General features: G+C 37.0%; 9 protein-coding genes across 11 annotated transcripts; 5 read left to right on the forward strand and 4 right to left on the reverse strand.

Moving 5' to 3' along the window:
- Positions 1-1313: 1313 nt before the first annotated feature.
- Positions 1314-2423, reverse strand: LOC130436729 (adenosine receptor A2a-like). The gene is made up of 2 exons (XM_056767670.1): positions 2414-2423; positions 1314-2323 (listed from the first exon to the last, which is right to left on the reverse strand). Exons 1-2 carry the CDS (start codon positions 2421-2423, stop codon positions 1314-1316), a joined length of 1020 nt encoding a protein of 339 aa, XP_056623648.1.
- Positions 2424-5855: 3432 nt separating this feature from the next.
- On the forward strand, positions 5856-10923 carry zgc:162964 (uncharacterized protein LOC560569 homolog). Its single transcript, XM_056768703.1, has 8 exons — positions 5856-6100; positions 6438-6579; positions 7329-7469; positions 7545-7703; positions 8015-8177; positions 8410-8578; positions 9102-9374; positions 9710-10923. The coding sequence occupies exons 1-8, from the start codon at positions 5896-5898 to the stop codon at positions 9922-9924; spliced, it is 1467 nt and encodes a 488-aa protein (XP_056624681.1). The 5' UTR covers positions 5856-5895; the 3' UTR covers positions 9925-10923.
- Positions 10924-11058: 135 nt separating this feature from the next.
- Positions 11059-24719, reverse strand: LOC130437341 (epithelial cell-transforming sequence 2 oncogene-like). Of its 2 annotated transcripts, none has more exons than XM_056768702.1 (21): positions 24326-24719; positions 24131-24243; positions 17506-17635; positions 17098-17350; positions 16590-16702; positions 16407-16516; positions 16239-16323; positions 15984-16152; positions 15689-15817; positions 15499-15591; positions 15248-15424; positions 15016-15119; positions 14789-14923; positions 13344-13549; positions 13087-13234; positions 12789-12862; positions 12551-12707; positions 12092-12157; positions 11680-11768; positions 11276-11448; positions 11059-11197 (listed from the first exon to the last, which is right to left on the reverse strand). In XM_056768702.1, exons 1-21 carry the CDS (start codon positions 24509-24511, stop codon positions 11067-11069), a joined length of 2841 nt encoding a protein of 946 aa, XP_056624680.1. In that variant the 5' UTR covers positions 24512-24719; the 3' UTR covers positions 11059-11066. The 2 variants fall into 2 exon arrangements, with proteins under 2 accessions (XP_056624680.1, XP_056624679.1); XM_056768701.1 differs by having other exon boundaries at positions 17473-17635.
- Positions 24720-24945: 226 nt separating this feature from the next.
- Positions 24946-27378, reverse strand: ccdc28a (coiled-coil domain containing 28A). The gene is made up of 6 exons (XM_056767478.1): positions 26975-27378; positions 26367-26516; positions 26090-26253; positions 25849-26003; positions 25729-25751; positions 24946-25577 (listed from the first exon to the last, which is right to left on the reverse strand). Exons 2-6 carry the CDS (start codon positions 26513-26515, stop codon positions 25523-25525), a joined length of 546 nt encoding a protein of 181 aa, XP_056623456.1. The 5' UTR covers position 26516; positions 26975-27378; the 3' UTR covers positions 24946-25522.
- A 232-nt stretch (positions 27379-27610) lies between these two features.
- On the forward strand, positions 27611-45269 carry snap23.1 (synaptosome associated protein 23.1). The gene is made up of 21 exons (XM_056767672.1): positions 27611-27793; positions 29572-29683; positions 30850-30891; positions 31007-31055; positions 31203-31320; positions 31415-31588; positions 33393-33537; positions 33748-33803; positions 37524-37602; positions 38240-38288; positions 38439-38553; positions 38644-38796; positions 38868-39012; positions 40337-40367; positions 41841-41923; positions 42837-42878; positions 42953-43001; positions 43911-44028; positions 44402-44551; positions 44783-44927; positions 45166-45269. Exons 1-21 carry the CDS (start codon positions 27783-27785, stop codon positions 45229-45231), a joined length of 1932 nt encoding a protein of 643 aa, XP_056623650.1. The 5' UTR covers positions 27611-27782; the 3' UTR covers positions 45232-45269.
- On the forward strand, positions 35864-40050 carry LOC130436635 (synaptosomal-associated protein 23-like). Of its 2 annotated transcripts, XM_056767476.1 has the most exons (8): positions 35864-36175; positions 37524-37602; positions 38030-38071; positions 38240-38288; positions 38439-38553; positions 38644-38796; positions 38868-39012; positions 39188-40050. In XM_056767476.1, exons 2-8 carry the CDS (start codon positions 37561-37563, stop codon positions 39251-39253), a joined length of 612 nt encoding a protein of 203 aa, XP_056623454.1. In that variant the 5' UTR covers positions 35864-36175; positions 37524-37560; the 3' UTR covers positions 39254-40050. The 2 variants fall into 2 exon arrangements, with proteins under 2 accessions (XP_056623454.1, XP_056623455.1); XM_056767477.1 differs by lacking the exon at positions 35864-36175 and having other exon boundaries at positions 37546-37602; positions 37948-38071.
- Positions 45270-51089: 5820 nt separating the features above from the next.
- rin3 (Ras and Rab interactor 3) lies at positions 51090-66862 on the forward strand. The gene is made up of 10 exons (XM_056768319.1): positions 51090-51553; positions 52733-53417; positions 54858-54972; positions 55913-55985; positions 56073-56164; positions 56366-57760; positions 58899-59207; positions 63221-63352; positions 64455-64618; positions 65739-66862. The coding sequence occupies exons 2-10, from the start codon at positions 52803-52805 to the stop codon at positions 66063-66065; spliced, it is 3222 nt and encodes a 1073-aa protein (XP_056624297.1). The 5' UTR covers positions 51090-51553; positions 52733-52802; the 3' UTR covers positions 66066-66862.
- Positions 66863-73911: 7049 nt separating this feature from the next.
- On the forward strand, positions 73912-74451 carry pth2 (parathyroid hormone 2). The gene is made up of 2 exons (XM_056768684.1): positions 73912-73982; positions 74085-74451. The coding sequence occupies exons 1-2, from the start codon at positions 73924-73926 to the stop codon at positions 74449-74451; spliced, it is 426 nt and encodes a 141-aa protein (XP_056624662.1). The 5' UTR covers positions 73912-73923.
- A 3876-nt stretch (positions 74452-78327) lies between these two features.
- On the reverse strand, positions 78328-106120 carry tmem121aa (transmembrane protein 121Aa). The gene is made up of 2 exons (XM_056768053.1): positions 105896-106120; positions 78328-80639 (listed from the first exon to the last, which is right to left on the reverse strand). Exon 2 carries the CDS (start codon positions 80181-80183, stop codon positions 79233-79235), a length of 951 nt encoding a protein of 316 aa, XP_056624031.1. The 5' UTR covers positions 80184-80639; positions 105896-106120; the 3' UTR covers positions 78328-79232.
- Between the last annotated feature and the right edge of the window lie 29389 nt (positions 106121-135509).

A 135509-nucleotide genomic window follows, 5' to 3' on the forward strand; every position in this document is an offset into this window, starting at 1 on the left:
ATTGCTCAACGTGCCAAATGTCCAAATATAAAACATCTTTAATATTAAATAAAATATGTTGTCAAATAAACAGGATTGCATGTTTGTGATAATGAGAATGGAAAACACATGGGTGCTCTACATTGCTGAATACATTTTATCCAGGAGGCTGATATGGAGACCCTGGAAACTTTTCCAACAGATCTCGTAACTCCATGAGATAGGAAAAATAAACTTCTGACAATTTGCGTTCCTATAGAGGCAGATAGAATGTACACATTGATGAAAGTGCTGAATAATTGAAATGACTGTATCTGAAAATGTTCAGTAGAATCCTATTGGATTCTAGATGTTCTGTGTTTTATTAAATGAACAGTTCACCCAAATATAAAAATTCTGCAATCAGGAACTCTGTCAAGTTGTTCCAAATCTGCTTAAATTTCTTTGTTCCAATGAACACAAAGAAAGATATTTGGAAGAAGTGCCCCAGAACTGTATGCTTTCCTACATTCTTCAAAATATCTTATATTGTGTTCAACAAAACTGATAGATTCTACTATCTTTTCTAATATCTTGTTATTGATCCAAAATGATACCATAGTGTTGTTCCATCTTGTTCATACACCAAAAGTAAAAGATCTAACTCTATGTCGGAGGGGAATATCAGCAAGCAGGAGAAAAAGTGATGTCAATAAAATGAGCAAAATTTATTGTAGAGAGATAATCATAGTTGTGTTCAGATACCCATTCTAAATCTGCCTATAACTCTGTCTGGAGTTCACTCTGTCTCCGTCTAACATTGAGCAGATGTTATTATACCAACATAGACAGTGGAAAATGACTGCTTCACAACATTCTTGTGACGTTATTATGAACCTTGAAAATGAGACCACTGCCAACTTATATCTACTTGTGAAGACAATACAAATGCAGCATTCAACAGAATGTAGAATAGCATTAAGAAAAGTAATATAGAATATAATAACTAGACAGAAATTAGTATACTCTATAACTAATAAAGCTAATATATGGCAAAATAAATGATGATAATAATAAAGAATAAAAAGGATACTGAAATAAATAAATAAAATGTGCTCACAAAGTCACAATGTCATCATCTTTAGGAAATACAGACACAAACAGTTTGCTTTAAAGAAATTCAGATCCTACGATCTTTCAATGGTGTCCAAGAACTGTTTGGTTACAAGCATTCTTTCAAATATCTTTCTCTGTCTTCATCAGAACAAAGAAATTTACACCGATTTGGAACTTGAAGGTGAGTAAATGATTACAGAATTTACATTTTTGCGTGACATTTTCTTTACATGTGCTTTTTAATCATTACTGACTAATTGTGATGGTCTGTGCTTGCAGAGGATGATGCTTTTGAAAGCTTGATAGAAAGACTTCATTCTGTAAGCATAAAGGAGAGGATTAAATACTGAATTTGCATGGGATAAAATGACAGCTGTCAAAATGAGCTGAGAAGGGACTTTACATCGTGGACAGAAGAACCTCACACATAATATAATGTGTAAAGGAATCAGGCAGATGATAAAGAGAAAGAGAATCAAGAAGATGCAGATGGTCTTCCTCACTTTTCGCACAACGCCCATGTTCCTCTTCGCCTGTTTTGCAGAAATCGTCCTCATGTTTGCAATGTTTTTCAAGTGCTTTCTCACTGTTATGAAAATGTGTGTGTAAATAAAAAACATAACCAACAGTGAGGTTAAAACAGAGCCGAAGAAGCAAAAGTACACCATGTAGGTCATGTTCACTACATATACAAGGACGCAGTGACTTATCCGTTTATATCGTTGTTGAAACCCCATTAGTGGAATAAGGCCCATCACACAAGCCAAGATCCAGGTGAGCAGTATCACTAGCTTTGCCGTTCTGGGCTTCATTAGTCTCCGGTAGTGAAATGGCAGTATGATAGCTATGTAACGCTCAATAGCCACCAACAACAGGCTGAAGATGGAGCTCTGGGATGGAATAATCAGCATGGATAGCACAAAAACACACAAGGAATAGTTATGGTAGGAGATACCCAGATCTATGATTAAAGCACATGGGATAGCAAGAGCCCCGACCAAGAAATCGGCGACTGCCAAAGACACCAGGAAGTAGTTGGTGATGGTTTGGAGTTTCTTGTTGCGCCATATGGCTACACAGACCAACATGTTTCCGAAGATGGACAATACTGCGATCACCAGTTCGGCTGTAATGTAGGGCCAGTTATATATTTTGCTGTGTTGGATTTCCTGAGCTAATAAAATCTCAATCATCTCCAAGCTGACGTTACTGGTGGTCTTCATGTTTAAAGAGACGTCTGATCCAGAACCTGTAATTGAAAAGATTGTTAAAATGAGTATGCTAGTGAAAGATTTGCATTACTTTTGTACTTTTTTTAATTGGAACTATTTTGCATTACCTTTGCACATTACTATACTTTCCAGTGGATCAGTGGTTTGAGCATGGCGCTAGCAATTGATCCAAAGGGATGGATATAGTCGGATACAAATGTAGTACAATTGTAAATTGCTTTGGATAAAATCGTCTGCCATATGTAATGTAATGTACTATTAAGTCAAGTAAGAAATAAAATCATGTTCCATTCGATATTCATTTAACACTTTAAATTAAGGTTGTGTTTGTAAACATTAGTGAATGCATTAACTGACATGAATTAACAATAAAAAAATATAGTTTTTCTGCATTTTTAATATTTTTTTATGTCAATTAATGGCAATACAATTGTTCATATTAGTTGTGCATTAACTTATTTTAACAGTTCAAATGTTGAAATAGTAAATGATGAAATTAATATAAACAAGCATTAATAAATGTTGAATGTTGTTAATTGTAAGTTTATGTAAACTCAAAGATAAAAAAAATCATTTTATTTAGGTACCTGAGCTTTCTTTTACATGTACAATGTTATTTAAAAAAAAATCGAATTAATTCCAGCTCTATTTTTATTAAAGAAGTATGTTACAGTTCTAATATATCTTCAACCTGTGTCTTTGATTTGGCCCCTCCAAAAAACTAATTTCTGGATTTATCTTAAGTGGCATTGTTTATATCGCTGCTGTCCTTCTGAAACCTTGTATTTCCGTATTTCAGTATTTTTATTTTGTGCCATAAATCATTATAATTAGTCACCCTTATTAGTTTTTTATTACAAAAAGTGTTAAAAAGTGCTTGTCAACTTTGACAACACACCATTTAATCATTTAAAACATAATATGTTTTTTAAATTTCTGAAAAACACCAAATTTGGACATCCAAGGTTTTGGAAGGACAGTGACAATATGTTTCTGATCTATATCTACCCGATTGTAAACTATTTATTTTGCACTGATGTAAAACAACAATGAGAACCTTGGCTAGAAACACATCCAAGGATAATTCATGCATTCTATTGAGCTCAATGGTACGGTATCACAAAGAGTTCACTTGGTACCGCTCAGTTATCATTGAAAATGATCAGTGGACCCCAAATATTTACACAAGAGCCTTATTCTTTTGCCCATTGTTTTAACAGTGTTTATCCAGCTATGTGATTTTAGCCTGACCTGTTTGAGCAGTCTTCTGTATCATACAGAAACTGATAAAAAATCTCAGGATGGCTCTATTACATTTTCCTTTGAAATGAATGAATACTTATTCCACACTTTGATCCTAACAGTGAGTTGACTTTAAAGCACTGAAGAAACATTTACTGCTTCAAAATGGAAGGGTTCTATATTTTTCAGAACATTTCTACAACAATGTAACAAAATAATGTGAATATGACCCAAAAGATTGTATGTTGAAAAGTTAAAAATAGGAGAAATTATAAAATTGCATTTTACTGCCCTGCATAAGCAAGTTCACAACAAATGTTTACATAGTAAAGTCCACAACACACAATAAATATTTACAAATATAACTCAACATTACAAGCATTATATGCTTTACTTTTTGAGGCCCTTATGTTTCCTGGGTGACCATCAATTGTTTTTATTTTTTTGTTATTCATGAGTCATTTTGTTAATTTTTTTCCAGAGGTCCTTTTCCAGGATCCTTTGTCTATTTGAGCCCTTTTCAACACTAATTGTATGATGTTAAGATCCATATTTATGACGATGACTGTTGAGAGACTCAATACACAAATATTGCAAATATTCCCCAACACACAGGACCCAACACAATACAGTCAGTGTATGTAAACCTTTGATCGCTTTAAATTTTTATAATTATATAATTACAAAAATGACCAATTTGATCATTATGTTTCTTATTTATTCATTTAGTTTTCTTATTCATTTAGTAATGCCCTTTAAGGTAAAAAGATATACATGTTTTCCAGAGGACAAATTATTAGCATTTGTGATCCTGGATGACAAAACCAGTCTTAAGTAGCACGGGAACATTTTACGTTAAAGCCATAAAAACATTGTATGGGTCAAAATGATAGATTTTTCTTTTATACCAAAAATCATTAGGATATTAGGTAAAGATCATGTTCCATGAAGATATTTTGTAAATTTCTTGCCCTAAATATATCAAAACTTTATTTTTGTGAGTGGATGACCAGTATCTTATTAACAACTTCAAAGGCAATTTTATCAATATTTAGATTCTTTTGCACCCTCAGATTCCAGAGATTTAAACAGTTTTCTCTCCTGCAGAAATTATCATATACTACAACCTATACATCAATAGAAAGCTTCATTATTCAGCTTTCAAATGATGTGAAAATATCGATTTCGAAAAATTGACCCATAAAACTGGTTTTGTTGTCCAGGGTCACATTTTACACTGATCATCCAAAGAAAGATTAAATATATTCTCACCCATGTGAAGAGTGCAGAGTCTGTACAATCCATACAACTTCACTTCAGGATTTTACTTCTGTTTGTACACTTGACTGTAGCAAGACTCATTCAAATCAAAATGAGAAATTGAAAAACAAGGGTAAAATAAAATTATAATGGAATACACCGTATAAAAGCAACCTGATGATCCTATCTCACCAACCTATTCCTTAGTGAGATTAGCCATTTTGACAATATGAGAATGACCTCAGAAGGGCTGTGGTGATGTTTGCTTTGTGAGCAAGATGGAAACACATTTTGTTCAGACGAGATACAATATTCAAAATCGTTCTTTATATACATTTTATCTCTTAAGCGTAGGCTTTACCTTTCCCCAATATTGATACAACATTAGTTGTCATGTAAAAAGTATTTTGTAAATCCGCTGTTTTCAAAAAATGCTAGGTTCATTGAAAAATGGTGATGCTGCCATTTAGATATAAAACCCATTTTTTAAGTGTTTGAATATTGATAAAACAAATCAATTTTTAATAGCTTTTTTAACTTTATAAGCAAGGAAAATAATATTATTGGAAACAAAAAATCCAGGCTATACCTAAAAAAGTGTGTGTGGATACTAGGATTTGGAAACCCACTTTTGTTATAATAGATGCATGGTTCATTCATTGGTGTTTAAGGTTCAGTTTACTCTTTGGATGTGTTGTCATAACTTCAATACTGGACAAAGTTGAATTTTTAACATGAAGCTGATGCAAAGACTCGCTTCATAGTTTATCCGGGTGCACTGGCGCATCTGCACATCGGGTTTAAATGAGTTGAATATAACAGAAATCTCGAGGGATTTCCGGTTGAGGTATACGGAAGAGAGGTGTTTCTGTGCGCTACGTGGCCACCTGTAACAGTAGGCGTGTTAGACTTCATGCGAGCTGGGCAGACCGATCGACATGTGACATCAAAATATCGCGAGACTGATTCTAAGCCGTGTTTCTCTATCGGTCCGTGATTCTTTGACGTCATACACCAATTGGTCTGTGCAGCCACACATGAAGGCGAACAGACCTATAGTTGCTTCTGCAGCGACGGAATTTGACAGATGGTCGTCATGGCTGCTGAAGTACAGCAGGTGTTTGACAGCAGATTAAACGCGAACGATACGACCGAGACTCACGAGATCCACACTGAAGAATGCTGTAAATCGTGCGAGAAAGATGAAGAGACACAGAGGTCGTGGATCCTAGAGAGGAATTGGGGTTTTACTTTAGAGGAGCTCTTCGGAATTGCGCTGAAATTCTTTAAAGGTAAGTTACACTGTTATAATATAGAAACAAACAAATAGTAATAGATGCGCTCACTTTAATTTAAGTTACCTTCTCTATTTGTTCACCGATGTCGAAGACACGAGGTGTGTTAAGACAACTTTTATCTGTCTCGTAAGACTACCTGTTGGGTCTGTTTCCGTATTACTACACAGAAGCTCTGGCTGCTATAACAACATTCACAAATTGTCATACGAAATTCATAATAATAATAATAAGTTGTGTAAAGACAAACAGATAATCTTCCAAATTAATGTTAACATTGATACAACTCTTATTTGATTAATGTAAATGACTGTCATTTCGTTGTCTCACATAGAGATGTGTGGGAAGGCCTTTAACCCAACATATGAAGAGAACCTGCGTTTGGTTGCACTACATAAACAAATCACACTTGGACCTTTTGACCCAAAAGCTTGTCCAGAAATTGGGTTCTTCGATTTACTGGGAAATGACAGAAGGTAACATACTGAATGGATTATCTCTTGACAAAAAGTAACACACAAAAACACAATTTTGTGCATAATATGTAGTAATATGTATGTAGTAACTGTATAAGAACTCAACCTCAGTACAAAACAGTACCTAAAGTTTCTTAGAAATATATGCTAGTACATTTTTAATAACTACTATGGATCTTAAGTGTATGGTGGTATACACATTAAAGTACCATTTTACCATCTTCTACCATAACCATAACTTTGTTCTTAGCCTCTAAGCCAACATGGAACATTGTCATAATGTTTTCTCAAAGTTCTCGTAGCGTTACCACAAAAACGTTATTGTGGTTAAAAGAGCATTTTATCAACATCATCTGTAATTCCCAAACATTCTTTAAAAAGTTGGTGTTATTCTTACATTGTTGCATATTTTATAAAAAACTGAAAGCGAGAGAACATCATTTTATCTGCTGAGTTTTCGTATTACAAATAAAAAATAAAAGGAACTTCTGTCATCATTTATTCACTCTCATGTGGTTTAAAAACTGTATCTGGCTATCTGTGTAACACTAAAGAAGATATTTTGAAGAATCCACACGATGGAAGTCAATGGGGTCAAAAGTTGTTTTGTTACCAACATTTTTTTAAATATCTTCTTTTATGTTCTGTAGAAGAAAGTCATACAGGTTTGGAACGACATGAGGCTTAGTAAATGATGAACTATCCCTTTAAATGTGAATTCATTGACCCACGTTTCCCTCCATCTCCAGGAAAGAATGGTTACAGCTGGGAAGCATGGCCAAAGAGGATGCCATGGAGGATTTTGTGAAGCTTTTAAACTCCTGTTGTAATCTGTTTGCTCCCTATGTCCAATCGCACAAAATAGAGAAGGAGGAGCATGAGAAGAGACAGTAAGTTTTGTACGACAGAACCAGACCCCGCGTTTCTACCGCAGATTTTCATATTGTAATTGTGTGTGTGTTTAGAAAAGCAGAGGAAGAGCGTCTGCGGCTGGAGAGAGAGGAGCTGGAGCGGCGAAGGTTAGAAGAGGAAGCACGTCTCAGGGAGGAAAACGAGCGGAGGAAACAGGAAGTGGAACAGAGTAGGAAAGATGATGGCGTAAGGTTACAGATAACGCACCAAAAGTGAGTGTCAGCTATCCACAAACAGCTGAACATGTATTATTTAAAAATTTGAGATTTATATTTGTAGAAATATAACAAAATGCCCCTAGTTGTTCTGTTGTTTCAATAACAACCAAATTGCTACCTGCATGTTTATTTAACTGAACCGATTCACTGATAAAAGTGGAATAGTAACGGCTAGTAAATGAGTAAACAAACTACTCAGTTTGATTTATTTAAAAGAATATAGTTGATTACAATTTTTTTTAATAACAGTAAAACGTTAATATAATGTTTTGAGAATGCTTTAATGTTTGTGCATGTGTGTACAGACAACACATCATGGCTGTTCTAAAGGCACAAACGGCTGTGCAGTTTCAACAATATGCCGAACAGCAATTTCCAGACAATCCAGAGCAACAGCAGATACTAATCCAACAGCTACAGGAACAACACTACCAACAATACATGCATCAGGCCCTCCGCTTGCAGCAGGTACGAGTTGAACCTGAAACTTACCATTACAATTATGAGAATGTGCCTGTTGCTCAACTAGTCGAGTGAGAAGCAAGCAACGGTTGTGATATTCAGGAAATACACAAACCAAATGTACTTTGAAAGCATTGCATGTCACTTTGTATAAACAGTTTAAGTTCAGCCTTAGATTCGTAGGATCATGGTGGTGGATTTCAATACTTTGTGTTCACTTATAATTTTCTGTGTATAGATGGCCTTACAAAAACAGCAAGAGGACACAGGTGCACAGGAAGCTCAGCCTCCTGTGGCATCAAATGATACAGTGTCCAATCCCAGCAGTCAATCAAATTCATTGCACATTCAGGAAGATCAGGCCGACTCAAAAGCCTTCAACTTGGAATTAGAAGGCAAACAAGGAGGTATGTTTGATTTTACTCTGTAGGTTACTTGAAAGTAGACATGATGGTATTGAATTTTCACACCACAATAATTGTTAGGTCTTATGACAAGGTATATAGAATTATTGCAGTAGTATATTACATTTAATAACCAGATATGTTTACTGTTGTCAATAGCAATATGTTTATAACTTGGAACTTATGTAGCTTTTTATTAATTGATCGCATTAAAATAGAGGGCATGTTTAATATAAATATTTTTTTTTAATTATATTTACATTTACTCTTCAGGAGTTGTAAACATAAGCAATGAAACAATAATGAAACAATATTGTACAACATAAATCAAAATGATTAACAGTATTATTGAATATTCCCAAATGTCTACTGAATTTGAAAGTACAGTATATGCCCTACTGTAATAATAAGATATTAATGAAATATTGGTAAAATGTTTGAAGACCGTTAAACCATGATTAATGATTAGTTGATTTTTTGTTGTTTTGAATTTTTTTGTTGTCCTTTCATTCTTGGCTGAACACAGAGGTAACTGTTGTGGCCCCGTCCATGTGGACTAGACCTCAGATGAAGGAGTTTAAAGAAAAAGTGTTGCACGATAAAGACTGTGTGGTCACAGTGGGCCGAGGGGAGGTGTTGACTGTACGGGTGCCCACTCATGAGGATGGCTCACACCTCTTTTGGGAGTTCTCCACTGATAATTACGACATCGGTTTTGGGCTGTACTTTGAGTGGAAGGATTTGACCAAACCAGCAAGCAACAAAAAGGAAGAGGGATCTGCTGTTGAAATTATAGAAGGTAAGAAGAAAGATTTATTTGATTAAGAGCTAGAATTCTGAAGATTTGGTCATACACTTAATAGCCATCGCTAATTTATAAAAAACAACAAACTTTTTGCTACATGATTACCTTGTCATTGCATTATCTTGAAGAGGCAATTTAAAATATAACAATGATTCCCCATTCAGACGTTGTAAGAACTTAAAAATGTAATAATGATTGCGATACACATGAAATAATGCCAAATGAAATGGTAATGTATATACAGAGGTTTAAATGGGGATTACCCAGTAGGTGTCCTTAGAGAGTCATAGTATCTCATATGCATTGTTAATTTGGTTTAATTATTTAAGGGGCAGCACAGGTTGAAGGAGAGAAAGACATGGAGGAGAGCAGACTTCCATTGGTAAATGAGGTGGTTCCTGTTTCCCGTAGAGACAGCCATGAGGAAGTATATGCGGGCAGTCACCAATATCCTGGACAAGGAGTTTACCTTCTTAGATTTGACAATTCCTACTCGCTTTGGAGGCCGAAGGTAGTCTATTATAGAGTTTATTACACCAGATAATAAACGTCACTGAGACAAAACGTCTCACAAGACCAGATGGTGAATTCACACATACAAGATTTTGAGCATTTGTTTGCAGCAGTAAATTAAATATTTTTGCGGTAAACGTCTGCTCAAGAAAAGTAACTGGACCACAGATTTTAATAGGGGAATGGATACAATAATATGCATAGTACAAGGTGTTTAAACCAAGGAATCTTTCTTGTTTACTGAGAGATAAATCTTGAAAGTCATGATGTGCACTACAAACTTTTTTTTGTGCAAAACTACTTTTCGTTATGTTTTAGTTTAATATGTTTATTTTGTTTAATCAATGAAGGAATGGTGTAGAATATCTTTGTTAATTATTTTGGTTAATTTTGGCACTTTACGTTATGCTATCTCTCCTCATTTTTTATTGGTTTAAAGGATTTCTTTGTTTTTGTTTGGGGTATTGAATGGATCAAAAAGTAAATTATTTCTTTAATAAAATTGTTAAGGTTTAATCTAATTCTGAAACATGATCATTTTTTTCATTTATATGATAATTGTTACGGGAATTATGATATTAACTTTTTGAAAGTTGCTTAACAGTTTGTTCTTTGTTTGCCTTAATAAGAGGTCATATTAAAATATTTTGTGTTCTCTTAAGCATATATGTGCTCCAGTACAGTCAAATACAAGAATACAAGAAAAAATACTGGTGCTGTATAACTTTTGCACACTACAGTAACAGAATGTATGAATACAGTGCACTAACAAAGGATCTTACAATAGATGACAAAATGTAATTTACTTCTCCAAGAATTAAATCTTCGACTTATTGTAACCACGTAAATTGTGAGGGGTCAGTGTCTGTTTATTTGCCTTTGTATTTTTGTATTTAGTTTGAAATTCATATCAATATATAAAATGTTCTCACCTATCTGCTCCATCCAAGTTTTTTTTAATCAGTGTATTTGATATAAAATACTTTTATACCAAACATGCAAATTGTATAATAAAAAACATTGAAATGGACACGTTTACAACTGTCAGAGTTTCTTCTTATTTTTTAACAAGAAATAATTGAGTTAATTATTGAAATTAGTATCTCAATTTTAATCAAAACAGTACCATTTTATTTTATTTCCTAAGGTAAATAATGTCTGTCATGTGCACTTTTAGTTCTGTGTAATAGCAGCATTTATGGCACTGCATAAGGCAGACATCAGCTTGTTCTTCTCCTCTTCTCTGTCTGTAGCACAAATCCATTGGCGCTTTGGGCTCTCCAGCTGAAAAGCGTTCTGAACATCTATAGAGATTATGGAGGAGTTAAAACGTTTTTTTGGTAAATGTGTGAATTAAAATGTTAAGTAATAATCACACATACACTTTGTATCTGTGATTTCCTTGAGGTTCAGACAATGCAGTGCAACTGATGCCAGAAAGTTGTGAGTTGTTTTCGCTGCCAGACTGAATGGTAAATGTGACACGCTCTTCTCAGTCAGCACTAAAGCGTCATTAAACAGAAACAATCCCAGGTCACTCACGTGCTCATACATCCTGTGAAAAGAATGAGAATGAAAGAATGTTTTGTGTGAGTGAGTGTGTGTGTGTGTGGTTGGTTGAATAAATATGCTTCCCAAATAGATATAGACATGTTTTATAATGCAGTATTATTCACACAAAACAGACATTATTGCTATTGTTTGTTTTAAAAGGTTTAAGATTGTTTCCAAACAGAAAAAGAACACTTTGTTTGTCTATAGTTTGATTCTTGGTCAAAAGTTGTACCTGAGAGAGGAAGTGATGTCTCCATTTAGGCAGGTAAGTGATGCCACTTCCTGTGTGGTGATCAAATATCTGCTCCCCTCTGACAAATTCTACATATAGTACAAACATAACCATATAAATATTTAATATTTAATAGCACCATCATTTGTTTATATAACAGTAACAGTAAAATTTACTTATATAACAATAAATGGGTAGTTAACAGACTAATATGCAAATTTGTCCTATTGTGTGACGGCAAGAATTTAGACAAAATGGAGATAACTCTCTCTAATGATATTTTAGATGATAAAAATAAATATTATTAAGACAAAACAATGTAATATTAACTGTTATTTTTCTAAACTTTGCTACAGTATGTCAAATGTAGTGCTGTCCTACTGAAATACAAACAGGTTCTGAGTCAACTTACCGGGCAGCTTTGAATTGTATTCTGTGCCTCTAAGATTTTAAGGTCTTGATTCAAACTTGTTTTTAACTGGAAGTGACAAAACAAAATTGATTTTACATAACTTTTCATGGTGTATGAGTCCATGCTCAGCCACTTAAAGGTACAGTTCCCCCAAAAACGAAAATTCTGTCATCGTTTACTCACCCTCTTTTCTTTCTTTTGCAGCAAAACACAAAAGATGATATTTTGAAAATGCTGGTAATCGAACAACAGTATGGACAATAACCACCCGAGACATTTCTCAAAATATCTTCTTTTGTGTTACACAGAAGTTAGTCTTATACAGGTTTTAGGGAACATAATAACAATAAATATTTTGAGTGAACCCTTTAAGTTTGAAAACCACCTAAATACACGCAAACATGTTCATACAGATGCAATAACAAGTCAATAATAATAGGCACTGATTTTTGGAAACACCTTGTGGAGGAAGTTCCTGTATGTCATGATTGTGTTGAGGGCGGATGATAACAGTGTGTAGTCAGGGTGCTCGCGTGGTGTGTGTAGAGTTAAAGCCTGAAGCAAAGTCCCATACTCCTCTACTCGTGCAGACGGTGCAAGAAACAGCTCCTGCAGACTGGAAAATAATAACCACTTGGTTACCACTGCTCAAAATTTGTCAAAGGCAGAAAAATCTTGACAACTGTAACATTTTTACCTCAGCATTCTGGTAGCAACACTCCAGTCGTGTCTTTTCAGAAACGCACGGAATACAGGATGTGTCTCTCTGCACTAAAGCATATAGAACATTATGTCATCTCAAAATTTGACAAAGCCCAAGAAGTAAAATTGCATCACTCATCTAACACAATTTTTCACATAAAAAAGAAAAATTCATATACAAAAAAATGATATTCTAAATTATATATTTTGTGTTTAAATATTTATGTGGGGAATAGCTAAGTGTAATACGCAAGATAATATAGATTCAGATTTAAGGGTGACACAGGACCTACCTTGTCTATAGTTTTCAGAATGGTCGGGTAGTTGTTAAAAAAGTTTGTGTAGGCCCGTAGCTTGGTGCAGAATTTAACACAAACATCACCCACACACTGCAATGGACCCCATTCCTGCAATCTCTCCTGAAGTTCTATCAGAAAAAGTCTACAAGATCCATTTTTGATATTAAAAAACATGATTAAAATGGCCAGGTAACATGGGATCTTTTCAAGCAGAATGTCATCTTTCTACAAGATGCTGAGAAGTATTTTACTTGTTTGCCTCCAAAATGTCCAGCAGGGGGCAGAAGATTGTGATGAGACTGACAGAGCTGATAATGGCTCGATTGGAGTCCAGAGCAGCTCTGAGAGGAGTGTAAAAAACTGTGGCGACTGCTTGAAGTTGCCTCACGTAAGTTCTCTCGCTATCCAAAAGCTCCTTGCACACGCAACCACGTCTGTCTGCATCACTTATAAAGCCCTTGAGATAAAAACAACAGGCGTTTTCAGGCCCAATACATACAGTGCTCAGTACACCTCCTTTGTAAAGTAACATTTTGAACAATATCTCAATGAACACAAAAACATTTTCCAAAATGTTGACAACAATAAGTTTTATATAACATATGTTTAACTTATAACATGAAAGTAAGGTTAATAATATAACCTGGAGATCAAAATTTTCAGTTTTACTCAAATAAGGGTGATGCAAAAATGAGTACACCCCACTGAAAGTCTCTGGAGCAAAGCTAAATTTTTGACAACAAATGTCAACGACAGGTGAGTCTAATTATTCATTACACAGGTGACAGTTGACTATAAAAGGGTGTTACTTAAAGAAAACCCCTTCCCATTTCATGCTGTCAGCAATGGCACCACATGGAAGGGAAGTGTCACAAGACCTGAGAAAGAAAATAATTTCTTCACAGAAGAAAGGTGAAGGCTACAAGAAGATCAGCAAAGCTTCATCAGTCAGAATACTGTAGCAAAATTGGTACAAACATTTAAGAAAGATGGAACTGAAACCATCTCACAGAGACGTCCAGGTCATCCATGGATGCATTTCTTTGATGGCATCATGAATTCACAAATGTACTGCTCTATACTGAAAGAGAAGATGCTACCATCACTCCGTGCCCTTGGTCGTCCTGCACTTTTTCAACATGACAATGATCCTAAAACACATCTAAGCCCACTGTTGGACTTCTCAAGAAGAACAGGGTGAAAGTGATTCAGTGGCAAAGTATGTCTCCTGATCTGAACCCAATCGAACACCTTTTGGGAATTCTGAAGAGACAAGTTGAGCATCACTCTCCATCCAGCATCCAATTTCTTAAAGAGGTCATTCTTGAAGAATGGAAAAAGATAAATTTGGCAAAATGTCGCCAACTTGATCATTCCACGCCTAGAAGACTTGGTGCTGTCATTAACAATCATGGATGCCATACAAAGTACTAGATTTGGTAGTTTTTGTTGTGGGGTGTACTCATTTTTGCATCACCCTAATTTGAGTAAAACTGAAAAATGTGTAATCTAAGTTATATTATTAAACTTATTTTCATGATATAAGTTAAACAGATGTTATACTAAACTTAGTCTTTTCAACATTTTGGAAATGTTTTTTGTGTAAATTGAGATATTGTTAAAAAGGGGGTGTACTCATTTACCCTGAGCACTGTATATCGTGAAAAGAATAATGATTTAAAACAGAAACTCTTACCTTTGGAAACTCTGGGATGGGATTAATGATGTTGGAGGAAGTCCTTTCTGTAAAAAACAGTGGCTCTGTTTCCTTCAGACCATCCTTGATCGATTTCTTTAGTAAAAAGCGCCCCAAGAAGTCTACAGCATCATCCTAAAATATAAAATGAAACTAGCCACTCAGATTTGTTCCGTGGGTTACTGAAGCAATGTGTTGTAATCACTAACGAAATATTTCTTGCTTACTGGGGTCTCATTCATCAAAGCTACAAGTCCCTGAATCAAGCATTCCATGATATCAGATTTAATGGAGATAACAGGCATCTTAATATGATCCCAGAGGAACAAGCCTGTAATGGACGCATGAGCAAAAACAATAAACAAGGTGAGGTTAAACACTTTTTTTCTGACCAGTATAATAGCACAATGCATTTTTATGTCAAATCTAACGGTATTAGCTAAAAGGCAGATCACTTACCGAGGATACGGCCCTTGATCTTTTGACACAGAAAGTGCAGCTGTGGCTCAAGGTGTTTCCGCAGTTCTTTGCAAGCTTCCTCTATCCATTCAGCCTGCCTGCACCAGCTCAGAAGAACAGCTTCATGCATGTACATCAATGGTGGAAAGTCACTAGACCCAGACCACTCACTGAGAACTAGTGCAAAAACACAAACATCTGTTTGTTTGTCATTATATTAAAGAACATTTTCAGACTTTTCTGAAACGTACTGTGCTGGTAGGAGCCAGTACACATCCCAGTGGGGGCTCTGACATTCAGACCAGTCATAGAGGATAACTTCCTCATCAGATCCATCCCTGCAACTGAACAATCCATACAGAAGAATGTTCCAGGTTGCTTTCCATGGAACATCAGAATGTCTATTTCTAGTGTAATATAAAGCCAGTTTTGCAGTTTTACCAGAAGACGCCAGGGGAGCAAAGATGTTTAGACTCCCGCCTTCTGAAGCAGGAACTACCCAGCCACACAGCTTCTCCCAAAACTCTCTGACACGTGGCATTAGCACTGTCTTTTCAGTAATACTCATTCCTTTGGTTAAGAAACAATGTTAGAAAGCTAATCATTTTTAATTCCACAGATGGCAGTTTTATTGTAGTTATTACGATTTTTATTTAGCTTTATTTTATGTGTTTAGTTAACAAGTAATGTTAAATCTAGAGAGTGGAGTTGTAACAATGTTGTAACAACATTGTACCTTGTGTAAGGTAAACCTCGTCTGTGCTTCCTCCTGCCAGAATACCAACACTTTGTAGCATTCTGCCCTGGATAGCTCTTTCTGCCAGAGAAAGCAAAGCCTCCAAGTTCATTGCTTGTAAGTCATATGGCAAAACGACTACAGATGCGTGTACTGCAGCCAGAAGCAGCTAGAAATATACAATTGAACTTTTTAGCTATTAAAGAACTTAACGTTCAAGAAATGAACCTGTTTTGTAACGTTGTGATGTCTTACTTCATATCCAGGAACTTTGGATGACACAAGCAGGAAGTGGGGAAGAGGAGTGTAGGTGGACCTGACTGGCTGGTTGAATGGTAAACTGCAATAACACCACAGTCACTATAATATGACACAGGATGAAAATATATTTGGGGAACGCAATGTTAATACTGTTTTACTGACCTCGTAGATTTTACCAAACTCGAAGCATATCTGTTCTTAAGACTTCCACTTATACCATTTTGTGATTTTATGGTCGCGACATTGGAAAATGAGTTCAAACGACACTTCTCCTAAAAAAAAAAGAAAAAAATTATTGCCAGCTTATGTTTTCTGTTTCAATTTTGTTACTAATAGCTACATCACCCCTATATGAACGAGAGCAGCAGTAAGAGTCAATGGTTGATTGTGAGTATCAGTATATGATGTGCCCAATTTACTGGTGTTGATCCATGCCCTTCTCGTCTTCAGAACAGCCTCTATAAAACAATGGGAAGTGATGAATATCTAATATTAGCCAAATATTTAATATGGCTATTTACATTTTATTTTCATATTCATTTATAAATCATTAATAGTAAATATATAAATATTAACAATTATTATCCATATAAAATATTAGCTATAGAGGGTATGGACGTATCGTCACTTTACCACGTGAACACCCGGTTTCTTTATTTCTCCTTTTCGCCTCAGCCAATATGCTGGGTTTTTTGCCACCCAGGGTAGCGTATCCCAGGACGTGTCCCGACATTTTCATGTGGGAAAGTGACGTTGATGCATACTAGCAATAGCTCAAATTATTCCACAACTGCCATCGCTATACAAACACATCAGATCTTCAAGAAAACATGATGTTTAGCCTTGGACTTACTTTTATGTTCTGCTATCTTGTCTCTGATTGTTTGTTTAATCATGAGCTCTCTCCATCTCTCCTCCTTCTCCTCTGGTACAGTCAAACTCTCATTCAAAGTGCCATAGACACCTGCTGCCTCTCGTGGGGTCAGAATATCCAAACTGGCGGCACATGCCACGTAATGTCTTTTCCAGGCTCCATACTCATGATCTGATGGACTGTAGGGAAGAAACCAGCCCAGGCGTATGCATTTGGGAAACCACAGACAGTCCTGGATAATCAGATACAATACATTTAAGTACATTTATAGACAAAAAAAGAAATGTTTTAGCCTCAGAATTGTACCTGTGGTCAGTAGTTGCATATTTAATTGAAGGGGCTTCACATGATTACCTGCTCAGCCAGAAACCTCCAGTGCCAGCTCACCTGTGCTGCAGCACAGATGTCTCGAGGACTGAGAAAGGACATGATGTACAGAGAAAGAAAACGGGGTAGCACAGTCGTAAAGTCCATCCGAGTGATGGGAACGGCTTCTGTTAAACAATCACTGGTGAACCTGGAATGTTAAACACAATTAACTGACCCAATAGATATTGACTGTAAGATGTTTAATGTCTGATATCTATGTAGAGTGTTAAACATTTATATAATTTCGGTAGCTTAGACTATTACTGATATACTGGTTGGAAAGTCACACATCAACTCTTATTGAAAAGAAGGGCAAGCTATTTACAATTAAGAAAGCTCAAATATTAATTTAGTCTGGGATTGTTTTCCAGGATTGAAGTTTATTTAGATAAATGTAGATTCTTTAAAGTTCCTCTATTTTATGTTCCATTTACAAATGATTTCAAAATAATGTTTAAATCTGTTAAGCAGCTAAGGGGCCAAAGTGCCTCAAAACATTGTAGATTACTTGATATATGGACTAACCTATTGTGAATAGTATATTATGTTATGTTATGTTATATTTTGTGATTTTATTTATTATTATTTGTTATTTATTGTTTAATATGTTGTATATTATTTTACTTTTATATTTTTTTATTACTGCATATATATATCTGATTGATGTATTTAGTTGTTCATTTGTTAATGTTTTGTTGGATTGATGCCTGTTTGTTTTAATAAAAACTTAAAAAACATAAACTCCTGGGAAAAACTCACTCGAAAGATTCAAAGATTAATTTTACCATTTCTATATTGCAGTTTTTCTCGATTGCTAAAACATAACTTCTGAAACCTTGCTCCATTTTCTAAAAACATTTAACACAAAACCTCATCTTCAAGCACTATTAACAAAACCTCTGACTCCTCTAGCAAAATGAAACTTTCGCCTCAAAACCATTTTACCTGAGTTCAAAATCAAACACTGCTCTCAAATCATAAACAAAGTGATCAAAATGGTATACATTATCAAGCAGTCAGTAAACAATACACCAAAACAATAGAAAACACATCGTTCAAAACATAAGAAACAAATTTCTTATTTCCATTGACTTTTGATGAACGAAAACATGTTCATCATAGTAGCTCAAAATTGTTCAGAAATTACTACTCTGCCTTATTCTTTGCAAATTTTTTGTTCTTCCTCCTCCTTTTCCTCTTTCTTGCCCTCCTCCTACTCCTTCTCTATTTAGATGTTTAGACTCCCGCCTTCTGAAGCAGGAACTACCCAGCCACACAGCTTCTCCCAAAACTCTCTGAAACGTGGCATTAGCACTGTCTTTTCAGTAATACTCATTCCTGTGGATAAGAAACAATGTTAGAAAGCTAAACATTTTTAATTCCACAGATGGCAGTTTTATTGGAGTTATTACGATTTTTCTCTCCCTTTTTCTTGCCCTCCTCCTACTCCTTCTCTTCCTCTTTCTTGCCCTCTTCCTACTCCTTCTCTTCCTCTTTCTTGCCCTCCTCCTCTTCCTCCTCCTCGTCGCCCACCTGGCATACGCACTCGTCCTCCTCTCACATTGTTTCTTCTATCCATTTTCAGACTTTCTCCTTCCCACCTTCAACAACCTGTTTGGTCTCTAAACTGGCTTATATTGGTTGTGTCACATCATTTGAAACAGGTTAAATCAATTTTGAGTGGTTGTGTTCTATCAATGACGTGTGTTCTCTACTTTAATTTGATTGTTGCCACTTAGTTTAGAGCTTTTCTGAAAAGACTAAGTGAGATCTGCATATTGTGTTTTACCATGTGAAATGGTGTGAGGTATTGACAACAGACTGCACAATTAGCTAAATGAGTTCAGGCAACTGAGAACTTGGTTCAGCCAATGGGTTTTAGCAATCGAGAAAAACTGTATTATAATACATGATAAGACAGCCTCCGAAAACGTTTCAAACTTTTTTAAACACACAATCTCTTGCAAGTTCTCCATGAATGAATCCCTGTTGTGAATTATTTGTGCGATTTTTGGAGGTGATGACCTGTAATGTTTCAATATATGTATAGCTTTTAGCAGCTTGTTAGCAACTGCAGTTTTTAAGACACGAAACGCAACTCCCAGACTCACAAGCACGTTTTTACCACTGTTTTGTCGTAGATTAAAATGTGAACATATTTGGAGCATTTATTAACCTAAGAAGTTATTTCAGGCATTTAATCAAAAGACCATTAAACAAAACTATGGGGCGTGCTAAAACTAGCTAATCCCTACTCTATGCATCGTTTCATTGGACGCGCGCACCTGGACTGCAGTTTACATCCGGTCTTTATTTGGCTAGTGTCTATTAAAGTGGCAGACCGTAAATTATTTTGTGTAAATATGAGCTAAAACCAATTATTGAGCAAGTGCATGAAAGAACGGTGTTTAAAACTGTGTCACTACCTTTGCGGGATTGACCACGGACACAGGTATGCAAATGACCCAGCACCCGAAATCATTTCAAAACACTTTGAACAGCCTCCATTTGGGTCTATTTATGTTCTTATTTGTTTCGTGGTATATCATCTGCCATGTTATTTGTGTTTATTATGCACTACTGATGTACAGTGAAGATCCTCACTGTGTACTGTCAAATGCCACTACTCAAAATATCAGACTCATCCGCGCAGTGCCGAACCACAACTCAAGTAAAGAAAATACCTCCGCACATCACCTGCAGAAGCAATTAAAAACTGAGATGGCGACAAAGAGGCCCATCCTATGTAGTGCCGCTTAAATACACCTATTTATATTATTATTTTATTGGATAATAATTGTATTAAATAAACGATTTGTTTAATTTTATTGTATGTTCATATTATTAAAAAAATTAACAATTTGTTGAATGGATCCTGTAGTTTGGTCACGTTTAAAGAAACTGTAGTGTACATTGACATCTACCGGTTGAGCTTGGTATCCCAGTCTAAATTAAAAATATCGGAGAGACAAGTTTAGCCAAGTTACAGTTCTTATCGATTTATTTTGCTCGTTATCAGAAATAATCCACAGGCACTCATTCCTGCGAGGATCCTTATAAGCGATTTTTACGGTGGCCGCTAGGTGTCACTGCGCTGCGACAGAAGAAAACACATGCAAACATAAAAAACACAAGCAAATTCAGAAAGCATCTTCATTAGTTTGGCGACACATGCCCTGCAATTACTCGCAACACAAACAAACACAGAAACGCGCTGGAAATACTCGCAACACAAACAAACACAGAAACGCGCTGCAAATTCTCGCAACACAAACAAACACAGAAACGCGCTGCAAGCTGCACAGACGACAACGGAAGTGTTTCCGGGGGACCCCAAAAACTGATGCACCTGATCGGGACGCGCTTCATTTTGACTGTTCAAATTCGTTAGTGGAGTTGTCAGCCACATTGACTATGTCGACTAGAATAAGTTGACAAGTTTTTACTCATTTTTTTAAACCTTTAAACTTTTTTATAGTGACACTTGTTTAAGTAAGTCGAGCAGCTAATACGTCTCATAGTTTTTGTTAAACTGATCAAATCGACAGGGTAACAATATCCTACGGACATACGTTAAGAAATTTAAAATAAAGTTACAAGTTACAAGAAGCAATTACCTTCAATGTGGCTGACAACACCACAAACGAATCTGAACAGTCAAAATGAAGCGCGTCCCAATCAGGTGCATCATTTTTTTGCGGTCCCCCGGAAACACTTCCGTTGTCGTCCGTGCAGCTTAGCGCGTTTCTGTGTTTGTTTTTGTTACGAGAATTTGCAGCGCGTTTCTGTGTTTGTTTGTGTTGCGAGTATATGCAGCGCGTTTCTGTGTTTGTTTGTGTTGCGAGTATATGCAGCGCGTTTCTGTGTTTGTTTTTGTTTCGAGTAATTGCAGGGCATGTGTTGCCAAACTATTGAAGATGCTTTATGAATTTGCTTGTGTTTTTTTGCGTTTTCTTCTGTTGCAGCACAGTGACACCGAGCAGCCACCGTAGGATTTTACCTTACAAAAGCTGCATTGATACATTTATTTTGGCTTCAATAATTGTATTGTGTTCGTAACTGTTTAATAAAAGCGATAAGGTATTCGAATAAATCGCTGTTGAAGGGGTTGAGGCCGGCCTAATCACAGCCACAGATATAGGGCCCTATCGCACGACTTCAAGAATGAAATTGCATTTATACAACAGTTCGACTACACAAGTGTGTAGATAAATCAGAAACAACATCGGAGTGTCTGAATTTTTTATGGAAATGGGAAACTACTTTCTTCCACCACGAATGCCGGTCTAGCATGACAGTTAGACAAAACCCTGCTACTTATTCCAAACGTCTTTTAAATTTGCGCTTTGATGCTTCACTGAAGTTATTAGTGAGAAATAATAGTGTGTGTGAATGAAAAAGATACTGAAAACGGTAACTCAAGGAGAATGATATTCCCATTCCACAGTTGACATTTCCTTTGTTATTCATGTAAACATGCGCTTGTTTACTGTAGCAAGTTGATGCTGCAATTTCTGTTATCTAAAGCACATTTTGAAGACCTTCGCATCCATCGATGGGAATAAATTGCTCTAAAAGACACTGCCAAATATGTGTTTGTTTTCCTTCAGTTTCACTTTCATAAGTACGTGTTCTGCTCATTATGGTGTATGCGTATTTGAGTATTTTATTCTTCTATACATGCGCAGTGTTGATTTAGATCACAGTCAACGTGCAGCCTCGGTTTCAGTTCAGCACGCAGACCATCTTTGGCTAAAGAAAGATATATCTCTATTGTTTATTTACAGTACATGTAAGTGTACAGTACAAGTAAGCTGGGTGTACCTGTCAGCAGAATTGCTTTGGAACCTGATGTTCCAAATATAGTAAGAGGCGTTACATTTCTGTCACACGCTTGCAGTATTCAACCAATCACTACGTACTGGTTAATTGGCCAATCATAGCTCACCTGAGGCGGGGCATAGAGGAGATACAAACATGCACGGTATGTGGAAAATACAGCGTTTTTGAACCTTAAATTGTGTATACACATTGCATTAAATCTTAAACAAATACGATACACAATGACACGGAAAAGTTCTATCACGTGGACACGCTTGTGCAGATTGCAGCGCAGTTGTTTATTTGTATACCAAACAAATGAATGTGCAATTTGTCATTTCATATCTTGCTTATTGTATTTCAGTTTTACAAAAAATAAAAAAATGAAAGATCACAGGAGTAAACAACTCAAAAGAAAAACTACTTTGTGTGTGCATGTTTGTTGTTCTTCAGAGTGATGCAGTTGCAAGGACTGCTTAGTCCAACTTGGCTTAGTGGCTGAGTGATGCAAACAGTCAGTGGAGTGGTTTATGTGGTGATGGTGGAATATTGCATGGCTCTCAGCCAATCAGATTCAAGAACCAGAAAGAACTGTTTTATAAGAATTGTGTGCATGTTTGTGACTGTTTTAATTAAGGACACTTGTTTCTCGGTCTGGTATCAAGAAGGACTTAAAAGGCCTAAGAATTCCAAGAAGAGAAACCAGAGGAGAAGCATATGAAATGTGAGGAGATAAAAGAAGGTGCAGATGAAAACAGGAAGCCAGTTATTAAGCATATACTATATAAACACACATGCATGTCTATATTTACTGCTTTCTTTTTTCTGATCCAGAGGTGTTCCAGTTACCTTATAATCTTTTCTTTTTAAAATGTAGGTCAGTATCTTTGCCCTTTGTTGACAAAGTGTATTGTAGACTCTTATGAAAGATGCTAAAAGAATTCTTCATCAAAATGTCAAAAAAATATGTTTTTGGTTAAATATGCTTTCAGTGAAAGGTTTCTAAAAGAAACTATTTCTTCCTTAACTTTTTATAGTCTGAAGAACCTTTTTTCACTACAAAGAACATTTTGTGTGAAAGAAAGTTCTATGGATGTTTACAAGTGTTTAATTTACAAAAAGATATGTCCTAGCTAGGTTTACTTGACTTAGCTTGACTTTTAGATTCTGAGCATAAGTGAAACTGAGGTGCAGGAACAGAAGCTGCCGGATGAGGTTTGCCTGACAGAGGTATGGGAGCATTGAAGTAAAAGATACATGCTGTATCAAGTGGGGACAAATTTAAAATTACAATTGGTTTAATGCATTCTTTTGTCGCATCGCGCCGTGTCAGGTGTAGACACGACGTGAGAGTCAAGTGTGACCTGTGTGTGCCAAAAGGCTGAAGTTACATAAAATAGCACAGATATCTTTATTTATATGTGAGCTGGGGTAGATTTTTTATTATGTTCAATATTTCAGTATTTTCTTTTTGGGATATTTAATAATAAAAATGCTGCAATATATATCAAATTGTTGTTCTTCTTGAGCATGGATACATTGAATATATATAATTGATAGAAATAGCTCATTCAAAGATAATAAAACATTATTCAAGGTCTATATATATATCTTAAGAATAATACATTGCATTTCTGTGAATAGATTTTCCAAAACATTACACTACTTCGACTAAACCCTAGTCCTGATTTAGCCCATCCCTGTCCGGGACACCGCCCCATTCTCTCAAAGAAAGTGTACTTTCATAAATAATCCCACCATGAATCTTGTAAATAGGGCTACGTTAAAAAGGTGTCAACTTCAAGAAGTGTTGTGAATTTACTTGAGCTGGGTTTTGTTGCATCTCCTCAAAAGCTGAAGGATAAATTCCTTTCTTTGTCGGTCTGTCCAGAGGTCAAACCAGTGTAGGATAAGAGTAGTTCTTTCCTGAAAAAGCTGTAAATGGATTTTGAATCTGATTAATTGCATTTAAAATCAATCATTAAAACGGTTTAAGATAATTGTTTTTCTCTCCGACCTGATGGTTACATGCTTTGTTTGTAATGGGCGTCCAAGCACTGAATCTGGTTTCTGTTGCATCGATGCGCGGCCCGTCAGATAGCGACTCTCTGCATTCACTTCCACTTATCTGCCATTGATTCTCAATATCCGGAAACCCGCGGTTTTTCGATTTAAGATTAATTTTAAATTCCACAGACGTCATTTTGAGATAGGGTACTTCCCGGAGGCTCTTTCTCAAACCTTTCCAGCCACAGTGTTGCTGTCTTTTACAGTTTGAAAAAAAAACAGATTTGTTTTACCTGACGGCGCTGCGTAAATACGAGTAGTAGAATATAAGAGCGCGTCTTTCTGGTGACAATCGGTTTGAAATTAGTTGGCATTCAAGCAAACCTCTTGTAAAAATTCAGGCAACAGCGCCTCCTTTACAACCTCGTATCCCTGGAGACAAAATAACAAGGTCAGCAGCACTGCGCATTCCTTCAAACGACCTGGATAGGCCCGAAGTATTGTTGCTTTAAAACCATACATTCGAACATATAAAGGCCAAAATAGTTTCACCTTAGCTTTGACGTGAAACGTGCACAACTTTACTTTATGTGGAAGGCCTATTTGTAATTGAAAAATCTGACCCAGATCTTGGTTACAGCTCCTATTTTATTGATAGCCATTGTTAAAGGTTTAGTCATCAATTAGCCAGTAGAAGGTTACACTACATATCTCCAATGCTTTACATTAAAAATAAAATCTGTGAATATGACATCATAAAATATAATGTAGTTTTACTTTCATTCTGCAGTCTTTGACATACACACGTATGTCCTCATAAGCAAAAACCCAGACAGTTTTAAGTTAAAGTGAATTAGTGATGATGCAAAGGTGCTGCTATTTTACATCTCAACGCAACATTTAAGACATTAGTTGATTTGATCTTACAATGTAATCGAACATTATATTTCGGGAACATTTAGCATGGTAATGAATATCAAATGATCAAATGAGAAAATCAACAAATCAGGTTTGAATTTCATTATGACATGTTTGAGTTGTTCTTTGACATATAACTAATATAAAACTATAGAGTGCAAACAAGCCAAGCCGACCACATTTATAAATGTAGATTCCACAGTGTCAATTAAATAATACTGATGTATTTTCATAGCTGTTATGTGGTAGATATGCACACAGTATTGTCCATAGTTGTTTATACACTAATTCACATGCTGGAAGTTCTGGGGACATCTTGGCTGTCAGCAAGGTTAAGCTTTTGTCTAAAGAATTGTGGTTAAGGACATTATACTTTAAAAAAAGCTTGTATTAGACAAATCTTGCATTTTTTTTTCGGAGAGCTGAAAAAGTATAACAGTATAACATCACATAGTTGAAAGGCAACAACAAAAGTGATTTAACATGAAAGGATACATTGAGGAGCTCAACTCTTCCAGCTAAAGGAAAAAAGTCAGAAAAAAGAAACTTCATTAGACCAAAAGCATCAACAACTTAAATATGGTTTTATGATCAAACACTTAATGTTGTTTTTACATTTAGTAACAGTTTATCCATGTTTGTGTCATAAGCGGACTTCTTTTGATCTTCTGGCATCTCATCCACTTCTCCATACAGGTCAAAGTGCAGACGGGCCAGTGTTTCCTGCATCTCTCGAACATGCTCCATCTGATCGATGGAACACTCATTACCTGATTCAAAAAAGGGGTCTTGTTTACAAAACTGAAACCTCACTCTGCACACAACGCATTTAGGTGAAATAATTATGGGTGCCTACCAAAAGCTTGTAGTTTTCCTGAGTGGAAGTCATTTAAGAGGCTGAGCAGACCTTTCTCCATGTCCTGTACATCAGACACATCTGTGAGAAATGTGTGCTGGATGTGGGCAGATTGGTTAGTCTTCCCAGACTGGCTCTGAGGCCTGGGCTTGTCTCTTACTCCTCTAAAAAAGCAAAGTACAAATATTTAAACAAATACAGTTTAACAACTTGAATTGGTCTACTCCAACATCTTTTATTTCTACAACGAAAACATTATGAGAGAAATAACACTGACCTACGATACTTAGTCCTCTGACTAGAGTGGGTGACTATACCGCTGACGCCAAATGATCTGCTGCTGGGCGTTTTTCGGGCATTGATCGGGAGAGGAGGCTGGCTGGAAGACGGCCTTGGACTTTTTCGTTTCTTGTTCTTTTCCTCCATTCTGTCATAAAGATTATCTTCAGTATTAAACGATACAGATATGAACAGACAGAGCAACCTCGAACGTTTCAACAGACGATCAATGATTTTATCGTTTGTGTTATATAAATGAAAAATGATCATTATGTCATGCGACTGTTTGTAGTAACGTTGCCTAATCCTCATCCGGTATTATTGTTCAATGTAAAATTATATGTTCATCAGACACACGATATTATTCATCGAGAAACAGACTTAATAGAAACGTTGTCCGGTGATATTGAACTGTAATGAATGTACATAAACAACTCACAAACTAACATTGTAACTGTTAGTTTATAATAACACTCTGTGTAACATTTGCAAAACCTCGGCACCACACCGGTTCGTGGAAGGATCTGCGACGGGTTGGCTCGTGAACAGCCTAAATGTGGTAATACAAGCAAGATTGCATCTAACTCCGGTTGTGTATAATTTTACCTGACAAATGACAACTCCACTTTTTACAACGATATAGTATCCAGTTTGAAAGACATTCTGGATGAGATTGCGTTTCTCCAAAGTTGCGTACATAAGCAAGTTTACATAAGGCACTTCCTGGATTTAGGCGTCATACTGATTGCGTCATCACGCAGTAGCTTCAGTTGAATTTCCTTCCTACTTTTGCTTTTATCTATGTTGTCAGGTTAAATTCTAACCGTATCATCCTGCATTTTAGTGTGTATTTAATGTATTTAATACACAAGATTGCAATTTACAAAAACGAAATAATAATAATAACAACAGACCGTTCTTAACGTTTATTCGCGACCATTGGTTTACGACGTAATATTAATTTTATAAATACAGAGCGTAAATAAGTATTCCTTGTGTCCATCCACTCAGCATCCAAAGTTTTCTTATTACTATTTATGTCGCGCAAGCTTCTGTTTTACGCATGCGCACTATGTCTACTGTCATATGACTGCACATGCGCACTAGTGTCATAGTTTGTCTGAAGGAATTTCTCTGAGTTTGGTGTGGCGCGGACAAAAGCACGTAAAAAGACTTAAAGGGTACCGATCGATCCTCCGTCTTATCCATCTACAATCCTGGAATAAAACAAAGTAAGTAACGATTGAAAAGCTGTGCTCCAGGTTTCGCTCAGAATTCAAGAGGATGATAATGCGTTTCTACTTTCCAAAAGCGGAACTAAGTACGTAATTTCGCTCTGTATCATGCAACAACAGCCATATATAAACTACATGCCTTACAATTAAATTAAGGATTGAGAAGACTGTAAAACATCATGAGTAAACTGTAAGTATAAAATATGAGATTCGATTGTGGTGTTGGGATCTTGGACCCTTGGGAAGATCTGAAGAACTTTTACGATACTAACTTTCATAACGTGATCAGTTTTTAACCATTGCAAATATAGTTGTTTTGGGTGTAATAGGTTAAACTTGCTGTTTGTTTATTTTGTCTGATAGTATAAACGTTTTATGTGTAGGAAACAACTTACAACTTAACGTTAGAGGGTGTTAGTGTGCGTTGTAAGATTTGGCAGATTTAATTGTTACATATGGTGCAGGCACATTATAGTTAAATCATACATGACCATAGTCTTGGACCAGTCAGTGCTGATTAGTGTATGTATTAGACAGGAAAAACACTGTAAAACGTGTGAGAGGTGACGTAATGCCTTTACCTCCAGGAACCGGTTTTTGTTGAAAAACTGGACACGCGTAATTCTTAAGGCGGTGTTTTTCACACTAGCCTCTTCAACGAAGGAGCCTCGATCATAAAAGCTTGATTTCAATCCTGTTTAAAACACGTTTGTTGAACTGTTTTGAATTGAGATTTGCTTATCCTCGGAAAACACATTGAACACCCAGGGTGTTCCTCGTTGACGCCCACATTCCTTCTTAAAGATTAGGCATTCTAATAGTTTACATTATAAATACATCTAGGACCCATCGGCTTTTAAAACCATTACAAAATTCCCTTATGTATTGAGTTGTTGGGCCTTATTCCATTAGGTTCAAAAATTATTCAATTGGCTCCCAGACATTCCACCAATAGATCCTATTAATCTCCAATAAAACAATACAACCCCTTTATAATGTATAATTATACCCATTAGAATTTCTGTGATTGTTTTTAATCAGGTTTTTGGTAGTTGCTTTGCATGAGGAAACAGAAAAAGCTGCTGAAATAAAGGAAAGTCACAAGATCTCTTCTATTTCCTGTGTACAGACAGTTCACACATAGTTTACTATACCATAAACATCAATATTCTGCATGTATGTCTGCAGCCCTTTTACTGCAGTTTTACTACAGGACATATGACGAATAGGCTTTATCTTTTATATTACAGTGAGTGTAAAATTGACTACTGTGATGCTTTACCTTTGTTTATTTTTGTTTTCTAAGCATTTCCACCATTGTGCTATGGCTTCTGTATTTTTTGCAATGAAATCAAGCACTTAGCGTCACTAGTGTGTGTCTTATGGTAAACACATGTTCTTGAAATTATCATACTAGCATCACACCTTTCTTTCTCACACACCCATCTCTCTGTTAACACTGGGTACATTGTGTTTTGGTACACAAGTGTTTTAGATTGCACAGACATTATTACCATTAATAAATGTAACAAATTAGTCAAATATTTTGCGTCTTTTGTCTGTGTTGTCTAAATCAGACACCTTTTTAGTTTTATTTTTAATTTTAACATTTGTAAAAATGTATTTTATTAATATCAATTATTAAATAATAATTGACAACATATCACCTTTCTTGCAAAAAATTTTCTTTTGGTTTTTAAATGTTGACTTAAAGGAATAGTTCACCCAAAAATAAAAGTCCTGCCATTGTCAGCTTTAACACGTTTAGCTAAATAACTTGCATACTGCATTTCTAAAAACAAAAAAGTATCGTATGAAGTTTCCAGCTTCATCATGAGAATATTCATTTTTGGGTGAACTTTCCATTCAAATTCCAGGGGGTAGATTTCCATTGGAATGCTGTGGGCATATTTGCTTGTTTGAGTATAAATGACCTCTTAACTTCGACCCTTCACCTTTGATCCTCAGAACTCAGACTATAGAGTTTAAGACCGGAAGGGAGGCCACTTGGGACACCAGCAAAATGGCAGACATGACTGTAGAGGACATGACGTTGCGCGCCAACCAAGTTACAGATGAGGTATGCTTGTCATCCGTTACCATTGAGTTCTAACAAAAGATAATAATGAATCTTGTTTTTTTTAATCAGATGCTATGTTCTTGGGTCGCAGTTTAACTGCCAACTTATTATTTATGACAGCAAGTTCATGCTGATGTGAAATTGTTGACATCTTTTACAGTGTGTGAATGTAATTTTCTGTCCTGCTGAAATTCTTAATATCTTAAAATCTCTTTTCTTAATCACCTATAACATTGTTTCTCTTTCTCTTCCCTGCTGCCTCGGAAGGGACTGACATGAGACTGTGTGCTGTAAAAAAATATTAGCATGAATGGTTCGCAGCGCTCTTGTGTCACAGCATGGTTGACTGGGGGTAAATTAGAGATTCATGAAACTCCCACCCTTCCATTAAGGCTTCTATTTTTTTATTAAGATGATGAGAATTAGTGTTTGAGCAGGCATGGTGATCAAAAGGGGATTTCTTGGAAGGTCTAATCTAGTGCTGTGTGATATCTGCCTATAGTCACAGTATAGACCTGTTTGCAGGGATTTTGCTTTTTAATTGGCTGGCTGTAGTTTCCCAAAGAGCAGTTTCACAGTCTTGTTGCGATGAAAATATGAGAGAATTAAGGCAGATACTTAATACAAAATTCTCAGATTTAAACTTACGAAGCAGAAGAGATTCAGTGATTCATCTCTTCAATTAAATATTTTCAGTCTGCTTCATATAAAGAGCAGTTTGTTTGAAAAGATTAATCATTTCAGAATCGATAAACGCGAGTAATAAACTTAATTTTGACAAAAGTATTAAAAACATCAAGATATAATTTTAGATATATTGCCCGGCCTTCGATAAAACACTTTCATCTATCCACAATCATGTGACGTCTCGTATGTAAATCTTGTTTTCCTTTGCATCGTTTAAAATCATTACACTGGCATTTCAAATTTCTTCCCTGCCAACTTTTCTTTTTCATTGTGTTTTTTTACACTTTGAATCCATTTCTGAAATGACGGCAAAGAGTCTTGACATTAACCACGCATAGACCTTATGTGTCAAAGAAACACATTGTGTTCTTTGCATTTTGATATTTGCATACCAAACCCAAATTTATGTTCACTAGAATAGATCCTTCATTGTATTTCTAAAGTGATTTGCAAACCTTTAATATTTGTCATTTTTTCAGTCACTTGAAAGCACCAGGCGAATGCTACAGATGGCAGAAGAGGTAAGTGGTCCAGTGAAACCTGAAAACTTATAAATTTAGGATTTAAAAAATCTGTTATGCTCCTAATTCCCCTTTCTTACTTAGAGTTGAACCTAAAGTCTGTGTGTGTTTTCAGAGCCGAGAAACGGGGGTTAAAACAATGGTCATGCTAGATGAGCAAGGAGGTGAGTTACATCTCCTTTAGTATGTCTTCAGAAGTCTTTCTAAGCTTTAAATATTATTTGTTATAAAAAATAAAAAATCTGAAGGGCTATAAGTCTGCGACCCTGGCAGGTGAGATTGTCTCATTTTTTTTATTTCGACTCGCTCAGAGCAACTCAGGCGTGTCGACCAAGGAATGGATCAAATCAATCAAGACATGAGGCAGGCCGAGAAGAACATCACTGATCTCTCCAAATGCTGCGGCTTGTGCGTGTGCCCGTGTGACAGGTTAGTTATTAACTCAACTTCTGGCTTTATTATAGGTTATCAACTCTGTGTATACGAACGGTAATCTGGGAATCTTACACACATGTTGTTTCAGAGTGACGTCCATTGAGAGTGACAACCGGTATAAGCGCACTTGGGGCAAAGGAAACGACAGCTCCAGCACAGGGGAGAAAGAAGGGGGTGTGGTCTCCAGCCAGCCGAACGCCTTTCGTAATGGTCAGGCTGTTTCTGGCGGGTCAGCTGGTGCCTCTGGTCCCTACATCAAAAGGTGAGGGTGAAACGGGGTACAGGCCATCGGCTTCAGTTTTGTGTGAGTTGTTTAGCTGAAGAATTGGGTGTTTTGGAATGTGTAGCATATTCAAGGACATTTGAACGTAATATTTAAGATAATCATGATCACAATGCTGTATACTTTCAAAATAGCTTTGGCCCTTCTTGAAGTGCAGTCATACGGACCTGTGCAGCATCTGTCCTGTGAGTCACTGAATGAGAAAAGCTTACCAGACTTTGAACCTGTGTGGACAAGCTGATTTTTAAACTCTTTATGTTCTGGTTCTTTAAGATCTGGTTCAATGAGCCAAAAGTAGCCTTTGACTCCTTCCTGGTGTTTAAGCTCAAGCTTAAATTTTTTCTCTAAGCCTAAGGCTCTCTGCAATTCGAATGTAGCTTTTTGTAGAAAACACTGTAGAAGGTTCTCAAACCTTTCAGATCAAGTACCACCTTTAATTAAATTAGTTGTTCCAAGTACCACCTGATGACCTCCATAGAAAATCATATGAATAAACACAAAAATTAATAGTAGAGCTGTGAATCTTTATATTTACACCTCGTCTTCAATTCTGACGTAAAGTATTCTTAATAATACAAACACTTTTATTTACCAAATGTTTTCAAACTAAAGAACATGATTTTCAAGTTAGTCAACAGTAATAGTTGACAAAACCCTTTTCTGTAGTTAATCGTAAACAGGGGTCTGTAAATTAGTATTAAGGGGGATTTATTTACAATGTGGGGACTTGCAGAAAGACTACAAACCCATATTAAATACAAACAATCTGGAAGGAATATTTAACATGAAGATCAATAAATATTCGTATACTTAAACATTAAGAGAACAGCTGTAACAACAAATAGAGACTTACACTTTACTGCAGTGGCTTTTATCAAAGCGGCGGCCGCTTCATTGATTTAACCTTGAGTAGAAGTAGACGCATGTTGAATTAGCGGTTTACAGGATTTACTGGTTTAAACAGCGGTTCGAGTTCATAAAAACATGAGAAGCTTAATTTACACACAGCTCATCGGAAGAGAGAGATTGAGAGACTCCAAAGCGTCTGTCTGCTCCCGCTCTGTGTTTGAGATGCCTGTCACGCGCCTTAGTTACATCGACCAAAGATAAATTAAGTAAAATTGCATAAAGGCTGAGGTGTATTTCATATTTATCAATCATGTATTAAACATTTGAAATTGAATTTAAACCACGAAATGTAAATTAATATATAGAGTTTCTAATTGTCTGTCATGTCACGTACTATCAGGGGTCTCTTCAAGTACCACTAGTGGTATGCGTACCACAGTTTGAGAACCACTGCTGTAGAATATAAGATTTGCCATTACTTTGCCGTAAAACAAAGCTAAAACAAGTGAATGTGTGTTTTCAGCTGTTCGGTTAACAACATAATGATGACAGAATGTTCATTTTTGGGTGGACTGTTCTTTTAATGATGTATAATATTTATAATGATTTAAAATATCAACAAGACTGAACTATATCCTCAAGGGAAAGAGTTGGTGACTTTCAATGGTTCTTAGGTAGAATTAGACTGGACCATAGACTGAGATTCAGTCCTGTGCATAGTATTGAAGCTGATTCTATTTTGTGCCATTTTATGTCACATATAAGTATAATTGTAACTTAAATAAACTCCTGGCTATTAAAGACGAGACAACCACATTGACACTTGTGATCTACTTACTTTAAAGTAAAACCTTTTAACATATTGCATATTCTTTACTTCCAGAATCATGCAATGTACCAGTGCCCTCTATTAACATTTTTGCTTTCTCTTAAGAGTCACAAATGATGCTCGAGAAGATGAGATGGAGGACAATCTAGATCAGGTGGGCGGCATCATTGGAAATCTAAAGAATTTGGCATTAGACATGGGAAATGAGATCGAAAAACAGAACAAGACCATTGACTGCATCACTGATAAGGTAAATCTACTCTATCAGATGCCCAGAGGGCTAATGAACTTCATTTATTGATTTGTTTTTTTTTGTCTTTGGTGCATTAAGGCTCTTGAGGCTATTGAGATGATAACTATGAAGCTTTTCATTTCACAGAATATTTGGTTTTACTCTATATTAAATATGTAATACTGTTTAATATTATTTTACAAAAATAATTATTTTACTTTTTCCCAGGCTGATATGAATAAAGCTCGCATTGATGAAGCCAACCAGAGAGCCAACAAACTTCTGTAAAGAAAGGACTGAAACAACCTTGCTCAGAAGTTTGGTTTACACTGCCTTATTACACACATTTTCTGCTTTATTGCAGTGAAGGACTTTGGTTCCTACAATGCCATCTGTGCCTTTAAATTGCAATTTGGAAATAGTTGGATACATGCTTATGTGCACATATAAGATATTTACAAAACCTCATGTACAATCGAGTCATCACCCCTAACATGTGACACAAATATGCTGGAAACACAGAAACGGATCCAATACATTTACTGAGTTTTAATCGTTGCTCTCTCTGGACTTAAGTCAGTGCTGGCTTATTGTGTCACTAATTTCAATGTGTTGCTTAAGACTTGTGAAAGAACCCCTGAATGTTCTTGCATGCTGCCCAAATAGCCTTTGATCTGTGTTCGGGATCTTATGTTATTTTTTTTCTGTTTAACTGTTTATGTGACTGATTATACTCATATTTAATTATCTTAGAATGTTAATGGACCTTGTGAATACAGTTAGTCATGTTCAATGTTTTGGGGAAATATACGGGAGTGTCCTTTTAATTACATCATTTACCATGCTTATATAGCAATAGAACATTCCGTTTTGTATTTCTAATAAAGCAAATACTGTATAATCACTTATATTTGCCCTATGATTTATTTCAGTTGTTTGCAGAGATGTGTGTAGACCTAGGCTTACCAGTAGAGGGTGCTACTACAGTGCTTATTGTTACACATTATGGGGTGGTTTCCCAGACAGGGGTTAAGTCTAATCCCAGACTAACTTCAATGTTAGAGGTTTCTTGATCGAAAAAACTTTTACCGCCATATCTTATAACATACTTTGCGATTGTTTTGTCTCAAGATGCTAAGACGTAAAATTTTAAAGCTTTTATACCTGGTTCAATTTTAAGCCATCTGGTGGTCAGACACATGAAGGGCATTTGCGAAGCATATGCTTTCTGTTGTTCAAGTATTGCTGATTCCAAGTGTCTTTGCTGTGGTGGTTCTAGAAGGAAAAGACAAAAGAGATAAATACCACATCTGATGCAACATTAAAGACAGTGTCAAAAAACACTGATCATATTGTAGTGATTGGCCATTTTTTGGCAAAAATAATAACTTTATAGAAATAATTTAGGTAACAGGACTGCATGTTGAGATCAACCTTTCCCAGTCTTAGCTAAAATATCCTTCAATATACATAAAGGAAAATTAGAAGAAAAACCAAGTTGATGAAACTTTTGATTCTAAATATGACTTGTGAAACATTTTATGGTTTTCAGAGGTGAAAATGGGTTAGGGTATAACAGAACTTAATGAATATGTGTAATATATCCAAGATATGATCATTTTTTTATAAAAAAATTAATCATAGATTGAATATGAAATTACACAAAAATCCAAAAACAAATAAGGTTTTTGAGGGATTAAACCTTTATACTTCATGATAAAGTATAATAATAGAATGTGTGGATTATTTCAGTCTTCTAGGCATCTTTTATTCATGTTTTAAGTCGTATATTTTAAATTAGCTGTAAGGTAAATTTGCAGTGCGCGTTTTCCAATAATAAAATATTTTTAAGGTAATATGTAAGCATTTCTATACACATAGTCGGTGCCAGAGAGGGCCTAGAAGGTGCTTTAGCCTTCTCAAGAAAGACCAAAGCTCCCTCATAGCACCCCTAAATATTTTTATATCAAAAATATAAAGACTGCGTTCTAATGTATAATTTAGTGAATCATTTAAAAAGAATAAATGAAATGTAGAAACATTTACTTCTTACGCGTGCGTAACTTAACGTCACTTGACATGAGTTGCAGCTACGCTGGCGGCGTAATGTCATGACATTAAATAATGTTGGGGTTTCTTGTGCCATGCATGGCGTGAGTTTAAACAGAGGATTTGAACGCAGATATTCATCAAGTCCGGCGATTGCTTTAATGAAAAACAAAACAAGGACTCTCCATTAAAAACACCTCGGATATTTTTCTTTCTTCTGGAACCATAAAGATGCCTTTATGGACCTTTACAAACTTCTGTCTATCCCTGACACTTCCTGTCAAAAGCTTGAGTGAGCTGGAGTTGAGCTTGGGTGTCCATTACGAATATTTTGGGGGTTGGCTGTGTGTGTACCCGACATACTGAACGAGTTGTCCCTCGCACATTTGCATGATTAACTGACCCGCAGAGTCACGAGATCGGATGTGTGTTAAAACCTCGTCCTGTCAGCCACTGGAATGAGTCACTAACACATTTTATTTAGATTTGATGATCATCTCATATTAGTGGCTACTTAAAGGAACTCCGCCTACAGATTGTTGAACGAGCCGCAACCATCCAGACTTTAATCTGTTGTTGCTTATCGGGGGTGGGGAGATTCTACATGGTATGTACTGTATTTAATTTGATTCTCTTATATTGTTTTCTTAATACTTGTTTTTTTTGTATTTTGTGAAGCTGCATTGTTGTGGGCACCTACTTGCCTACTTGATATATTTCACTGTAGTGCCCCGTACCTGCAGGGTGCCTGCACCCTCGAAGTTTGTGCCAAACCTGTCCCTATCTATTCTCTTCACAGGAGCGGAGTGCCTAAGGCGGATCGAGTTTGGCGTGGTGGTGTTCCCCACCAGTGCTGTGTTGTGTGTGTGTGTGTGAGCGTGTGTAACCAGTGTGAGGTGTGGTGTGGCCTAGTGTGTCCCTAGACCCCGCTGTCGGATCTCAGCTCCTGTTCTATTTTTGTTTGGCCTATTTTGAAGGGCTTGTTCTCTCAGGTTGCTTATGGTGGTACTCTTCCATCCTAGTCTTTTCTTTGTTTATATTTCTTTATTTCCAAGTGATTGTGTGTCAGAATCTTTTTAATAAAAGTATATATATTTCTACGCTCACGTCTCCAGCCGCTTCTGAAGTGACCTGTTTGCTTTAAGTTATAAGAATCTTTGTTTTTGTTCCTGGCAAGTATCCAGGGTGGCGTAGTCGCTCCATTTTGTGGTCGATTGGCGTCAGGTCACAAGTGCTTCTTTAATTTCATAAAATGAAAATGTTGGACTGTTCTGCTGGTTTAAGACTCAACATAGTATGGTAACTTTTATTAAATTATGAGAATGTAATTCTGAAGTGTTGAAATAATGTCTATGCAAAATCATTTCTGTTATCGGAGAACTTCTTTAATTTCATAAAATTAAAAAAATTAAAACATAAGCACAAGACCAGTTTTTTACCACTATATATCGACATTGGAGCATCCTAAGAGTAAGTAGACAGAAATACCTTGTTTTTGCTCTTTCACTTTTGTAGTTTTTTTTATTGATTTTAATTTTTGTATAGTTCATTTGATTTTATAGTACAGTAAAATTGTGTGGATTCTTTCTTTAAATACAGTTAAATTGGCTTCTAAACAATTCAATGTTTCGCTAGATTTCTGTTCTAACTAGGTGACTAATGATTTCAACAAGATGAAATAATGATTTTAAAACATTGTTTATATGATTGCAATTTTACACAAGCTTTGACCATGTCAATATGTTACAGAGAAGATTTGGTAAATTCCGTATTTTGGTAAAGATTCGCAGGCTTTACCTTTTATTACTTCAATGTGGATTTTGCACAAACGTGATCCATTTTTTGTTCATAATTGTCATGCATGAATGCTAAATATTTGAGGAAGTTATTTTCTATGGGAAAGTTCTGACTGTGGTAAACTATCATCAACTTAATAACTTCTTTATTTTTCTTAGAGTTCTGAACATAGCGGCAGAGTTAAAATCCAGCAGGATGGAGCAAATCTCAGAACAAATCAACAGAGTAACAGATGAGGTATTGTTTTTTATTTGTTTCCTACTGTTTCATTTTAACTTGTTTACTGTAGATGGTGTTGTCAACTTCCAGCAAAACTCATAGTGAACGAACATTTCCTCACAGAGAATAGAAAGCGAAGGAAAGAGAAGACTGCTTTCACTATGAGTGTAATATATAAAGAATTATAAAACCAGAGCTTAATTTATGTTATTATACTTAGTCCTTTCACATTGTCATTGAATGGAAATTTGACATTAACACAGGTACACCTTCATGGGTTTGACTCTTATGCTTTTTTCCATCCCATTTTTCACCCACCTAATGATTTTCTATTTTCTCCATAACCCATGAGGGTGGCCTTAGGGGAAAATAATCACAGCCCCATTGCCTTCAAGAGCTGAGATGCATTTTGATGAACTAACTGAACTATTCTGTCTTTATCCAGTCTATTGAGAGTACTAGGCGGATGCGACAGATGGCAGGAGAGGTATTAGAAGTCTTTTTTAATTTGTAACTCATAAATCCAAAGTGTTTCTTAAAGCAAGTTATGTTCACTGTTGTTACGTGACATGTACAGTATTTAAAACTACAGTTTCTTTATCGGCCATTTTTGTCTTGTGAAGCTGAATATAAAATACATGTATATTATTCACAGAGCCATGAGAAGGGGAAAGAAACAATGATCATGTTGGATAACCAAGGAAGTGAGTCCACTCCAGTCCTGATGATTCATATCATCTTTGTACCATCAGCTAGTGGCCTTTTCACACCCTATATACAAAAGTGAAAACTATAGGAAATCTATGTGAGACATTTGGGCATATTAGTGAAATCTCATAATCCCTTTTTCTCAGAACAGCTGAGTAATGCAGAAGTGAATGTGGATGAGATGATGGGAAACGTGAAAAGAGCCGAGAGGAATCTGAATGAGTTGTCCAAATGCTGCTGGTGTTTGTGCTCATGTAACAGGTTGGCTGTTATAAAAACAAAACTTTTATATGTTTTAACAGCTAATGAATGCATCATAAAAATTATTGTGCACTATTTTCTCTCCTGTAGAATTAGCTCTATAGAGAATGACCAGAGATATACAAAGGTTTGGGGCACAGAGGAAAGAGATGCAAATATGGTATCCAGTCAAGTAACTGCTGTACGCAAAGTAGGTGGGGTCACTGTTCAGTCAACAGCCTCTTCAGGCACCTACATCAAGAGGTAAAAACAAACATTGAGATGTTCAATGTAGTCCAGTGTGAACCTAATAGATTGCTGTATGTTTCTGAAAGAAAAACAAATGATGCTCAAGAAAAAGAGATTGAGGAGAATATAGAGCAGGTCAACAGCATCATTGTGGATCTGAAGGATATGGCCATGGAAATGAACAATGAGCTCGACAAACAGAACAAAACCATCGCCCGCATCACTGAGAAGGTAAAGCTACTGTATTAATGATGACCAGAAATTCATCAAGATCCAAAAATGTAAAGGCTCTACAGATTTATAGATTATTGAGAGCTTGGTGGATGGAGAACTATTTAAACACTTAAATTTAGATAAATATTGATTTGTTCCTATCCTTTGTAACCACTGCCGTTTTATTTTTTAGGTTGAAATAACTGCAGATCACGTTGATGGCGCTACAAAGAAAGCCAAAAAAATTATTAAGGAATAGGAATTAAGGAACTAGATATGGAACAGAGTCAGACCAGTGTTGTTAAGGTGTGGAATGAAGTTATAACAATAATAAAAGCAATTTACGAAATATTTTTTACTAGCAAAATAATTTTAATGATTAACAAAATGAAGCATATTTAGGGGGTTTCTGTATTTTTTTGTATTGACATTTTGTTTAAAAATGGAGACCTGGTTTTACCAGCAGATGGTGCTGTGACAGATACTGATTGCGATTTGAGAAATTCGTGAGGTGCATCTCTCTGTATACATTGTATTTTTTTTAAATCTGATGATATTAAAGCAAACTAATTTTAGTCATATATCTAGCTAGGCTGTATTATTTTTTATTCAGTTTTTTTATTATTTGTAATGAAGCAAACGTAATCAGTTATTTTTGTCCTGTGATTTAATCATGTGTCTGCAGAGAAATGTAGGCTACAGACCTAACAGTAGATGGTACTGCTACATTACTTATTTTAATACATTTATATTTTAATATAGTTAGATGTTGTGTTAAAAGCTTAAAAACTTGATTCAATTTACTGTCATCTGGTGGTAAGCCCTGTGGTTAGTGCGACCCGAGTTTGAGTCCAGTGGTCCTTTCCAGATCCCATTCCCTCTCTCACACACTTCGTTTCCTGTCCTGTAACTGTACTGTTAATAAAGGCAAAACCCCCCAAAATACACTACATTATAATTTATATTATAGCTCCTAGTAAAATATGTTAAATACCAAGATCGTAAAAGTTCCCACAAACATGGGCAGATAGAAGTTGAGCAGCTGTACCAAGGTAAACTGAGCAATGCTTCTCCCATAGGCGTAAATCCCGGGGGGGACGGAGGGGACATGTCCCCCTCTATCCGAGAGTTGTCCCCCCCCTCGATCAATTAAATTCTTTACTGTCATAAGTTAATCTAATCTAATTGCGTAATTAGTAGAAAATATAAAAGCAAAAATGCGTTTTAAATTTAGAAACTGTTGAGTTCCCCCTCCCCTGCCTCTCACAATGGTTTGGCCCAATGCCTGCTCTCCACGTTCATATCACCTGCGCATTGCAAAACACATTCAAGTCATTTATGCGGCTCAGTTCATCAGTGGTTGTTGAACTCCAGTAAGAAGGATATTTTATTCACTTTAAATGAAGTGATTCTCTTTAATGTAGTTGATGCTGATTCATTAATAAATTAGTTGTTTCAGAAAATGCTGATTAACGATGCTTTTTCCATGAATCTGCTATGTTAGCGATTCAAACGTAACTTAGCTAGTTAACATTAGCTTGTTACATAGGACTTCACACACTGCAACTAACACGCCGAAGCCGTTTCGCATTCATTGTTATATTTTAAGCGACCTTGCATGTTGTGAACATTAACCGCAACACTAAGCCACCGATCCCGCCATTCAGGTCCCGTGTCACACACAGCCGCGAACATACCGGTTACAGTTTTGTGACGTTGGCACTATATCTAGCGTCCACAAAAGGTGCTCAGCTTTCATTCAGATGGAGTGGATCGTTTTCTCAGCATCTATTGTGTGCAGTATGTGCGCGGCGGATAAACTAAACATTCAGTTTACTGAAACTCGGGCGATTCATCATCGAGTATAACACAGAATTTAAGTTTGTTTGGGTACACGAACATGAACAAAGTTTGTTGGCGGAGCCAGCTGAAAGTAACAACCACTCTATGATGTCGATGTACGTTTACTTTGTCAAACAATGTTGCAGTAAAATAAGGATAACATTTTAAAAGTGTTTAAAAAGAGAATCAATGTCAACATGTAGTATCATGGGTAGTTCCTGTCTTCACAACAAAGACAAAACATATATATAAATGGAAAAAAGCTTTATTGTTCACAATTTCAATTCAGTTATAATATGACTGCAAGTCTGCATGAAACACCTATAAACCTAATGCATATTGTCGCTTTGTGTCGTAGTAAGTACAATTTTGACTGTGTTATTTGTGTCCCCTTCAAAAATTGCTCTTGAGAAATTTTATATGTATTGTCCCCCCTACTATTAAAAGAGATTTACGCCCATGCTCCCTTGTATTTTGGTATATATGCTACTTGTAATAGGTTGGACAAGCCAGGACAGGCCCTATCTGGTTTTGTGACACAAAGGAACTTGACATGTATAAATAAATAAAATATATGTAAACGCCCAGAACTTTGAAGGATCCTGAGAATGTAGGCAGACACATCTTGTTCTTTTTCATTTTACTTTACTTTTGTAGGATCCTGAGTGTAAGTAGGCAGATACATCTTGTTATTTACCATTTTTTTTGTAATTTATTAAAACAAAAATATTTTTAAATGATTTAATTCAAAAGTTACTTGCCATGGTATGTTCTTTGTCTTTAACACAACTAAACAGATTTCTGAATATTTGAATGTTTCTTAAAATTCCTTTAGTAACAGCACGAAAACATGATCCTTTTTGTTTATAATTGTCTTGCGTGAATGCTTGCTACTGTAAATATGTGACGAAGTGATTTTCCATGGGAAAGTTTCAATTGTGGATTGTCTAATCTCTGTTTATACTATCTGTGTCAATTTAAAAGTAACTTTTGACTTTTCTCAGTGACAGCAGATTTCAAATCCAACTGGATGGAAGACATGTCAGAACAGGACGTGGAAATTAAAATGAACAAAGTAACAAACAAGGTTTGTGTTTCCTCTTTGACCATCAGGATGTACAAAAGTGTCACGAATAGATTGGCAGAATATTTGAATAACCATAAACAGAAACTGAAAACCACAATGGGGAAAAACAGGAACTATAAATAAATAACACAAAAATAAACACTTCCTACGAGAGGGAACAAACTGAGGTATAGAAAATAAACAAAAGCCAAACATTTCTTCAAAAGAAGGTGGAACACGTAAGGAACAAAGCTTATATAGGTGAACAATGCTAATATATATATATATATATATATATATATAAAGTAAACTACCATAAGCACGAAACGACATGAATAGTGACGACAATCCGACAAGGAACAAATAGAGAGATTTAGATAGAGATTTAGATAAAAGAGATTTAAATAGGGAACAACTAATGAGGGATAATAATAAAAGGGAGGTGACCGAAAGGTGACGGAGATAAAACACCAAGTTAGTGATTATGCTGACAGACATGACGCAAAGTAACGACGAAAGCCACGCGTCTCCACACAAAACAACCGCAGGACATGGTTCTGTCCCGACCCTGTCCAGAGAGTTAGAGAACTCGATAACAGGAAGGACAGAGTCCTGACACAAAAGAATGGAATATGTCTTACTTAGTATTTTACTTTGATTTGTCTAATCAAACGTTGGTTTGAACCCCCAAAAAACAACTGCAAATGTTCTATCGGAGAAACCAAAGTGATAACAAGAAACATCTTAAATAGTCATCATACGTATAGGGAGAAGATTATTTTATGTTAGATTATGCTTTGTACTTTTACTTTGTCATATAATTTATTAGAAATAGTCATTTCAGTGTCATTGTAATTTGTTTTGTCCCTTTGGGTTCATGGGCAGAGGTACATTATTAAGTTACAATAACATTGGACTAACTGCATTTTTTTAGTCTCTTGATAGCACCAGGCAGATGCTACAGATGCTGGAACAGGTAAATTTATCCAATTAAAACCAATTATGTTTACAGTTCTTTAACATGTAAAGTAATTAGAAGTATGTTTACAGAGCCAGGGGAATGGAAAAACAACAATGAGCATGCTGGATAAGCAAGGACGTGAGTTACAATCCACCTGATTTATGATGTCTACTTCATACTTCAAATCTACATCAACGGAAAGCCTTTTTACACCCTAAACAATAGGGAAAATCTATCAAGATGTTTTTACATTTACATTTAGAGATTTAGCAGAAGCTTTCATCCAAAGCGATTTACAGATGAGGTAAAAAATAGAAGCGACTGGAAAAACATACGGACAACAAGATGCATAAGGGCAGTAAAAACTGGTCTCAAATAGCCCAGCACAGTATACAAAGTTAAGTTTTTTTTTTTATTTATAAAACGTATAGTTTAAATAATCATTCAGGTGTTTGCGTAGCCAAATGTAGAACAGATCCAGAGAAGTTACGTGAGAGTGATTTTTTTTCCTTTTTGGGATGGCACCACAAGATGTTATTCGTTTGCAAAGCGCAGGGATCTGGAAGGTACATAAGTCTGTATTAGCAAGTGAAGATATGAAGGTGCCGAACCAGTGGTGGTCTTGTAGGCCAAGAGCAGAGCTTTGAATTTGATGCAAGCCACCATAATCCAATGTAACCTAATGAAGAGAGGAGTGATGGGTTCGTTGAAGACCACTTTTGCCGCTGCATTATGGATCATCTGTAGAGGTTTGGTTGTGCAAGATGGGAGTCCAGCCAGTAATGCATTGCAATAGTCTGGTCAGGATAAAAGCCTGGACTAGAACTTGCATTGCATGATTGGACAGGAAATGTCTTATTTTCCTAATGTTGTAGAGGACCAGCTGGTGCTGGCAACATGATCTGTGAAGTTTAGCTAATCATCAATTATAACTCCCAGGTTTCTGGCCATTGTGGAAGGTGTAATGGTTGATGAGCAAGTTGAATGGAGATGCACTTATACAGTATATTAAGGGGAAACTTATATAGTGAAATCTTTTGGTCTCAGAACAGCTGGGGAATACAGAAGTGAATATGGATGGGATCATGGAAAACGTGAAAACAGCCGAGAGGAATCTGAATGAGTTGTCCAAATGCTGCGGCTGGTGTTTGTGCCCATGTAACAGGTTGGCTATTATAAAGAAAAACTAACTTACTATGACATCTAATGACTGCACCAGCTACACATAACCACAGCTACATCAATTATACAGGTTTTGTAGAAACATATTTGACTGAAGAATAGTGCGGTTGACCAGAGCCAAGTATTTTAGAGTGCTCGGTTATAAATTGTTACATTTATTAAAAAAATATATTTCCTTTGTACAACCCTATTGTATACATAATACATTGTACTAAAAAAAGTTGAACAATTCTTAATTAAAAGTGAATTAAATAAAATGTTGTATGACATAGTGTGGTTTGTGACATTGCCTTAAGTAATTGTATTTGTAGTACATTCCATGTTTAGCTTGTATTTCTGAACTATTTCTCTCTTAGACAGAAGTCAATTAAAACCAACCAGAGATATAAGCAGGTTAGAGGCACAGAGAAAAGCGATGAGGGTGTGGTCTCTAGCCAGGTGACACGGGGAAACACACAAAGGGTCACTGTTCAGTCAACAGCCTCTTCAGGCACTTATATCAAGAGGTAATGCCAAAAAACAAACATTTAAATTCAGTAGTCAAGTGTGACTGAGACTTGTTGTCCTCTTAAGTCATTTGACAGTCCACCCTGAATTTTTGAAATATGAAAATAAAATTCACTAGCAGGTGTTTTGAGTTTTTAGATCCATACAATGCTGATTAGTATATACACATAGCCTTACCTAAAAGATTTGTAAAGACTTAAAAAATGTATGCCTTTTTGATTTTATTAAAGAATCACAAATGATGCTCAAGAAAAAGAGATAGAGGAGAATCTACAGCAGGTGGGCAGCATTATTGGCAATCTGAAGAACATGGCCATTGACATAAATAATGAGCTCGACACACAGAACAAGACCATTGACAGCATCACTGACAAGGTAAAGTTACTGTATTAATATCTGAAGAATGATTATAAAAAATACTATAAAAAAATGTATTTTTTATATCATATCTGATTTGTCAAAGTCAGAAAGTTTTGAGAGTTGAGTGTATTATGAAAGAACTATTAAAATATAAAAATATGTACTAGACATTTGTTTGCTTCTTGATGTTGTGCTTATTTTCTCATTAAAATTATTATTGGTTTATTCCTAATTTTGCCTTTTTGCTTTTTAGGTTGAAAAATCTACAGATCGTGTTGAGGCTGCTACAAAGAAAGCCAAAAAAATCATTAAGGAATAGAAAAGGCCAATACCAGTATTTCTTAGGAGTTGGATGGAATAACACCATTAATGAAAATGATTTACTAAATCTTTCAAAAAAAAATAATTTAAATCAATTTAGTGATTAACAAAATAAAGCGCCATCTCTTCAGGTTTCTGTGTTTGTGTACTGTAGCTTCTTTTAAATTTTCTGTAAAAATGGAGACCTGAGCTAACCAGCAGATGGGGGTGTTAGACAGTTCTAACCCCAAAAAAGCGATTTCTAAAATGAAGGATAAGAATGGGGATTCAAGGTGTGTTCTTATCTTTATAGACAGTCAAAATCAATAATATGTGTGCAAACCAAAGCCATGTTAAAGAGTAAATACCCTACTTTGGTTTATGGACTGTCCAATAACAAGTTTACGTATACAGGCCTATATGGTGTTAAAACACTTTCATTTTCTAATAATAGGCAGTTATTATTACCTTGCCTCATGACTGACTCTCAGAATCTGAAAAGATTCGTTTGGCGATTCATCTGTCTAATCCCCGCCTACTCTGATCTGATTGGTCAGATGGTCTAGTGTGCTGTGATTGCTCTACAGCATGCAGCGTCGCAAATGGAATTGTAGGCAGTCATTACATGGAAGCTTTGTTCCCTATAAAAAGCTACCCTCGATGCTGCGTTTCGAACGTTATGGGAGAACAGTCTTTGTTCGACCGGTTGTGAAGCACGTGTGTAAAACACTTCATTTTTTTGGCTTTAAATAACCTCTGCAAGTGACGTAACTAATTACACCAGCACCTGCAGGTTATAAATGGCGCAAATATGTCTTCAGGTTTCTTTGTCTTCAAGGGCTGCTTTGTGTTGAATGTGTGTGTGTTACTTGCAATATATTGAAGTAGTTCGGAGTTTGAATACTAGAGTAACCACAATGCATAGACTTGATTTAGCGAGGCCATGGGAAACAGAGGCCATTTCTCCTGTGCGCACAACGTCCTCGCGTCCGCTACCGAAGCGTTTCCTCGGGCATTCCTCTTATGACACGAAAGTGCTTGACGAGCTTCTTGGGGCAGTGACTGGCCGCACGAACAAGAGACACCCAAAGCTAGATGAAAGATACCCATCGGGAGGCTGAGGGGAGGAGCATCAAGGACAGAGGACATGGACCGGGCGTTCCTCCTTGATGCCCCGATCTCTGCTGGACGAAGGGGCCATAGAACTTGTTCCCTATCAGACAGAGTCAGGCTATTACAGCCGGTACTTTTTTGTTCCCAAGAAGGATGGGGGGTTGCATCCAATTCTAGATCTTCGCAGATTGAACCGCCACCTAAAGACGCTAATGATCAAATGTAGACAATCAAGATGATTGTGTCTCAAAGTAAGTGTCACGACTGGTTTGTGACGATCGATCTGAAAGACGCATACTTTCACATAGAGATCTTGCCACAACACATAAGATTCCTGAGGTTTGCTTTTGGGGGCAAAACGTATCAGTATCGGGTTCTTCCGTGCGGCCTAGCCTTGTCACCCCGCACCTACACAAAATGCATGGTTGCATCTCTGGCTCCTCTGCGACTTCGGGGCATCTGCATTTTGAATTACATAGATGACTGGCTGATTTTAGCTCAGTCTCGAGAGCTAGCGCTTCGACATCTGGATGTTGCCTAGCTCATCTCAAAGCTCTCGGATTAAGACTGAACGTCAAAAAGAGCAATCTTTCCCCCATGCAGAACACAACGTGTCTCGGGGTTACACGGGTCTCGATCGTGATGCAGGCACAGCTGTCTCCGGAACGTATTGATTCCATCCAGAGCACCCTGAGGAGCATCAACAATGTCACATTGGGTGAGGGATGCTATTGCTCTCACCTATGAGAGGCGTTTTCAAGCTTCAACTCTAGGACTCCGAGTTCATTCAACAAGGGGGGTTTCATCTTCCATGGCCTTAGCAAGAGGTGTCCCCTTGGTCAATTATGTGAAGAAGTGCTCTTAATCCATGGTTGTGTCCGTCTCATCTAGCTATTTTCCCTATGTCGTTCAGCCGTAAACATTCCTGAGGTAAATAACATTATAAAAAATAACTTCTGCAGCATACCACGTTTACATTAGTTTGTGTAATAATAGCTAAATGGATGAATCCTTACAGGCATATAAAAACTATTTTTTAATTGCACAATGAAATATCAATACAGATAAATACATTCATCCTCTCGAGTGTGTAGCCTAAATAATAACAATGCTACAAAAAGTAAAATAACATATTTACGTGAAGCAAACCACAGTATTAACTGTAATTAAATAAACTTTCACAATGAACTAAAGGCATACGAAAACTATTTTGTTGTTTTTCTCACTCGCTTGCGTGGCACGCAATGGCAGTTAGGGGATTCACTTCCGGCGTGATGTATCGATGTTCCCTGACTCCCTACGCCATTCGCAGTGTCCTTCGAACTGAACACGTTCGCTCACTTTGGATTGGAATCTCACTAAAGATGGCGGAATACCCTGTGAAGTCCACTTCGCAGTTCACTTACGCCCAAACCGAACGCACCTGGAGTGACGGAAATCTGACCCGGAACTGAAATTATATCGACAGACGACTCGTCCAGGTGAAGAGTCGACTCCTTCATTCGCAAGCCAATAACTTTGTTTGTTCGGCTTTACAACTTGCCAGACTGCTTACATTCACACACAGCAACACACTGCATGAAATGTAATTTTATGGACATTGAGTTATTCTTTAAAGGTTTTTGAAAGTAGGCCCAGACTTCAGGGCAGGCCAACGTTACTTGTACCATTTTTATGTTAGCCTACCATTTTTCTAGCCTTATTCTGTGTTTCTGAGATTAAAATCTAAAATGTATGAAGACTTTAAACCTCACAAACATTTTGCTGGATCTTAAAGTACCCCTGTTTTCACTGCTTGTTTTTTATAGTGATCTACTTTGCTCAACCACATAATTTTCTGTGGCTTATCGATGTAATTTTTCTTCTCGTATGACAATACATCAAGCAGTTCAGGTTTAGCTCCCTCATAGATTTGTTTGCAGTCTATTGAAACAAATACAAATGCAGAGCTCAATACAGAACATATGTAAGGATTTATAAACATGCAAAAGTTATTAAGGATGAATACACAGGCAGGGATGTATAATAATTATCGCTCATATCGGTCGATAAATGGTCATATTTTATGTTATAGGTATCGGTCGATAATAAAATTTAGTCCGATATATTATTTTACATTTATTATAACTGATAAATTATGAATAATAATGAGCATGCTGCTCACAGTTAAAATCCTATCTCTCTGTCCAGCCGGCCTTCCGTCCGGCCGCCAGAGAGCGCTGCCGAGCCAGTTTTCAGTCCATGTGTCAGCCGGCAATTTCCCCAGTTTTTCCCATTGGACTCTTGTGCTCCCTCCCCTCGGACTCTTGTGCTTCCCTTCCTTGGACTCTTGTTACCCCCCAATGTGTTATCAGTGCTGTTTTACCTTGTTCCTCTTTTTTTTTGTCTAGTCAGAGTCTGTCTTGTCTTGTTTGTGCCTTGAGGAGCATCAGGTTGCTGCTCCTTAAGGCGGGGGTTCTGTCATGATTCCGCCTCACCTTGTCGGGTATTTCTTGGTCTAGAGGTGGAATCATACAGGATCCTTTGTTTTGTGGGAAAGAGACTATTTTGGCACCTATTTGTCGCCATACTCTCTCTCTCCGGTCTTGTCATTGTTCCTGCCCTCCTGTTTCCTAGTTGTGTTAATTGGTTTATCCCCTGCACCTGTCCCCTCTTGATTTGGTTCCCTTTATATTGACCTCGTGTCTCTTGTCTTATGCTGGTTCATTGTATGTCTCTTGTGTGCGCCATGTGGATGAGTTCTTGTTTCCTGGAGTTATGTTAGTCAAATTTAATGTCAAGTCCTGTTATGAGTCTAGTTAGTCCATGTTCCTATTGTCATGTTTTATGTTACCTCCTCGTGGGTGTTTGTTTTGTATTTTATTATTTAAGTCTTACCTCCCTGTCTGCACCTGGGTCCTCTGTCTCTCACCTCACACACCCTGTGGGTTCATGACACTGTATAACTCTGAATGCGTTCAACTGAAAAAAAATATTTATATACACCTAAGATGGCATTAGGGTAAGTAAAATGGGATCATTTTAACTTCCAGTGAACCATGCCTTTAACACATCTTTACACTGGGTGTTAAAAAAAATGACCGGGCCCCTTAGTATCCACAGATGACCCTGAACCTACTGTATATAGCCTACTGTATGCAATCGTACTGCATTTGCCTAGAAAATTTCTACTCCTACTTAAAGTCCCTAACAGTAGTGTCAGATAAAGCTGTCCTTTAGAATAGAATATACATACCACAGAATCCAGTGAACCATGCACAGACTAATCATAATGAGACAACTAAGACGCATATAGTCCAAGTACTTCATAGTGAAATTTCCAGCATTACTATTTCTTCATCTTGTCTTGTGCAAACGTGTGATCATAAACTGCTGAATATAAAATTATTTTGGCTGTGTGAAAACAGCTGTCCTCTTCCGGCCTACATGCTGTGCTACAGTGATTTGGGAAGTTGCATGGCAGTGTTTCTGCTGAACTGGCATCAGCTGTAAGAGACTCAAGTGGAAATAGTGACTTGGTCTCCTGGATTGAAGAATGACTCCGTCTCAACCCTACAAGATTCCATGATAGTCATCATTAATGTTCACACAGTGCCCCCTTTTTTATCCTCCTACACCCACGGAATCCACTTTCAATACTCAGCCGGCCTCAGCTTATCTACTCTACATCTACTTTATGCATTGACATACATTTACCACAATGATATAAAAATATTTAACTGCAGGGCTAAGACCCAAACAACATTCATGACCATAAAATAGACTGCGTACTGAGGTCAAGGTGGTGAGCACGTAGTCTTTTTTTTCTGCAAGATCACTCACTTGTGGAAGTCACACATCATTAACAGGAAGCATCTGCAGCAAGCTGTCAGGTTCATAGTACACTTGTAAAACACTTACACTCTTTATGCAAAATTGGTTTTTAGAAGCCTATTTATGACCCAAATAACATTTCATTGTTTTTTATAAAACTGTCAAGTTATGAAGAAAACAAATATAGAAAACAAATACTGTATACAGTATTACTCCGTGTAATACAGTAGTATCATATTCATAATATGATACTATAGGCTAACTAATTTATTTGTCTTAAAGTGAGAGTTCACACAAAAATGAAAATGAAGATACTTAGAAAAATGTTGGTAAGTGAACAACGGCAGCACCTGACTTGCATTAGTTTTGTCTCTGTACAAAAAAAAGTGAAAGGGTACCGTCGCATTTTGGTTACCAAAATTCTACAAAATATCCTCTTTTGTGTTCTGCAGACAAGTCATTCAAATTTGAAATGACAAGAAGTTGAATAAATGCTGATAAAGTTTTCATTTTTAAGTGAACTATTCTTTTTAAAGCTGGAGTTCCTGCAGTTGGCCCCTATAACGCAAACACAAAAGTGCAGTACATTTGGCACCACTGCAAATATGACATCCCTGCGGTGCTCATGTAGTGTAATGTGGACATTTGCAGTCAAAGTTGCGTGAAGATGCTCTTTGCGAGTATTGTAAAAGCAAAATGCGTGTGTTCGAAGAGGGTGGGGTGGATGGCATCCAATTTGCCCCTAAACGTAAAACCAAATGCATGTTGGGCTACAAACCTTATGGAACTTCTTTAGGGGTTTATGAGCATCTGGAGTTGTTTATCTTCAGACACACCCAGACTCTGGGGGAGGGGAGGGATGTACCCTTCTCACAGCTCTGTTTCTGGGGTAAACACATCTGCGGACGTTGTTCATGCCTTGATCAAGTTGAAACAATGAAGTGAGGAAGATTGTACTGTAGTGTGTGAGGTTTATTCCGTACATTGAGAAGTCAAAGTGTGTTTCTGTGTACGCATATGCGGGTACGGTTTGGGGGGGGGTTGCAAGGGGTTGGCTGACCACCCTGGACAGCCTCTTCCTGACTGCATCGCTGACAGGAAGTTTAGAAGAAAACTAGAAAAAGGAGACGTGAATTTTTCTGTTTCGTCCCTCTTTGCTTTTCGGCAGTTTACAAATTTTGTCGGACTTTGTTCGCAATAGGAAGTAGAAGAATCACACGATTGAGAAGACGCACAAAGCAGAGGAAAAGGGAAAAGCATATCAAGGAGGATGGAGCAGAACTTTTGCTGTGTTCAGGGTCATTCTGTGAGGAATTATTCGTGAAGAAAAAGGACTTAGCGAAGAATGTTTAGTGGGTGCAGATCTGAACGATGAAAACAGCTGTTGGGACTCAGAACACCGGAGCACCTTGAGAGTAAGTAGCCAAATACACATACATCGACTCTGAGTTTTTGTTTCATCTTACTAAGCAACGCAAAAAAGTCAGTTTAGTCATAAAGTCTTAAGTATGAGAACACCTTTGCTAAAGGGCTAAATAAAATTGTCTAGAAATTGTCTTTACATTTACACTTTTTCAAAAATAAACGCCTCAGTGGTTTTGCGTCCATACAATGGAGTCAAAAGGGACCAGTGTTCTTTGGTTACCAACGTTCTTCAAAACATCTTCTTCTGTGTTTGACAGTAAAAAGAAAGTCATACAGATTTGGAATGACATCAGGATAAGTAAATCACGAAATCATTTTCATTTTTGGCTGAACTCTCCTTATAAGGATGTAACCAAATCAAAGTAAAGATTGATTCATTGAATAACCCAAATGAATTGATGGATTAACCGGTTGTCTTGGGTCTGGGTCCCCATCAATGTAATTGATGTTAAAACTCAGGAAACGTTTGGCTGAACCGTAACCGATTTCTAACTAACAATGGCAGAATATAAAAATACAACTTCAAATTTAAATATTGAAAATGTGTATATAAATAACATTGTTATTTTTGTCAAATATGTTAGTATATATCCTGTTTTTTGTCAATATTCATCAACAAGTTAAAGACACTCACAGCAGACATATTACCCAATAATGGTGTCTGTGCTTAAATCTGATATATCTACAATATAATTCACAATATGTTAGGTGGAGTTCTCATGTTCATATACTCAAAAATATGTAAAGAGATATTATTTTATAGGTGTATGAATTTACCTAATTCGCATTAGATAAATAATTAATAGTTAATGGTTTGGTATGATAAAAAATTGTTGTAGCCATTAATACACGAATGTAAGTGCAGATGTGAACGCAGAATGACTGCTGTTTCCGCATCTGGTTCTTCTGAACAAGCTGACACAATCCCTGTTTCACAATCCAGTCGTATTGGCACATTTATTGTGATCATATGACAGTATGATAACTCTGGAAAAAATTAGACACACGCCGAGACTTCTGTATTTGTATGTAACGTTTCAGTGCTTATCTTACAAGTTGATCTCAATATTTGCAGAATGGTTAGTTATTTGAACACCCCTAGCCACAGCTGTGCTTAGTTGGCACTGGTTATGCTGAGATCTAATGGACAAACCTTTTTGTATCTACAGGGTCACCATCGAAAACCAAAACTATTTTTTTTATTCCCCAAAGCTCTCAGCTGTTTCTGCATTATGCACTATGCTCTCCCCTGCACCTTCCACGGCACCACCAGTTCTCCCCAAACCCTCCGCATCCATCCCACCTCTTCCTTCATCTTTCCATCCGCAAACCTCTCCTCTTTCCCCTAATGCTCCTTCCCCCCTAACTTCTACTCTGACCTTCCCATTGGTTGATATCTCCAACAACCCATCCCCTGACTCTGTCCCTCTTCCGCTATTTCCTTTATCTCCACCTTTATGTAAACAGAATTCCCCACCTCCATTAACAGCTTCCTTATCTCACATTAGCTCAAAACCATTTCCTCATCCATCCCAGAAACCCATGTCTCCTCAGGTCCCAAAGCCACCTCTGCCAGAACAGCTCCCTTCTGCAGTTCCAAAGATCTCGTCCTCACCTTTGGCTAGACCTCCTCCACCTCCTGTAGCTATACCCTCATCTCCACCTCATCCCAGACCTCCTCCACCAGCAGTCTCCAAACCACCCGTCACTACATCTCCGGTCAGCAAGACCAACAAGCCAGTGCCTCCTAGTATCAGTATCTTGGAGAAACTGATTAAAACATGTCCAGTGTGGCTCCAGCTAGGAATGAAGCAGGACAGAGCCATGGCTATACTGAGCAAAGAGAGACCTGGGGTAAGAGAGGTTTAAATCGTATTGCTTGTGTCTGATTTATGCTATTCATAAAAATGAATATGACTGTATTTTGTTTTAAGGAAAAATTGCTAAAGGTATACCGTGCTTAAATGACTAACATACCACTGGACCTTTCGCCCATTGAAGAATTTAGAGTTCACTATTTGTCTAGCCATTTTTTTTATTTTGTTTAGAGATTTTTGTTAAACCAACCATATATTTTGATAATATAATGATGTATGGATGTTGTAGACATGCAAACCCAATGCCACGGCAAATAACAGAAATCTTCAAATCTATTGTTTTAACACACACAACGATGTCAAGTCCTGAGGAGGTATTAAAGGAAAGTTCACTCAAAATGGTCACCACTAACTTGACCATGGTTATTTTTATTCCTACTATAGAAAGTCAGTGGTGACCATTTTTGGTTGAACTTTCCCTTTAAAGGCATACACACATTTTGATTTGAAAAATACAGTACAAAAATTTAGCATACATTTAGTATTAATTCACCATTTTTCATGTTAGTATTGCGTTAACAGCACAAAAGATTGTGGGTTTGGGAACACATATAGCTTAAATGCACTATATGTCACTTTCGAATAAAAATATATTCTAAATGCATAAACGTAATTGTGTTGGTTTCCGTATTCAAAATGTGATTTTAGCAAGTATATTAGGATGTAAATGGGGACATGAAAATATATTACATGACAGTGTCTCTAAATCTAGTATGATTGCTAGTGTGAAGTTTTTATGATCTTAAATGAATTGAGATACAACATGTCATTTTGTAAAATGTAAGTCTTTTTAGTACAGGGCGATTTAAATTAACTGCAAAAAAAATTATAAGGTGAAAAAATGTGGCCTTACCCTGATAATAAAAATACATATGTCTGCATTTACATCTGCAAAACATCTGATTGTTTGCTCATCTGCATTACGTCTCTAATACGTCTGTAGTACGTTGATGATTTAAAATTTAAGTAATATTACCTTTTCTAAGACATTTATTAGATGTTTTTACACAGCAGATTAGCAGACATCTTAAAGACGTATCTGTGCTATCTGGGTACCTGTGAGATATAAAGTCATTTTTTGTGATTTACTGTTTTGTCAAAAAAGAAAAATATTTTACATAATGTAAAGAATATTCTGTGGAAATATAACCTTGATATCTTTAATATTAACTGAATAAGGCCATGTCAGAGATTGAACTGATAATGAAATGAATGACTGAAATCAAAGTTTAATGCTCCCATTCTCATATTTATGAGGTTTTAGCCTGGATTTCACAAACAGGGTCATAAGCTAAAATCAGACCAGTCACAGCAGTTTCGCTTAGACATTTATGGAAACATAGACATCATGTTGAGGAAAAATGTTATTTTTTCGACCACAAGTTTAATGGCCATTTCCTTACTTTTGTATCCACAGATATTTTTAGTCAGGAGGGATGTCAGTCAGAAACAGATGGTTCTGTCAATCCATCTTCCTGACCAACAGGGGGAGCCCCAGGTCAAGGAGATCTCTGTGAAAGAAGAAAAGTCCTGTGAGTTATTTGCAGTCTAATTTTGCATTCGCATTTTCAACACTGAAAAAGTTTATACATTCCAAACATACCCACACAAAGTGCATTTGCATATAGACCAAAACATCCACGCAGACAAGCCCACACATAAAGGCATTTGCATACCTACAGTACCTGCAAGTCACCCACAGTGATGTTTAAATAGTGAGAATGCACAGAGACATTAACAGGAGGTGGAGTGTTCCGTGGTGGAGGTTGTTGGGGTTGTGTGCCGCAGGTTTCCTGTCCCCAGTACATCACTGTTGCTGCTACAGGATGTCCTACACTGGACGCTTATAGCTTTATTTCCTGGTGTCTTTGCCGAAATATGTGCATGTGTCTGCACTTGTGTGTGGTCAGTCTATGTGTCATAAAAAATGTCTCATAAAAGAGATCTTCTATCTGTTATACAGCACTACATTGGTCTATCATTATCAATTTTCGGCCAAAATCAAATCCTCTTCATTTTAAGTAAAGGCCAGTCAGTTTGATTCCTTTACACATCCCAATCATGGCTAGATGGCACTTGTACGTCTGTCAGAGGTCATTTGAAGATATAGAGATTTGGAAAACATATGCTGTGTAAAATCATCTGATAAACGTCTTATAATAGGCAGTTTACACACATTCTAAATTCAAAACATGTAAAACGCTTCCCAGACAAATTGCAGATGAGCAAATAATAAAAAAAATGTCTTGCAGATGTAAATGCAGACATCTCCTTTTATCCAAAGCGAATTACATTATACTATACATTTGTTTCTAATTATGTGCAATCTCTGGGATCAAACTCATGACCGAGGCGTTGTTATCGCCATGCTCTTACCACTGAGCTACAGGAAAGCATTTCATAACTCCCATGATGTCAGTGACAGGATTTGTAGCTTAAATAAACATCTTTGGTTTCTTTCACATGCTGCAGTGTTGTACCTTGAAGGGTCAGTTTTGGTCTTCGAGAACATTTTTAAGCTAGTCGCTTTCTACTGTGTTAGCAGGTGAGCCTGAAACCTACTCCTTGTATAAATATCTCATTTAGCTTCATCCAAACATATTCAAAGCTTTCGTGTTTCTCATCCATTTAGGGACATTTTACCATTTCCCCTGAAGTTACCTCAGGTCATCCTTCAGGTGACTAAATATGAGGACATGGAGGTGATCTCTTCTCTTGGTTCAGGTAAGGCAGAATAATATATCCAAAGATCCCATGACGCTCATAGGAAGTGCTATAAAACCTAATGTCTAAATGCAGTCACACTACACTATGTACTGACTGAGCTCTTCAGTTGCAAAACTAAAAACTATTTCATTCCTTTGTCGTCACATCCCAAAGCTACAAATTTGAGATAATACTAACATAAAGGTTCTGGTCACACAGAGTTCTGGAGTTCAGCTCTAAATAGTCATGAGGAAGTGGAAAACGTTGGTGACAGTTGTGGCACTCAGGATAAGCCAGGGCAAAGCAGTTCCTGTGAAATCCAGCTTTCCATTGGCAATGACCGGCTTTGGTACGTCAACCCGATTTTCATCGAGGAATGCAGCAACAGCAGGCCGCCCACCTCACCTACCCCAGTCTTAAGAACCCAGAGCCTCAACACGCCGATCCAGGTTCCGCCCAAATTCAAAAGACCTCCGCCTCGACCTCCTAGTGCACCAGAGTGTTCACTAAAACATACGTTAGCCAAGTCAATAAAAGGGGAGTTCAGGGCAGTTCTCACTTCTCCACCCCCGCCACTCCAAAAAGGGGAAGGAAGTGACTTTGAGCATACAGAACCAGAAAAAGAGCAACAGGGAACTCCTGCCTCAGTCATCGAGTGTGACACAGTCAAGGAAGCTGTTTTCCAGGCAACTCCAAGCAAAGACAGCACGAAACCTGTTTCACATAGAGTTCCTCCAGTACCGACCCGGCGCAGGCTGTCTGAAAAACAACCTTCAGAGGAACCCATGCAGCAGGAGGTCACCATCAGCACCTCCACTGAGGTAGAGTCAGAAGACAACGTTCCACAAGTTCCAGTAGCACCTCTCATTTTCCTAGATGACAATATCGAAGAAATGGAAAAGCCGGTGGACTCACAAACTCAGGAAGTGTCTGTTGAGGAGCCTCAAGTAACTATTGGAGCTCCTCTAACGGTTGACGTGAAGAGGCCTGATGTCCCAGTGGCACCTCCAAGGAGAAATAGACTGTCTCAGAATCCATCTGGAAAAGCTCTTGGAAACTCGGCCATGCTGAGTAAAGATGTGTCCACTTCCATCCCTCCACTGAACAACAGCAGCCCAACTATCGTCCGCCACTCACACTGCATCAACACTGGTCATCCCAAAGTCTCTGATGTTTCTATGTACTCCCCCGAAGGTGGAGCACCACAGCCAGACCACGATTCCTACTCAACCAGCAGCACGGAGGAAGAGACGGACAATATGACAACAGGGGCTCTGATAAAGAGGACCCCTACAATCATGCTGGACCGCGCCAAGCAACGACTGTCTATGGTGTCCATGGCGAACCTTTCTAACGTCCTCACGGGCTTCATGAGTGCGGATCGTAAGCTTCAGAAACGCATTGTGGAGATGGGCCGTGATGGAAACACGTACTTTGGGAATCTTGTCAGAGATTATCGAGCATTCACTTTGGATACAATGAGGAAGCATACATCTAGCACCGAGATGCTCCAGGAGATCAGGCAGATGATGACGCAACTGAAAAGCTACTTGATCCAGAGTGCAGAGTTGCACAATCTACAGGAGGCAGCGGCATATTCTGAGGAGAAACTAGGTAATTGATATATTATAGTTATTTTTGACAGCACATACACATTCAGTGTTTTTTTTTTGATTAAATTAACTGTGAAGGCTAGAATAATAGCAAAATACTGTAGCAAAAGCATGCTTTAATAGAGCATCCGTGTATAGAGCAAGTATTTTCTGTTTCATCATTCAGTCTATGAAAACTAACATGGTTAAAGTAGAACTGCATCATGGCCTCACTAAACCACAATGTTTAAAATAACTTTTCGAACACAGCTGAGAAAATGTTTTGCATTTGTTTTTGCTTATGCATTTGGAGACTCGCAATGCGGAAGATATTTGAAGCGATTCCCTTATTAATATAATGAATTAAGTTACATATACACCAAAATATTGGGACACCCTTTCTATTGAACAGAGTAATTCTTAAAGGGATAGTTTAAAGGATTAATTCTGTCATCATTATCTCACCTTCAGAATGTTCCAAACCTAATTAAATTTCTTTGTTCTGCTGAATACACAGGAAGATATCTGGAAGATTGTCAAATCTCAACCCCCATTGAGTGTTTGCTTCTAATGTAATAGCAACTGTTTGGGCAGGACCCTATTTCTGTTCAAACACAAGACCATGTGCACAAAGCAAGATTCAAAAAGAAATTATGGATTCAGTCTAGTGTGAAAGAACTTGACTGGTTTGCATGAACTCCAGACCTGAAGCCATCTTAACACATTTGAGTCAAACACTCAACACCCAACAGTGACTTGTACACAGGACTCAGTGATTTCAGAACAGAAAAAAGCCCTTCCAAAACTGTTGCAACAATATGTAAACAGAATTCTCTACATTTAGTCATTTAGCAGACGCTTTTATCCAAAGTGACTTACAGAGAGTTCAGGGAGCAATATACGATATGTCATACGTCAATAATACAATAGGTGCTCATACAAAGTTGCTAGTTTCAACAAAAGCCAGACCACTACCTGTTTTTAATGTGGTATTGTATGGCATGGCATTAATATTTGTTTTGATTGAAAAAAATTATGTTTATTAGAAGGGGGATCCCAACACTAAAAAAAATAGTACTTTATCTTCTGGCGTTTATGCATATATAACTGTAGTACTTTCACAATATATAACTGATGTAATTCTTTCCACCTCTTTACAGAGATCATTATTGAAGTAGCAATATGCAAAAGTGTCCTAAAGCCGTTGCGGGAAGCAATCTATAACGGATTAAAGGACATCCACTCCCATGCAGGTAATCTAAAGAAACTAAAAGAGAACCAACAAGTGGTTCTGGGGAGCACAACCACTGACCTGGGGGTCAATACCAGCATTCCTGAAATGGCCATCTTGGATAAGATTCATATAAAGCTTGGTAACCTACACAAAGAATATTCACCTCAGAAGAAGATCGACCTCCTCCTCAAAACCTGCAAGATCATCTACGAGTCAATGTCCGTGGGCAGTCAAGGTGGGTTTAAAAAAAATTATAACTGCTGAAAGGGGCGGATGGAATAAATGTATCTTAACTGGTAGGGCGTTGGGTTAGTAGCAGATGGCTGTTGGATGCACAGATGCATTGTAATTGACATAAAATTGAAAACTTTCTCTAAAAGGTATATTCTTTAAATAGACGATTAAAGGTGGAGCTCCACCTTTAGGAGAGTACAGTTATATAGTTTGTTTAAAAAAAAATGAGATTTTAGGAACAGGTGCACTAACCTTACAATTCTAAAACATCACTTTCTGTTCAGACTATCTTACAAAATATTATTAATTACTTACAATTTGTTTTAACCTTTGTTTTGACATGGACTTTCTATGACATTTATTTCATATTTGAGGAAGAATAATTTTTTTGTGTTCAAGTTAAGCATTGCAAAATATTTTGGCGAAGTGTAGATGTTAATTGAGGTAGAAGTCTAGACTTTATTACTCAGTATGGGGGAGGGGTAAAATAGCTTTCTTACTAGAGATAGAAATATTTTATGTATATAAAAAACATGCAAATATGTAATTAGGGCTGTCAAACGATTCATTGTGATTAATCATCTGAAATAAAAGTTTGTGTTTACATAAGATCTGACCCTGGACAAAAAAAACAGTCTTAAGTAGCACAGGAACACTTTTAGTAATTGCCAAAAATACAGGGTATGGGTAAAAATTACAGATTTTTCTTTTATACCCAAAATCATTAGGGTATTAAGAAAAGATCATGTTCCATGAAGATATTTTTTAAATTTCCTACCATAAATATATAAAAACGTTATTTTTGTGAGTGGATGGACCGCTACAGCGCCTCTGAATAACAACTTCAAAGGCGATTTTCTCAATATTTTGTTGGCACCCTCAGATTCCAGCTTTGTAAACAGTTGTTGTAAACAGTTGATATTGTCCTATCCTAACAAACCATATATCAATAGAATGCTTATTTCTTCAGCTTTCAGATGATGTAAAAATCTCATTTTCGAACAATTGGCCCTTAAAACTGGTTTCGTCGTCCAGTGTCACATATATGTCTGTGCACTGTGCATATAAATTTTGTATTTATAAACACATACTCATACATGCATACAAGAATATATATCATTTCAATTATTGGTAAATATTAATAAATGCATGTATACATACTTACAGGTATGTACAGGTATGTGTATGTATTTATGAATACAAAATGAATATGCACATACTCAGATTATGTAAACCCTAATTTTTATTCTGGATGTGATTATTTATAGAAACTGCAGTTAATATTGCATTTAACATTTACGTTAACTGCAGTTGTATCTCTAACTGTAACTTCTAAAGCTCAAGAGACGTATAACACATATGCTTTCCTGTAGCTCAGTGGTAAGAGCGTTGCATCAAGAACGCAAGGTGGTTGACCCAGGGGATTTCACATACCTATGTATAAGTGTATAGGATAATGCAATGTAAATCGCTTTGGATAAAAGTGTCTGCCAAATGCATAAATGTAAATGTTAGCGATGTCTCTGCACATTTATTCAACATTAGTCCAGATTATATCAAAACTATCATTAGCGTCTCCAAATAAGGAAGTTCTACAGCTGCGTAATACAGTGTATTTATCATCTCTCAAAGCTCTGTGCGGTTTGTATTATTTAGTACGAGACACTTTTAAAGGCAAGGCTGGCTAAACCACTGACCTGTGGTTCATTTTTTGATCAGCCAGTGGATCTGTCTCTAAAGTCACAGGGTTAAAATCTTTAGAGATCTTTGTAGTCCTGCATGAATTTCAATCCAAAATGTGAGCTGGAGTTCATCCAGTGAAACTCAAAATTCTAGACACTCTTAGATTCTCTTGTAAAAATCAATGGTGTAATCCAGAATTCATTGGATTTGAGAATTCGCTGAGCCCACATCTAAATGCTCCACATTTGTTTCAAGATTCTTTCTGTGGTGGACTGAAGGGTTTTGTAAAGCGCACTTCTCATTTTCCCTGTCCTGTATATCCAGTCAATACTTCTTGTAAATGCTGTTTAGATCAGGCAGACTTATCTAGGCTTAAGACAGGCTTTTGTTTAGAGAACAGCTATTTTTCTTTAGTGTCGTACCATGCACATTCCCACGCTTCCCTGCTTCCTTTAATAGGTATTCATGAACACTGAAATGATACCAGAAAGGTGACTCTTACAGAACCCATGCTGTTATCCATGTGTATTTCTTTATATAATCATCTACAACAAAGAACAATCATACATATTCCATTTCCTCTATTTGTGCAATTACTAAACCACATATTTTCAAAGGCTGGAGTATTAGGCAATGGTTAAGTAACATTGTCTAGTCTTGCACATATCCACAACCCTTTTTTGAGTTCCACAACAATAACTATTTGTTAGGGTGTAGTTCATTTATAATTGTTGTAAAATTTAAGACAAATGTGTTTTATACATTTACATTTTACATTTATTCATTTGACAGACACTTTTATCCAAAGCGACTTAAAAGTAGGAGAGCATATTTAAATTTATAATCTCACACAACATGTTCATAAATTCTTGAAAATTGGATCAATGATATCAGCAATGATATTGTTTATGATCTGTCAACATTGAGGATATGATTTTGATTCCGAAAAAGAAAATATTTAGCTTGACAGCACTTTTAGTTTTTAAAGGGACAGTTCACCCAAAAGTAAAAATGTCATGTTGTTCCAAATCTGTGTAATTTTTTTGTTCTGATGAACACAGAGAAAGAAGTTTGGATGGATGCTTGTATCCAAACCGTTCTTGGCCATCATTAACTACCATAGTAGGAAAAACTACAAACATAGTTAAAAATGCCCCAGAACTTTTTGCTTTATATTCTTCAAAATATCTTCTTTTGTGTTCAACAGAACAAATATATTTAAAAAGCAATGTTTGGTTACAAGCATTCTTCTGATTTTTTTTCCAAAAATTGCACTGATTTGCTTGCATATTTAAAGTGTTCCTTAAAGCCAATAAAGGGAAATTACATTTGTTTTAATGTATAGGTCAGAACAACTTAGAAGAACAATATGTTTCCACTACACCAAAAAGAGTTTGTTTATTATACCAATTTATATGATACCAAAGATTTTATTATACCCAATAAATCTGACTGTATCATACTATGTTTCTAAAGCCTTAACTGGCTTTTTAATAATTAACTTTTCTTGCAATGTAATACTGTAATGTGTAGCAAACCTTGCATTTAATTTTACACAACTAAAAAGCAATGCATTTGCAATTCAATTTGGTTTTTAATAATACCTCATAGATATTAGAATGAATGACCTCCCAGAAAATCATTTTGCATATTCGTAATATACTGAAGTTATTATAGAAAGCTACGTGGTGTGAAAAGTAGAAACTATAATCTGTTTATTCTCTGCTGTGAAAGTAATTTACAATCCACTTCACAGGAACACTGATAAAGCCGGGGAAAAAATAAACACATACAGCTACAGAATATAGATTTATGCATTTGGCAGACGCTTTTTATCCAAAACGACTTACAGTGCATTCAGGCTTCACATGTGTTATAGTATGTGTATTTCCTAGGAACTGAACCTATGACCTTGAGGTTGCTAGTGCCATGTTCTGGTTGGGCTACGAAAAAGGTTTTTGATTAACAGATTCATTGTTGAATGTCTAAATTTAAGCTTTAAAAGCCTAAGGTCTACAACGATTTGAAACCATGATCGCAATGCACATCCAGCGTAAAATCTTGTGAAATAGTATACACTAATGCTTTGTCAGCATATTACTAACTGTATTATATTGGCTGCACTCCAGCATGTTTATGACTGCGTTTCTGTCCAGCACATATTTCTTGTTGTATGATCACATAATGACCAAACAGGCGCACAAATGACCAAACAGGAAACTGTGTGGCACTGGAGAGCATAAAAAAGACTTGTACAGCATTTTGCTTAAAGAAACATTTTCAAGAACCTGTTATAATTTTCGAATGTGTTTTGGTTCTTCTATCAAACAGGAAAGGCACATGGGGTTGATGACTTCCTGCCTGTGCTGATGTATGTGTTAGCTCGCAGTAACATCAGTGCTCTGCTTCTGGATGTGGAGTATATGATGGAGCTAATGGATCCTGCACTCCAACTTGGAGAGGGTGAGAACACACAGGCATACACACACACACATACACACACATATGCATACACTCACATGCACACACTCATTTAAATGTAGGCAAAAAGTAAGCATTCAATATGTATAATATATGATAAAGTCAGTGGTGTAACTTTGTTTTGAAAAGTTTTGGGGACCGAGATGACAAAAATAATACTTTTATAAATTACAACTCGTAATAAATCATTGGGAATATTTATTATAGGGGCCTATATAAGGGGCGGTCCATCCATTGGCTTCTCCGCTTTTTGACTCCAGCTCTCACAGTATGTGGTTCCCAAACTGTCATTTCATTTGGGGAAAGTCACTAGGCTGTTGTGCTGCACTACACGTAAAAACTATTTATTCCTATGACTAAGATTGTCACTTGTTCATTTTTGTGCTTGGACACTGGATGCACAAGCAAAACACCTTCCGACATGTCGCACCTACGCCAATGAATAAATTATTGTAACACAGTTCAAAATTGGGAAGGAAGGAGGCGGGAACCGGCGAACATTTAATAAACTTTAATAAAAATAAACAAACAACAGCAGGGAAGTAAAAGACCATCAGCCACCTCACAATCGACTGCCGGCCACAAGAACATAAATATAAACGTAAACATATGTCCAGGCCCGGTCCTCTCTCATCAGCAGTCCTGTCGATAGTCCTCTTATGTTCCCGATTTCCTCCATGAGATCTGCGGGACCGGTGTGTGCAAAGCTGATTCCAACTATCCCTCACGCCACCGGCCCCGCCTCACGGGTCTCGTCCCGCCTTCCTCACCACAATTATAATAAAGTATAATAAAGGGTAACTGGGGCTAGTTGTCAAAACCACCCTACAGTTTGTAAGTGTAATTATTTAAAAAACTGAACTAAGTTTGTGTTTTCACTGTCTGTTGTTGAGGATGTTGGTTTAAAACATGAATACATGTGACAAAGATGTACATTGAGAAAGGCTTGTTTAGCAGTGTTGGTTTATTAAATGAACTAGCATTATGAGTTATATTTTACCTTTTAAAAATGTTCTGCCATAACGTGCTCAACAAGTTAAAGCTATAACCGTCAACAAGTGACAACGGTTTAATATTCTTCTAGGTTCATACTATCTCACCACTACCTATGGAGCTCTGGAACACATCAAGAATTTTGATAAACAGGCTGTGACCAGAGAGCTGAGTATAGATATCCAAGACTCTATTCATCGCTGGGAGCGCAGACGTACCCTGAACAAAGCCCGAGCATCACGATCTTCTGTGCAGGTATGAGAATATAATCAACATCACCAGAAAACCTTTGGCCTGTCCATTTGGTGTATTACTGTACATGACCATTGCTTACACTGTTAAAGACTGTTTCTGGTCATGAATTAATAAAATGTAAATTAAATGTTTACCTGAAAATTCTGTCATCATTTATTCACCGGCATGTCATTAACAAACCTGTTTATAATTCTCCCTTTTGTGGAACGCAAAAAAAAAGACATTTTAAGAAATATCTCAGTGTTTTTTTCCCGTACAATGGAAGTCAATGGGGGCCAATGTTGTTTGGTTATCAACATTCTTCAAAATATCTTCTTTTTGTGTTCTACAGATGAAAGAAAATGAGACATGTTTGAAATGACATAAGGGTTAATAAATGATGACAAAATATCAATATTGGATGAACTATCCCCTTTAAAGTAAATATTTATTAACATTTTCTATATATAATGTGTTAGGTGCTCGTCCATACAAAACTTTCCTACATGTTTCTATGTTATCGTGGATGGTTGCCATGGCATTGTTATGCTGTTGCTAAGGCATTCTTGGTTATTGCTAGGTGGTTTCTAGGGTGCTCTTAGCCCATGTCTAATTGATATGTGCTTGGTTCTCATTTCACCTGATATATGATCTCTCAAAATAGATTCATTTTAAAGACTCTTTTTTTTAAATCATTACTTATGTTCATAGCTCAAATTGTGCAGGAAAAGTTACAAATTTGAAGGTAATACTTATTAAGTAGTGCTTTTATGTGACCCTGCCTGCCTGACATTTTCGGTGATTTACTGTTTTTTTTAATAAAATCGTCCCACATAATATACATAATAAAATTATGTGAAATTGTAACCTTGAGATCTTTAATATTAACTGGGAACGAAAATGTCAAAGATGAATCTTTTTTTAGTCAAATTAAAATGGTTGAAATCAAATTTTGATGCTTGTAGATTTGGGGCTTTAGATTTTTTTTACAGGCAGGGTCATACATTTGAACAAACCCTGAACCAAAGGTACAGCAAGAAGACAGGACACTGCCTTAGCAATACAGTATGATCTTTAAAACTGATGGAATAGTAAACCAAACTATGATTTTTATTTCTTCGTTTTTTAACCTTTCTGTCAGGACTTCATAAACGTGTCCTTTCTGGAGGCTGGATCCAACACCAAGACCTTAGGGGTACGTCCAAACACTACCGCTCAGGACCTGTGCAATCAGTGCGCCGAGAAATTTGAGGTATTGGACCCTGAGTCCTACTGCCTGAGTGTGCTGGAGGATGGCCGATATAAGCCACTGGCTCCTGAGGAGTTCCCTCTCGCAATCAAATCCAGCCTACTCCACAGCGAGCCACGCAAGGAGTATTACTTTGTGTACCGCCACGGTCGCTGGCAGGAACTAGAAACTGTAGAGGAGACTGCTCCTACACCTGCACCCGAGGAAAGCTTGATATGAATTGTGTGTATGTGTGTGAAAAAGCATTTTGAGGTTCTGGAATGGATAACTTTAATATACAGAAGAATGTAACAGATGCACATTTAGCTAACATTACAATATCTAACCACAATAGCAGAATGTGACATTCGCCCACGGAAATAACTTAAGTGACTGCCTTTAGGCAACCAGCATTTGCCGTTAAAGGAATTTTGGAAAGTACAGGTTGTACCAGTGCAAAGTACCGGGATTGAATCCTATCTTTAGGGATCAAATCATTTCCTTCTAAAAATGGCCGTTATGCTTCAATATATTTCTTTATTTTTGACCAACACAGACACACTCACTCAACAAGAAATGATCCTTTACCTTCTCGTTAGTCTTTGAAAGTCACCATTAAACTTTCAAACAACACAGACAAAGCTTTTCACATCTCAGGGTTTGTGACTCATACCTGACTCCGGTGCTGATTTCTTGATATATTCACATTTTTTAGAGCACAGTATCTTCACAGACCTTGAACTGGTTTGCGCTGCACTGCTCTCAGTTTATATTCTGAGTCATTTGCAAGACAGATATGCTCTCTGTGTTGTGTATTGATACATTTCACAGGGTATTGTTGCTGCTTGTTTATATCTGACAACTAATATAATGGTTTGAGCACAAGCTCTGATTTTGTGGCCGCAATATGAACATATTGTAGAATATATGTATCTATTACACAAGTTGTGTCTGTTAAGCAACAAGTCAAACCAAAGACAGGTGCTTTGTATTAGTTTCAAATTTCTATATTGGTAATAAATACCTTTTGTATTGTTTATGAGTTTATTGTTAAGTTTGTATTACAGGACATGACCATTGATAATAATCAATACTCATAGTGTTTGGTCATAAATTGGGAAATCTGAATTTCTGAAAGGTTTTAATAATAATAAAAAATCGGTCATCATGTATTCACCCTCATGTCCCTCGTGGTTTGTGTTTACTCATGAAATGGGCTACTTGTATAAAGATTATTCAGTGAGCTCAATGTAGCTTATTTACCCCTTTACAAAACAAAGGTATATACTGGAAAATATTTTCGCGGTCTTTCCGAAACTTTGGATGTCCAAATTTGTACTTTTTAAATGCTTAAATACTGTGTCGTCAAAGTTGACAAGCACTTTTTAGTATTTTTTATTGGTTAGAAATGGGCAAATATCACAAACATAAGATATTTGCCAGTGACAAACATAAAGGGTGACCAATGATAATGATTTATGGCATAAAAATCATGAAATATGGAGATACAAGGTTTTGAAAGGACAGCAGCTGTATAATGTAATGTACTAAATAATCAATTTCCATATGAACAAAGGGCTTGTATTTTCTGATATATGAAAAGCAATTCCTTATGTAATTTATTGTTATGTTAATGTTATATTATTATTAAAGGAGGCATGAATTAAAATCACAATTTTAACTCTTATACAACTCTTTTGTTGTATAAGAGATAATCGTATTCAAGCGAACATCATGTAAGTGTCAGAACTGAAAAACGCCCTTGTTACTGAGATTACATCTGTTATTGACACCAGGCCGAGCGAACGGCAAGTTCTGGAATGCAGGTTCTATGACGACATTGATAGGTTGAACACCACCTCCACAGAAAAATATCAACGACTACTTCTCTAGCTCCGTCCACTGGTTCGCGCATGACAGAACTGAAGTACTACTTGTGCCGCGGAACCAGATAGAGCGAGCAAGCAATAAACACACATCCCATTAAAGATAGCTATATATTGTGCTATCCCTGGTTGTGGAAGAATACAGTCACTGCATAACCTTCCTTCGGATTCCGATATTAGGAATGTGGGATTAAAATTTATTTTTAAAGACGTTCCAGCTCATGTGGGAAAAACATGGAGCGGTATTTCGTATATTGGGTCCATAAATTTCCAGGAGTCTATTGTTTGGTTATTATTCATGAAAACTCTCGTAATATTTGAGACCCACAGTCACAGTGATCTTTTGTCCGGTTCGCGATCACGGGTCTCAAATACTGACAGATACGTTCATATCATTTAACACAATACATCTATAGGATATTCAAACTATATGCAAAGCCTAGCCATCACATCTGGGAAATAAATCAGTAAAATCATCCCGTGCGAATGATTCACATGAAATACTGATGTGCGGAGGTCATTTATAAATCACAGGAGATAGCAGATAATACTAATGCCCTGAAAAAACTGTGAATGGTGCTAATGTGTAACCTAACGTTTCATCTCACGTTTCGTTTCAATTCACAGAAGGCTCTGACTATGCAAACTGCTATCCAATCAAAGCATTGGGCGTTTACTTATAAAGTCTTCAATGCGGCACATTAAAACCGAGAATTTGTAGAGCTGGCCTCAAAACCTGGGTAGGAAATAGCCTATTACTTCATTTTTTTTTATAAATCATGCGAACGCAGTAGACCTCATACAACAATATAAAACAATAAAGAAGCCCAGTTCATCACACCTTTAAATTATTTGATATATTGACAGATCATACACGAAAATTGGTTAGTTCCCTTTTCGTGCATTAGTCTGATATTAGAACAATATAACAGGAGATGGTTGGTTTTTACCTCTTGAAAAAGAGCAACTGAATTAGCTATGAATGCATTCACAGATCATTGAAATTCGGGGTAGCAAAGAATCTGTTAAATTGCACGAGCCAGATGAGCACAACTCTTTTTGTATATCAATGACGCAGGAATGCAGCAGGGTAACAAAGGCTATTGATATAGACTGTAATACACATGAGATGACAGCGGATATGTATGATGCTCATGTATGATGTCATGCGCTCACAAAGGATGTGTTCACGATGTGACAGTTTCATTAGTGCATCTATTGAATTGTCATTTTTTTGTTGATTAAGTTAATATAAAAAGATGATCTCAAGTTGACTGTTAATGCACACACTGAATCTTTCTCTGGAGAACTGTTACGTTCAAACTACTATTCACTTTGTGTGAGTGATTTAACATGTCTCCTACATTTGTGGAGACAAGTACCCTGAATATAATCTGTAATACTTGCACACTGTAGAATCTGCAGGAGCTGGCGTGACACTGATGCAAAATACATTTTCATTTGCCCATAGGACAGCATATTTAGAGTACACTGTTTGAATCGCTTATATTCCATTCACCATATAGAAAACTAAATCTATGAAAAAGTGTCTGTTTCAGGCACTGACTGCATTATAATCTTTACAATTTAGGGTGCGGGCCGCTTCAGATTTGAGAGAGCGTTTGATTGGAATTTGACAAAAAATGTTGAACGATGATGTTATCAAAAGTCTTAATTTATTGTGACACACGTGATATTCTATATGGTTTGAATGCTTCTTCTGTATATTCTAAATTTGAATTGTATCATTGTTTTGAAGTACACTGGATTGTATGTTACCTTAAGAATAACACACGCATATTAAAAGACACAAAAATTTACTTTTGACATGGGACTAAACTTTAAAGTCCCTGTGAAACCGGAAATTGCAGTCGTTTTTACTTCTGTATTTTGACACATTTCCGATTGAAAAGGAATTTCAAAGGAGAAAATAAGTGGGTGGGCTTGTGTTTTTCACTGCGAATCATCAGATGTGTGGAAACAGCTGTTGCATTGATTTTGAAATGAAACTGGCAGCAGACTGACAGATGAAGGGGAGGAGTTAACAGATGCTCCTGCCCAGAGAGATTGAGAGAGAGTCGCGTCTTCTTCGTTGACTCCAATGGAACAGTTTTGTTCACAGTTTCAATAGTTCCCGGAAGCTACTAGTTACGCATGGAGCTGCGACTAAACAGACCAACTGAGGTAAACTTTAAACCCATTTAAAGACGAAATGCATTTAATGATAAAAATTGAAAGAAATAAAGCATTTAAACAGAAAACATAACTTTTACATTTAGTCATTTGGCAGACGCTTTTATCCAAAGCGACTTACAGTGCACTTATTACAGGGACAATCCCCCTGGAGCAACATGGAGTAAAGTGTCTTGCTCAAGGACACACTGGTGGTGGCTGCTGGGATCGAACCAGCACCCTTTGATTTACCAGTTCAGTGGTTTAACTTCCTTGAACTATCTGAAGTCTCCATGAATCACATGACACGAGCTCTCAATAGTACCCGGAGGTACTAGTTACGCATGGACCTGCGACTAAACAGAACAACTGAGGTGAACTTTTAACCCATTTAAAGACGAGAGCCATTTAATGTGTTAAAAAATGAAAGAAATAAAGCATTTAAACAGAAAACATAAATTCCTGGAATTTTCTGAAGGCTCCATGAATCAAGTGACACGCCAGCATTTCGGATTTCAGTTGACAGGACTCTCTCTCTCAATGGCTCTGCTCCTGACAAACCATCTAATTTACGCAATTTGAGATAGTTGGTCATTTCAGGGCAGAAGTGCATTTTCAGATTTTAAAGGAAGATTATGAGGGTAAATGAATTTGAAAAAGAAAATGCCCCACATTGATAAGCTATTTACCATGAACGCTGCAATATTTCCTAAAAAAATAAGAATTGTCATATTTTATTACACTGGGACTTTAACGTAATATAACATAAACCATAGTTTATGCGTAAGAAAAAGGTATTAACAGCAATTATTCCAACTCTTTCCGAAAAGAAATCTTTGTGATTGAATCATTCATACACTCAAGCCCTAATTCTTTAATATTTTGTGAGGTTTGGATGAGGATATGAAAAAGAGGTGTGAAATAACAGAGAAGAGAGAGTGCTTGGTTGTGCAGAAACGCTCATGACTCACATCGGGTTGATGGTGGATGTCAGAGCTGGCAGATCCAGGAACAAAGTGAGGCCACAGTGCAGAGAGCGTCACATCTTCTGACCTGATCCGCCTCGAGCTCATATTCTGTCCTGCTCGCTGCACTCGTGTGCGACTCGACCAGCCCACTGTTGACGCACGCTCGCTCGCAACCACTGCCCATTATTTTAAATGAGACCTCACCAAAGTCAGGTTAGGATACATGACTTCCTGCGTTGAATGAAAATGAACGAATGTTATCTATAGGTCGAATGAGGGGTCTTTTACGCTCTAACTAATAAGCTTTTTTTGCTGTAGTTATTTTTGATATAACAGGTTTATTTTAATGTTGACGTTGAAGGGACACTTCCCCCCAAAAAACACTTTCGACTTCTATTGTATTTTTTCCTACTATGGGAGTCAATGGGGGGATATCTGTTTGGTTAAGCATTCTTTCATACATCGTTCTCTCTGTTTATAAGAAGAAATACATTTATACAGATTTGGGACAACTTAAAGGTGAGTAAATGATGACATGATTTTTAGGTGAAGTATCCCTTTAAACAGGTTTTCCGAAGCAATAAACAATTATAGTATATATGTGACCCTTGACAACAAACCTTATGGGTCAATTTTTCAAAGATTTTTGAGATTTTGACATAATCTGAAAGCTGAATAAATAAGCCTTCTACTGATGTATGAGGTGTTAGAATAGGACAATATCCGGCTGAAATACAACGGTTTAAAACTCTGGATTCTGAGAGTGCAGAAAAATCTAAATATTGAGAAAATGGCCTGTGAAGTTGTTAATCAGGGGTACTGTGGCAGGCCATCCGTTTACAAAAATAAAGTTTTTATATATTTAAAGTAGGAAATGGGAAAAATATCTTCATAGAACATGATCTTTATTTAATATCCTACTGATTTTTGACATAATCGATAATTTTGACCCACACAATGTATTTTTGTCTTTTTGTTCCCGTGCTACTTAAGACTGGGTTTGTGATCCAGGGTCAAAAATAACATAAACACAACATAAAATGTTTGAACAAACAGACCTATTGAGGGATTACTTTTTGTTACCTGTATATCAATGATAAATATTTTTGTGAGTTTTTGGACACGGCTAGTTATTAATAGATAATTGGGTTAGCACAATTCTTTTTTAATTATTTGGCCAATGTTTTCATGATTGTTTGTATTTTGTCGTCATCTTGTTTCATTTACTTAAGTCTTGTTTCTTATAAAAGTCTTGTTAGTGAGTGCAGATAGATACATTTTAATATGAGAGAAAGTAATTAAAAACATTTAAGAGACTTAATAAATAAGGAAATAACAAAAATAAAAATAAGATCTTTTGTTCAAAAAACTCCAGGAAAAACACAGGACCAGCTTTGTCTGATTGCATAAAGTCTTTCTGAAATGAAAGCCCTGCAATGGTTGTGTGAAATGCGACAAATTGTCTTGTGTGGGATTCAGTATGTTTGACAGGAGCCTACAAGAACCTTTCAAATTTAATGAGAGTGACGTCTTGGTTGGCCCAGAATCCAAACGCGTGCGTAAGCTGCAGAGGAAGGTAAAGATCCTACTTCAGATTCGGTTCAGGGACCTCATTACCGACCCTTAGCTTGTATCTCATGATCCTATAGGTTACGCCCAGGTACAGGTAGGTCACACGCCTGACTCAACACGTGGACCTCATTCGTCATAGTGAAACATCTAGTTTTGATCATGATTTTGTGATCTTTCCAGACAGTTTCCGGATCTTTTTTGAGACATCATTAGGTGCTGTGAGGTCCAAACATGCTTTTTCTCCTGTTATTCTGGCTTTTATTTTAAGATACCACCCGAAAGGGACATCTAGGGGTGTGGCCTTCTCTGCTTCAGCTTTGTTTGCATTTAAACAAGGAGATGACACATGGCTTTTTATCTCGTCTCCCCTACAACTTCTGACAAAAGAGCGGTATATATAATCCCACACAAGCAAAACCTGAACAGATCCACACTGGCACATGAAAATGCATACAGTCCTGCATATAAGCAGAGTCTGAGGTAGCTCTTTAACTCAAAAAAGTGACATAGCAATAGGTAGCATAGGAAACTTGTATATATGTCAAAAATATAAGACATTTTGTTTAGACGTTGCATGGAAGAGTTGCCGAACAGCTTGGAGTTCTTTGAGACAGATTTGTTTTTCTGCACAACGCTTTGAAGACCAAATACTGCACCACTGCACCATCCTGAACCAGAGAGCAGAGAACAACCACAAAGGTACATTAAACTTTACTTACAGTATACTTATTTACAAAAAAAAATTGGGTAAAAAAGTTACAATTTGCTGTATTTATTTTTCTGTTTCATTTCTTCCTAAAGAGAGCTTGTGACTAAGAAAACAGTCAATATGTTATTTACTGTTTTCTACATAAAATCATACTACATGATGTAAAGAACAATATGTTAAAATATAACTGATATATTTGAAACTGAGTGAGGAAAAATGTCTAAGATTTAAATCATAGTGAAATTAATGGCTAAAATCAAACTTTATTGCTCATTATCTCAGAATTAGATTCTGAGACTTGAGCTTGGTATTCACAGACTAGTTCATAGGTTATATTTATTTATAATATGTACATTGATTGTAGAGGAAGCTACATTTTAAACATATACATATAGTTGAATTCCAGAAATAATAACAAACATTGAAAACAACAAACATTTAGCGTTTCTGTCTGTTGTATTGTACTGCTGTACAATGTGAGCGAGAGGGTGTTCATAATTTATGCATCTGGTTGAAATATACTTTGGTCTGATTGGCTGATATATGAGTTTAATTTTGAAATGGCCTGCAGTTAGAAATATGCTCCGGGAATTCAGTCAGTATCATCCCCACGTTTCACATCTAAGAAAAATACTTTTAATATCTTCTGTACTATTTCTACAGATTCTTCAGTGTTCTCTCTCAATTGTCCATGGAATATTATCTTATTAGTATGTCCTTTTCTACATATTCTCCTTTAGATGATGACTCTATGCATGTCTCTCCGTTCAACGCTGTTGTTCTTGGTGTTAATGGGTATGATGCTAATGACCTCTGCCTTCCCCCAACCTCACATTCGACCTCTGCAAAGGTAACTTATTCTTACATGTCTTCACCCACAACATTGTAACAATTAATAGATATCAGTAACTGCAGATTTCTTATATTTCTCCATCTTCTTTATTTTAAACAGCAACCTTCCTCGTATTGGTCAAGAGGATTCCAAAAGTGAACAGTGGGAGGTAATCTATCCCTCCATCTCGCTTCGCAATTGGAGCATTCACATGCTGACGGCCCCGGATTTTGGTGGAGCAAAGGCTGGTGCAGAACAGCTGGTTGGGGACGACTGGCTTCCGCTAAGCCAGTCACAGATGGAGGAAGAGCTGGTCAAGAGCTGGCCGGGCGACTGGCCTTCACAGCTGGGTCACCAACAGAAGAGAAACATTGTGGTGGCGGATGATGCCGCGTTTAGAGAGAAGAGTAAGCTTTTGACAGCAATGGAGAGACAGAAATGGCTGAACTCCTATATGCAGAAACTGTTAGTAGTTCATTCAAAATGATTTTAAACATCTATCCGATTGTTCATATGTACAAATATATGAAAATGGTGTGTCTTAACTACCAAGTTAAAAATGGATGATGACACATTACAATGTGTAGATAAAGACGATTATTTCTTTCCTTTTTTAAGAAGATTGAATAGGCTAAATGCATGATATGGAGTCTATTGATCTAAATCAAATAAACATCTTAAAAGAATCCTAATGACTATGTTTACTGAGCAATTTTCAGATCCACAGACCTTAAGATGCTATTATACGTTGTGTTTATTCATATTATCTTCAGATGACTAATATAACTTCAAAAAATACCTTAAGTCACATGAAGTGAATTTCTTTCCGGCTCATTAAATGACTATAAGTAGTTAGCTGCCAACATGAATTGAAGATCTTTGACAAAGCAAGTTATTTCACATTTTAGTAATAAATCCAAGTAATTTATTCACATCAAAGAAAGGTCTTATGATGTGAAGCTACCGTTGGAAGAGAAAAATGCCATAATATGGAAAAAGGGTCACATTTTCGGAGGATTTTCATAGTTGAACATGGGCACGGAACCTGAAAAATAGGACAGCATTTTATGCATGTTTAATATTTCTTAATATTCAATTGAATATCTGAGCAATTTCAGGGTTACAGGTATGAGATTTTCAGTCAAAATATTAAAAATATAATTCTCAAAGAATATTTATGTTACATGTTCTGTATACTGAACCATCTGTTTATATTTCACTAAACCACTGATGAGAGTCCACACACCAGAAAAATATCAGTCAATGCACAAGTTTTTACATTTAAATTTATTCATTTGGCAGATGCTTTTATCCAAAGCGACTTAAAAGTAAGAGAGCATGTAAACATTTTGTTAACACTCTAAACAGTACCCTAAGTTTACAATTTAAAATAGAGTTTTCTATTTTAAAAGAAAGAAAAATTCATGCATTATGGATGTGACAAAAACGAATGCACACTTTTGAGAGACAACATAATTTGTAGGATTTATGTGCAAACAAGAAGCAGTTATACTCTCTTTCTCTCAACAGGTAGTGGTCTAGCTTTTGTTGAAACTAGGAACTTTGTATGAGCACGGAGCACCTGTTGTATAATTGCTCCTGTATGTCATTATTATTGCTCCCTGAACTCTCTGTAAGTCACTTTGGATAAAAGCGTCTGCTAAGTGACTAAATGTAAATGTAATACCCAACAAATGGAGAAGGCATAGACCTTTTAATTTGAAAGTTTTATTTTAGTTTTTATGAAGCCCTTTATGAAGTATATGGACCGTTATGAATGTGATAATTACATAATGGATGTGACAATTCACTTACCAGAATAAGGAAAACTATGCTTTAAAAACTTTAAGAGAGACCTCACATATTTAAACCACCAAATATTGACATCCGACCTATCAGTATGGTAAAAATCTCAGGTAAAAAGTTTTTGGTAAGACTTTACTTAAAGCCTCTATGCATAATGCATTATAAAGAGTTAAAAAAGGGTAAACTGCATTATAATTATTCACAATGCATGTTCTAATGCATTATATGTAGTTGTAAAGAATTATAACCAATTTAAGATATGTAATGTAACAACAAATTGCTAAGTGTTATAATGTATTAATTGTAATAACAATTATTTATAAGACATTACAATACATTAAAATGTGCATTACAATCCTTTAAAACTACTTTTATAATGCATTATACATATACATTATACATACATCTTGAGGTTGACATTTGCATGGAGTTGCATTTCTCAATGTTGATAACAAAAGTGGTATCACATAAGCAAGAGATCTGCTGTTCATTCTTATCCCAAATGAACTTTAATATAATGTTGAGTAAAACACAGCCTAATAACAAGTTGACTATACATGTTTGATAGCAAATTTAATTTTGTACATTATCTCTCATGTTCCCTGAAGTCGGTAAATTGAACTGTGTCAGAAGAGATGAGCTCCCATGCTGATATTAGTAATTTATCACTAGACCGAATTATGATGTGCTTAAAATGGAATATTTAATGTTCTGACAGCAGAGAATTGAATAGGGCCACAGTTAAATACACCCCTGTGACCTCATTAGCCTGAAGCTAGCAAGCGATTCATCAACTGATTGGAGAGGTTTGCAGTACGAGCAAATCTCTGACAGCAAAGTTTGCTGAATAACTTCTTTCTGGCATTCGCTGAAAAACGTTCATGTTCATTTCCTTAACCTTTTTAAAAATTGTTTCGAAAAGGTCAAGTTGATGTCTCAAGCAGTGCCAGGAATAGTTGTGTTAAACTCATGAATCCGGCAAGGATGGCTATGTGTGCAATGTTCAAGGAGAAATTTATGGGGTGTTTTTTGCAGCTTATAAATTTCTGCAGGAAGTGATTGACTCACCCAGTTCAGTATTTGTCTTCAGGTGTCAAAAGTGCCACTTCGGAAGTTGAAAGGAAATATTTATGGTCTCTTTGGAATGTACAAAGAAATGGCATCACTGTTTGGGCTCAGAATGGTGGGATAGAAGAGGAATCATCCTGCAGTTCTGCGAGGAAGCAAATAGACACTGTGTAACGGTGAGATGGATGAGAAGGCCGAGGATCACAGGAACTGTAATTTATCACTCTCTACAGCTGGCCTACATGGCAGCCAAAGCCAATCAGCAGTAGCCAAATTGCTTTCTGTAGCCCATTTGCACCTACTGATACTACGTCTCGAAGCTCATGCTGAATCGTTCAGTCCTGCTGTTTTTTCACTCAATTGCATTAAGTGAATAATTCAGGTATTGTTTGTGTTTTAGGATTCATTTGTTGGAGTATTTGGTGTTTTTAAAGGTGAAGTGTGTTCTTTATTTTGTTAAAATACTCTCTCCTCTTAAGCTGAATGAGAAACAGCTAAGAAACCATTTGTGCATTAATTTCCTCAAAGAGTATAAACAATGTGGCCGTAAGATGCTGTGAAATATTTATTTTTCTGAATCACACATCCATCACAAACGTCAATAGAACTAGCTATTTTCAAATACTTTAATGACAGCCTGGTGAAAATATTTTCTGAAAATAATTGTATAATTATAATGATTATATACTATTTTTGTAAATAACACAACTGTACACTCTTAAAAGAAAATTATGTTTTTTTTTCTTCACTTTTTGTATTTAGTGCATTATTATTTTTATTTAATATCTCAATTTCTCCATCTTCAAGTATATTTTCACTATGTTTGCACCATGTGTACACTTTCTTCTGCACTAAGCTCCTGTCGCCAAGTCAAATTTCTTATGTGTGTAAACATACTTTTGCAGTAAAGCTCCTTCTTCTTCGGATATATCTTATCTTCAATTCTTTTTACTTAATTTTAATATTTAGTTTTGTATTTTAGATCTTCCAAAATCAGTCTGATCAACCACATCTCACCACATTAAAATATTAAAACATAGATCTTCCATGAATACTAGACAGAAACATGTTGAGTGCTCTTCTATTTATAAACAACTGGTGTTGTTCCAGCATTGTGAAAACTCCTGACTTGGTATCAGCACTTCCTCTATTATTGCCTGTCTAAATGGCTTTATTACTTCCCAATTTAAGTAGCTTTGTATAAAAGTGTCTGCTAACTGCTGAAATGTAAATTTAGTTTTTAGTATAATTATAGAATAAGCATTGTTCTTTTTTTAATATACTGTAAATTTGCATCACAGTTTACAAAGATTACAGCAATAAATTGCACTATGGGTTGTATATAACAAAATGTATTGATAAATGTATTTGATAAATAATTTTGGATCTTGACACCCAACTGTAGTAACAAAATTACACATTTCAAAACATATTAATGTTATCAAAAACAGTCCCACCAACGTTGTCAGATTATTCCGATTTTATTACATTTTGCAACATTTAAAATGTCACAGCTAAAAGAAGTAAAATAATAATAATACAATTATTAAAAAACATGAATGGACTGTATATTATTTAATTTAGTATCTGTCAGTGACATCTATTTAATCATCTTTTATGGTCCTTGAATTCTAAAACTCTCTTTTCAAAAATCTCTCTCTCTCTCTCTCTCTCTCTCTAGCTCTCTCTTTCACCTACACACACGCACGCATACACAAACATAAAACTCAAAGACTGAATTTCCAGCAAACTGAACTTTTTTCTAGTTCCCCAGGAAAAAAATCCTGGGAGAGTTCAGTGTTTTCCATTGAAACATGCTCAAATCAGCGTCTTCAAAATCAAGTAAATCATCTTCAAAACACTTTTTTCCATTTACTTCTTTTCTTAGACCTGTTTACAGGCTGTGATTGGCCTTTTACGTGCTGATTTCGGGATACATTTTTCAAAAATCTGCAAAAAAGTACTGCAGTCATTTTGATAGCTAAAAGCATAATTAAATGTAGAAGGAAGTGTGGATTTTTGTAAACCACAGGTTCTTCTCAGGGGTTTGCGTACAGATTCCCTCTTGTCCGAGTCATTAAGCGACTCAGCAGTGCTGTATTTCATACAAATCATTAAAAAAAAAACTCCATAAAGAACATAATTAAACAGCAGCTCAAAATTTAAAAACTGAACTCTGATTTGCTGCCATTTGCGCAAGTGAGAGTTAATGGCATTGAACACTTGATTCACAGCAGTTTGACTTTTAAAATTGGCCTTGAAAAAAGGACTCTTAGAATTGAAATCCTTGCTGTATAGTGACGGAACAACAAGGCCTGGACTCACTTGTGTTTCTTTGTCCATTAATGATGACAAAATGTTTCAAAATGACACATTGATTTGTCTGAGCTCTAGTCACGTGTCAATGACCTCTCGGGACGGTGAAGGTTCTTCAGGAAATGTGGTTGTAGCGTTTGGCAGAGTTTGATTGTGCGACACAGAGTTCTGCTGTATCTCCAGGGCGATGCCTGTGGGATCTTGCGGAGGAAACTCCTTAACTTGTCGCCGGTACTCTAGGAAGGTGCAGGCCTTGGTGGCGATGGCGACAACGTTTTTGCCGATGAAGATGGTCGAAACCCTGCTGTCCTGGAAAAACACCATGTTAACGCCTCGGATGAGGATGGTGACGATGTTGATGGTCACCAAGCTGAGAACAGGGTACAGCATCATCTTCTGAGGCGACACGTGCTCGCCCTGCACACTGATCTCGCTGAGAGAAACGCACGGGAGAATAAGTAACAGAATGTAACAGTAGAAGAACATCAGGCCTTCGGCCCAGATGGGCAAACCTGTCCGCTGTGGCTCCCACAGGTTAGCTTGGATGTCCAGAACATCCAGCAGGTCAAGTGCCACCCAGAAGAGTCGACCGCGCATGTCCTCCTTCTTCCGGAAGGTTCTCACGTACTCCATGCTGTCGAGTGCGACCAGAACAAGGTACAGCCCTGGTACGCAAACCGATAGCAACAAAGTCAAAGCTTTCCGAGCAACGGTCTCCAGACTTTTGCGGTCAGCCTTGTAATTTTGGAACACGAAGTATAGCTTGATCTCCAGAACAAAGATGTAGAGGAACCAGAGAATCATGGCATAGCCTCGCTTTGCAGTCTTCACCTCTGCTCCCACCCACACCGCCACATAACGGAGGACTATGAGAAAACAAATATCTCCAACCAGGACAATGATACAGACGCCGATTTTGCGCGGACCCTGGTTCTGCTCCACGAGGTACGCGTCCATGAAGGCCATGCTGGTCATTATTACAATGGTGGTTAGGCACACATGCCGTTTGTCAGGGGGTGGCAATACCATGGTGCTCTTTCCGTTTACCAAAGTAAAAAACAAATTGAATCCTCAAAAAGATTCTTAAAAGTTATTTCATGGTGTGCGGGCGGTCGTCCATCGACGCTGTGGCAGTGGACTAATCCATTTGCATCTGGATACATTCAGCACAGCTCCAGAGAGTCCAGTGGGTGTTCTTTACTGCACATCACATGACTGTGAGCCTCCATTAACCGTGGCTGTTTGTTCATCGACACCTCTTCGATTTGACGTTTATCTCTACAAAAGTGCGGATCCCCTCTTTCTGACCTTACAGACATGGGACTACTCAACTGTGTCAGCTGATCCGTAAAAACAGCATGGCTAGATACGAACCGTATCAGGTGGGGACGCTGGATTGTGCTGTATCTCACTCCTGCACCGACAACGTCGTTGGAGAAAATGTAATGTCACAGCTCTTTTTCACCTTTGACGGATCGAAGTTTTCTGCGAATCAGAGAAAGAAAAATCAGTTTTCTTCAAAGACAGAAAAGAATGGTTGTGACCTTGTTGCAAACAATGAAGCTTTAAAACAAAACACTAGAGGTCACTGTGGTAATTTGACACAGGCAGATGAGACTCCAACCTCGTTCCCACTGGTCCTTTTGTATCGGATTCCTCTAAAGCTTTTCTTTTACAATAGTCTTTAACTGTTTGAAGGACGATGAATTTGTCAGATGATTCAAGGCAAGTTAAAACTTTCAAGAACACACAAGAAATTTCAATTGCACTTCTTTTTACAGTCCAGTTCCACATGTACGTACTAGGTACTTATTGTGTAACTGTATATTCACTAAGAACCCATACAGTATTAAATGGATAGTTCACACAAAATGTTTATTCTGTCATCATTTACTCACCTTCTTGTGATTTCAAACCTGTATAACTTTTTTCTTCTGCAGAATTCAAAAGAAGATATTTGAAAGAATCTTAGTATAACTGAACAACGGCGGTAATGACAAGAGTAAATGATGACAGACATTTTCGTGTGAACTATCCCCTTATGTTGTTATCAGTATTTTGTTGAGCACGTACTACATGCACAGTGTATAAAAGTGCAAGAAAATACTGTATTTAGGTAGACCCAAAATAGTGTCACCCTCAGCTCTGAAAAAATATGCAGGTTTAAGATTCAGTTCTCACCTTTTGATTGAACACTTTAAATTGATTCAAACTTCTAATTTTTCGATAAGGTCTAGCAGCAGGAGCCTCACTGTGCCACGGTATTCATACCTAGATAAGACAATCCCACCTAGAATATATTTCCCTAATATTCCTATGTGCTCTGAGCCCCCGGCTTCCATAGCAACCATTTCTATTGAAAGAAGTGATAATAAGTGATGATGAGCCTAAAGCAATGGGGAACCCTCAGATATCTGGGAAGCGAGATATTATTGGATGCGTGACAGCCAAAGGGTGTTCACTCACTTTAATAAGTATGTGTGAGATGACTCAGTGTGAATATTCTTAAAACTTGGTGGGTGCAAAGAGTTAAAATTAAATAATCCATAAACAAAATTACATTCAAAGTGCTTAAAGGAACATTTCCCTGATAATTTTAAATTCTGTCATCATTTCTTGACCATTGTGTCATACTTATATATGACGTTTCATTTTTTTGGAACACAAAAGAAAAGATATTTTGAGAAATGTCTCAGTTGTTTGTTTACCATCGTTCTTCAAAATACTTTCTTTTGAGTCCTGCAGAAGAAGGTTATGCAGTATGACATGAGGAAAGACATGAAGGGTGAGTAAATAATGAAAGAATTTTCATTTTTGGGGTAAACTGTTTATTTAATTTAAAGAAAAATAAAAAATGTAAATACAAATAAAAGAGACAAAGATAAATTATTAAACGTAAAGAAGACGTTACAAATTATAGAAAAACAAAAATGCCAAAGTGCTCCACAAATGATGTTTAATTAACAAAGTTCGGGAGGAGCCGGAGCATATAACCAGCCAGCTGGTGTGTAATCAGCAATCACAACGTATACACAATCAGCCTAGCGAGCTAGCTAATAAATAGGGAAACCATCTTACCTGCTCGTTCTCCTAAGATTAAGCACCCCTCCCCCACCCCGGCTCCTCTGCCAAGCTCATTATCCTGCAGGAACCCGGGGGGTGTGCTCTGGGCTCAGACCGGTTCCGAGCTCGGCGCACTCACCCGTACTAAGGTAGAGTGTTTCGGGCTCGGATAGATCTGGCGAGCTCGGAGCCTGCTTCCCGGACAGCACGCCAAATACGCATAACCAAGCTTTATCATTATCCCTATCTATATCACTGTTATCTGTGTAGGTGAACTCGTGAAAGGGCTGATTAAAGATCATAATAAAAGCAATGGAAGCATAAAAATGTGAATAACAGTAATCATTTACTAAATTAAAATGCATAAAGAAGAAAATGACGCAAATGGTCTGAAACATTTCAAAATATTGTCCATAAAAGTGCAGGAGATGCACAGCTAAGCAGACAACAACACAGTTAAAATAAATATTGTCTTCATTTACTTCTTTTTTATATAAAAGCAAAACAGCTTTAAAAAAATGTTCATATAAAACAAAAGCACTGTTCAGAAATCCCTGTGTCCTTGTAAGAAGGCTACCCATGGTTGCTATCTCAATATAAGCGTGACTAGATTTCTATGGGTGATTAGGGAACAGCACACATTTGATCATGAGATTAGCTCAGAGCTTCGGACTGTCTTTGTACGTAATTCCAATCACAGCAACATTTTGCACACCACTCTCACAACACACGCTTGGAAACTATTTGCTCACATGTCTGTCACATGTCAGTCAGAATGATTGATTTCTATCTCAGAGAGAATGGAGGAAAAAATCACAATAAATCAGTAATATGTGAGACTTAACTAATGGATGTAAAGAATTACTGTACAGCTACAGTACTGTATGTATACTGTGTAAATTTAGATTCATTTACATCAAATCTCGTATGCATTTATAATAAATTATTTGAATAATTCGTTCAATTTTCGTGTTCACACATTTACACATGCAAAAATGTATTAGTAATGGTAAGTTACTTTGTATGTGTCATTGATACGTGTTCCCTGATTCATATACGCTGTAATAAAATGAACCCAAAATAATAGTTTTCTCCTGTAAAACCTTTCGCGATTTGACAGCTTTTGACCGTTTTTCAAAAGACAGTAAAATTCCATGAAATTACAGGTTTTTGGACACGATACATGAAAAAAAGTCCTATATTTCTATTGTTGTCCCACTGTTTTTAAAGGCTTTTCATTGGCAACATGACAGGAACATGGCTGCAGGGTTTTGTTTCAGACACAAGAGATTCAGTGAGGTCAGGCGCTGATGTTGGGTGATGGGATCTGGCTCACAGTCTGCGTTTCAATTCATACCACAGGTGCTCGAGTGGGGTCCAGGTTTCTGTAGGCCAGTTCCTCCTTTACACCAAATCTAGTAAATCATTCATTTATTAACCTCACCTGGTGCCCATGGGGTGTATAGCCCATTCTACTGAAAATGTTTGTCTAAGGATAATATAGGGCTTTCTGCTTGATTGTAAGGGCTTATTGGTATTGCACAAAAAAGTGTAACTTTGTTTACCTCATTTGTAAATAACTTTGGATAGAAGCGTCTGCTAAATGTAATTGTAAATGTAGGTGTTGCTTTACTTGCAATGTACTGTACCTAATAATACAGACACTGTTCGATACCTAGCAGCTTGTTCTGGTACATTCTAGATTCATTTGTAGTAGATTTATATTGGATTTTTTTGCAAACAATGACGAATCTACCTGTATGTCTGTGCAAAAGCTTAAGGTCAAGAAACATACATTGTTTTTCGACCAACAAGAACAGTCTATTTGATTTTAATAGAATGCCGTGTTTTTGTTGGTCTGTCTTAAAGATCATGTCCACAGAATCTGTAAACAGTCACGACTTTCCTTCCTGTGCTGTCGGTCATAATAGTCAGGTATCTCACCCACTTTTATTCTCTATTAAGAAGCAGATAACGTTCCAATTTGCTCAATTTTGCTGTAATTTAAGTCTGACGTCTTAAATACTTTTCTATTAGGCTTGGTCTAATTGAGTTTCTATCCCCGGGCACTAAGAACATGATTTGCTTTTTGAACACAGTCATAATGTCAACTGGTTCATTCTTATTATGAAAAATTTCATAAAACTGAAAATGAATATGCCGGTTTTGTCTTACGAGGAAGTATTTTAATAAAAGAGTATTGTAGCCAGCCCCTGGGCACACGTCCTTGACCACCAAACACCTCCACCTGATGCTGTGCAGGGCTACAGGGTTAAACCTGATAAAAGTTATCTGCACCAACATCAACTACAGTGTAGCAATAGTGGCATAGACCAACAATCGGACAATAAACAGAAAGGGCCCTTCTGTTGTATTGTGTGTTCTCGTGAGGGTGGAGTGGGCTTTCTGTTTTTATTTTTGTATGAAATCATAAAACAACAGTTTAGGGTTCCCCATTGTGTTTTGAGTTTTGAACAGTTGCCACTTGTGAAGACGTGCAGAGACGGGACCTTACACAGAGATCATGTACATATAGAAACAAACAAGAGGAGATGGGATCTCACTGCTGGAATCAGAGACCTCATTTAGTAACACTGACTTCTTTTCATGGACTTTAAGCTTATTTGAAGGACACCTTCAGCTGACACAGCTTCAAATTAATTTACATAATAATCATCATTTGAATTTTTATATTATCATGCTTATCTCTGATTACCAATGGGCACATTTATCAAACAAGATGCAATTATATAATCAAACCCTGCAATAACACAACACTTTTTTTTAAATAAGGTGCAATGTAATTCAATAATATGAAGGAATTTTCCATATTGATTGACAGCTATTCCTACTGTAATTAGAATTTTGGGTTTAAAGGAAATGTCTGTTTATTGGATGTCTGTCAAATGTATGGATAATGTCCTGGCGGAAAAGTAATATTTTTGAGCTATTTTAACAGTGCACAGAAATTAAAAACATATATGAACATATAAACTGGATTGCCACTGGATAATAATAGTATGGTTTCTCCACAATAACTGATGGGCACCATCTGGAAGACAAAGATGAGAAGGGGTGGATTGCATTAATTGACACAAAATCTCAATATTCCAAAGAAATTAAATTGTTTTTTTCCTTATCTTTACTCATTAAAATGCTTCGACAAAACTGTACTTAATAAATAACATTTTGGAAATCAATGCACTAGTTGACAACGAAAAATAAAAAAACCTGCTAACCAAAGTTCTAAAATGATCACCCATATGACGTAATTTCAACAAATTATTAAATAATTGTCCCAAATACGAATTCAGTGTTTACATTTACATTACATTTAGTCATTTACCAGACGCTTTGATCCAACGCGACTTACAGATGAGGGAAACAATGGAAGTATTCGGAAAAAACATAAGGACAACAAAAAACATAAAAGTGAAATAAAATAAAACTGGTTACATATAGGCTACCATAGTATACAGAGATTAGTTATTTTTTTTGTTTATTTTTATGAGTAGAAAATAGATAGAAGTCAGAACTGATCGGTCGGGTGTTGACAGAAGAGATGTGTTTACAGACGATTCTTAAAGATGGCTACAGAATCTGCTGATTGTAGCAGCGGGCAGATCATTCCATAAATGTGGAACCGATCCCGAGAAGGTACGTGAGAGAGATTCTTTACCTTTTTGGGATGGCACCACAATACGTCGTTCGTTTGCAGTGCTTAGGGATCTGGCAGGTATATACAGTAAGTCTGCAGTAGCCAGTGAAGATAAGGGGGTGCCAAATCAGTGGTAGTCTTGTAGGCCAGGAGCAGAGTCTAGAATTTGATTCGAGACACTATAGGGAGCCAATTTAACTTAATGTTTAAAAACTACACATGTATTGAATATACTGGGTCTTAAGGTGGGCCTGGAACAGTCCCAGTTCTTTTTTCACTCTTTCTCTTTGACATATTCACACACACAAATACGTGCAACTCACACTCCTCTCGCCGTGTACTGTACAATGTGAAGATAGCAATGGAGTGAGAGCATTAAATCAAAAGTTTAATTAAAGCAGCAAAACACATGGGAGCAAATAAGTGTCTGGAGTAGAGCTCATTAGCCAAATCAATAGACAGACAGGGAATATTCCTCTCCTCTGAAGCTTAAACTATGGTGGCCTACTGGTGCACAACACAACAAAATTTAAAAAGCAAAAATAAGTTCACAACGCAATCAAGGTACAACACAACGAAATAAAGGCACAATTGCCAGGACTCTGTCCATCTGGTCTTGAGTTCTCTAACTCACTGGACAGTCATGACAGAACCATGTCCTGTGAGCGTTATGTGCGGAGGCGCGTGGATTTTGTTGTTATTGTGCGCCAGGTGTCCTCCTGTCTTGTCTCTTTGCCCCGCCCTCTTGTTTCCCGTAATCATTCCATTATTGTTAAATCCTCGTCACCTGGCCCCTCATCTCTTTAGTAATTATCCTCTTTCCTATTTAATGTTCCCTTCATTCTCAGGTTTCTTGTCGATTCATTCGTTTGCGGTTTCTAGTGTTGGTACGCGCTTTTTGCCTGTATATTCCAAGATATATTTACTCACGTATATAATTCTTGTCTTCATATCCTGTGGTTTATTTTCAAGTTTATCGTAGTGTGCTACTCTTTTTTTCCCTTCGTGGGTTTTGTTTTGTGTTTTCAGTTAATAAATATTATTTGTTCTCCCTTCGGCCTTCCTGCATCTGGGTTCTCTCCTACCGACCGTGTCAACAACACAACGAAATCAAGGCACAACACAAAGGAATCAAGGCACAACACAACGAAATAAAGCCACAACACAACGGAAATGCTTCCGACCACTAATGGGGCAACAAAGTTCTTATATTGTTCGATACTTTTTAGGGGCATATTCGGCACTTCTTTCCGTAGTTCAGTGCAGAAGGCGGTGAGAGAGAGATCAGGCAGAACATGGTGAATTTTCACTGATCATTAAAACCGGGGACAAAAATTCAAAAACTTGACTAAGACTGGACTGGACTTTCTGCTAAACCAACAAATCTATTGATCTATGTACTGATATAGATGAGCAAACTATGCATCCGGTGTTATTAGTTTTGAGTGGCAGTCGCAAATGTCTATCTCATTTTCAATGGGAGACTTGAGGTAAGCGACAAAACGTGGGGGGTTCGTTGGCAGCACAAAGCCTAAAATCCTGACACTTCAGCTGACACGGATCTTCGCAACAGGCACTCTTTTTGTGAGTGGTGTCCATGCTGGCTTTAGCCCTATGGGTAACCTTTGGGTATGGGTCACCAAATCACGTTCACTTTTCACCCTTGACTTTTTTAACAGTCCAGTAGCATTTTAACAAAGAAACTGAAGAACGTAAAAATGAAACACTGCTTCTTCACTGTATGAATTGAATAAACACACTGATTTAAAACAAAGCACATTTCATGATTTTGTATTTTGTTGCTTCCTTAACATTGACGTCAAAAACAGCAGCAGGTTTTTAGTCTTTCCATAAGGACCATTATTTTCAAAAGTGGTTCCCAGGGGTCGTGGCCTCCCGAGGGACCCCAAAATTGGCACCCGGGGAGCACAAGCTTTATGGCATAAATCCTGAAGCCCTGGCATGCACTATAATGGTATATGTTTGCCAATAGTTTGCAATAAAACCTAACACGCATGATACACAATTTCTTGGACTAGCAACCAGAGCAAAGAAAAAACAAGCAAAATGTATTTTTTTTATTTCAATTCACTTGATATTCCTAGACAGCAACAAAAATAACAGACCTTTGCTCAAGTCCCCTCTTTCTCAGATGCCACTTTTAGTGATCTGAGATGAGAGCTCTCACCAACATCACAAACCGTGCACACATTTATCAAGACAATAAGGTCTGCATTTAGATTTCAACAGGAAATCTATGCTCTTTAAACTACACACTTGCTGTTTTGCTTCAGTTTTGTTTCAATCGTTTTTATTTTGATTCTAAGAAATTTCGAAAGAAACTTTTGAGAAAAGTTAAAATGTAAATTAAACGACAAACCCCATTACATCTCCTTAACTATAAATAAGCTGTGGTTGTTTGTGTCCTTGTTTTTCAGACTGACGCAGATCAAGAGACTTCCAAACATGCTGAGCAGAAAAAGCATGGACAAAGCTTACTAAACAGTTTAAACACGGGCTGATTTGCATTCTGCTTGATGCCCAAGACACTTTATTAATTTTCCATGAGCGCACAACAAACTTTCCTGAAAAATATTTGCAAAAGAACGTTTTATGTTTAATGTTTGATTTCTCATACATTCTTAACCAATTTTGATTTGAAGCCATCAAAGGCTTGCGGCTCTGTGGCACATCTGCTGACATCTGGTCAGTGGCCAGATATACTGTAGGTAGCATGTGTGTTGTAATGCTGAGAGGTTTCATTCGAGAGGGCCATGTTGCTGTGGCAACAAGGCATCCATCAGACTGCCACACCAGACTCCCAATAAAAGAAAACAATAATGATTGTGACTCTCATTTCCACTGTGTGATGAAAACTGAAAAAAGATTCTGTGCTCCAACTTGCCTTAAAGTGGAAATTTTTGTTTCATTTTTCACCTTTTTATCTTCGTGATATTATAGAAAACCATGAGTTGTGACAGATGGTTTTTTTGCAACACTTCTGAGGACACATATGGTTATATTGGCTAGTAAAGCAAAACATAAACAAGGATTTCAGTATGAACATTCCCAGCGTGTATAAATTGTGTACCTGTGTTTTCTTCCTCTATCTGTAAACAGGGCATGTCTTATTCTATTCTGCGAGTATTAAAAGAGATTCAACCAATCATTAAATAAATTGATTTACCAGTCAGTTATTCTTATAGAAAGTGATTCAACCATCAATTATTCTAATAGGAATTGATTTCAGACTACGTATTTCTTATAGAAAGAGAATCAACTGTCTATTCTCATACTTCTATTGGAAACTTGATTTGAGAGAAAATGATTTCTGTCATAGCTTACGAGATTTAATAGTCCTCACCGAGTGCTTTCTTGTTTCCTCACTGGCTGTCCTTTCATTTTCTTTCCTCTCTGCCCACCTCTCTGGTCTGTCATCCCCCATTTCTGATGAATATGATCTCTCATCCTCTATCTCTTTGGCGTCTCTCTAGGGTTGTTTCATACTCTCCCACTCATTGATTGACCTCTCTCCCCACTTTCCACAACATTCCACCCACTCATTCATTTAATTAAAACAGCCCGATTCTGGGCTTTGTGAGGTAATGAATGCGCAGACTTTTAGCTCTACCTGAGTGAATCTCACAAAAACAGGTCACAACTCAATCCCCAAATTCAGAATTTAGGGCTATTAAAATGTTGTGCATTGTCAAACTATTTACACGAATATTGAGCGGTTCAGTCTTAACCTTAATTTGTAGATGTAAGGCTAATTTGCTTTAAGACCCCTTTGGAATGTCTAATAGGTTTTATAAAAAATGGCAAAATACAGAACAAGCAAAATAGGAGTTGTGTTCAGCACTGCTGTACAGTAATTTATATACAGTAAAAACTATGATGTACAAAGTACACAGTTAATTCTTGATTGATGCAAGCCTGCATGTAAATACAACATGTAACACCGTGTCAACACCGGACGGGACCAGGGCAATGCAACAGGACAAAAGACATTAGAAACGCATTTGAACCCATTATAATGGATGCAGTCGGGTCCGGTGTAGACACTGTGTAAGAGTCAAAAACAGCTCGTAGGTGTATGTGTTTTGGGAGGATCTGTTGACAGAAATGCAATATAATACACATAACTATGCCTCCAGAGGTGTATAAAGACCTTACATAATGAAACATTATGTTTTTATTACCTTAGAATGAGCTATATCTATCTAGATACACTGCGGGTCCCCTTGTATGGAATTCACCATGTTGTTTCTACAGTAGCCCTAAATGCACAAAATGCTCTAAACGAAAACGTGACATCTTAGCCCTGTGTCAGTCACCATTGTGCTCCGAAATGAAGGGGGGGTTGGAGTGAGCCAATGGTTGCAATGGGTAATAGGCTGTATGCATACAGGTAGATGACGTACTTCTGCTAAAATCTCATCCAGCTCTGTTACATCCGGCGCATGTAGCGTCCATAGGGAAAAAAGGCATTTTTCACTCAGCCGCTTCAGTATGCTCATAGGATTATGGCCAACAATGTGAAACAAATTAATTTAAATACTAAGCCATGCGTCGACGAACAAAAATTGAGAAGCACTTTAGGCTATCCGTTTCAAGCAAATGTGAAAAAAGCTAAGTAAACTTTTGCACTTACTGGAGGCATAACCACAGAGGAACTTAATAACGCTCACCTGTAATGCTATCAGTTCACTGGAATTTGAACGTTTTCCTACAAAACACATTGCTATCACTTGGTACAAAATCCCCTTAACCTTTGAGACGGGAAGTGGCTTAGCTGGCTGAGATTTTAGCTGAAGTAGTTTATCGTCCCATGGGAGGTGTGCATACCCCACTTGCAACCACACCGCGAAATGGCGCTAAATTTCATACAATGGACCTTTAAACAGAGATATTTTGAGCTTAAAAATGTATTTATGTTTCCTCAAACTTATGGCATATTTCAAGACTATGCGCTTTTAAACACCCATGATAAAAATCCTGGTTTCACAGACCAAGATTTGCTTTGTTTTTGTTGAATTAGGATATTTGAGTCGCTTTAAAATGAAATGCCTTAGATAAAAACATTAATGGTGTGCATCTTGAGATAAATTAATGACACTGACATATTTAAACATATCGCAGGACTATTTATTTTCAGTTAAGACAGCTCAAACTCTCCTTTTAGTCTGGGACTAGTCTTAAGCCTTGTCTGGGAAACAGGCAAAGAGGCATTAAATGGGAATCCCCATTATTGTCATCAATGACCTCATTACTGATTAATTACTTAAATTATTGTATTGATTTAATTCATCCTAATGGCAACACAACAAATGCTACAATATTGCATGAATACTTAACAATTAAAATAATGTGTTGTTGGTTTATCACATTACAGTAATGAGAATATTTTTGCCTTATGCATCAGAGAAATGTGAAAGTGTTATGAAAATAATGAAAAAACAAACAAACATCTCATTTATAAAGTGATCTAATTTCTTCTTGTTTTAATGTTAAAGGTTACAAGAGATTCACCCAGTTCCCTGTGGTTTTGTTATGTGGCTCTGTGTGAGTATCACCGGCATTGTGAATGGTCACTGTGAGTAGGTCAGTCAAGAACAAACAGCACCAGAGGGGAGGAAACAGAGCTCAGCAAAATCAGATAGAGAGCTTGACGGCCTGCAGGCCGTTCCAGTAATCATATCAACATGTTCATCCAGCCTGGCAACCGCAATGAGCAAGAGCTCCCCATGGAGCTATATCAGCAGGAGGAGTCTGAGCTCAGCAAGACAGACTCTTAACACTGCTTGTCTCTGCCCAGAGACAGTTCAAGACACATCCTTTAAGATAAAGAGGCCACACACACACTGCGAAGTTAAGAGAATGACACCTGCATGTAAATCTGGGAATAAATCCCAGAAATCATTGTGTAAATAGTCTCTACTGAAATTGTAATAAAAATGGTGTTATCACGACCTTGATATTTTAGGGCGTGGTTGTGGGATAATCTGAGTGGGTTGGGATGTATTATAAACCTCATTAGTCTGGTTTATGAATAGGAACATTTAGCCTGTAGTTGTAATGGACTTCCAACCAGCTAAATTTTTTTCTCATACTGTGGCCAAGCAAAACGAAGCTCCTTAAATAAGATAATTTGTGTCAAACTTTTGGGGCGGAAAAGATTTATAGAAGTGAACGGCACATGTTTCCTACAGTTAAAAACTGCGCCCCTGATCGAACCTGTTGTCAATAGAGAAAATCTGCAGGTGGATTGTTGACAGATTTATACGCAAATCTGTCCTATAGTGTGACGGGAAATTTAGAATAAAAAAACTAACAATGAAGATAAAACCTCTCTTGTGCTATTTTGCCTGATAGCTATAGTAATGTAATGTATTAGTAATATATTTATATTATTCAAAATATGTAATATTAACAGTTCACTGTCACACCATAGGATATATGTACGATATATTTGTCAACTACCCATGCTATTAAAACAAATCTGTTTCATTGGTCTAGATATTCTTTTGCAATAACGAGGTGTTAAAATTATTAACTGAAAATAAAAATAAACTAAAACTAAACTGATATGAAATAATATAAATATATTCCTTAAACATAAATATATATATTGTAACTTTAAAATAATTTAATATATATTTTTGAATAACTTTCTTAATAAAAATGATCAAAATAAATAATACATTGACTACAACACCTAACAAAATTGCTCAAAGTTTAATTATTCAAAATATTAATTAAACTGAAAACTAAATTTTAAGGGAACAGTCACCCAAAAAAATGTATTCTGTCTTCATTCACTGACCCTCAAGTTTGTTCTGATGACTATAGAGAAAGATATTTGGAAAAATTCTTGTAACCAAACAGTTCTTGGCCAGCATTGACTACTATAGTAGGAAAAATGTTTTTGCAAAGTTTACTGTTCTGTTGAACACAAAGGAAGATATTTTGAAGAATGTAGTAACACAAACAGTTCTGGGGCATTTTTGAAAACCATTGTTAGTTTTCCTACTATAGTAGTCAATGGTGAGTAATTGAAGACAGAATAAAAAAAATTGGGTGAACTTTACCTATAATAACTCCTAAGCACTCAGAATAACAGCTACAACCACATTTAGCAATATTGTGTGTGTGGCCAGAATAGAAACCACAGGAAGCGGAAAAAATTACATTTCATGTTTTGAGCTCATCTATTCACAGCGCAACTGAACAAGTTTCTATGGCACAAGTTTCCGACTTAGCACTCACGCCTGGCACTTTCAATATCTGTTCTCATAGAGCGCATGAGTGAGAAGATTGTAAAAGAGAGAACATCGCCTCGGCCCCAAGCACCACTTGTGCTTCCTTTTGCCGCCGTGACCTCATTCATTCTGTCCTTTAAACACCTCAATTCCACTTGTCTCACTTGCTTTCGTCTCCGTGGAGGCGTTGCTTCAGAGCAGCTTTATCTGCACGAAGCCCACAGTAACAGGATTTGTGGTGACTGGCTCCGTGTGGAAGACCCTGAGGGTTGCTGCGTACTACTGTTGCATGTTCAAAGCCCTCTCAACAGCCCGGAAACAGCTGCCATGTTGAATCCCTTTATAAGTTTTAAACAGCAAATGCTTGTCATCTGCCTAAATAATCTATGTAAGGCCTCACAAGGGGCCGGCCAGAACTGGCTTGAAGTCTGCATGGCGCCAGAAGATGGTTGACCTTGCAGGGATGGAATGAGATGAAAATACAGTAAAGCAGGTCTGAACAAGGCTGCAGCAGTTGTGCGAAGTTTGCGCTGAGCCTGAACATTTTACAGGGAAGATGTTACAACTTGAAAAAAAAAAAAAAACGTTATCTCTACACCCAGCAACACCCAGGAAAGCACCCACAACACTCCATAGCTAGAAAAGCGATACCAAAGATAAAAGAAATTAACAAGTTGCTCCACTGCCAGTGCTTTGAATGGGCAAGGAATGCAACGCTTGTTTTGATCGCTCTAGCGAAATAAGTCCCGCCTTTATAATAAAAAGAACCAATAGTCAAAATGATTCTCGGGGCGGGGCACTACACATGCACAAATGCAGTTGCAGAAGAAACCACAAAAATCCTTTATCGCAATTAGGGCTTAGGAAGCAAAAGTTATGGTTCTGTTGATGTTTAATTGTTTGTCAGAAATATGCTGTTTAATTGTGATTATTGCAAGAGATTTTAGAAATGGGGTGTCTATTTACACTCAGTACAAATAGCCCGCCTTGTTGGTAGAAGCACGACTAACTAATTTGCATTTACTCCACCCACTGGTATTTGATTGGAACAGAGTGTGAGAACAACATCATTTCGAACAGTGACACCATTGGTGTAAGGTATAAAATGTGTATAGCTTTCATGCTGGAGACCCAGGTTCAAATCATCCGGTCACTCTTTTAGCTCACCAAGGCATTTGTTTTCAATAAAATTAATTTCAAACTTAAAATTACATTTTATTATTACAGTTTAGGATTAGGGTAACATTGGGGGTAAGTGTAGGGCTTTATTATCTCAATAATTTACCATCCTTTTAATAATTTTGATTAATATAATGATTTACACTCTGTTATTATTTCATGATGTTAAATCCACAACAATACTGAGATGCAAATAGTATCTGCCAATATTTATAAATACTAATAGCATCTAACTACTGCACTTAATCCAAAGAAAATACGGCTATAATTTAAATAATATATAGCTAAGAAAGTGTAAGCTTAGTGTAAACAGAACCTACTGCTATTTAAACTCAGTGTAAATAGCACCTGTCGCTATTTTCACTTACATCGTTTCTCCACCAAATGCGGCACGATGTGACGCGACAAGAGACAATAGAACGTATTAGAACCCATTATCATTTTTTAGTTTGTCCACACCGACGTGGCGCGATGGGGCACGACAATCCTATTAGAAAAAGTTCAACACTTCCCTAAATGCACTCAAACTTCTCCTGAGACATTGTAAAAAAATGTCTTAAATAAGTGCACTGAAACTGTGACAGGAATTACAAGCACAAGAGAATCAAACTAAATTAGCTTCGAATTCCACAGGCGCTCTTATATAGAAAAGTCAGACAGAGGCATTTCCCCTCTTCTCCCCAAAAACAAAGGCACTTACAAATCCTTTTTTGTAACAATTATTTGCAAAGTGACTGATGCTGTTTCACTACCACAAAAATGCAAATAACCTTCAAGTCTAAATGCGCCCCTGCCTCAGCAAATGACACGTTTTTTTTAACTTGCAGTGCTTTTTGTCAGAAAGAGCTGTCCTTCTCATCTTTGTGTTTAGCCTTTAACCTATTGATTTGTCTCTTCTAACACAATGCAGCCATTTCATTACATTAGAAGTGGAAACAGCGATCACAAGAACCTCTTGTAATAAAGTGAAATCCTGCTGCGCCAACTGCCACTCTGTGAAAATGAAGACGGGGGAAAGAGAAAAGTAGAGGCAAAAAGAAAATATCAAGGACAAAGAATAAATAGGTGTTCTATTCTCTTTGATATTTTTAAAAGCCTCACAAAGATTTTGCTTCAGATCCAAAAGGATCATTAAGATCCTTTCATTTGAAGCAGAATCTGAAGTTGTATGAAGATTAGGCCTGTGGGCCATGTTCCATAGTGAAAGATATGAAAATTCTTTATTTAATTCACAGACTTTATCCTTTTTTAAGTGCTAGAGCTGTCATGCTTTGCTCTTATCTCAGTCTCCTTGCTCGTCCTCTGATATTTTTTCTTACATCTGTCGTCTGCAAATCGTTCTATCTTGTGACATGTCACTGAGGTTGAAACTTAACTTAGATTTTTTTGTAAGAAAGTGCCCTCAGTCAGTCCCTGTATGCTCTCTTTCTCTCTCTCTCTCAATGACAAACACGCACACTTTTGCTTGGTTTTTTTCTTTCCTGCCACCAAAAACTTTATTTCAAAAGCCACATTTCACAGATACTTTGAGAGGCTTTTTGCTTAAATATCTTTGAGCTGCGGCTGGCATTTTGACTTTGATTTTCACTGCACTGTGGCTCGATAACATTAGAATTTTGCCTTTTCTTAAAGCTTAACATCCATGAACATTCTGTAAAAAGGAGCAACCAGGACAATCCGTAACTTTATTCTTTTCTCATTCAGGTTTTCTCATTCAAATTATCACAGAATTTACATTTTTCCCTGAAGTATCCCCTTAATATCTGTGCCCGGCTCAGAATAGGAATCAGAATAGGTCAACTCCCTTACGAATTCACTTCTTAGATATTAGAATAGATATTGGGCATTAAAATGCAGATCCTGTTTCACTGGTAGGATTTATTTTTTATTTCTCAACTGCATAGTTCCCTGCACTGTCTTAGTAAGTCCCGTGGGTATCTCAGCCAAAGAATCAGGCAAAGGGCTGAGGCGAGACCCAGAAATCTCTGCGCTTACTATTTATGTCTTTCTGGTTAGAGATGACAGAAAGGCTTTAAACTGCAGAACTTTGGCAGACTGGGCATTGGGAGTCTGCTCACGTTCAAGAGATTCTTAATCTCACTGTGACACAACTGTCCCCAGTGCAGTGCTGAGAAGAAGAGAGCGTCTTCTCTCTTCCACTCTTGTGGCTTCTCTAGTCAGTCTCATAAAGTATGATGTTTGCCACACCAAAGTGTAAATGTTACAGACAAAGAGAAGGATATGTATGCTGACAAAAAAAATGTGTGAGGTCACCTTAAAATCTATATTGTACAACTCAACTGATTAGTTGGTTCTTTGTGCCTAAAGCATTGTGCAGTGCAAAGGTTGTGGGTCTGGATCCAGGGAACATACATAATGATTAGAGTAAAGGATAACAGTGTCTGACAAATGCGTACATTTATTCATCATATACAGTTATTTCATTAAACCTGATTATGTTATATCAACAAAGTCATTTTTAAAGTTGAAAATACATATACTGCATGCAACTTTTTTGCAGTGAAGCTAAAAGAATGGTGATCGATCGGTCCAGATTGACTGACAAATACAAACATGACCTTTTACAGCAACTGCTACTTGTTAAAATCCAGGATTATTTCGTAGATGACCTGAAGTACAAATTTTTGGTTTAAACTCCAGACAGTTGTACATTTACCCTTTACGCCAAAGACTGTAATAAAAAATGCATTAACTATGTTTGTGATATTTACCAAGGCAGGTGGCTGAGAATATAGAATTAATGTTTATAAACATCATATTTTATTAAAACCACATTGGAAGCACTTAGACTATGTGCATGAGGATGCACTGCTGGGTGTATAACTTCAAGAAGCATGTAAGCCAACTTTGAAACATTTTTACTTGAATTTGTTGGTAGTTAAAGAGGTTCTTGTTAGTTTAACTAGACATAAAAAAATATATTACATGCTCCTTTTTGGCATGCGATTATTTTTATCTTTGAACTACAGGGCCATGTAATCATATTAAATATTTTCCAAACAATTCAAATAAAAATGAAAATAAAAGGCATTTCTAGACAGTTTTAGGGTCTTATAAATGGTTTTGGTTTATTTTCATACAGTTGCTATAGGGTGTTGGTAGATGGGTGATATATCTAGTTATCATTCTTCAAAATATCTTTTTTTGTGTCCTCCAGGTTTGGAATGACATGTTGGTGACTGGTTAGTAAATCTCTAATATAATTATAGTAAGTATCTACTATACTTTGGTCTCTAGGTATGGCTTGGGACCCTCTTTCAACTTAAATCCGTTCCCTTATGTATTTTTTTCACCAATTTTATTGTCTGCTAGTTAAAAATTATTTGATCACTTATAAAAGTAACAGCACATCTCTCCTCAATATGCCCTACAAGTTGAAGTATCATTCATGTCCATAACACAAATGGTCCGGGACACGTTATGCCCATTACATTAACACTTAGGGTTAACAAACCACTAATAATCTCTAAATGCATCTCAGAAAGGTTATGATCGGGTTTATGACAACATGCAATTTTTTATGCTTGCTACAGAATCCAGCACTTTATGAAGCGATTTTTAAAGCTACAAAAGAGGCAATAGCCAGTAGCCAGCAGTACAATCAGACATTGTGGCACATAGATGCTATCAGTGCTACTGCTGTCTCTTTTTATCTTCCTTTCTTTCTCCCAGAATAGTGACTCAATTCAGGCCCCACATGCTCCTAAGTGGTTATCGTTGTTCTGAGATGTGGCGGTTTCCGTCACGCTGCCGGTATAAAGGGCGATAGCACACTGTACTCTCCTGTCAAGGTAGATCGAGTGAAACGCACATGTATATTCAATTCTTGTGTAAATCTGTAATTTCCAAAAGCTCAGTTAGTAGAGCATTGTGTTAGCAGTGTAAAGGTTTTAGGTTCGACCTCTAAAGAATACCCACACTGATTAAATAAATGTGTACTTTAAATACACTGTGCAGTGTGATAAATGTATATATTAGCTATATGTTGAAAGCGTGATCCATAACATTCAGTAAAGCATAGCAATGTGTCATGTTACATTTTCATGGAAGTAAGCTTGGGCCTTCTGGGCCATGCAGATTCCCAGGTGGATTTGATTGTCAGATACACCTGTGCGGCTAAGGAAGGCTGCGTTATGAACTGTCACCCAGAATCAGGCAAGAAGACCTAACCTGACTAATCTATCTGTCATAGTACAATATGTTCATTCTCACAACACAAAGAACGGCAACTTTGTTCTAATACTCACAAAAGGCAAGCGAACAGCTGCCATGAAGTTTTCAGGGATGAAATGAATATTCCAATCGGGAAAGAACAATATGCTTTGATACATTTATCATGTCTAATGTCTGCTCATATACTTTAGTTTTGTCATAATGCCAGAGGACTAATAGATGACTAGGTTGTCATGGAAACAAATGTTCATTTGGGGCAAAAAGCACTAATTTGGACATAGTGGATGTTTTTTCTTTTTTTAAATGCTATTGATTACAGTGTTTTAAAGGCAGCGGTGTATTGATATTCCACATCCAAGCATTCTAGTCATTAATATGGCTAATAATTAATATGGCATAATTACAGAAGTGTTACTTACTGGACCGAAAACTGCTATGCGTAACAACCAAGAATACTGCTTAACAATTGACGGATGCTCCATAAAATCCTCGTCATCAGCTAAGAATCTTGGCGATGTATTCGACAGTACTCTCTCATTTGAAAGCCATGTCGCAAACACCTGTAAAATTGCATTTTTCCATCTTAAGAATATATCTAAATTACGTCATATGCTGTCACTGTCAGATGCAGAGAAATTAATTCATGCATTCATGACATCAAGACTAGATTACTGTAATGCACTTCTAGGTGGTTGCCCTGCGGGCCTATTACAAAAACTGCAACTGGTTCAAAACGCGGCAGCTCGAGTTCTTACGCGTACAAAAAAGTATGAGCATATAACCCCGGTTCTGTCAACCTTGCACTGGTTACCTATAAAGCATCGCATTACCTTTAAGATCTTGCTTATTACCTATAAAGCCCTACATAGTCTAGCGCCGCAGTATTTGAATGAACTTCTATTGTATTACAGACCTCCACGTACATTACGCTCTAAGGGGTCCTGTCAGTTGGTAATACCTAGAATTTCAAAATCAAGTGCAGGTGGTAGATCCTTTTCTTATCTAGCGCCTAAACTTTGGAATATTCTTCCCTGCACGGTCCGGGAGGCAGACACACTCTGTCAGTTTAAATCTAGACTAAAGACTCATCTTTTTAATCTTGCATACACTACACCTCCATAATATTAATCCTCAGAGGATTTAGGCTGCATTATTTAGATCAATCGGAACCAGGAACACATCCAACAACAAATGATGTACTTGTTGCATCAAAGAGTGCAGAACAGAACTCTACTCTCAGCCAGTCTTGTCTCTTTGTTCCAAGGTTACCGCAGGATGCAGTTCATGCCCAGACCTGATGGCAGAGCTGAGAATGGGAAGCGGTGACCTGACAAGTGCTAAGAGGATAGAGCTGGATAAAGGACGCGACAACTTTAGTTTTCCTACAACATTTCAAATGCTATTAGATTGTTAATGATAATCTTTAATCCTTAATTTTTATATTTTTACTAAGCCTTGTTGTGCAAGCACTGTTGAGCTTGTGCAGAGGCAGCAGCTTTTGCCAGAGGGGAACTGGAATCCCCTGGTTGGGCCTGGGTTCCCCTGAGGTTTTTTTTCTCGATGGGAGTTTTGGGTTCCTCACCACCGTTTGCATATTGTTTTGCACTATCTGCCTGGCCGGGGGGGCTGCTTTAGAATTCATACTTGTATTAAATGTGTCTCATGTACAGCTGCTTTGTAACAATGAAAATTGTAAAAAGCGCTATATAAATAAAGTTGAGTTGAGTTGAGTTGAATATGTTGTAAATTTAGCCAAAATCACATAAAGGTTAAATAAAAAGTAAATTTCTGTCATTATTTACTTAATTATTATTTATATAGTATTTTATTTATTATTTACTTAATGTAATGTTGTTCAAAAGAGACTGTAATCTATTTTCTAGGTGTGTTTCCTTTGGAGGTGTGTACTTTACCTCCTAAGTGCCACGTTAACGGGTGCTGTCCACGGCGGTGGTGCTGAATTAATGGATATCTATCGCTCCACGATCATTTATTCACACTATAGAGGGACTGGTTTATGTGAGATAGCAGCGTTCTTTATAAAATAAGCACTTTAGAAATAGTTGGAGTTGCATTTATTAGGACTTGATTATTAGGATTTGATAAAAACCAAATTACAAACTAAATCCATTTTAAATTAAATTTTATTTAATTACGAACTGAGTGTGCAAACTCTCCATCTCATGCCCAAATGTCTCAACGTGCTACACTAACTGACAGTATGGTCATTTATATCAAAGGTTCTCAATCTTTGGGTCACTCAAAGCCGCTTTATGTTGCGCTTCATTAAAAATGTTTATTCCAGCAACTAACAATTAGACTTGTATAGTTCACATGTTTTTTTGCTTGCACGCAGAATGTGTAGGGGCGCGTTTACAATATCAAGAGGAATAATATATACAAGTATGCCATAATTGTGCAGCCCTATTTTGATATTGCAATGAAATGTATTCATTCATGACAAGAAAAACAAAAAGTTATGAATGTGTTTTTTAACTATTTTCTCATCTAATAGTGTGCCATGAGAAACCTTTCATTATTGGGATCCCACTGGTTTATATTATCATAATATATGTTGCTTTTGTGTCTTTATTTACTCGATAAAAGCGCAGAATGCGGATCGTATAATCAACCGCTATAGCAGGAAAGACACCTGAATTTAGGGGCTGATCCTTTGAGTTTGTCTCGAGTAAGACCCAACAGACGTGGCAGGTAAACTTTTATTTTCTATAATTATACCTGCTGCATAAATTTTAACCTGGTTTTCACTGATACCTTTAGGAAATATAATTAAAAAGCTAACAACCATCAGTGTGACAATTATATTCTTGCTTGAAGACACATCAAGATACTGGTGTACTTAACGTTAGAATTGTATTTGTATGTACTTCGATGTAAAAAAGACTTTTTCACGGTGGCTACATGCGGGTGAACCCTTAACAGTGATAAGGTATAGCTAAGAGCGCTCAGACCAACCTTCCGAATGTATGACTTACAGAAGGTATACTTAACTAAGAACGTTTCGGGAAACACATATTAACAATAAGGTACATCTTAAGGTATAACTTAAGAATGACATTTCGGTAAACGCAGCTTAGATTGTTGGAAAGTTGGAAGCCTGCCTATTGTACAGTTAATTTAGCCCCGCCCTCTGGTTTAGACATAATATGTCATGTCAAACTTGAAATATGTTATTAAAAAATATATAATTTTAATGATTTCCATAGAAAAACAAGAATTACTTTTTATTTCCTGGTAAACGTTTCCTCAGTGGTCCATTACATCAGACTGGCAAGTTATAAATCGACACCTAACATAGATGGTGGCCTAAAAACAGTGCAGTGATAAGAAATAACTGATTGTCATGTTGAAGTAGGCCATCCACAGGCTGTGCCCCTCATGTCTCAAAGTAACAAGATGATACAGATATCAGGGCAATAATATAGGACAGTCGACCACTTTCTATTGCAGTATATGATAGTCTATAACTCCACATACATAAATATTATACTGATACACATTGTTAAGACTGTTTATCAGATTCCAACAATACATTAAACATTACAACACAATTTAAAGTAAATATTCCTCTCTCTGTATTTCTACACTGCATAAACTGCATGTTTATTGGAATCGTGTAGGTTTATTGTTGCCTTGGGAGCAACTTACCAAGTTACCTTGTTTCTAAGTAGAAACTTACACGGCAAGTAAACTCCAATTATGATTCTAATAAAATCTGATTCTATTATGGAATATTTTGCTAGATGTACTGTTATACCACTGGTCCAGTCTAGAAGCACTTCTTGTTTTAGTTTTCAACACTTCACAAACGTTAGAACAAAATACAACCAACCAAAGAAATGTTAAATGGGCATCTTTAAAACCCTTATATATGTAGAAATAAATAAATTAAACTGAAACAGTAAGTGCTTCAGTGTTTACATGTTGCGAAATGATTTACTGCCAACAGCTATCTATACGATCACTAAACTCAGAATATTGAAACACTTAACTCTAACAAATATATTGTTTAGCTTCAGGAGACATTTGAAGAGTTCATTTAAAAAACAGTCAAGTCTGCTTTTAAAAACTAATTATTGTGCATTCCAAGTAATATCAATCCAACTGCAGTTGGGTTGTTATGATTAAATAATAATACTAAAAAATATAGAGCTAACGAACACATTAATAAAACATGATAACATATTAAAAAACATATTTTTTTGAAAATCTTTTAAGAACAGAGTTACTGTATCTCATTTTGCAAATAAACTCTTCATATATTATGTAACTCGCCGTTAATTTGGATTGGATTCATGATGGGTGCTTGTGCATTTACGAGCTTCAAAAACTCTGACACCATTCAACGGCATTACACAGCTAGGAGCTATAATAACTCTGATTGCGTTCGACCTAGGAAGGTATTAGAATAACTAAATTATGGGATAATGTTCATTTTCAAGTGAACTATTTTTTAACCCAACTTGAAACACTGCTTGGTGTTAAAATTCTCTTCCAAGCCCCATAATACAGTATCTACATAATCCCTTGCACCGAAGTAGGTTTGTGATTATATTTTATGTATCATATATTTGTGTAGAAAATCTTAAAGAGCAGCTACCTCTTAAAGTCCCATCGATATTCTTAAAACACTCTCTGATGAGCACGCGCAGATCTTATTCTACAAATTTCTTTAGCGTTATTCCTCTGAGCCTCATGGGCACCACTGCATAGTTCATTCTGGACATCCGGCTTTCTCCAGCTGTACATCTCAGGCAGTAGTGATGGGAGAAGACCTACACCCAGCCAGCCCAAGTCAAATGCTTCGCTTCACAAAATGGCCCAACCAGCTGTCTGTACTGACATTGTGACAGTAATTAGCCAGCGGCTGGTTTGAACTGGCAGGGAGGCAGTTAGCCTGTCTGCCTGCAAATGGAAGCGGTCATGTCACACATCTGAGACCCCCGAGGAGACCTGCAGGTGGATCTTCCATGGCCCGCTACCAGCAAGGTGTGAATGCAGCGGTCATTCCGATGTCCCGATAATGGGCAGACAGTGTACTAGGAGGAAGAGGAGGATGTGTGGATTCCTGAAAATCCATTTCAGTGTTTATGAAATGGAAAATGTGATAAAGTGCAATGTGTCTTTGCCTGCAGCACAGCACAGACTACATTGATCAGATGAGAGGGAAATGTCGACAAGTTATCAGGAAATCCAAATCGACCCTATTTACTTTTAAAAACAAATATGATTCTTACATGCATGTTATCCCAAATGAACAAAGAATGTAGTATAATGATATGCTTTACCCCTAGAATGGCATTTTCTTCTCAACTGATGTCATTAATGCCTTTTATTTTTTGACTCCTTTATGGTTTTCAACGGTCGCAAATTACTGCATTTCATGTTCACTTTAAAGACACCATGAAATTGCAAGACATCTAGAGTGTTCGTTACCTTTCTTTTACAGAAAGAAGTATTTACAGCATTTTCAATTTCCATCAGAGCTATGAACCATGTGAACCATCATTTTTTGCTATGGTCTAAAAGCTCCATTTTGACTTCCTGTGGTCTATTAATGTAATAATTGACATGGTTTCTTTTCCACATAAATGCCTCTAAATCATATCAGACAACTTAACATTAAATTATACCGGCTCACTGCGACAAAAAAATGTCACATAAAATCAATGTGACATTGAAAGACACGGAGACATAATCACTATGAATTATGGAATAGCCTACATAACTTGAATCTGTAGGTTTAATAATATCACATTTCTTATCAGCAGGCACACTTCCTATATGTCAGTCTCTCTGAAATAACATACCTGTTAAACTAAGACATCCTGCTGCTAAAATGAGTCATGTTATAGTCGGCTGACATATTTCTTACTCTACACTTCAAAACTGAACAGCACTCTGGTCAGACGAAATCGCTTGGTTTCATATTATAAAAAGCAATGACAAAACCAAAAGAGGAAAAGAGAGACGTCTAAATTCAAGTATTTAGAAGCAAATGACATGGGGACAACCGGACTTTTCCAGTTGCCAAAAGATTGATTTTAACCCAAAGGCTGAACAGTGCCTTTCTTCTTTTAAAAAAAGAAGAAGTGTAGTTTTTGTCAGATCAGGGAATGTTGTCACATGCACTAAATCTTCATTAAATAAGATTTAAAAAATCTAAATAGGCCTATTTGTTGGCTAATGCAATGGATTGAAGATTTTTGCATATTTTCATTCATTCATTCACTTCTTATTTGTTGGCTTAATGTAGCTAAAAAGCTCTTAAATATGTTATAGAATGGCTATTCAATTCCCCTCCTGCAAAGTGAGGTTTCCCCCTGCTCTTTCATGGCTAAATTGCCATGCCCTATAAAATGCTAATAGAAGGTTTCCAATGTGATGACTTCATAGCGACAATATATTATGAAATATTCTATAAATGGATATATTGGGGCATGTTGTCACAAAGGTGTATGTGTGTTCAATGAACTGTGTCTTTCTCATTCTTACAATGTTGAACAGCTGTTTTAACAGATGAATCCTATAAAGGTGCTTTTACAGAAATTAAAAACAAATTCAAACATGTCGATAAAAATGAAAAGATGCTGGAGGGGGTGAACGGGTTCGAGGATCCCTCAGGTTGTTGGTGTGTCACGTGAGAGTGAATGCCTTGGGGCTCGTGCTCTTGGCTTTACCTCAGAACACACTGCAGCAGTGTGAAAAATGACAACGCTTGCGTGTTATAGCTGTGAGAGGAAATGGACGGACGAGTCGTTTGGAAAACCCCCCCGGTATGTTGTCAAGTTAACAGCAAGCAAACACTATCGTTTGAAAGACGGTGGGAAATGTTGGTCTCTGAATGGAGATGTCGTGTGTGAAGAAGCTAGCGAGTGTGTTTTGTGAACATTACCGCCACGGACACAACTGAACCAGTTACTTTATGAACGTCTAGTAAAATTCACACTTGATAGCAACACTATTGAATGAGCTTGAATAAATACCTTTGAAGTTGATCCGTTTTAGACAGTATACGACTGCAAATGCCACGAATTTCTTGTGTGAAATAATCTTCAACGTCGACATATTTAAAGTTAAAGAGCGCGAGCTGTCCCAGCCATCCACGAAGCAATACTTTAGTGATAAAAACTGCACTGAAACTCACAAACGCCCGATATTTTTTCATCCATACATGTACTTAGCCAACCATTAACTAATTGTCCTTCACCGGCTCCCGTCATGCAGTCAGTTTAATTAAGTTTATATGAATTTAGGAAGCACATCGCGCCTTACGTGTCAACACAGCTCACTGCACAACGGGTAATTCAGGATTTTGACAGGAAACCCTCCCTTATCCAAAAAGACCGTTCAGTAAACTGTACCTCTGGCATCCGCTGTCCACGGTGCTGATCCGCTCTGAGACAAGATTGATGTTTCAGGATTGATTTAATCCGAATCAAGCACGCGCTGAAAAAGGCGTTATGGAAAACAGTGTTGCGTTTGGCGTTGAAGAGATGTCACCTCGAAGAAAAAAAACAATTCCGTGTCAAAAGTAGTGAAACGCGTGTGAGCACCACTGAGGAAATAGACACGCGTGTGCTGGCCGGTCCTCGTCAGTGCGATCCACGTTACTCTCTCTCTCTCTCTCCTCTATCTCTCTCTCTCTCTGTGTGTGCTTCTGGCTCCCCTCACCCTCCCAGCAGAAAACATAATTTATTGGCAATTTGCTTATGTTGGGAGACCGTCAGCCCACGGCCTTCCCCCTTTAGTGGACATTGCAACAGCTAAATGAAATCCCAGTCAATATTGTGTGTGGGGGTGTGTGTGTGCTTACATGTGTCCGAAATAAAACTATATTTTCATGTCCGTCATTTTAGCTATTTCGTCAGGGATTCTCTTTAGAAATCGTGCACGTTTCATAAAAATTGCACTGCAATATGTTTTTATTAAAAATACTCAAAATATGTATGTCAATAATAAGCAATGTCATTACTTTTTTTATTGATCTCTCTCATGCATTCCACAGAAAAATGAATCCAAATGCATGTATCATGGAGCACAACTTTGTCTAACTTGTGAATTTTTCAAACATTGTTAATTGGATAAGTGTTAAGAAATAAATGAATAATGCATTAATGTTTTAGATTAAAAGAACAAACCAAATAACAAAGGACTCTTTGAGATCCCAGAGTTCCCCGTATGAACAAGTAGCACAACAATAGCTGAAAACATTTCATAACGATCGTTCTTTTAATGCCTACAGTGAGTTAATGTAAAACCGATGCATGCTTGGCCCGGAACGAGGAATCAAAAAAATACATTAATATGAATAACAGCAAATACAATAAACATCAGTTCTACTCACACTTTCATTTGAGAGATTCTGCAGAACCATAGAGTGCATAGAGCTCCTTCACACCCACGAATGAGAGAGAGAGAGTTTCAAGTTGACTTTCTATCCAGGTAACTGAAAGTTCAATTCATTATTGAATGTGGCCAGTCCTTAGCGTCCACTCAAACACATACTCCCTCATTATGTAGTGCCCTGATGGACGGACATTTATTGAGAGCATTTTGCTCCGTTCATGGGCTGGCAGCATTTAGGCCATAGACTGACATGCAGTTTTAATTAAACATCACTCCGATTTTACACGCTCTGCTTCCCTCCACTTGCTTTCCCTGTAGCAGTCTGACACCGCACGGCTCGCACACCGCCTCTCATTAGCACCGGCCCTTTAACTGCGCGGGCAAACTAATTAGCAGTGTGTTGAGAAGTTCATGTGGGCGTTAACATCTTCATTCGCCGCTAAAATTGGTGGCCTTGCTATGTCTGGTCGCAAAAAGGTGAAGCCAAGGTGGTATTGATATATGCATTTAAACTATCCGCTGTTGATTAGAAGTTATACTGTACATATAATCGTGCAAAATTGTTATGCGGTGCAAGCGAACGTGTCAGCAACAAGTATAAAATAATGCTAAATGAATCCATAAAACCATTTAAATTCATCCCACCACATTTTCATCAGTTTTTGTTTTATGCAGCTGAGTGATTTATTTCTGGAGTCTGTAAACTTTATTCCCTCTTGTGCATTCTTGCTGTGAAGAGCGATATATTCTTTTGCTTCTCAAGGCCGAAAGGCAATGAAGGAAAATAGGCCTTCTCGAAAACCTGCTTCGAGATCAAATGCAGATTTACTTCAAATATCATCGTTCTTTTTGAAATATGGCTAGCTTAAGCTCCTGTCTATTCTTTGTATAATGAACAAGTGAGAGCATTCTGCGCATTCCAGCCTCAAGCTTATTTTTATGGTAGTGATGCTTTCTCACCTCATTCAATGTTTGCACTCATGGAATGTTAAAAGGCTTCGGAGAGATGTTCTGAATTTACTGATATGTATATGCTGGATCATGTGTTTGTCAAAATGCCTGACAAGGATTTTGTAAGGATGTGCGAGTACAGCCTTGTGTCTGGTTTGGTTGTGTCTGGGTGTTTTTGCGCGTCAACAATGTCCAGAAAATAAATAAAAAAACTGAACAATAAATGATTTCTCCACCTTTCAGTTCCCTTTGATGTCCCCTTTCCTGCTTTCTTTCATGTTAGCAGCTGAGAAACCAGACATGTTCCACTCTTTACCATATCAAAGATGATCTCGGAACCCCCCAGCATCTCCGACGAGACCAAAAGAATAAATTCCTAAATAATGTTTTTCTCTCACTCCCATTATAAGTATTTATTTGTTTGCTTTCCTTGTGCTTTCTTAGATTTTATGTTAGGATGCCTCCTGACTCAAAGCCCCTATTTACACAAGCCTCTCTAAACATTTTCTCTCCGCTAGCGACTATTCCCCCGAAACTAATGTCCAGGCTAAAGTAAGATAACACATCAGGGACTATTATACAGACTTTAAAAGGAAAAGAGAGAAACAGTACCAGAGAAATGTTACGCCCTCTTAGATGATCTAATTGCTTTCCTCTTTTCTCAGTGCTGATATTGGCTCTGCCATCATCTGTATGATAAGTTTGGGTTTCACTCAGCCCCTCTTCTGGAACGCAATAATTGTCTTTCGCCGGCCTGTGTATAGAGGCAATTTTGCAATGCTGATTTGAAGAGGCCTCTCAGTATCGTTCTTCCAAAAGGAGTCCATTAGAGTTAGTGGATGCTGTATAATGTTCTTTATTGGATCAACTCAAACTGTATACTTAATGAAAAGAATACAAAAAGTTTATGAATTCAGATTATACAATTCACATTTCCCACCCTCAAAGAACTGTCATTATCACTTAGGTTTTGGGAAACACAAATATTAAAATAATCTTTAAATCCCATCCCCCTCTCGTTCTCTCTCTCTCTATCTCAATGTATTAAACATGCAGAAGCATAAACAAACCTACACATTTACATGCGGAAGTGACAGGCATGTTAGTGATAAAAGACAGGATATAAAGCAGCCAGAGAAACAGCCTACTCATTTGAAACACTTACTCTCCGACTGTCATAAGAAAACAAGCAGGTAGATCTGTCTTATACACACTATTGGTTAAACCATCATCTACGTTGGGCTTGTTGTGATACTAAATTAAACAGAACCAGTGTTTATTAATGGATTATAGTAGTCATACTTTAGGGAACGAGGAATGTATTTTGACCAAAAATTTGGATTAACATAAAAATATGTACTTCAGTTGCACATATTAAAGTGAAGTATACTCAGCATTATTTAAGTTGCCAAATGTATGCTTGTTATATGACAATAAATGTTATATGTAGACCTTATAGATTTTGGTTTAAATTGTCAACATAAATATTTTTAGTCAATGTGACTTATTCGTCTATTCGCCTCTTTGCATTGACTTCATTTTGCTTATCTCACATTTGGTGTAAACACAGCATAACTATTTAACTCTTACTGAAAAACACATAAAAGCCCACACAAAACTCTCCTGATGCAGTGCTGATAATCCTATAATCATGTGATTGAACATTTTGCGACAAAAAAAAGGTGTTGAAATTGGACAAGGGGTAATAAAGCAATAAGGCCCAGGAAGCAGGAGGTTACAGTACATTTTATATCAGCTGGAGGCTAAAATATACTTCAAGAATTTTGCCCAGATTTTCAGTCTGTCTGTGCCAGTGCCAGTCTGCAGATTTGATCAGTTAGTGTGTTTCTTTCTGAAATTATCAAAAAGTATGCAAGTGTATGATGTCTAGTTTAAACAAAATCTGTTAGATTTTAAAAGTCTGCAAGTGTATTCCACCCATGCGGGGAGTTTGGTTAGTGCCTAAACCCCCCTTTGCTGTTATATAATGCACTGTAGCCCACTGCTTCCTGGGGCTTCTTGCTTTTACATTATAAAATGCGTAGCAAGGCCAAAAAACACAGATGCAACAACAGTGGGTCAGTGATACTTAAGCCTATGTAATGCGATCAGCAGTTTCAAATCAGGGTATTTTATATGGCCTTCAATCAGAATCAAGGACAGGAAACTGACCGTTTTTGCAAATTCACTTTTTCTTAGTGCATCACAATTTAATGATTTTTAAGTTTTCTCCTGTTATCGTACAATGCTTATTGACTGTGGTTTTGTAAGATAAATGCCATGTGTTACGTGCACAATTTCAGGAGAATGAAGATGTTTCAATGTTTTTTTAATAACAACAATGATTTTACTAGTATTGATACCCGCTATCATTGTGATCTGTGACATTCATTAGCTCTAGCCACAAACACAAGACATTTGTGGAAAGGTTGTCATTTAATTTAAACTTCAGAGAGAGGGTAAAAACAGGAAGTGATGTGACATTGGAATGCTTGGAACTACTTTTGTGTGAGCGTGGATATCTTACAAAATCTCCTTTTATATTTCCCAGAAGAAGACATGTGCGCAAATTTAGATCATCATAAAGGTCAGTAGATGGTAAAATTATTTTAAACTGATTTTTTTATTTTAACAGAAATTACTTTAAATTCGATTATTTAAAAACCTTTCTTTAAAAACACTTAAAAATTGTGTTTTATAAAAATTCCCTTTTTTTGTGCTTGCATTTCATCAGATTTAGTGACCAAAATTTCAACATGCGACAGTGCAATGTTCTTGCGTTTTTCATTCATTCATTACGTGGAATTTTTAAAGGTCAAATCAGAACATCCAGGTAAGGAATATTTTACTACGGTCACAGTTTGTTAACCGATAAATACTATAACCAACCCAGCTCTCCTCTTCAAGCACACACACCACACTAGGATACCTCATGTACAGACAAGGTGCACGTGGTCCAACACATCTCTCGGTTGCCACGCTCTTGTCACTTCTTGGGGGTTGGAGCTCAGGCTGTGGGTGATAAATGGCACTTCAGCACTGTGGTGATGGTGAAGGCAGCTACTGTCTACCTCGGAGAACATCTTTCACTGGTGGAGCTTCCCAAGCCCCGAGGAAACGAGAGCAGCTCCATGACGGATTTATGGACCAGCAAAACCGCTGACCTTTTGGTTTCGTTACGGCTGTGGTCGTATCATGCAGATGTGGCTCAGCCTGACCCCCACAGTAAAACAGGCTGTGTTGGTGAGGGAACGCCACTCGGTTATATGACAATATGCAGAAGATAGAGGGTGTAGATTGAGCGTCTGCTGAGAGTTTGTTTGTTTGCACTCTCAATTTCTGGCTTGGGGTCATCAATCCATCACAGATCCTTGTTGTTATTCAGCTGTGTGTGTGTTCCCTGCTGTAGGCACAAAATGTGAGTTAGAGAGAGAGAAATAGAAAGGGACTCCGACTAAGAGGGAGGGGGCTGAGAGCGAGAGAGAGATGCCTTTGTGCTCTCACTCATTAGAGTCTAGCTGTCTTTGCCTGAAACGTACAGATGTAATTTGAGATGGGGGAGGATACAGTAAAGACAGCGGGATGGAGATACGGAAGCACAGCGAGGATGGAGGAACACCAGCTAGTCCCTGAAAGTCCGGACAGATGTCTCCGGAGCGATATGCACACGCTGCAAAACGCAATCTGTGCAATCTGGAAAGGCTCTGTCGCCTACACGGAGAGAATTAGTCAGGCTGATTACCCCTGCAGTCTTAGATAAAGACATGCCCCTAAAGAGAGCTAATTGATAAATGAGAAGATCTGATGGGCGAAATGGTGAATGGGTCATTTTAGTGGGTGGCTGATCTAATTGGACAGAAATATGTGGCACGGTCTTTCAAGGACCTGTCACCCCGGGCGGTAATGAAAGAAGGAAACAATTTCGCACACGCCGGTTGCTCTGGCAGCTAATGTCTCCACTGCGGGTTCGTCCTGCTCACACTTCAGATATCACAGCTGGTGCTCGTCACGTATCTGCTTTTAATGCACATCATCTCTGGCTGGTTTTTGCAGAAGTCCTAAGTCGAGAAAGTTGCAGCAGTATAAAGTTATTGTGCCCTATTGTTTGCATGCACAGATTGCAGGGGTTTATATCAGGCCACCAAAGTCCACTCGTGCTAATTTAGGAGCGCTCAGCCTTAAAGGGACAGCGTACACAAAAATGAAAGCACCACTAGTCCAAATAACATGTATAATGCAAGTCCTGAAAGTAAAGATCTTCACAACAATGCCGTAAAATAACTGTTTTTGGTTTCCCAAAGAACCATTCAGTCACAGGTTTTTAACTTTTCCTACTCCTTTTTCAGAACCTTAAAGAACCTTTTGGGAAACAATAAGGAGCACCTTTATTTTCAGTGTGCGATTATTTGGGATTCAAAGAGCCTCAAATTCCTATTTACAACAGCACATAATGCCATTTGTCAATGATAACATCTGTCATAATTTACATCATTTATTCCAAACCAACATTATTTTCTTTTCCTCTTCTTTTGGATGTGCATGTTTCTTGTCAGGCACCAAACATGACAAAACAGCACCAGGTATCATAAAAAGTATTCTTATGAAGCCACAATTCGCATACTATCCATCATAAATAGTATACAAGATTAAAAAAAGTATATCCCAAATCATATAATGTTGAAATTAGTTCGAATTTCTACCAGAAATACTAGACCATCCGGCAATCTTTGGACTACTGTTTACAACACACTACGATTTGAGACATACTAATTCTACTACGGAATACTTTTAGGACAGATAGTATGCATCACGCCAAAATGCAACATGAGAGGGCAGAGTTTAGATATGCTACACTGCATTAATAAAATTGAGCGATGCTCCACTAATCAATACATTTAATTATACAGTAACCAGGGTCGCAAGATGATTTCCAGAAATCGCTTTTTTATTATTAGAAAATGGCGTATTTAATCAATAAGTGTAACAAAATATAAAAATATAAGTTAAGTTAAATAAGTTAAATAAAACCATGCAAAACCAAGCCATCAGCCTTTGGAATTTCCTCCCCCTTGATCGCGTCCCCTGATGTGATTACATCACATTAACAACATTACCAACATTAGGTTAGGTGCAGCAAGTCAATTTACAGCACCATGTTAAACAGTCCCATGTGCACACAGATTATTTTCCAGGCTTCAAGTTTAGGATATTTTTATTAGTTAATATCGACAATAAGGCAATGCAGGGAGACCAGCGGAAGAGGGCGGAGAAGTGCCACAGTCAGAAAGGCCATCGTCGTCAGGTATGAAAAGAGGCAAATCCATGAGCACCCGAATCAGTTTGATGAAATTCGACCATCTGTAGTAATAGTTCATAGTTTATGTGTAAGTATAATAATGAGTAAATAACTATAAAATGATATTATGTCAGACCATTCTTTTGTGTTGAAATGCTGTTTGAATAGATCTAATAAGTACATGTGCGCAGTTGCGCGCGATGTTTAGTATACTTTAACCAACTCCGAGGATAGTGGGGGTCTCGAGTCACTGGCACAGTTATGTTGGGGGGTCGTCGACTGAAAAGTTTGGGAACCCCTGGTCTAGAAAACACTGACTTCAGTTTCACATGAGTATGTCCCAATGTGTGCATGCTGTTGCGCTACACAGTAAAAAGTACAAACTTTTCTGTAAAAAAAACAGTAAACACTTTAAGGGTATAGTATAAGTGTGCGAATTAGGACGTCATTATTGGCTTAAAATCTTCCCCTCAATCCTCAAAACTATCCCTATTTGTGTTTCACTGACGAAAAATACAGCTTCGAAATTCATAAAGCTTTTAATCAGTTTGAGGGTAAGTAAATTATTTTTGGATGAGCTGTCATTTTAAATTAAGCAAAGCAAGACAAGGAAATCGGTCTCGGATCAGATTTAAATTAAGCCCATGCAAACCTCTAGGCACTCAGATGCAATGTTAAAATGAGATCGATTAAATACGAATGCCCGAGCAAGAGAAAAATTCTAACACTCAACCCGACGTTGTGCTAACTACGTGCTCATTAAATTGGTCCATATTTTTGGAAGCCAGTCTCTTTTAATCTAACTGCCATGTGCAGCATATGGAATAAAGCAAATAGATGTTGAGGAATTATCTTCGTCCACAGTTCCAAGTCTTTTTCTCCTCTGCTCTTCCTATTAATTAAATGTGCTAATGACCTGGCAGAATACAATTGCGTACTGGCACGGAAGCTATGCAGAAAGCCTACAGTTGTAGAAGTTTGTGCAGGGATTCTGGATTGTGCACCTTTAATGTATTCCAGTAAGTTTTCTGAACCACAGCCATAAACATAGTGTGACATTTTCATTCGTGAGCAAAAGGTTGTTTCCCAGCTTTTCAGAGAGGTGATGGATTACATGCACGGAGGAGTTTTGGCGGTTGGCATTTTGCTTTCTGTGGTTTACACCTCTCACTCATTCACAAAGGTTCTGATGTAATTGTGTGCCATTGTGTTCTCGTGTTTAAGGACTCTCCACGGCTTTTTCTTGACCCAAGGCTTATAGTCAGCATCAATACACGTGTTTTGAAGTAACAGAGATATAACCATGTCGCACAAAAAGATCTTAGGTTACCGTGGTAACACTTTAATAATATAGAGGCACTGGATGCAGATGTGGCTAGAATCTATATAGAAAGTCTCTGCAAGTGTAGGAGCAATCTGAAATCTCTACAATGTATTGGATATTGGAAAGCAGATGGGTTGCTATTACGAGTCTTTTATTTCCTCCCGGCTGAACTGGACCTATGCGGCTTATTAATTGTAGTGGCATCATCTCAGACGCATTTAACAGGCCTCTCAACAGCTCCAATTATTTTGCAATTTACCACACATGAGACATTGTCTCCAAACCACAGGAGAAGTCTCTAGGAGAGCTGATATAGGATGAGGAAAGAGGATCTTGCCTCAGAGAACTTGAGCAACATATGGACACTTACCAAACAAAATGTATAGTCTGCTTGTCATTCAAGCCAGATCAGACACAAAATTACAGGATTCGTTTCCCTTTTGTATTCATTTCTAACAGCGTTTTTGGATAGCGAAATTTAGCCTTGTGTTGCATCATTATACAGTGGTGCTTGCCAAGGCGAACCTCTCTATTGCTACTGCTTAGTTGGGATTTGAAAAAAATCAAACGGCAAGGATTGATGTATTTTTTACACTTATACCGTGGGGTTTGTTGAGGAGAGGTGCACTATAACTTTTCAAACAAAAAATGAGCAATATTCCATAGACCAGTGGTTCTCAAACTGGGGGCTCCAAGATGGATCCAGGGGGCCCACATATTTGTGAAATTTATCATAAATTTTATGCAATCAAACATAAGAAAAATAAGCCTGCCAATGAAAATAATTGATGTTCCAGCATTGTATAACTGAATATGTTTTTGTTTTGATTAAAATTCTTAGTTTAAGATTATCAATCTTTATGTGGGGGGACGGAAGGGGGCCTTACAATGAAAAAACATCCACTGCCATAGAGAATGTTGAACATTCAAAACCCTCATCAAACACACAGCAATGCCTACAACATTGAAAATGGCCTACAACACTGTTACGTTTGCTATTAGCATAACACATATTGGCCAGTTTTGCTCAGCCAAGCAACAAACAGAAATTGTAGAAATTTAGTTTCAGGTATATTCCACAGTTAATCAGAGGAGGTCATCTCAAGCATGTTTTCAAATTCCAACTTTTGCGAGGTTATTGAATGCTGAAATACAGTAAACCGTTGTTTTGGTACAGAAACTGCTAGCACCTTATTTTCCTCTGCGTCAAAAGGAATCTCTTGTGGAAAAAGGATTCGTCCCGCGCTTGAAGGAGGCAGTCGTGGTAGGGCAGATTGCGGTGAGATGATGTGAGCACTATTTTGCAATTTCTGTGCAGCGTTGCGGTTTGTCTGTGACACAAAGAGAAGAGAATGGGCCTGTGCAGGATAGTCTATTAGTAGTTTGTAATTAGTGAGAGTGAAGCCTAAGCATTTGCCTATTAGACAGCTGATGTCCAATTAAAGAGGCTGCAAGTAAGCATGCTCGCCACTTTACTCATAATAACAAACGAAAGCTAAAGCTACCGATAACAAGACTATTCAGCTTCTCCATGGACACGTGATCTGATGTTCTTTTATAATTTGTGCAGGCAAGTGGTTTAGCAAATAAATTAAGTTGTTTTCTTTAATAAACATGAATGTGTATCAATCATGGCACCAATTGATACACAATATATATACAGTATATGTCAAAAGTTAATTAAAAAGTACTTCAAGATGCCTGTTAAAATACTCTTCATCGTCATTTTAACATAATTAGCCGCTATGAATATTAAAAAACATTTAAAAAACGTATGTTTAATCAAATTCTGTTTACCCCCTTTTTTATGGGTAGTAATGGTCCATTTAAAGGTGGGGTGGTTGATTTGGAAAGGTGCTAACTTTAGCCTGCTAGCACTGAAATTATTATCCTATCCTCTATGAGATTCAGCGTTCAACTCCACGCCTGCTTCAAATTCATGAATGTATTTCGTAAATCTTTAAATTCTTCTCGAAGCATGTACATACCTGTCCAAAAAAAAAAAGAGCAACCATGGTATCGTCTTTCAGACCCTTTGCCTGCCGGAGCTGTCACCATCGATTAAAAGCTGAACTGATGTTAATTCGAGTTTTTTCATTTTCATGATCCAGACTTATTCGTCACTGCTATTTCAAAAGCTGACATTATTTTTGTAGATTTACGGTCGGTTCCGCAGGAACCATCAGTTTGATTGTTGCTGATTGTCCACCTACATTGACACAGCAGACGTGAGCACACTGCGGCACTGATGACGTATGATATCTGTGTGAACAGGGTGCGCAGTAGAATGCAAAATACATGTCCTGAAAATGTCACATGACCAGTCACAGCGGTCGGCCAGAACGTTTTGATTGGGCAAACGTTTTTTGGTCCTTCGCCTTTCACAGTTGATATATAATTATAAAAATATTATGCGACCACTATACTTCTTGATTGCTGTTAGGATCTCCAACCAACATAACCAAAAAAATTCGGAACAGGATCACCCACCCTGCCTTTAAAGGAGTTGTTCACTTCAATGTTTTAATTACAGGATAATTCAACCACATGTCATACAAGCAGTACATGTGTTTATTTTTCTGTCGAAAACAAATTGAGCCTTTAGAGGAAAGTTTTCCAGGCATCTTATCGATATAATGCACTCAAACGGGAGAACTGTTGTTTAAGGTCCAAATTTCTGTTTCATCGCAGCTTCAAAACGTTGTAAAGGTTGTTGTCTAGCTAAACGATTGGTTGTTTTCCAAGAAAACAAAAAATGATATACTTTCAAACATAAATATATGGCTTACTTTGGAACAAACAGAATAACGAGTCATATACAGGTTTTGAACGACATGAGAAAGAATAAATAATAACTTAAATGTTCACTGCACTGTGCTTTTTTAGTTAAAAAAAAACGCTGCAGTACTTTTGCACCAGTACTGCAGTATTTACACTGTAAGACTGCTTTCTTTCACATCTTGTCTCGCCTGACTGCATGTCTCTTTCAGTATCGTACGGCATCCTGTCTCGGCATGAGTTTGAAATGGCAGGTGAAGTAGCTGAGCTTGTACTGCGCTGTGTTCCCGTCTCCTCACGGGTCCCGAGATAGACGTACGAGCTCAGGACCGAGCACTCCTCGCTGGGGCGCATCCAGCTGTCACTGGTTGCCCTACAAACTGCTCTGTCATTGCCCCGGCACCCTAGAGATTGGGTCATTTGCTCAGGCGGATCGCTTTGGATTTGAAGGAACCAGCTGCCAAAACGCAAACAGCATATTTTTCATGCCACAATTCTATGTGCCGCTTCTGCAGCTCTCCTGCGTTACATTACACGGTTTTCAACAAGTGTGTCGAGAATCTGTTTTGTGTAGCGGTATTACTCTGTTTCCATTCAGTGTTTGTGAAAGATTTAAAGGAATAACTCTCCCAAAGCTAAAAATCTGTCATCATATACAAATCATTACAGACACTAAAATCTCGTTCTGAACTTGTGTGGAACACAAAAGAAGAAAAGCTTACTAAAACCCCTATAAAAGCACTCCACATGTGCACTATAGTATATTCCAAATCTTCTATAACCCTACAAAAGTAAAAAAAATCGTGACTGCCGAAGATCTCAAATCATTTTTGTTTACGTATAAATTTAGATATGGCACATCAAGATGCACAAACCAGTTACATCTTGTGTCACATCAAACCTGGTGCAACGACTAGACATATTTTATTTTGTGTTGTTGACAGGCACTTGATTTTTTCCAGTTTCTAGTATATGGTTGTCGTTTTATTTAATATTGGCCTATTTTCATTCAAACAATTTTGACTTTTCAGCCTGATCCGACAGGAATTTGTAACTATTTTATCAAGTGTCTATTTTGTATATGTGAGCTATTAGAAAATAGCAATAATGATGCCCTGAATCTAAACCTTAACCGTAACAGGTGCGAGATGCAGATCAGGCTAAAATATATGAATGAGATTATACAAATTAAAAAAAAAGATCTACCTTGCCAGATGTATATTCAACTACTCAAAATAAAGTAGCAGGGTTTCTTTGGTGCAGACATTAGCCCCCAACATTGACTCGGGCAGTGTACATCCTCATTATTTTTATTTGTAAACATGATTTTCATGTGTGTATATAATATGGAATATCCCTGACATGCAAAAATGATCTTGAACTGGTGCAGTGGATTAATGAGGCATGCTGGGTAATTAAGGTAATGAGCCTCCATGTGTCTGGCTTACCTCAGCACCAAGAAAGGTAAATAGAGTGCTTATATGTGAGCGTTTCAGTGCAGGTCTGGGTGTGTGTTGGTGTAAATGAAAAGTGTTCTAGAGGTGGAACCCTGCATTTCATGTGATCGATTAGCTGCTGTACTAAAGGGCATCCTGGGTGTGATTTCATGCAGGAAATTGGAAATCACAGCAAACAAACAAATAGGCCGCTTGTGCTGCCCATCACTTGCCATGCTGTGGTCACATGATCAGCAGCTGTGCTGAGGAACACCCGGACTCAATGTGATGCCTGGCAGTCCTACTATAGTATTAACTAAGCTGTGAATCAGACATCCTTGCTTAATATTTCTATTAAAATTCCATTATGGAGCGAGGGGATGCCTTAATTTAAGATTGCATTCACACACACAGCCATTCATATTCACACTGGCTTGTGGACCTTTTAAAAGATTTCCATAGATTTTCCCTTTGATTGGCAGGGTTGACCCGTGGCATTCATTTGCTGCACTGATTTACATTTTTTTGTAGCTGAGATTTTGAGGAAAAGGTTTAACATTGTGCTTTTGATTCTCTTGTGTCCTCACATGTAATTGGCTAGAGTGGTCAAAAAAGCTTTTTTTGCTCTTAATCTGATCCAAACAAAACAGTTCTTTAACCTCCCTTATCATCCCAATGCTGATTTCATGCCAATCTCAATAGCTTGAAAACTAAAACACAAACATTCAATTTAAGACCCCTAACTTTAGCACATTTTTGTTGCACTTGGAGTAGATTAGGATCATTCTGGTACTTTTCGATAAACCTGTAATTTTTAGGTCAATGTTTTTTTTTCAGTGTTTGTACTGTATGGGTAAAGGAGAAGCAGAAGTCCAATGGACCCCAATTAAGGTCTGTGGAACCTGCTTCAGTGTTTACTAGTAGGGTTAAGATAACATTAGTTGTTTTTGTCAACTACCGTTATCATTGATTTTCTGTTTTGGTACATTTAAATAATAAAACTTGGTAACACTTTCCTTGAAGCATGTATGTATAATGCATTATAAAGAGTTATTAAAGGGTAAAATGCAATATAATTCGTCATAATGTGTGTTGTAATGCATTATATGTATTGAAAAGAATTATAACCAATTTAAAATGTGTAGTGTAACAATGAATTGCTATGTGTTATAATGTATTAACTGTAAAAACAATTATTTACAAGACATTAAAAGGTACATTTAAAACTACTTTTATAATGCATTAAACATACATCCTTCAAGGAAAGTCTTACCAAAAACTTTTTTATGAATGTGATTTAACAGAGGTAAAGGATGAATATGAATAATATAGATGTTTAATTGGAAGTTTATGCGCTGGTTCTCGAAGTCAACTTCCGGTATGTGTTTGGTTAAAATACAACACTTTATTGTATAATATATATCTAATGTATGTTAATATTAATTCATATAAAAAAAATTGCATAATTGTATTAAACTAAATTTAAACTGAACTTTGCTGAGGTCTACCGGAAATTAAGTCTGGGCTACATAACGTTGAACCCGCCCTGAAACCGTCTCTATGGTGACTATTTTGTTTGTAATTGGGATAAAGAGAATTGATTTATTTAATAAATGAAAAATGAAGAGCCAATAGCCTTGTGGGCAAGTGTTCCGACATGTGGTGCGGTTTCGCTTCAGTCGACCTGAGTTTGAATCCCCACTAAATATGAATAATCCTGCTGGTTTACTAGACTTGCGAACATGGGCTGAGTAACATAAGCACTATATGAGGGTTTATTGAATATGCATAAAAGCAAACCTGTGAGGCATTTTGTCAAATTTTGTCACTGTTAATTAAAATCTGAAAATACATTTTATCAATATGACAATAGAATTTTGTACATTTAACAAAAGGTCTCTCAGAAGGCAAAATCATGTCAACAATTACCCAATGTCTTGAGACTTCATACTATGAGCCTTACATAAATTACCTTCCTTTGTCTTTGTCCTATTTCTCTTCCCCTCATCTTCTTCCTTTGAGTCTTCCTGGGCTCCCTTTAAGTACAGCCGCCCCAGGCTAATGCCCCAGTTCTTCCATTGAATCAGGGCAGCTTCCTAATTATGGCCATGAGAAACATAGCAATGAGAATAAACAGTATATGGAAACATCAGACTTTTCTTAAACATTCCAGCAATGCAAATTCCCCGTAAGAGCCCCACCGCCATCGTTGAGGTCCCAAGAACCCAAACAGGACTGCAGTGCCAACATCAATGGAGAGTGGACATTATTATTCAATCATCCTGCCAGTCCTCATCGTAAGGGTGAGAGAAGGGAACTTGGCGTGCCTACACAAAAGGACTGCCGGTTATAGAGGCAAACAAAACAAAAGCCTTTTATCAGTGGGGAGCAGCTGGGAGACACCACTGTTATTGAACAACGTCAAGAAACGTGGGAGGTCATAAACATTTATATTTGGGGATCAAAATGAAGACGCCACATACAGCTACAAACTCTTTCCATCTCTTTCAAGCAACAAACCTGTATCTTGCTTTCATTCCTGTTTACCCTTTTTCTGTACATATTGTTAATTCCTAATATACATCATCTATGTATTCTGTTTAAAGGTGTGGGTTTATCGGATAACTATCAGTGTAAACACAAAGAGACAGAAGTCTCTTATCTTCCCTGGCAGAACAAATAAGCTGTATGGTGAGGATGGTCAATAACTTTAATTCTTCATTAATTTCTTTAGTCCTCCGTCAGGAGGTAAAGATGACTAAAATAGTCCAGGCAGCGGTGGTAAGTTAATCAGCTTTCATGCAATGAATCATAATCTTTTTTGACAGCGAAAACATCTGTGTAATTTCAAAGGCACAGCGTGAAGGTCCTTCCGCTCACTGTGCAAGTTGCCGTGGTGACATTGTTTCACAGCTTGCGACCAAGCCAGATTTGTCATCTTAATTCTGTCCACGGATCAAGACAGTATCTACATCTCTTACAAAATAAACCCAGCATGTGTTTATGAGAACAAATCTATATTTGTTCAGAAAATACATAGACCACCTTCCAAAAAATAATCACCATTCGGAATTAAGTTAGCAAATACTTTGCTAATAGTTTGCACAAAAATAAAAAAATCGATCATAATTTATTCTCCCTCATGTTGTTCAAAACCGGTATATGACTCTTTCTTCTGTGGAAGGCAAAAGAAGATATTTTGAGAAATATCTCAGTGGTCTTTTTTTTATACATGGAAGTCAATGGGGGCCAGCGTTCTTTAAATATCTTCTCTTGTGTTCTGCAGAAGAAAGAAAGTTCTACAGGTTTAGAATGACAAAATGATGCACGATTTAAAATTGTGGGTGATCTATCCCTTTAAGAGTCTGTTATGAGATCCTCAATCCAGTCGTTAATGTTTCATATTATTTCATCATACAAATTGGCAACATTTCCTTTCATCATAACTAATTTAGTGTGGACATTCTTAGTACATAAACAAGCATGATACGTAGATGACGTTTTGGAAAAAATATGATTTTGCCCTTTCAGAAGAGGTCTGGCATCAAAAAAAAACAACAACAACAACAAATGACTTGCCACCACAGGGACTTGACCTTACACCAACAAAAGGTCTTAATGTTTCTTTATTATTGGCCCAGTAAACCTAGTTGGATGTTCAAATCGTGCCAAGCTGTAACACTGACAGCTGTTAAATAAAAAGGACTAAACTCTATCCTCGGGGTGCAGAGTGCAGAGGTTCAGGTCTAACTGTTACCAAAATCTTGTAAATGTCACCCAGCAAGAGTCCGGTCACGACAAATGAGACTATAAACGCAATAAATTATTTGGCATGTTGTCTACATCTCTTAGAGGTTATTTATTGTTTGCTCCCAGGTGAGCGTTTTGGAAGCTTTTGTGTTGGGGTATATTTCTCAACTCACGATCCCGTCAGCGGTCATAAATCCCACTAGTGTGTGTATGACACAAGCTACGCACACACACTAGACAAGCCTCTGTCTCCTGCTTTTACACTATTGTTCATGTCAACTCGCAAACACAACAAATCCATATCTTTACAGATTAAACATTGGCTCATTCTTTAACATCTTTTAACAAAGACCATGATAAAACCAGAGGAGGACAGGCTGTCCCAGCGGCGATAGTTTCTGTCAAGTTTATTTTACACAAATAATGACATGTAGCTTGAATTAAAGAAAAATTCCAAATACATTTTTAACTAACACATTTTACAAAAAATGAGACACCAAATAAATAAATAAATATAATCATTTAATTTTATAAAAACATTTTTATATTTTATATTTGGACATATTTTATATATTGCTAATATAAATGTTTACAATTATAAATGTTAAAATACAAACATTTATAGACCAGAGACATAAATGTATTAACATCAGTACATTAAAATGTGAGAAAGTCTGTGAAAACCCACTTTATGTCATTATAAATTATGAATAAATGTTTTGTGAATAAAATTATGGATGAAAAGAGAATTTTGTGAAAATAAACTGGATACAATATATGTAATATTGACTTAGTAAGGCCATGCCAAAGATTGAAATCAATGTTTAGGAAGCCAAGTTCTGATGTTTCATGTTGTGTCAATAAAATCCTTGTTTTCAGTAATTAAAAAATGAAAATAACCATTTGAGTACTGTATCTTAAAATCTTAAAATCACATAATCTATAGTTTATTGCAAAAAAACCCATAATCCTTATTTTGGTCATTTTAGGGCTATGACTTTGATGCTCCTAATTTTGTAATTATATTATTCAGTTTTATCCAGGATTTCACAGACACACAAAATTCGTTAGGGGTCACAAATCCATTTCTAACCTCGTCCATGTAAAGTTATGTTACATTTTTCATGCATGCAGTATGATGACAACATAACACATGCACAGCCTGTTAACCCAGTAACTGGCACTGATTGAATATCAAAAACGCCGTAGGTTGGATGTCATCATATATTTAACACATGTAGACTTGTGTCTCGCGGCAAACGTCATCACAATCTCAAACCCGCACAACAGGTGCCATGTTTGATTTGAGAGCTGTGGAAGAAATCAGCAGGAGGAAAAATAACATCAGTGAAAAATGACTTACATTTCAACTAGAATTTATTTTAACTTGCTGTGAAGAGACTTGGACTGTAGACCATATATACTCAACCTTTTTTTCTTTTAGGAGCTTGACCGACATGGCCACTACGAAAAAAATCCTGCTAATAAACCTGCTGGTTTTACAAACACAGGCCGTAAAACCACTTGCACAAATTCTAATAAATTAGCAAGTAATACAGCGTGTGCTCTGTACAGATAAGTGCAATCATTGTGTAATGATTGACAGCGTAAATAGAGCAGAGAAGGACACATTCATTCATTTATAGCATTAATGTCAAATGCATGTGGGAAAACAGAAGTGCTGTTTTACATGCACTAATGACACTTTAACAGTATGCAACACCTTGTGCACCACCACGGGTATAGACAGCATTACTAGACTTAGACCCGATTTCACAGACAAGGCTTATGGCTAGTCACAGACTAAAATGAATGTTTGACCTGTCTTAACTCAATATAACTTGCCCAGAAATATCTTAAAATATATTAGTTCCATTGTTTTGTCTCCAGTATGAATTCTTCTAATGCATTTTTATAAAAGCGACATAAATATATTAATTCATTTAAGGCATAGTCCTGGTTTAAGCTAAGCCATGTCTAAACCGGGCCTTAGAGTAATCGTTTATTATAAGTGTTTTTCATGTTATTAAGTTGGATTTCATGGCCTGATGTAAGTCAAACAGTTTAAGTCCTAAGTAATTTTTGTTTCATGTTTATGTTAAAACATTTCATTCTTCATGACATGAAATTTTTTTCAAATGGTAGGTTTAGAAAACAAGGAAAATGAAATTTAAATTTAAAAGTAAATACCAAAATGAGAAGAAAAATTGTGTTTCTGTAGTTATAATTAAAAACAGAGGTTTACATTAAATTCACTTAATTTAATCCAAATAGCCATAGACATTACTTCCTTCATCCACTCCAAATACAAGAAGTGATTATTTACAAGTCAATTGTTTTTTTCCCATCAGTCTGCAGTCAATTAAAAAATGAAGTATGCCATCTTCAAAATGCTTTTATTCAAGAGCACACTCAGTGTATGCAATCTACTCGCCAAAGCTAATTTGAGATTAACCGCACAGTTAAAGCACTTTGTTGAGATATTGCAAACATAAAAGCTGATGAGATTTATATCAGTTCTGTAAATCCTTGGAGATGAATCATGATAGATCAGAGAGAACAAGACGAACCGTAGGCTGCTAAATAAAACTCTTCTGGAACTCACTCATGTGTGGGCCCGTCAGATTTGATCATAATTATACACATTATGTACTCTAGTTAGTGACATCATGAAATTTGACTAATGCTTAGAGTTCCTGTGAAGTGTAGAGCACTTCTCCCCGTCAATTTTTTGTTGTCTTTTTCTTTGTGTGCTGCAGACGCTCATTATGCACAGTTTGAACAATTTTTTAATCACTGCTTGGAGTTGCTGTGGTTTAAATACAAACAGCAGTGCTGCCCCTCCTTCTTATGTGCTCTAGTGATCAACTTGTGGTTTGCAGTTAGTGAGTCATTATTATGAAGTGCCTTTAACACTTGTGTTTTAATTATAGGACATATTTCTGTAAAAGTATGTCACAGAATTTCTGAAATATGCTGTGGTCAAACTTGGACACTTTAGTAATTAAAAATTGACTGTACTACATTTACTTAAGTTAGGTATTCTATAAAATGATCAACTCATTTTAGTTTTTGCCCATTTTGGTAAACGTAACTATTTTACAATGTGGCAAATTTGTGTGATATCAGGTCGAGAACACAGACAAGCAGTGTGTTACATATATACCACAATTTTTACCACAATATACTGCAATATTATTTGACTTTGCACTACCAAACTATATTTATACTTGGTTTATTTTTCTCTTTATTATTTTATGTTGTATTTTTTTACATTTTAAATATATCAGCACTAGTGCTGATAAACCACTAGTTCAATCATATTCGAGCAGCAGAACTAAATGTTAAGTAGAACTGTTAACTAACAAACAGAAATGACAAACGTGATATAAAAATGTAATGTATATTTCCTAATTAGGATTTCTCAAATTGGTCTGCAATATACATTGGCACTATATACACATATACACTACAATATACACAGCAGATACCTTGGGTTTTTCTTGGCATGCAGATGCAGATGGCCTTGGATCCACCCTAAACTCAATTTATTCAGCCCTATTTATGGTTGTTCATATTTTAACCAACCATGGATTTGAACAACACAATATTTCTAGTGTGTAGAGTAGATTCATACTGATTCTTTTTTATATTTGAAATAGGGCTGGTTACTTACTAAATACAGTAGTATACAGTATATATTTTTACAACAATACAATTATTGAAAACGTTTGTTATACATTGGTGTGGTTCCTTGTCACAGTGCAACAGAAGTATGTGGAATGCAAATAGTAAGTGTAGTATGTAAGTATTCTGAAACAGAGTAGGCCTACTGTAGAACAACTTTCTTCCTTTAGTCTCTTATCAGCAGGCTTATTGGCCCCTCCCCTGAAGGTTAGCCACGCCCCCCATCTCATGAGTGCTGCTCATGCTATTAACCCACTTTCATCTCTTCTCTTCAACACTGACCTTTTAAAGTCCAGCTAATGCTAGATGAGCTCTATTGATTTCAGTTTTCCCATACAGCCACATAAAACATGCTACGGACTACTTACTTTCAATTTACAGTAATATGGAGGCAGTGGAGGTATCAAATTAGTCTCATTTAATAAAATCTAAATGCTCTGTGTAACCCCTGTGCACAAACATGTCATGTAATTATCCAAAAATGACCCCTGATATGTTCTGGACAAAACATTTTTTTTAGCTGACTCCTTGCTTAGTGCATCTTTTAACCAAGGCATCCTAGCTCCTTAAATGCTTCTTTATAGTCATGCAAAAGAGATGCAGAGCCAATTCTATCATTCGAACATAAATATCACCAAATAAAATTTGAAGCAATTGAACTGTTAATTAATTTTATGACGCGGCTCGTTGGAATGCTTGATTCTGTTTGGCCAGCGGCGACATTCCCTGATAACAACCTCTAAAAAATCATTTTGAGAGGTTTTTTTTACATATTAAATATAAATAGGCCTATATCTTTGAATTACATATATGACATTATATTTACAATTGTTTAAACCAAATTTCCTGTTTGTGACATTTGAGCATCGTGTCTTACCTTTAAACCAAAAGTAAACAGCTTTTCCTCTGCATCCGGTAAGAAGTGAGGATAAAAATATTTCAAATTCACATTTCATGTCCAGTTGTTTTCTCATGCGGCAAGTAGCCGTGTAATAAGAGGGAAAATGTACAATTTCTTATTTCTGAGATAACAACCGGCTCCCTCTACATTATCCATTATTACATTGCTGCATCCACCCAACAAAATGATGCTTTGAAATTAGTGCTTTTCAAAACAACCTTTAAATAATAAAAAATACATTTTGATAAAACATAGTGAAAGCAGATCGTTTTAATAATACAGTAAAATGAGGAGAAGGATCTGAGAAATGTTGCAACATTCAGTACTGAAATTATTTCTTATAATGGCTGTTGCGTTTACAGAATACTGTTGTACCAACTTTCTGTTTTACAGAAGGTTTAAAACAGAAACATGGCATTAACACAGACCATTATACAGTATCTTTGTGAGGTTGTTGTGTACGTGCTTTCTTTAAATCACTAGGCCATACATTATTTTTAGTGTTTACACAGCTTTAACTGTTACATTTCAAAAGACCATAAAACTCCTCGCAGATCTTAAAGGATAATGCAAAATAGATCAACTGAATATTCATGTGACGTTTGATTTTGCAACAGAGGAAATCATGCAAAGTTTGCCCTTCACTAATGGAGGAAAGGCCTGGAATTCTCAAGAAAGATGTTTAGAGCTCTGGAGGAAACTACTGTACTGTAACCTCTAAAGGATCATTTACATGCATCTATTTAACATTGCAAAGAGGTGGCATTTCTTCATTTATCGTCCTTTTATTGAAGATTCAAAATCAGGTATGCATAACTATATACTGTACCTAGGATGTGGACATACAAACGCACACACACACCCACGCACAGTAGTGTGATATATGTCCCGCGATAGGACATTTTAACTGGCTGATAGAAAAATTTAAATCCTGTGACGATCCATTTGTGTTTCTGGTCTGAAGAGTTACCGTCACTTTCTTTGGGAACAACATGATTTTCTTGCTAATGGCGCAATTCACTTGAAGACGGTGGTTTTTAATTAGCAATTAAACTGGCAGAATGATTGTGCCCTTCTAAGAAAGTGAGCAATATGAGATAACCCTAAGACACAATGATGAAAACCAGAGTAATGACTGACAAACTCCTTGGTGGCTTAAATTTGCGTATAAATAAGTAATTATGGCTCCGGGCCCCATCATCTCCTGAGGTAACTGTGTGCATTTGCAAGCACTTTCTATGCAATTTCTTTACACAGTCACTACTGAAGAGTTTTCAAAAGCAACAGACTTTTCTAAAACTCATCCTTTGAAAACAATGCAGCATACCCCCCTGCAGGTTTTGTGTGGTAAATAATAAATGAATCAATTTGAAATACATCAACGGTCATGGTCAAATTTCAGGATTGTAGAATGAACACAGAGCCTACTTTAGCAACTTATTCAAGGCCTACACAACCATTTCCCAAACCAGAAACTGTAGCCCACAAAAAATAAATGATGTTTGGTCTTCACTGCAGATCAGCCTGTCATTTTATCCTCCAACCAGGTCGTACTTCCTTTATGAATACATTAAATATGCCCCCATCCTATATTTTGAAATTCAACAACCGATGATAGCGCAGTTTATTTGCATGTTCTGTCTGCATGGTTTTAGTATCCGATTTACTAAGTGAATTATGTAAATGAGGTAACAGGGCCATCAAGTACACAAAATTTGTGTTGAACTCTTTTTTTGCAAGAAACAATTTATCATATTGCAGTCTAGTTCTGAATCCTGATATCGCAGAATGCCGAACTAGCCATATTTTAGTAATATAGCATGCGTCCCAGAAACTTTAATCAGCATTTTAAAATGCCCAAAGTGTTCTCGCCTACACCACTCCTCTGGATATGAGCCTGGCACTTACTTTTTCTTCATCACTTTGCTTTATGAATTACTTTGGCCATGATCAATAGAGAATAACCATATTTTTTAGAAGCAAACAATCCTTCCTAAATTAAATACCATTTACCACCTTTCCCGCAGGCAGTAACAGCGTAACATTAATTGTGCCTGGCTGACCTGTAAAGAAAGCCCAGTTAATAAAAAAGCTAATTTATGTTGGAAAAAATGTAAAAGGATTTCAAATATTCAATTTAAATCTATTTCCGCCCGTACCTGGAAATGATGAATTGCATGGAAGAATCAGACTCAGGTTTTGGAGCTGAAATATCGTACAACAAAGTGGCTTTGTATTACATATTTATATTGCACCCCTATGCGTTCGGTACAATTTCCAAAGCTTCTTCTAATCCCAATGTAAGCATAATAGTAATTTGTCAGGAACATATTTGTAATGAGGCGGTTCAAAGCATCCTGGAGTGCTGTGTACTGTAGCTGCTATAATTACGGTACTTTGCATTTCTTGTTTAAAGTGATAGGACTGTTTCTCTGAGTACATAAGAGAGAAGATGTTCCAAAACTTATTTAGTCCCTTTGATATTTGTATAGTCTGCGGATTAGCTTGCAACCCACAAATACATCCGCAACAGACAAAATATCAAAGGGACTAAATAACTGTTGGCTGCAAAAATTCCTCTTTGCTTCATAGAGTAGAATAGGGACCAATTGAGCATGTGGGGAGCCAGTCAGAAGTCGCTCTAATTGGACAGGTGAACCCGCCATGAACGCACTGAATGGACTTATTTTATGTTCACAAAACAAAAGAAGCTTCACATACAACCTTTTAAGAACAGCCGAAAAGCAGCCGGGGCGGAACGGAACCGAGACGATGCAAGCGAGTTACTCGTCTTTGATTTCTGCCCGTAATTAGTTTTTTTAGTGTGGCTCCTCCAGTGGTGCATTTGTTTTTATCTTCGCTCTAAACTCAGAGCGGCTACTGATGTTCTGATCTTCTGGGAGCTGGGACTGCTATCCATGCAGATAATTATTCAAATTAACTTCAATAAGGCAATTGATTACAGTCACACTTCCTCTGTAAGTCAGCTAGTCAGACTCACCATTGCCCCCTTCCTCTTCTAATTGGAGTGTCACAGTCGCCTATTTATTTCCGTCACGCTGTAGATGGCCCTGTTTTTTCATGTACTATTTCTGACTCACTCGATTCTCCTCCTTGTGAATCAGAGGGATTGCGAGCTTAAGTGCGTGTGCGTAAGCACGCGGTGTTTGCTGAGCCAGGCGAACCCCCGTGGCGAGCTCTCAGCGAGGGTTCCTTTGCATGCGTGACTTGGCTGAGTCGATGGAGCTTGAGCAGCCAGTTTCTGCGGGCGATCTCTCTGCTCCCAACTCAGGCCATTGCTTTTACTGGGATGAGATAGCCTGGCGATTTGCATAATTATAAGATCGTTTGTCCTTCTGTCACAGTTCCAAACGTGGAAAACAAACATCAATTAGTCCTCTTCTTCCGTAGGGCGTTAGGTCTGCAGAGTAAGAAAGAAGGCTGGGTTTTGTTTGGTAAAAGATAAACTGACACACTGGATCACCAGTGGGCATCTTTACATAAAGTCAGTAAAAGAATGACTAAAACTGTTCTTACATCAATAACATTTTTTAACTCAAGTAGTCTTTTCAACAACCAAACGTAGACCCTTTAGTGGACAAAATTGTACTGAAAGTGATTAGCATTCACACTGTACCTGACCTTCAAAGTAGGTTCAGATTTCTTCTGCTCTATCTGTCAAATTGTTCAGAGAAATAGAATGTATTAAAACTGGATGCGCCATTTAGGAATGAAAATATTTATAGACAAATCTGATCCGATTCAAAAATTGAGATTAATCATGTTAACTACTTGAGATTAATAGTGATTAATATTTTATCTGCTGACAGCCTCAGGCTGTACACTACATCCATACACAAAATACAGCAGTATTGCATTTCTCTTTTTATCTTTTCATAAAGAAAAGAGCATGTTTTTAGAGTATTAAACTCATCACCCTGAAGGAAAGAGCTGAAGGAAAATATTAGTTTTACAGTAGTTTACAATAACTGAAGTTTTCAACAGTTTTAACCCCAGGAACCCACTTCACAAGTGTCACAAACACTGGTTATGATCTGATCAAGTCTTTTTAAAGATTTATTCTAACCATATTTTTCAGTTTGTGAAATGTAGTAGCATCTAGTGGTGGGGCTGTGAATTGCAACCAACGGCTCACTCTACCCCTCCCCCCTCTTTCGAAGCACTATGGCTGCTGATACAGGACTAAGATATTGTTTTCACTTCTTTGCCAAAAGAGATAAAATATTTACGAAACAAGTTCTTTAGAGCAGGCTACTCTAGAAACAACATGGTGAATTCCATGTAAGGGGACAACAAGTAACAGTAGTTTTGACACTAGCAATCAAGTTTGAATCCACGTTTCGCCAAACTAAGTCTTCTAACTGCATATCGTGCAAGCATTTATTTTTCAACAATGCACAGGATCATTATCGTTTTTATTTTTGCCATGTTTTTGGACACATGCCATTGTCAATTTTAGCCAAAATCTAAATTGTTGACAGAGAAAATGCTGGGTGGCTATTATGACATAGACCAGTGTGAGAGTGCTGAGCAAGTAAACAAAGTCTGACTTCAAGGATTGCTTTAGCGACAGACGCTTAGCCTCCTTGTCAGAGCGCTCGTTTCCTATTCCGGACAGATGCTGGTTCGAGACCCGAAGCGGTTGGAGTAGGAGCAGTTAGTCATTTAGGGAAACCCCATAGCCACAGTATCATGCCCTTATAGGTGTAGGTTTATAGTATTTTGTATCATTTTAACTTTATTATTCATAAAATTTAACAGGTAATATTAGGTATAATAATTATTTAATAATTATTGACACCCCACCACAGACCTCATTCATTTTCAAACCCTGGCTACAGCCATGAAAGGTCTGACCTTAGGGACTGTGATACTGGAGTCCTGAGGATTCATGTGTTAAAACTGCCCAGGTCAATTGCATGTAAGTACATGTTTGTTAGTTAATGTATTAATTAACACTTGAAAGTAAAACTAACCAAATGCACCCTTAATAAAGAACCAGGAGTTCTTCTGAGTATTTGTAATAAGCAGTTGGATTCGTACTGGTCCTCCGATTACACATTTTGCCATTTGTATGGAGAGTGGTGCATTCACATAAACAGAGGAGTTAGAGTATTTGAACCTCAAAATTAAATAATAAATGTTGGGGGAAACGACAAATAATGTCTACTTTTTTGGCTGGCTACGGCCCTGAAGTACGCTAATAAAATGATAACCTTTTTTTGTGTAAGGTCTTTATACACCTCTGAAGACATAGTTATGTATATTATGTTGAATTTCTGTCAATACATCCGACAAAACAAAGGACCACAGCCAGGATTCGAACTCGGTTCAACGTACGGGAATTGATGCCACATGTGAGACCACTGGCCGCTAGGCTATCGGCTCTGACTATTCTTGACTTTAAACTCATGAATTCCTAAGTGACATATACCGACAGTAGGTCATATGACAATGTGTGAGTTTTGTGTTGCCATGACAACGTCTCCAAAATTGTGATATGCCTCGTTGGCAATTGTAATGTTTCAATAACATGTCTTGTACTACTTTTAACCTACTTTTGACTACATTTCTTGAACAAATCAAAACTGTTAAGACGAGCATAAAACAAGTCTATAGAAAATGAACATCTCTATGCAATGTTAACATTACCATGGGCTATAAACATAAAAAGACTTTGTTGTATTAATGATTTCGATTATTAACAAAATGATTTAAATTTCAAGATTTTATAAGCCTTCATTTACATCCTCCCTTTCTCCTGTAAGCAAAAATGTGCCATTGCTCCTCAATCAGAAATCTAAAATAAACTAGAATAAATAGATTATCTCCTCTTCCTGACCATTGTATGGTAACCTGTAAAAGGAAAAATATTTAGAAAAATCAAGTAATCTCCACCAGTTAACAGTCCATCTCTTAAGATGCTCCCAGATGGGTTCATTTTGCTAAGAGCAGCCACATTAAATTTTTTAACAGAAGCCTCATATAAAAAGCCAAAACACACTAACATCTCAAAAAAGTGAGCTGATCATGCAGAATGTTCCCTATGAGAATAAATGCATATGGTCAGGCCTTAGAGAATGCTAATAGTGGGAAGAACAGATGCATAAAGTATTAAAGAGGGTAATGATGGGGGCCTGTGTGCCTGATAATTATCCGCCTTCTACAGACTCACAGCTAATGGAGCTTTCTTTGCAGTCGTTAGGACTTTCATGATGTATTCAACGCGTGTCCCGCTGCTCGAGAATGGCCTCAGCTCACCGTGCTCTGGGTCTTGTGCCAGACCATATTTGAAAGACCTACAAAAGTCACCCTTGGGGTGAGAGACGAGCTTAGCTGCACTGCAGCCTGCTTTTCTGATGCTCGGTATGACAGCTATGGAAAAGCTCACAGCTCATTTGCCGGAGTGTTCTTTGGAACCTTTTCACTGTTACAAATTTTAATTTGATATTTATATTATTTATATATTAATTGTAGGAAGGGATGTTATAAGACTTGTTTGTTTAATTACTTTGATATACCATTTAATTGCATTTTTAGTACAATTTGTTTTTCCCCAATTGAAGCAGATAGGCCTGTGGTCTTGCCAATCACTAAGATTGTCCGTAGGCATTGCAAACATGGCCGCCGAGTGGCATGACTTCTGTAAACAGACTTCGATAACACAGATGAGACCCCATTGACGTGATGTAATGAGAAGGGATGTTACACTAATTCAATCTGCAATTTTTTCTAGATTTTAACTATGTTGGAAAGATTGTTTTCCAACATAACAGTGTTTGATAGCAGGTGAAGGTTGTTCATATGCTGCCACACCTCAATATGTGCAACCTTACTTAATAAACTGTAAATCAGTCCTTCATTAATTATTATGAACCAATCTGCTATTGGGACCGGAACGCTTTAAAGTTTATGAACGTGACTCATTACCAAAATGTATTGCACATCACCGCATTGATGGTCCAGTATGTCGCAATTATTTCAGCTACTCTTATTAAGTTCATAGCTTGTGCACTGTTAATGCGGCTTCCTCTAAATTGCACCCGACAGCTTTCCAATTAGCCACACTTTTGCCCAGAAACGTTTATGATGCATGGCCATTCAGTATCTATGTTGTTAAAGGTGGGATGAAAACGCTCCTCAAACAAGCCTTAAAGTTGTCTGGTTCAATTGCGGTCGCGGAGGTGAAATTACATTGACATTGCTTTCGGTGAATCATTCCATTGGGTTAGAGGTGTGGAATGTCATAGGTGAATCCCATTAAAAGAGACACGAATTATGAGAATCATTTTTTTTTAGATCACTGGGGACCCGTCAGTCAAAAAGCCCTCGTTGTGGCATCTTGTCTTCCCACTATGCATGTCACACCTTAACTCAGAAAGATCTGGAAACATGACTGTGCATCTTAAGTGTGTGCTTAACATTTCTGTCACCCCTAACAGTCTCACACACATATCACTGGTCTCAGAATACAGATTTCAATTTAAGGGAGAAAGTCACTGGTCTCTGTGTTGTAGATCATCTATAGTATTTACTCTTTTACTATATACTGTTGACTTTAAGCTGGCGAGTTTATTTTTAGATTATTTAAACAGAACAACCCCGTCCTAAAAATAGATGAGATTATTAAAACGATAAACTAAAGTTCTTATGTAACCAACCATTAGTTCACTAAACCCATAAATCTGGGATTCTGCTCCAAAACCTGCTTCCATCTTCCATTTCAATGGGCATTTAGTGATGGAAATTATGCACACCTTGCATGAATTTGCATTTCTTATTTCAATCATGGCAACAGGTGTCATTTTCCATGGGTTGAGTATTGCGTTGTCTTCAGTGCTGCCTTGGTGTCATTTTATGAATCAAGCCCGTTGATTCCACAAGGCTTCATTAACTGCATCGTCTGCCACACCGAGTATGTTTATAAGTGAAGGCAAGCATGGAATCAAAAATCACTGGAGGGATGGGTCTCAGGATAGCAATGCTTCCCCTGTGATTTTCCACTGCACGGAAAGAACGCTAAATTATCCTCATTTAAATTATCTAGCAAGCATAATTAATTGGAAACCAGACAGCTTTGCTCATGCTTGGTTTATCTGTTTATTTGGAGAATTAAGAGGTTTGATGTATATTTTTAAAAACGATGGGTCCCCTTGCTAAAAAGTTTATTCAAGTGTGTTATTAGTATACATCTTTTAAACTAAAAAGTAAGTATACACTTGGTCGACCTTTTATGAAGAAATAAATGAAATGAGCTCTTTTACAAAACGCATAAAAAAAATGAGTTATGCCATTTTGCTGTGTAAACCTATTCACTACTCCATCATTGTTTCATGCCAAATCGCTTGATTTCCTTGTTTAAAATGTACTGCAAGATGCAGTTCCTTTCCCAAAGGAACCTGCCGAACCTGTTTTTAGCCTAATTGCGATATGTCCTCTCGACCAATCAGAATTTGCTTGTTAGTGGTATTTGTATGAGTGTTAT

The sequence above is a fragment of the Triplophysa dalaica genome, chromosome 15, assembly GCF_015846415.1.
Source record: "Triplophysa dalaica isolate WHDGS20190420 chromosome 15, ASM1584641v1, whole genome shotgun sequence".
Classification (NCBI taxonomy): Eukaryota; Metazoa; Chordata; class Actinopteri; order Cypriniformes; family Nemacheilidae; genus Triplophysa; species Triplophysa dalaica.

Excerpts from the sequence above, each read along its gene's own strand:
- pth2 (XM_056768684.1), top strand. The coding sequence starts at position 73,924 with ATGGGTATGATGCTAATGACCTCTGCCTTCCCCCAACCTCACATTCGA. Across the intron at positions 73,983-74,084 it reads CACATTCGACCTCTGCAAAG|CAACCTTCCTCGTATTGGTC; the intron begins GTAACTTATTCT and ends TATTTTAAACAG.
- zgc:162964 (XM_056768703.1), top strand. The coding sequence starts at position 5,896 with ATGGTCGTCATGGCTGCTGAAGTACAGCAGGTGTTTGACAGCAGATTA. Across the intron at positions 7,704-8,014 it reads TTACAGATAACGCACCAAAA|ACAACACATCATGGCTGTTC; the intron begins GTGAGTGTCAGC and ends ATGTGTGTACAG. Across the intron at positions 8,579-9,101 it reads ATTAGAAGGCAAACAAGGAG|AGGTAACTGTTGTGGCCCCG; the intron begins GTATGTTTGATT and ends GGCTGAACACAG.
- tmem121aa (XM_056768053.1), bottom strand. The coding sequence starts at position 80,183 with ATGGTATTGCCACCCCCTGACAAACGGCATGTGTGCCTAACCACCATT.
- LOC130436635 (XM_056767476.1), top strand. The coding sequence starts at position 37,561 with ATGGAGCAAATCTCAGAACAAATCAACAGAGTAACAGATGAG. Across the intron at positions 38,554-38,643 it reads TGTTTGTGCTCATGTAACAG|AATTAGCTCTATAGAGAATG; the intron begins GTTGGCTGTTAT and ends TCTCTCCTGTAG. Across the intron at positions 39,013-39,187 it reads TCGCCCGCATCACTGAGAAG|GTTGAAATAACTGCAGATCA; the intron begins GTAAAGCTACTG and ends TTTATTTTTTAG.
- snap23.1 (XM_056767672.1), top strand. Across the intron at positions 37,603-38,239 it reads TCAACAGAGTAACAGATGAG|AGCCATGAGAAGGGGAAAGA; the intron begins GTATTGTTTTTT and ends TATTATTCACAG. Across the intron at positions 39,013-40,336 it reads TCGCCCGCATCACTGAGAAG|GGCTCAGTTCATCAGTGGTT; the intron begins GTAAAGCTACTG and ends AGTCATTTATGC.
- LOC130437341 (XM_056768701.1), bottom strand. The coding sequence starts at position 24,511 with ATGACGTCTGTGGAATTTAAAATTAATCTTAAATCGAAAAACCGCGGG. Across the intron at positions 16,153-16,238 it reads CCAAAGTTCCTGGATATGAA|CTGCTTCTGGCTGCAGTACA; the intron begins GTAAGACATCAC and ends GTATATTTCTAG. Across the intron at positions 13,550-14,788 it reads CCATCCCAGAGTTTCCAAAG|GGCTTTATAAGTGATGCAGA; the intron begins GTAAGAGTTTCT and ends TTTTATCTCAAG.
- ccdc28a (XM_056767478.1), bottom strand. The coding sequence starts at position 26,515 with ATGGAGGAAAAGAACAAGAAACGAAAAAGTCCAAGGCCGTCTTCCAGC. Across the intron at positions 26,004-26,089 it reads AGGAAAACTACAAGCTTTTG|GTAATGAGTGTTCCATCGAT; the intron begins GTAGGCACCCAT and ends TTTTTGAATCAG. Across the intron at positions 25,752-25,848 it reads TGGATAAACTGTTACTAAAT|CTGGAAGAGTTGAGCTCCTC; the intron begins GTAAAAACAACA and ends TTTTTCCTTTAG.
- rin3 (XM_056768319.1), top strand. The coding sequence starts at position 52,803 with ATGCTCTCCCCTGCACCTTCCACGGCACCACCAGTTCTCCCCAAACCC. Across the intron at positions 53,418-54,857 it reads TGAGCAAAGAGAGACCTGGG|ATATTTTTAGTCAGGAGGGA; the intron begins GTAAGAGAGGTT and ends TTGTATCCACAG. Across the intron at positions 57,761-58,898 it reads ATATTCTGAGGAGAAACTAG|AGATCATTATTGAAGTAGCA; the intron begins GTAATTGATATA and ends ACCTCTTTACAG.